A 113,802-nucleotide genomic window follows, 5' to 3' on the forward strand; every position below is an offset into this window, starting at 1 on the left:
GTTGACTGGTGACAAGTTTTCGACTCCATCTTTCCCATGCTGATGGCCGAGTGCGTGTGTGGCGTCAACGTAATGAATATTCCGCCGATTGTTGTGTCCTGCAGGCTAACAGATGGGGTGGCGGCAGCGTGATGGTATGGGGAGCCTTCAGTTACCACCATCGGACACCTCTTCACGTCTGCCGTCAACGTGTAACAGGAGTGGTGTACATGAATGACGTTCTCAGGCCTTACGTCGTTCCCTTGTTTGCTGCACAGCCGCAATTACAGCTTCACCAGCAGGACAACGCCCGTCCCCACACTGCTAGAGTATCTATGGGTTCCCTTGCAGAGAGTAATGTGAATGTCCTCCCTTGGCCGTCTCCTTCACCGGATATGGAACCGATAAAACATGTGTGGGATGTAAATCGGGAGAGAAATCGCTGCTGATGGAGCTCAGCTAGAACAGAAACTACTCCAAGAAAGGAACAGTTTGGCAAGGCATTCTTCCAGACTCTCAGCAATTCCATGAGACGACGGTGCACAGCCTGTATCAATGCCCAAGGCGGAACATTATTGACTGATTTGTGATTTTCCTTTCATGGGGGTACATTTATTAGATAAACAATAGAAATTGTAAATTTTATGAAATGAAATCTAGCCACGTTTAGTTTAATTGCAATTTTAACACACTATTGAAATAAGTAGAAATTCAGTTCCTGTTTTGATTGTCGGACTTGCGTTTCTTATGAGACTCAGCATATAGCAATTAGCTATATTGTTTTCTGATCAAAGCACATTTGACAACTTCGAAATAAAGAATTCCATATATAAGTAAGGAAATAAATAATGAAATATAAACGATATTTCCACCTAGCGGCAAAGCTATTACCAAACATGATTCATCGTATGAGAATACCAACAATCACTCGAGTTTACTTATACGCCCAAGTTATCTATTCTGTTGTTTGTTTTCTTTTTTCCTTCATTTTTTTTTATTCATAACCTTATCACTCTATAGGCATATAAAATAGAACCATATAAAATAATAGCAGAACCATATAATATAATAACAGGACCACATTAATTATAACAGAACCATATCATACAATACCAGAACCATATAAAACAATAGCAGAACCACATCATATAATAACAGAACCACATCAGATAATAACAGGACCACATTAATTATAACAGAACCGTACCATACAATACCAGAACCATATAAAATAATAGCAGACCCACATCATATAATAACAGAACCACATCAAATAATAACAGGACCACATCATATAATAACAGAACCACATCATATAATAACAGGATCACAGCATATAATAACAGAACCATAGCATATAATAACAGGACCACAGCATATAATAACAGAACCACATCATATAATAACAGGACCACATCATATAATAACAGAACCACATCAAATTATAACAGAACCACATCAAATTATAACAGAACCACAGCATATAATAACAGGACCACATCAAATTATAACAGAACCACATCATATAATAACAGGACCACATCAAATTATAACAGAACAACAGTATATAATAACAGGACCACATCATATATCAACAGACCCACATCATATAATAACAGAACCACAGCATATAATAACAGGACCACATCAAATTATAACAGAACCACAGCATATAATAACAGAACCACATCATATAATAACAGAACCACATCATATAATAACAGGACCACATCAAATTATAACAGAACCACAGCATATAATAACAGGACCACATCATATATCAACAGACCCACATCATATAATAACAGAACCATAGCATATAATAACAGGACCACATCATATATCAACAGAACCATATCATATAATAACAGGACCACATCATATAATAACAGAACCACATCATATAATAACAGGACCACATCATATAATAACAGAACCACATCATATATCAACAGAACCAAATTATATAATAACAGAACCACAGCATATAATAACAGAACCACATCATATATCAACAGAACCAAATTATATAATAACAGAACCACAGCATATAATAACAGGACCACATCAAATTATAACAGAACCACATCATATAATAAGATAGCAATAGTTAAGTATTTCATACATACACATAAGACAGGGACGTTTTATACATTATAATACCAATATAGAGTGTATGTGTGGTTTAAAGTCCTGGTATTTCACAATGTTTATTAGAAAGGTCCTTTAGACTTAATTTATTTAAATCTTCCTTATACTTTCTAAACACGGTTAGTTGTGAGCACCAATTAGAAATCAAATACAAATATTTGGTTTAGCAAAGTTAACACTACGTCAAAATATAAAGCCAAGTTATTATCCTGACAACATTGGGAAAAAATTAAAATCATGTATCTTTGTCAGAATTAAGTCAGAAATGATAAACATTGTCAATCTGAACTGAATCAACATAGGAATTCAGTAATTTATTTCTAAATTACTTATATTGGCTGATAAGACATGTATATGTATGCCCATTCTATGGTTCATACCACGTTACTTAGCTATCATCCGCCCATTTCATCATCTTAAATACAGGCCGTCTTAAACTAATATTGATCTCCCGCTGTTCCCATAACAAATTATCCCCTGGACATATTTATCAAGATACGCTTTTGTTTACTCGTGATAAAATCTAATTGATATTTTAGTACATATTAGTTATTCTAAAACACGGTCAATTTTGATAGTTTAAACTGTTGACACGGTATAAACGGGACATCAGTTCAATATATTTACAGCTCATTCTCCCCCATCCAACCCCTCTCCCTATCAAGCTTATTGCTCTCGGACAGAGTGAAACGAAGGCAATAACTCCGAGAGATTTAGACAATCACAACTGAGCAAAATGATTATAAAGAAAAAATCAAATTAGAAAATTTGAGAGGCAACAGTGCTAAACCTGATCCGACGTTCCACTTAAACCCTGCAGACGATTCGCCAATGTATGTTATATTATGTGGAGGGATTCCGTTGTTCCTACATGTAACGAGTTTAGATACATCAGTTGACAATGGTTAAATACTGACTCTGTCGACGTCTTTGTATTAGTTACAATGGTGATTGAGATAAAGTTGAAGAAACCTAGTAGTATGGTCATGATTTACCTGGTGTAAACGTTTCAACACAACAATATAAATGTTATAAACTTGAAGAGTGAAACACTACATTTGTATGACGTTAAATCGATCAGGCATTGAACGTCAGAGCTATGGCCCTGTAAAAAACTGAGATAAAATAATAATAAATAAAAAGCCATTCATTAGGCCATGAAAAACCTTCATTTACCTAGAAAACATGCGATGACAACATTATGGTAACACACGTTAGTTACAAAAACCCAGTCGTACATGTATTATCCTGTCCTTTGCCACAGTAACACACCATATGGTCTAGTATAACAGCTTAAGCAGGACAATTTCTTTGACTGCACACTAAAGATAATCAATAGTGCTGTAGTGACAACGGAGCAGTTGATCAGAAGGTTTACATATTTAACAATATATTTGTCCGAGGTAACTGGTGAGGTATTTGTTCGAGGTAATAACTGTATGATAACATCACTATCAGATGTATTTATTTGTGGTTATAACTGTATGATTACATCATTATCAGAGATATATGTTTGTGGTTATAACTGTATGAATACATCATTATCAGAGATATATGTTCGTGGTTATAACTGTATGATAACATCACTATCAGATGTATTTATTCGTGGTTATAACTGTATGAATACATCATTATCAGAGGTATTTATTGGTGGTAATAACTGTATGAATACATCACTATCAGAGGTATTTATTTGTGGTAATAACTGTATGAATACATCACTATCAGAGGTATTTATTCGAGGTAATAACTGTATGAATACATCATTATCAGAGGTATTTATTGGTGGTAATAACTGTATGAATACATCACTATCAGAGGTATTTATTGGTGGTAATAACTGTATGATAACATCACTATCAGATGTATTTATTCGAGGTAATAACTGTATGAATACATCACTATCAGAGGTATTTATTCGAGGTAATAACTGTATGATAACATCACTATCAGATGTATTTATTCGAGGTAATAACCGTATGATAACATCACTATCAGATGTATTTATTCGTGGTTATAACTGTATGATAACATCACTATCAGATGTATTTATTTGTGGTAATAACAGTATGATTACATCACAATCTGAGGTATCTGTTCGTGGTTATAACTGTATGAATACATCATTATCAGCGGTATTTATTGGTGGTAATAACTGTATGAATACATCACTATCAGAGGTATTTATTCGAGGTAATAACTGTATGATAACATCACTATCAGATGTATTTATTTGTGGTTATAACTATATGATTACATCATTATCAGAGATATATGTTTGTGGTTATAACTGTATGATAACATCACTATTAGATGTATTTATTCGTGGTTATAACTGTATGAATACATCATTATCAGAGGTATCTGTTCGTGGTGATAACAGTATGATAACATCACTATTAGATGTATTTATTCGTGGTTATAACTGTATGAATACATCATTATCAGAGGTATCTGTTCGTGGTAATAACAGTATGATTACATCACAATCTGAGGTATCTGTTCGTGGTAATAACTTTATGATAACATCACTATCAGAGGTATTTGGTCTTGGCGTATAAACCATTAGAAATACTATATAATTTATAAGTTACAGTCGTGTGACTTTACTGAGGAACTGTATAAGTTACAGTCGTGTGACTACTGGGGAACTATATAAATTTCAGTCGTGTGACTTTACTGGGGAACTGTATAAGTTACAGTCGTGTGGCTTTAATGGGGAACTGTATAAGTTACAGTCGTGTGACTTTACTGGGGAACTGTATAAGTTTACTGGGGGTCACGTCAATTTTGTTTATGAATCAACCAAGAAAATGGAATTAAAATTGATATTGAAAAGAGATGTATTACTTATATAAAACTTTTGCCTATTTTGGACAATGCATTTGAATTTTGGGACAATTGCTCGAAAAAGCAAATCTTTGAAATTGGAAAATTACCAGTCGACCGTTGTATGTAAGTGATTCGTTTGTATATTGAGAGACGGGCCTTGACAGGAGAAATAAAGAAAATTGAGCCTCGTCAAGTTATCTATAAAATGGATAATGTATAAACACCAAATTATCTTCACATCTACCTCCTTAAGTCGGTGGTAATGACAACTATGTTCTTAGAACTAACAGCAATTATAGAATCCCACATTACAGACTTTCTCTTACTAACTCTTCCTTGATACCTCTCTTCAAATGTGAATGACCTGGATGAACCGACTAGAAACTTGACACGCGAATTACAGAGAAATACCTAGCATAATATCACTTTGGAGAAAGACTAATATTTTACACACTAAATTGAGACATCGATATAGCCAATTAAATTATAACTTGTGTCGAGTTCATCTCCACAGTCGTTAAACATAAGAGTTGTGGAAATCGTCATGAGACTACTTATCATTCTTTCTTTGAATGAGAAGGCTATGTTATCTGTAGAATAATCTGATTTGATCAGTTACGAAACTTAAATGTTGCAAATTTGTATTTAATTTAAATGTATTATTACTCGGTTATGAGCTGTATACCTATGATATTAAAATTTATATACCTTAAACATGTGCAGCATTATATCAAACACAGTATAAGATTTAGAGATTTTAAACACGTGCATCAGTACAGTACAGTGAGAGATTTAGTTACCTTAAACACGTGAATCATTACATCAAGTACAGTGAAATATTAAGATATATTAAATATGTTTAATTGATTGTTACTGTCTAGGTTTATTGGATATTGTAATTATCTGATCGGATGTCTGGAGAGGAAGTTTCTGAAGCGGTATTAAGTTTGGCCCGATCCTCGTGTCTTATTTTATGAAATGATTTTAAACGAACTAAATAAAATCTCATTGGTCAAATGGCTATGGTTTGTCTTTGTGATTACATATATTCTGTTATAATGATGATTTTATATACTACTAGGATAGTTTCATTATAGAAATGTTCACCAGGAGGAAACAATATCAAAGAATTAAGTAAATATAAATGTATTTGGAGAAATTTTACAGACATCATTCTTTTTAAGTTAACTAAATCTGACGGTTGTATCTGTACATAGTCTTCCCACAAAGGAACTTGACGTTAATTTCCCTCCTGTATTTTTAAATGTATAAACATATATGTTAACGAGAAGTCTGTTAAATCACTTTACTTCTGCCCCTATCCTTTTTATAGTTAGACATAGCGCTCAGTAATCAAGAGGTCGAGAACGAACGAAAAAGCGGAAATTTGAGAAACTTGAACCACAATGGCGGTTTATAAATAAATGTATAAGGGACTATTTACAACAAGGACAGTGACAATAGGTCCCAGATAGAATTACATGTTTGATACACGATTTTGTGTTAAAAGTTCCGCATCTGTGTTTTGCTGTTTTGAAAAAGAGATCGCAATTACAAAAGATATCTCCGACGTCGGTATTTCTCCATTGCTTTGCTGGTGTGGTGATATTATACTGGTGTGGTGGTATTATACTGGTGTGGTGGTGTGGTGGTATTATGCTGGTGTGGTTATATTATACTGGTGTGGTGGTATACTGGTGTGGTGGTATTATACTGGTGTGGTGGTATTATACTGGTGTGGTGGTGTGGTGGTATTATACTGGTGTGGTGATATTATACTGGTGGTGGTATTATACTAGTGTAGTGGTGTAGTGGTATTATACTGGTGTGGTGGTATTATACTGGTGTAGTGGTATTATACTGGTGTGGTGGTATTATACTGGTGTGGTGGTATTATACTGGTGTGGTGGTATTATACTGGTGTAGTGGTATTATAATGGTGTAGTGGTATTATACTGGTGTGGTGGTGTGGTGGTATTATACTGGTGTGGTTATATTATACTGGTGTGGTATTATACTGGTGTGGTGATATTATAATGGTGGTGGTATTATACTAGTGTAGTGGTGTAGTGGTATTATACTGGTGTGGTGGTATTATACTGGTGTAGTGGTATTATACTGGTGTGGTGGTATTATACTGGTGTGGTGGTATTATACTGGTGTGGTGGTATTATACTGGTGTAGTGGTATTATAATGGTGTAGTGGTATTATACTGGTGTGGTGGTATTATACTGGTGTGGTGGTATTATACTGCTGTGGTGGTATTATACTGGTGTAGTTGTATTATAATGGTGTAGTGGTATTATACTGGTGTGGTGGTATTATACTGGTGTGGTGGTATTATACTGGTGTGGTGGTATTATACTGCTGTGGTGGTATTATACTGGTGTAGTGGTATTATACTGGTGTGGTGGTATTATAATGGTGTGGTGGTATTATAATGGTATTTTGGTTTTGTATTTGTATGAAGGTGTGGAACAGATATGGTAGTAATTTGTAATCAGTCTGATATTATTTTGCTGATCCGCCGTGTATATATATTTTTGGAGATTAGCTATATGTTGATGTGTTTCGTTTGTCCATCCTTCCTCCCGTCCGTCCATCTTTTCGCGTTTTTTTCTCGACCGGGCTTTTAACTCAACACAACATGTCACTGGTATTCCATACCCGGGACACCTATATGAGGCGAGGTGAAATGTACCAGACGTACAAGTAGGTCACTTTGACCTCAGGAAGGAGTGATGATGATATTGCCTCTTCAAATCGGTAATATCACCATATATATTTGGATTTCTGATATCACCTGCTTAAATAAGTGATATAACTGATTAAAATGTATCTAATAGTGCACAGTAAATGTGTTTACCCCAGAGAAAGGACAACCCAGGGCTGTAATAAAGCGCATCCCGAAACGCGAGTCAATGGCCTCAGAAATTCTTCCTCTTTAATACACACCTGTGTACACATCCACACGGTATTGATGTTCTCTGCTACGTCACTAAAACATATATGTACCTCAGGTAAAAATGATACTCCAGTGGCCATCCTCACATTTGTGGGCAGATCGATGACCTCAAATGACCACGCAATCGTAGTCCTGTTAAGGCGTGTACACTTGTGTTGAATATCGCGTTCATGTTCCTCGTCTGAACATATAACACCGACAACGGTCTATTGTGATATCGGATTATTCATTTCAATAAGTCCTCGCAGGGAGAGTACTCCATTCACTATAACGACACATGTGCCGGTTGTGTCATACCCGTATAAACAGGTATGTCATTTTAGCTTCGTGGGATTTTTCAGAATGAAGATAGCAATATGTTGTGTTTAGTACGATTCTGTATCTTAACATCAATTCTATAATGGAAGGAATTTTAGTACAGTGAGTTTACGGTTGCCTGGTATCCTTTTATTGTTGTCAGCGCTGGTGTGGACACTTCGCCTGTGTTCCAGATTTCACTCTAGCGAGGTAAGTTTAATATTTCATATTATCAACCAATCGGAATTAATCGGAACATGCCATGATGGAACGATGGATTTTAAATGTTATACATTATTAAATAGTCAAATCTGAATACGTATTGCTTCCGTGAAGCAGTGTTGTTAAGATAACCTCCACATGTGACAGGTATACACACATACGTGTTACGTTTGTCGTCGGAGGTATCCTTAAAATGCGTGCAAACAATTAATCACCCATTTAATATGGTTATATCTAGTCCTTTTTGTATCTTTTTTTTTTAAATATTTTCTAAGTAAGGAACATATCAAGAGGAATATAGTTAGTAAAACATTGCCAAAGTACGAAATATTGTTTTCATTATAAAAAATAGGAGCTCAGTTTCAGGATTACGAGAAATGTCCATTCGTTTGACATCAATTAATAACCATCACTTTGAATAGCCCTGAATTATACATACATGTTTATTAATACGCTAAGCTTTCACACAATGTTTGGAGTGTTGCTATAAATATGTAAAATGGAACAGAGGATAGATGAAACCTCAAAATAATGATTATTTTAAACTATTATTTAGGGGACATTACATAGACTTATAGGGGGCTGTGTGTAGGTAACCAGGTCATTGTTTAGGGGACATTACATAGACTTATAGAGGGTTGTATGTAGGTAACCGGATCATTGTATAGGGGACATGACATAGGGCTATAGAGGGCTGTATGTAACCGGATCATTGTTTAGGGGACATGACATAGAGTTACGAGTGTGCTTTATGTAACTGACATTGTTTAGGGAGTTTTGTAGGTATACCCAAACTCTGTAGCGTGTGAGTACTCGCACGTGTGTACACATCTTGAGGCCGTGTGTCAACATCTTAGGTACACACGCCAACTGGCCTTTTAAAGAAATGTCACACACTCGATCTCGTGTCCAGTTGGACCTTAATCACCCTCCATAGTTGAAGCGATATTAAACCGCATTGGCCTAAACTGGCACTTCTAGTTTATATGGACAGAAGCTCGGTGTAAATTCTAGAGTGAAGATCGTCTTGGATGACAAAAATAAACACTTGGCCAATATTGAAAAAATGCAATCATTACATTTATGTTAACCCGAAATATTATTAGCGAATAATTCAATACCTTTTCACACAATTATTCTCTATATTTTGAAAACATTATCGGCGTTATGATTCGGTATGATATTCTCGTCAACGTTTGAGCTTATGTCTTACATATAGCTTATACAAGAGAAGCCTCTGGCTCCGCGTAAGACACCTACTACATAATTTAACTTTATAGCGTTCTTTTTCCAGGAGTTTGATACCCACCAGAAAATAGGTAGATCAGAAATATTTCGTGCAGCACGAAGTGATTTCTATTTTTGGCTGACACGGACTCTCCCTTAATCTAGTTTTATTGTAATATATATTATACTTCCTTTTTATAGTGTTAAAAGTGAAACCAAACGCCCCAATCATCATGTTTCTGCTTGTTATTAATTGACCTTGATATAGCTATCTATTATTATATATTGAGTTTGAAAGTGTCGGAACTCCGCAGCAGACATGGTCACGTTGAAAGAAATGCATTTCATGTATGTGTTGGTCTCTTAAGTCTCCCATTTAACTTCAGAATCAGTCAGAAATAGAATGTGGTGGGTTTATTGCTAATAGTCACACCGTTCCCTAACTCTTCTACATATCTCTATACTGTTATCGTCAAGAAATGCTTCAGTTTTTACACATTTCTACGGGGGTTATACTATGATATATGTGTCTCAGTGATCAGAATAATGTTGATATTTCCCTATACACCCTTTTGACGTCAACTTTGTCAGATGTGGTACTGACCTCATCTGTTTAATGACCTGGCCCCACTTGTATAAAACATCTCAACTTGAGATTTCCTCAAGTCGAGATTTTCCTCAGGTAATATCTCCTTGAAAATATCTTGTATGAAAATTCCTCAAGGAATTTCAGGAAATCCTAGCCGATGACTTCCTCCTGTTCCTTGAGAAAATTTTATACAAGCCGTTTTTGAGGAGATATCAGCAGAGGAAAATCGCAAGTTGAGATGTTTTATACAAGTGGGGCCTGGCTATGTTTGTGTAAGGCTTGCAATCAGTGCATGTAAGCCTACCCTTGTTAGGAAATTAGCGTGTTATTGAAGGTCTGAGGCAGTAAATTTGGCTTTATTGAATACATTTAACTCTTCAACAGATTTTACACTTGCTTGAACTTGTAAAACAAACTGACCTTTCTAGATCACCGGATACAAAGGAAGGTGGCATGGTTGAGTAAACATGCCTAGATAAGGTTTTAATAATGACTGTACAGAGGTAAGTGTATCAAATATTAATTGGTGATTATAAGTGTCGTTTTTAATGAGACATTTGTGGAAATGCAAGTGGACCATGTGTTAATTAGTCTCACTAGTGTAGATCCGTACAAAAAATATTCCGCATTTGAGTATCTACTAAATTAATATACAATAAAATGTTTGTGACAGGTCCGTACGGGCTAGGTCTGCGGTAAAACACACAACACTTCAACTTTAGCCTGGTATACATTGTTTTCTTTACAAAGTGACAGAAAAATAGCCGTAATACCGAGTAATGTAGATAGAAATATAGGTCCATTTAATATATACGTATTTATTCAACATTGATATATAATGAGTGTCCGTACACAAGGACTAGTCATGTGTAGTACTTTGTGGACAAAACACTCTTAATAAAGAGTGTATATGACAATTTAATATGACCAGTAAAGACATGTCTAAATTAGGGAATATGCTTAGCTGTACTCCGATATATTAGGGAACCCATGATTAATCATATCTTACGCGTATAACCACGGAAGAACCGCATATCGTGTCCACAGTTGTTCGATAATGAATTTGTCAAGGTTTCTTATCGAACACACATGTATAGCACACATCGTACGCACATCACATACATCGTGCGCGCATCACACATCGTACGCACATCACACATCGTGTAGTATACATCGTACGCACATCACACAATTTGTGCGATCCCACAACTGTAGCTAGAACTCAATGACTTCTGTCTTGACCTCTTGTCTTTGTTATTTTTTGTTAAATGTCAAGATATTTATTGCATTCAAAATTGTTATTTGATATGATGTGTGGTAAGCAGAGGACATGGATGGCAGACAGTCGTTTTCTATCTAGGTGTTATCTCTTACGTGTGCACACACGTCATTATGTACTTGTAGTTGATACCGTTAAATCCATTTCACACCAATGCATTGGCAATATTGATTGTAAACATGGGCGAAACATGGACGAATATTGATGAAAAAATCAGAAAATTCATACCTGTGTCGCACTATCGATTTTGTTTTCTCCTATGTGTGTACATAGCTGTTCCATTCAGAGCTCATTGTATAAATGTACTTAAATCACATCAGTGCAGGTAGTGACTTGAAGGCCAATTCACTTGTTAATACCCTGGCATTGAGCTCCCTTTGTATACATTCTGACCCAGAGTTACTTATGTTATTTATAAGGATTAGATATCTCTTTCCTCAAAGTATAATCACAAAAATTAAGTTATCTGATACGCTCAAAATGCGTTAACCTTGATACGATTAGGATATTTCACGATACAACAGGATGATAAGCCATTTACGCTATAGAAAACCAAAGTCTGCTAAGTTACTGATCTTTTCATTAACTAAGTTACACGTGAAAATGACATGAAGGGGAAACCTTTTTGTATACAGTTCAATTAATTTCCAAGTTCAAATGGAAGTGATTTTATAGTGATTGCGGGCGTCAGGCAAAACTGATATAATGGCAATAAAACTTATTTAAAGTATTTTTATTTCAAACAGGTGAATTAAGCTCAATAGAGTATCTCATGTGACGATAAACAGGACAGATATGCGTTTCTACACAAGCGAATAGTTGAGTGCAATATAAGTTGAAATGGTGGGAGGTATGCTTTGCTATTTATCAATATTAATCATTCGTTGGTATGCATATTCTATAATGTTTCACCGATTGATGGTACATGGTCTTATAATAAATTATTTGTTTATCGTTACAATATATCCCCGAGGTTAAATGTCCTCGCAACAACTAGGGTTATATGAGGACGGATTATTACGATGAAGATTGAAAACAAGGTATAATATATCATATATATATGCGATAAAGTAACGTATCTGGGATGTGATAGTGATATGATAGGTATTTTGCACTGGACGGATGGCAATGTCAAACGATTCGCAGTCACAGGGATATACAGATGCTAGATAGGTTTAGATATAAGATGATGCAAATATCCTACCGACGTCCGGTTGTTTGAATATATTCCGCGTCTGATTGTCAACTGATAGGGTTTTTTTTATTACAAATCATATGAATTCTGACAGCATAGGAGTGTGTTAAAACAGATATCTGTGATACATCTGAATTTCTAGATTGTGTTGTAATCTTGCTCAAAAAATAAAGTCATGATTTTGTACTCTGTAATCATTATCAACTTTTTGTAATTAAACATTTTTCTAATGATTGGCATCTTCTATAGAATACATGCACGATGGCATTTGCCCCTTTCTCTACTGCCATAAATCTTCGCCCTAATTACACAACTGAATAAAGTCTGTAGTCATGAAAAAATAAAAATAAAAAACAAACAGAAAGTGCCGACATGGTGTCGATAATAGAAGGGCAAAATATGATCAAACACAATTTACATGGACACCATTGTAAGACTTCTAGGAGAATTTGACTAGGTATTCCAGAAGAGAAGGCCTCTTCATTGACATCTGCCATGTAAATCTTCATCGATTTAAGTAAGTGAAACAGTGGTAACGCACCTGCCTTCCACCTAGATGCTCGGGGTTCGATTCCTGAAATAGACGTGAATAGGTAAGGAGTCATTCACGTCGTTTCCCCTTGGACCTCTCGGGCGCTTCCATCCGGGCCAACAAGAGTGATTACTGCAAAAACTTGTTTCACAATTGTTGTAAAAAGACTAACTGCTTATTTACTTATTTATTAACGAGGCATATTTTTCCTTTCTAAGATATCAGATTTTTTTATTACGTTGTAGATGCTTTCCTAATTATTGAGGAAATAACATTTCTAAAGCAACATACTAAGTACGCTGTCACTACAGTGTGTTCTAATGTCATTCTAATAGTGTATACGCAATCACTGGTACGGTCAATGTTACTACGAGACTGCAATATATATTATCGGTAAATTGGATCCTCTGAGTGACAAATACTGATAAGTTCTCGTATGATTCTACAAGATGTCAGTCAATCGATATTAAATCGACAAACGGATCAGTCTAGTAGAAGTCCAACATGTATACGGTGAAATCATCGAAGGAAGTGATTATGTAGAACGACAATGGAGGGCTATGGTCTATTTTACATTTGGGATTGGGAAATAAGCTTTGAATTATTCTACATGTTATTTCTTTCTCGAAAACTAAAAGTTATTGCAAATCTGGATTTTATTTTGGCTGATATTTAGTGAAAAACAATCAAATATTCACAATTTCAAACGGTTTCCTTGTCCGATATGTCTGATGATTCCGTTGTGTAATGTGGAGTTAGATGTGTGTGATGTTCGTTAGTATGTCTGGTGGTTCCGTTGTGTGATATGAAGTTAGATGTGTTTGGTGTTCGTTAGTATGTCTGGTGGTTCTGTTGTGTGATATGAAGTTAGATGTGTGTGATGTTCGTTAGTATGTCTGGTGGTTCTGTTGTGTGATAGGAAGTGAAATGTGACAGTTCGTTAGTATGTCTGGTGGTTCCGTTGTGTGATATGAAGTTAGATATATATGATGCTCGTTAGTATGTCTGGTGGTTCCGTTGTGTGATATGAGGTTAGATGTGTGATGCTCGTTAGTATGTCTGGTGGTTCCGTTGTGTGATATGAAGTTAGATGTGTTTGGTGTTCATTAGTATGCCTGGTGGTTCTGTTGTGTGATATGAAGTTAGATGTGTGAGATGTTCGTTAGTATGTCTGGTGGTTCTGTTGTGTGATAGGAAGGGGAATGTGACAGTTCGTTAGTATGTCTGGTGGTTCCGTTGTGTGATATGAAGTCAGATGTGTTTGGTGTTCATTAGTATGCCTGGTGGTTCTGTTGTGTGATATGAAGTTAGATGTGTGAGATGTTCGTTAGTATGTCTGGTGGTTCCGTTGTGTGATATGAAGGGAATGTGTTTGGTGTTCGTTAGTATGTCTGGTGGTTCTGTTGTGTGATATGAAGTTAGATGTGTGTGATGTTCATTAGTATGCCTGGTGGTTCTGTTGTGTGATATGAAGTTAGATGTGTGAGATGTTCGTTAGTATGTCTGGTGGTTCCGTTGTGTGATATGAAGTTAGATGTGTTTGGTGTTCGTTAGTATGTCTGGTGGTTCTGTTGTGTGATATGAAGTTAGATGTGTGTGATGTTCGTTAGTATGTCTGGTGGTTCTGTTGTGTGATATGAAGTTAGATGTGTTTGGTGTTCGTTAGTATGTCTGGTGGTTCTGTTGTGTGATATGAAGTTAGACGTGTGTGATGTTCGTTAGTATGTCTGGTGGTTCCGTTGTGTGATATGAAGTTAGATGTGTTTGGTGTTCGTTAGTATGTCTGGTGGTTTCGTTGTGTGATATGAAGTTAGATGTGTGATGTTCGTTAGTATGTCTGGTGGTTCCGTTGTGTGATATGAAGTTAGATGTGACAGATCGTTATTATGTCTGGTATTCTATTGTGTGGTATGAAGTTAGATATGTGTGATGTTCGTTAGTATGTCTGGTGGTTCTGTTGTGTGATATGAAGTTAGATGTGTGTGATATTCGTTAGTATGTCTGGTGGTTCCGTTGTGTGATATGAAGTTAGATATGTGTGATGATCGTTAGTATGTCTGGTGGTTCCGTTGTGTGATATGAAGTTAGATATGTGTGATGCTCATTAGTATGTCTGGTGGTTACGTTGTGTGATATGAAGTTAGATGTGACAGTTCGTTAGTATGTCTGATGGTTCTGTTGTGTCATATGAAGTTGGTCTTCATTGGGAAACGTGATATTTCTTGTGACATAGAAATAACTTCTTTGATACTTTAGCTAAAAATGCTTGCTGTAGTCAGTTAAGTTATGCTTGCTGTAGTCAGTTAAGTTATGTGGTACTTAGTTACACGTTCTAATGCTTGCTGTAGTCAGTTAAGTTATGCAGTACTTAGTCAGAAGTTCTAATGCTTGTTGTAGTCAGTTAAGTTATGTGGTATTTAGTTACACGTTCTAATGCTTGTTGTTGTCAGTTATTATCAATAGGTATATGATATAAGCGATTGATTTATGTACATAAAATTACTTTCGTTCTAACGTCATGGTTTTTTTATCTGCCGCCCAGATACGTTTATTATTCATATTGACTTTGCATGCAACCTGACGACTGTTTTAATAGTTTTATTGACATTTCAAGGTATTTAAATGTCAGATTGTTCAAATCATACAGTTTTCCCCCCGTTTATTCACCGGAAGAGCTCACTGAAAATCATAAACATATGAAGTTATAACGTGTGTTATTAGAGGCTACATGTGAAGTTTACGCAAATTCTGATAACATAGCGCCAACAAGATATCGTTTGATTGTTTTGTGATCCAAAATGTATCTACACTCCCGTGAATACAATAGATAAGAGACCATAACAAAAATGTAAGTATATTTTCATTATTCAGCTTCAAGACCTGTTTAACGATTGCCCGCACGATTCAATGTCATCAATGTTTTATGGTACATGCTTCTAATGATCAGTGGAAAAAGTAACGCCATCCGCCTCAATGTGCGAAAGTAACGCCATCCGTCTTAATGTGCGAAAGTAACGCCATCCGTCTTAATGTGCGAAAGTAACGCCATCCGTCTTAATGTAGTAAAAGTAACGCCATCCGTCTTAATGTGCAAAAGTAACGCCATCCGTCTTAATGTAGTAAAAGTAACGCCATCCGTCTTAATGTGCGAAAGTAACGCCATCCGTCTTAATGTAGTAAAAGCAACGCCATCCGTCTTAATGTGCGAAAGTAACGCCATCCGTCTAGATGTGTAAAAGTAACGCCATCCGTCTAGATGTGTAAAAGTAACGCCATCCGTCTTAATGTAGTAAAAGTAACGCCAACCGTCTTAATGTGCGAAAGTAACGCCATCCGTCTAGTTGTGTAAAAGTAACGCCATCCGTCTAGATGTGTAAAAGTAACGTCATCCGTCTTAATGTAATAAAAGCAACGCCATCCGTCTTAATGTGCGAAAGTAACGCCATCCGTCTAGATGTGTAAAAGTAACGCCATCCGTCTAGATGTGTAAAAGTAACGCCATCCGTCTTAATGTAGTAAAAGTAACGCCAACCGTCTTAATGTGCGAAAGTAACGCCATCCGTCTAGTTGTGTAAAAGTAACGCCATCCGTCTAGATGTGTAAAAGTAACGCCATCCGTCTAGATGTGTAAAAGTAACGCCATCCGTCTAGATGTGTAAAAGTAACGCCATCCGTCTAGATGTTAGATGTGTAAAAGTAACGCCATCCGTCTAGATGTGTAAAAGTAACGCCATCCGTCTAGACGTGTAAAAGTAACGCCATCCGTCTAGATGTGTAAAAGTAACAATTCCTAAACAATAACACGATGCCTGATAGTAACACTAGCACGATATAAAAATAGATTAGTTGAAACATTCCTTGTATTAATCAAGATAGTTTGTATGTATTTCAATATTTAAAGACCTTCTCTAAAATTGATCACTTTTAAATACTTGTTTTTTTCTACTTAGTGTAGACCAAATATTTGTAGCTGTGTTTCATTTGCACATGAGTAGAGTGGCGTTCCTTTTGCACATTTGAGATATGGTGTTACTTTTGCAAGTGTGAGGGTTGGGGCTACTTTTGCATGTCTTAGGAAATGCATTACTTTTGCACATCTGAGGGATGGTGTTACCTTTTCCCGTATGAGGGTTAACTCTCTGTATTGTGGTAGACTGGTTCGCCTGATATCAGTGTCACGTGAACAGCTTTTGTGTCCTGCTTGCTGCCATCGCCAGTAAACTCAGCACGGTAGTACTATAGAATATATTTAGTTCCACGCTCTCAGAATGAGGTATTCGCTCCATATCATATCAAAAGTGCGTTCCTGTGTCCTAATCAAATACTCAAAATTACGGCTCAACCAGTAACGTCCATTTATTGGCCATCACATCTTGGAATGTTTACCGTACATCATTTTCGAAACGTCATTTCTCCATCCAACATCTAGGTAGATTGCTTCGGATCGAATTTTCGTCATTAAATCACTTCCCCCATCGGACGAGCACGGCGGTTTCCGGTAACTGAAATCATTTCTGAAAGGTACGGATATTCCTGAAGTAAAACGGTCAATCAATGACAATGCTGGGATTCTGAAGCACGATCCGTTACGTAATCAACTCATACTTTTATTTACTGTCGAAGGAAGTGGACGTGTGTAAACATGAAGAAAGGCTGTCCACAGTGTGAGAAGGGTATTTTGAATTAACCAGAAATACAAGATTTGCACCAGGAAGTAGGTTTGGAAGAGAAATCAAAACAAAAGAAAAAAAAGACGTGAAAACGACCGACGACGAAGAGAAAGGACCTGATTTGAGAGAAATTTAGGAAATGGCTCCGAAGAAGCAGACACATTCTAACAGAAGTATGAAAGCAGACGATGATGAAAAACCGACACGGAAGAAAATGTAGGGAAATAAAGTGTATATGCATTTGGAAACTGAAATAATAGGTGATAGGTGTTCGATACATCATGTGTCAAGTTATTTGAACGATTAAATAAGAAATACAATGGAAACAACACAATTTTGTATTCAGCGATTTGAAAACATTTACCGTAAATATACGAAACTCAATGAATACATGTATATGTGTCAGATGTAAATACTATGATGCATTGTAGAATATTTGTATACAAAGCTTAATTGTTGTTTGAAGTTACTTTGATATATGTATCTATAAAACCACGACACCAACAATTAACGGTTTTGATAAGCAATGTCGTATCTCCCTTATCTTTATTTAAACAACTATTATGAATCATGTAACTCGGGGTCTGATTCATCAGTTTGTGTAATACAAAATGATCCAGCCTTTTATATGCGAGTCAAATCTATAAATACTTCAGTGATGTGACTGTGAAATAAATGTTGGCGACACTGACTGTGTCTGTAAGCGATTACATCTTGTGCAATCTACGTAAGACAGGTACCCATAGATAGCAATTTTCAGAATTATAAACATGATATGAAACACGAAACCTGTCCCGGCGTCAGACCCTGAAATACAACATCAATATACAACATATACCCTTAATCAGATACGTCCAAAAGTAGATTTTCTTATGTATACTAGAATATACACGATGGCAGCCGACCGTGTCCGACACGCATTAGTTACCTTGTGATATGTGATTTGGTACGATCCCAGTTACTATGGAATGTACACGACAGAGACCCGAGTATCCTAACTTAGGGGCTATCTGAAGGTATCGAGGATAAAAAGAGAAGACGGAGGATGGTAGGCGAGAAGGGCGGTGGACGGGAGAACTGATACGAGGAGGAGTGCGGAAGACGGGGGAGAACTGATACGAGGAGGAGGCGGAAGACGGGGGAGAACTGATACGAGGAGGAGGGCGGAAGACGGGGGAGAACTGATACGAGGAGGAGAGCGGAAGACGGGGGAGAACTGATACGAGGAGGAGAGCGGAAGACGGGGGAGAACTGATACGAGGAGGAGGCGGAAGACGGGGGAGAACTGATACGAGGAGGAGGGCTGAAGACGGGGGAGAACTGATACGAGGAGGAGGGCTGAAGACGGGGGAGAACTGATAAGAGAATGAGAATTGATACAAGGAGAAAGAGGAGGTGTAAGGGTAGAATATATACGTCACCAGCATCCTTGACGTGAAAAAGGCAACAACATTCATCATCTAAATTTACCAGACATATCAGTTTGAAAAAAAGCATGTCGAATGCATTCATTCCGGAACTGGGGAAGCATGAGTGGAAGGTGAGGGAGAGTGTTTCAACTTAAGCATCCATTTAAAAAGACTGTATCAAGAACAGTATCGCATGGAAAAAACGTTTGTGAAGACGTTAATGCAAGATAATGAAAGCGCAATTAAGCTTCTTCCACTGAAAATAAAGTGGCTGTATAATCGGTAGCAACCTTTGTCTGATTTTATCCTTACAATGGTAATTTATATGAGAATCTGATGATATTGGACGGTCTAATGTCAACAGCCGGTTTTCATTCAGACCATAATAATCTGTGCTTATAGAAAAAATCGAGGCGAGTTGGTTTCACACCAGAATAAACACTCGGCATTGATAACTGAGACCACCGAAGGTCGATTCGTCTTTGCTTTTTATGAAGCCTTGTCAAATATTTTTTGTCAATCGTCCAGTTTTTCCGATATCAAAGACTATGTTCTAAACAAAAGGCATTGTGATAAGCGTGGAAGGTTAAGTCTTACTTGTAACTGAGAGTCTTTGTTCCTCCCTGTGACACTACTTAAACGCTCTCAGCGTACATATATACATCATTCCTCAGCATACTGCCGTTACAAAATTCTGAGAAGTGTTCGTTATATCAGAAATTCCAAAAAATAATATGGTTATGGAAAAAGGTGATTAAAGAACTTTTTAAATAATCAATCGATATCGATTTTATGATACTATAGATGTGGAAAGAAATGAATTATTGGCTAAGGTGTAATGGCGTCAGTACGAATGATTAACGACATAGATAGATTAATAACCAGTAAAGAAATTGCTCATTTTCGGACCGACTATGCAATTTCCATTTTACTGTCGGAAAAATTATTGTAATCTTGAAAATCAAACTGCTCAATACAACAACAACACCGGAAATACGTATCTCTTACCACGATGGTACACTTAGGACATGAACAATATTACTTCCTGTATTAGTTATCGCTAGAGCTTAATATATCATCTGGAGTGATGAGCATAACTATTTCAGCTCTAGACTTATTCTCTAGCGCTCAATATATTATCTGGAGTTATGAACATAACTTCTCTGGCTCTAGACTTATTCTTTAGGGCTCAATATATTATCTGTGGTGATGAACATAACTTCTCTGGCTCTAGACTTATTCTCTAGCGCTCAATATATTATCTGGAGTGATGAACATAACTACTCCAGCTCTAGACTTATTCTCTAGCGCTCAATATATTATCTGGAGTTATGAACATAACTACTCCAGCTCTAGACTTATTCTCTAGCGCTCGATATATTATTTGGAGTTATGAACATATCTATTCCAGCTCTAGACTTATTCTCTAGCGCGCAATATTTTGTCTAGAGCGCTCGACATATTATCTAAAAAGTCCGAAGTAATTTCTCTAGGGCACGTTTGTCATTTGCAGCGCTAGACTTTTTATCTTGTGCGCACGTTTTGTACATATGCCGCATGTCGAAACATGTTATACTTTAAAATAGGTTGTTTCAGAATAAAAAAGAGAAAATTGGTGTAATGAATGTCGTAATAAATATATGTAATATCAATCTCAAAAATAACTTTATCACCAAGAATCCCTGTTCAAACAGTGCAGTGTCAACATATCACGGGAGGGGATTGCCATTTTTGAACCTGCTTGTATGATGTGCTGATATCAGTACATTAGAGAAAATCCGTCTTTGTTGAAACATGACTGTAAACATTCTGTGAACGCGTGTGATGAACATTAAAGATAAGGTAGATAAAGGAACGCTCTAAAGACACACGTACAACGGTGATCCCGTGCCTTATGGTATAAATAAATCTTTATTCCCGTACTATTACCTTCGTTTACCCTTGGCGACATATTGATCAAGAAAATTGTTACAAAAGTACCCTTGTCATCTTTTGTTAAATCTCATTTGCTTTTGGTAAAGCTCAAACTAATCTAATATACTGTGGGCACATTTTTTGTAGGGCAAAAACCAACCTGGAATTCTATTAAACAAGAGCAAAAATATGAACAGAAAAAAATTGAACACGGACACTCCTGTAAAAGCAGAATAAGATCAGGTGTTTCGTAATATTAAGCGTCTTCTGCTTCATCGGCGACACACGCCATGTAAATCTTGATCTATCCAAGTAAGTACTGTCACATTTTAAAATGAGAACAAGGTATATAACAACGGAACAAATAAGTAAACTAACGAGCATTAAACACTAATCCAGTTTCATATCACACAAAAAATAAGATATTTCTCAATGAGATCACTATGACGACCGTAAAACTTCCCTATAATTTTCATCAACCTTCATCTTTCTCTGTGTTACGAGTTTGTCTGTCAGTTGACGACGTCTTGCACGAAAATTGTGACATACACTTTCACTGTTTAAACAAGTCTTTGTGTATGTACGAATGCTACACAAGATGACCTGTAAACGAAATCTGAACATACATTTACATTGTAGCTTCAACGAAATAATTCCTGAATAAGGCCAACGCTCTATATGGCATGCGACGATCCTCCAGCATGTTGTTCTTTAAGAAATCTACCATCTACTACAAGGAGACTCAAAATGATAGCTATTGTTTTCGAGCAATAACGTTTTGAAATATTGGGACAGACTACATTTTAGATACAAAATCAGCAGCGAAGCTTTTTTCTACTCTTAAATTGTAAAGCAAAGGTTAAGATGAAACATTGTTTTCTTTCGAAAAATAGGATCGATAAAACATCTCGATAGTATTTGTAAATACCCTTAAAACATTGATATACTTTTTTCAATCTGTTCTTTTTTCACAGTTTTTGATTTTTTTTTTTTTTTATAATTTTTGAACCGATTATATATGCTGATCACAAAACCGGTCTCGATTGTTAAAAACAATGGATGACAATTTAATACACCCAGACAATCGATTGTGTACTTAACGTTTGACAAGTTCACTCAAGTCATCAATTTCATCATCTGTTTATATTTCATAATGGCACAAGAATAGTTATTACATATAATGTTTACCTCAAGAGACGAGTATGCTATAACAAATAATGGTACACACAAAATCTTGATTACTAGAACAGGTATTGTTAACAGAATCATTATCGTACAATCAACGTGTTAAATTGTCAGATCTATTTCCAGAGTAAATAAAACTCGCTGGTATCCGTTCGTTAATGAGTATACGTGTATGGATATGTCGATAAATGGAAGCGGTTGAGATTGTTTGCATATATAGGCTAAATGCGTTAATTTTCCAACATGCGTCAACACACAGTTGAATCATGACTTTGAAATCTCGACTGACTCCTATTTTCCATTAAAAGTCACATATGCCTTTGGTTGAAATGTCTATTAAAATGCTTTATTACCTTCATTCATGTCTTAAAGACCATTTCTAAAGAGAATGCCCAGCGACCAAGTTTTCCATATGTCATAAAATTGGAACTATTACTTCTAGTTTTTATATATTTTTCTATCTTTATTTCAAAATTGCATAAGAATCTTTTCAAAAATAGAAATGTTTTTGCCCAAATTACATCGAATTCGAGTAACTTAATTAAGATTGTTAACATGTCGTTATTTCTTCTTTGCTGTCCTTTTATAAAGTTGGTTCAGCGTTTTAAAGATACATGTACAGGCATATCTAGTATGCCTAACGCCAGTTGATAAAACACATTTTTGTGGTGTTTAATGCTCAGATGATAATGGCTTCAACAAAAACATTAGAAATTAAATGGAATAATCTCGTTCATTTTTTAGTAATATTAAATACTATTGTCTTCGATACATTATATATACAAATTGTATATAGTTAATGATATGATAATGGTATTACCTGTTTCCAGTGTTACAGCCGGTAAAAACACACCATTGTTATGATATTTTATCCGTATGGACATTGGCTATGTAAAATTGTGACATTTGAAATAACTGATGTATGTTTAAATTTGAGAATATCGTTCGGTACAACGACTTAAAAAGACTAAGTTCCACCAATCCGATCAACCTACATTTTCAGCCTGTATACAATCATCGAACGGTGGATATGTAGTTTCAATTTGTTGATTTTGGTGTTGATGTTAATGTCCTTACAATGCTTGTCTCTTGTTTATTTATCTTTAAGCAACAAAATATTTAAGTGAAAAGTGTTCGTTCTGGGTGTTTCACAATTTTGACGAAGATAGAGTAACGGCAAACATTAGATATAAAACCTTTGATTAACAACAGAAATGCATCTGCATGTCAGGAATCAGTACATGAATACCCAACATATGATAAAACCCAATCTTTGAACATCAACCGAACCACGTATTTTGATGATACGACTCTTTATTTCTGTTCCCACCACTTTGAGTAGATTCAAACATTGAGTTGTCTTTCGATGGTATTCATATGCCTATATGCTTTCGATCTAAACATATGAATACCATCAAAAGACAACTTGAACAATGTTTGAATCGACTCCAAATTTGGGGAGATGAAAATGGATACAAATTTTCACAAGAAAAAAACAGTTTGTATGGATTTTTGTCAAATGCAGGAACAACACGACGATCCAAATCTATCTCTTTTTGATTTACCCATTCCGGCTGTTTAGCAAACCAAATTCTTAGGTGTTATTTTCGACAGAAAATTGTCATTCCTTCCAAATATAAAATATCTGAAAGCCAAATGCTGTATGGCACTGAATATTCTAAAGGTGGTGTCCCACACTTGTTGGGAAGCTGAAAGAAAAGTTTAGCTAAGGCTTTTTAGAGCTCTTATTAGATCAAAATTAGACTACAGTTCCATTGTGTATGGATCTGCTAGACCTTCATATCTCAAATTATTAGACACTGTTCACCACCAGGGTCTGAGGCTCGCTCTTGGAGCTTTTAAGACCACACCTATAGCAAGCCTCTATGCAGAGGCTAACTAATTATCACTATTTAGCCGTCAAAGTAAATCGGCTTTGCAATACGCCATTCAGCTAAAGTCAAATCCTTCTAATCCTGCTCTTTCACTTGTATTTGACCCAAAATATGAAACCTTGTTTCAAAACAAAACCGAAGACCATTCCACCATCCGGTATTTGGATTTCCGCTCTTTTACAAACCTCAAATATTGATATTGACCAAATTCAGTCATTTGGAACGATAGAAATTCTACTTTGGCTCCTGAATTCATCTGAAGTTGACTTTTCACTACCTGAAATGGTTAAATAAGACATAGACAGCTGGACATTTCCTTCCTCTTTCTCAAAATTGCAGTTAGAATACAAAAAAATTTCGGCGGAAGCGGGAGCTATCTACATCGCCCTTGAACATATTCCATGTTATCTATTCAGACTCTTTTTCTGTACTACAAAGTTTTAACAATAGATATATGGCAAATATTTTCATTCGTAGTACATTAATACTACATCATGGAATTGCCTTAAGCTTTCGTATTGTTTTGTTCGGTTCCTGTGCACATGGAAATACCAGGCAACGATAAAGCAGATCGTGCCGCAACGCCAGTTTTATCGCGAGCACCTGCTGTTGTTTTAACTTCATTTTATTGATTTTAAACCATTATCAAACATGTTTTAACAGCTCAGTGGCAGGAGGAATGGAATCAATATACTGATACTAAACTTTATTCCGTAAAAACCAATTGTCCTTTGAAATGTCCACGCATACCTGACACATTCAAATATGTTGAAAGGCGAAGATAAACCTCGGTGTATAGGATGTATTGAGTCATTCACAGCTAGACATTTTTTATCAAACTGCATTGACCTTCTTTCTACGCGGGATTTTTTTTTATCGTAGAGTTACAAGACCAAAGACCGTTTTTGAAACTGTTGAGATTGATAAAATTCTGTTATCTGAAATACGTTGGTCTATATCATACGCTATGACCTACCATTTTAATTTTTTGTGAAAATTATAACCATTTAAGATTTTTTAAAATTTGTCTTTTAACTTTTAGTTTTAGTTTTCCTTTTTGGTTCGCCATTAAGATTTTAATAAAAATAATAACAATAATGGTTTCATTGTCGATAGTGTTTCCTTTGTCCGTCATTCCGTCATAGCAATGTACCTTCATACAGTTTTTAAGAATATATTACCGTAGATTTTGCAGCTAGGTCTTCAATTATTTCGAATGTTTTTCCGCAGATTCTTTGGGAAAGAAATTTGCTTTTTTCAACGAGTCATGAATACACCTAGTTTGTTGATAAGTTGATAACACGATGAAATAGAACGTGTGCCTTTAATGTCATCAATTGTTAAATGGTGGGTTCTATTTTACAAAGGAAGCATCTAAATATAAGTCTATTGTAATTGTAAATAGCACTCCTAACTAAATTTCTATCTTGGAAAATTTGTGAGATTCCCTTTGTCCACCTTGGACAGGTGTACCAACACTTTAATTTGTGTGAGATTTCATTTCTCACCATGGATAGGTGTTCTGCAACTTCGACACAACATTAGATCTCCATCACTGATGCAATCACGACAATGACTGCTGATTTTGATACAATTTTCTCGTTATAATTGCACTAATTGTTAGTGTTGAAGTTAGTAAGATCCGCGAACTTATTGGACATGTCCGTGCACGTGTATGTATATGTATATATATTTTTTGTTAGAACGAGTAGTATCAGTTACTGATATCCATTTATCTAGATAGCAAAAGGATAAACAATAAGGTAAGCTTATAACCTCCGTATCTATTTACATTCATGTTATTGTGTGTACCATTCTGACAGATGTATTGGACAAACGCACGAAATACGTGTACAGAGAAACATCCGTATTATGAATACACTGATTGATGAAGACTTTCAGGTTTAATACAAGTTTTACATATTTCTTTAGAATTAAGCAAAAATCTGTACTTACAAATTAAGATTAACGTTGAAAAAGAAATCGAGGCCATGCGGGACTGCAATGTTTATAAATACAGCTGTTCACAAGATCTGAAAAAATAATCTACATTGTTGAGAACTGCATCTACAAAAATATATTTTTAAAACAAGTTTGGCCGTAACTATTTTTTTCAGTTTAGTGAAAATTTCGGAAAGGAGGGAGCAATCGATTTGTGGGGATGAGATAGTCTTTGTTTCTATATAGATAACAATTTTATTTCATCAATAAACGAATTATAATTTAATGATAAAAATGACAGGATAGAAATAAATATTTTTCAGTACTTAATTTTGCCATGTAAAAAAATTCCTGTAGATAAAACTAAGGTATCCCAGCGCAGTGCTTGTACCAGGTATGAACTAATTCACATATACATTCATTGTATATAATTCATTGATTTGTAGCACACCATCTCCTATTGAACACCTGTGTATACCTACATTCATTCTGTGAAGGAACATAGGCATAACCTGCCCATTTTAGTAACCAAGTCCCTCTTGGTGCGTGTCATTCGTATCGTTTATTACAGAAGAGTCCAAAATCTCTTGAATGTCAATTATATTTTATAGAAAGTGTATAGGAATAATGAATTCTTTATTCGATTTTTTACATAGAGTCTAAATATATGTATTTACTTCAACTTATCTATCTATATCACATATCTATTGATACAAAGTTTTCTTTATTTAATTCTTTCAGACATGCCGATAAGTGGATATTGCATACAAGTTTACTAAACCAAGACTTGCCAAGACATACCAGGTAGGGCCGGGGGTTCATTTTGGTATTAAACGTTCCAAAGTGAAGCGATGGTTACCGTGCTGGCCTTGAACAGCGGTGGGAATAAAGGACTGTCAGATAATCGTAACGACACGAGGAAGTCGTTTATCATCCGAGTCTGTCTGAAGCTTAGATACAAATATAAACATAGTCGTTGAGACGCCGCACCAACACGTATTACCGAACTGGAGATATCTTTTTAACGTCTGGACATAGAAATCCGCCATAATGGTGCGTTGCCGAATATCCAAGATGAAACATAGTGTCTTAGCCTGCTGTGTGATGTGCTTATTGCTAATTTCCATACATGATTTTTATGAGCTGAATGTAAGACCTGTGCGATATGATGATATTTCTTCTTTTCCAAAATATGATTATGGATTTTTCTTTCCGTTAGAAATCGATATCCGAAAAATGGTAGAAGAGAAAATTCGAAACAACACGGAACCGGACTTTGCTCCGATAAACAGACATCCATTCAGATACATTCATCGGCCAGCAAGTTGCTCCTTCAATTCCACGTCCCATACACGTTTAAAATCTGAGGACTCTCCAAACTTATTAGTTCTAGTCAAGTCTGCTGTCAAGAATGATCGCCTTCGAATGACCATACGAATGACTTGGGGCAAAATTAAAAGACCAAATGTTAAAGTTGTGTTTTTGCTTGCACACTCAGCTGCTTCGTCGCAGTTCATTTCAATGGAGTCGTACACTTACCGTGATATCGTACAGGAGGATTTTATCGATAGTTATAACAACAACACATACAAAACTATTATGGGATATAACTGGGCTGTGAAATACTGCGCCGAAGCGGACTTCTTTTTGTTTGTAGATGATGATCATTTTGTAAATATACCAAAAGTACTTCTCTACGCCAAGTCAATTCCAGTAAACGAACGTAAAATGTTGCTTCGCGGAAGAAAAGTTATCAGCGCAAAACCAAGTAGAGAAGATTCAAAATGGGTTATATCTAAATCGGATTTTCCATTCCATTTGTTTCCGCCGTACCCAGCAGGCGGAGCCTACCTGACGTCCTATAATTGTGCTCTTCGTTTCGTGCATGCGTTTCCGTATGTTGAGTTCTTTTGGATAGATGACGTGTATTTAGGTATAGTTGCATACAAACTCAACGTCACAATACATAACGTGAAACAGTTTTTCACACACGAAGAAAATCCATCTTTAGATGAAAAAGGCTTCTTCGCCCATTTTAATAATCACGATGTTGAGGACATGGTCAAGGCGTGGCAACGTGCGAAAGTCAAGTATGTGTGACGTCAATGACATAGACCGGTAATAATTATTACACGACAAATATACTAATAACGTCATTTAATAGCAATGTTCCAGTTGTGTACACAATATCATGCATACTATTAACAGTATTATAAACATCATAGAAACGTGATTGACTACACAGGAACACACAAAACGATGACGTCATTTAAAGACTTGTAATTGTGTACACAATGACACATGCCTACATCAATGACGTCATTAAGTCTGACACGCATGTCTTTCCGTCATTCAAGTCATGAAATGATAACGTGCTAGCTTTTAAATTTGTTTCGTTTTCTTCATGGACATCATAATGTTTTATTATTATTGTCATACTTGAAATATCTTGAATTATTTTTATACGCATATTTAAGTCTGTCATGACTGATTGACGGGTCGTTTCAAGAGTTGCCACTTTGTGAGGAATATCTCATTTTTATAATATTCCCCTAATGTATTTAAATTCTGGTAAATTACAGCTACTGACTGACCAATATAATTATATGACGACAGGTGCTTTTGACTGCCATGACAGGAAGCATTCACTTACCACTATAATTAAATGACAGGAAACACTGACTGACCACTATAATTACATGACAGGAAACACTGACTGACCACTATAATTACATGACAGGAAACACTGACTGACCACTATAATTACATGACAGGAAACAAAGACTGACCACTATAATTACATGACAGGAAACACTGACTGACCACTATTATTACATGACAGGAAACACTGACTGAACACTATAATTAAATGACAGGAAACACTGACTGACCACTATAATTACATGAAAGGAAACACTGACTGACCACTATAATTACATGACAGGATACACTGACTGACCACTATAATTACATGACAGGATACACTGACTGACCACTATAATTACATGACAGGAAACACAGACTGACCACTATAATTACATGACAGGAAACACTGACTGACCACTATTATTACATGACAGGAAACACTGACTGACCACTATAATTACATGACAGGATACACTGACTGACCACTATAAATGACGACTATAATATTGGTATAACTTGTATACATATCTTATGTTATCAATGATATATCGCTGAATGTCCAAAATTTTGATCTTTAGCTTAAAAACAATAAAGACTGGCCTATCTTGACTGTAGATTCTCCTACATTTGTGACGATTCATTTTCATAGCGTCATATGGATAATGACATCACATTTACATTTTTTATTGCGATGGACTCTAGATAATTTTACAAAATTATGACACAACGAAATGAAGAACTTAATGATATATATTTTTAGAACTCATCCAATTTCCGTTTACGGTTTTTCATTGGGATCGAATTAAATGGTATTTCTGTATAAGGAATTATATATTTAATGACATTTCATGTATTTTACTGACAAATGCCATGATACAACCGTACTTCCGAATCTGAATGTGTAATAAATCAATGGTAGAAAAATAGGTATTGGAAACAAAATTGCACAGGTATATAGTGTTGCATTTGGATATAACGATAGATGATAGTTGTGAGAATAATAATGCATACTTAATGTGAGGAATTAGCAAAGTACGCATCCTACATTGTAGATATAACCTTTTATATACATACACAAATACACAATAACATACACTTGAATAATTTTATTAAAAGATTTTTTCTTATCTGTGCTTTTACTTAACTTCGCCCCCCCCCCCCTCTCTCTCTCTCTCTCTCTCTCTCTCTCTCTCTCTCTCTCTCTCTCTCTCTCTCTCTCTCCTGTGATACAAAAACCTACCTTAATAGTTGTGGTGTATGTTTTACCTGTAGTTTTTTTTTTATTATTTATTGGTAAAAGTGATATAATTTTACATTTACTAGGTCGTCGTTTTGGACATTTTTCATAATAATATTTTAATTTTTGTTAGTTTAGATATGTATAGTCATTTTAACAAAGGAAAGAGACATCTTTACCTTATACTAAAGTTTTTTAGATTGTATTATCTGTCAACATTTAATTAAGCAGATTCTAAATGAGCTAATGTCATTTCTCTGTTCCTTACAAATTATTTTTAAACATTTTAAGAACACTTTGTTGTCATATCGATTTATATACCATTTGCAGTGTACTTACAATGTGTGCGTTGTTTTTTTCAAGCGTGAGAGAAAAATGATGTATTGACTGTGATTAAGTATTAAAGTAAACGGTGTTCTTGTTTTCAAGATTTTTATCTGTAATTTTGATCTTTTTTATCTGAAGCTAGTAAAGTATTGTATATAAAAGTCATTGTTCCATTCAATGGTCGTGTGGTATCGATGTACAAGTATTGTTTGGGAAATGTGATTAAAAGTTGTATGGAATAGCGTGACTGTTAAACTGTATGACTTTATTTTCGCTCTTGTACCGCTGATTGCAGTCAGTTTAAAGTTATGTGCAATGACCATAATGGGCATGGTATTGGCGTCTAACAAAACCTTCTTATTTTTTAAGCTCGTTATTTCACACTTTCACCCAAGATCATGACCTATTTTCTGAAGAGGAGTATTAAAATAACGTCACATATTGAGCGATCACACAAGAATAAATCAGCGTTGGTATATTTGTGACATTTGCAGGACACTTAGTTTTACACGTACATTTGGTTCTCTTCTGAACCATTATAGTATCATTACATGTTTAAACGATGTAAACAGCAGCACCGTCGTTAGGGAATACCAAACAGATTGTTGGTTCAGAACAAACACGATTATAAACCTCCATATAAGTGTAAAGAGATCAATTAAATGCCAATTAAGAACAGGCAGGACTATACACTGTTAATTAAGAACAGGCAGGACTACACACTGTTGATTAAGAACAGACAGGACTACACAATGTTTATTAAGAACAGACAGGACTACACATTGTTAATTAAGAACAGACAGGATTACACACTGTTAAATAAGAACAGTCAGGGATATTTACTAGCAGTTAAAAGACACTATGAGCATAAGTATCAACGACAAAAAAAACTGTGTAAACTGCCTCGACAGGAAACACCCGGTATAAACCCTTCGTACACAAATTGCCATAGGCTTATCTAAACCATTACGTATGACGCCAACCATCTGAAAAAAGCCTTTAAATATCTTTTAAACCACAGTACATGACTAGAAAGCCTGCACATACTACTGACTGATTGCAAAGCCTTCATACATCATCCACATATGGCAGCAATGTGCACATATTTTATAGAACATCTTACCACATTATCGCTTCTTTTATCAGATAATACTTACGATTCTCAGGGCAGGGCATGTGACTCTTTTAGAAATATATAATAAATGTATCCAAATGTGTTTATGTGAACTTATTACAGTAAGAAATATGGAGTGTTTTAGTATCGATTGTATGTTAATGTGATACAAATGACATGATTACTACACCTCATTGATTTAAGTGTCAGTCATATGTATGTAACTGGTGTATGTGTTTTAAAATAATTATAAAATATATTCTATAATGTCTGCCTTATTGGCATGATAAAAAGCTGAGCATTTTTAGAATTATCAGAAGCCTAATTCGTCTTTTGTTTGAGAATTCAACTTTATCTTTATTTCTTTCAAATATTTGTATATTACAAGTAAATTAAATCACTATACCATTTGTGATATGACTATGTGTCTGTGCTGCATTTTTTGGAATTGCCAATAAGGATTTTCCGAGTAGTTCCAAACCCTATGACCATATCATGTTTGAGTCAGTAGGATTTCTGGAATTACTATGACGATTATCAGTGTAGTTCCAAACTCAGTGTTGATGATATCCATGTCGGATAGAAAGCCCCAATTATGGACATTTCTAATAAAACATTATTTGTATTGAACAAATCTCCTTTAAATCTACTTAAATTTCTACTTTGATTAATATTCGACAAATTATCTGTTATAACTGAAAGTTTCAAGGAAATCCTATTATTTAGCCTTGTTTAATTGATAACATTTGGAAACACATATGATGACAGATATAAAGTATAGCAGACCACAGAGTGTAATTCGGGCTCGATTTATCAAACCAAGCCAAAAAAAAGAAGAAAAAAAAAGATTGTTGGAGGCAGCGATAAATGTGTACAAACTTAATCTACTTCTTTTATACTCAGTCTAGTTTCCTCTGCCTGATACTTTACCCGGTTTTTCAGCAGTTATCCCTCAGACACTAAAACAACCATTTAGATAAGACATTATCACGAAAAGGGTTGCAGTGATTTCGAATTTCTTTTCCTATAGTGTTATCTTAAGGTTATTTTAACAATTAGATAGAATTATCAGTGTGCAATATTGTATCATTGTCTTGATTTAGATACTTGTGTGTATATATATATATATATAATTTATATATGCGTTCGGGCACGTTGATTTGCTACAGTCGTGTTACTTATAAATTGTGTTTTGCTTTTACTTTACGCTTATAATGGCTTTTCGTTATGAACATTAAATACCTTGCCTTTCAAGGATGATACGACTGTGGTTAATTCTTTTTTTCTGCAATATTTCAGTAAAGAATGTAAAGGTATTCGTCGACAATTACTGAAATACAAAAGTTTGATGCAACAGCAAGAAACACGACGCCGCTTAGATCAGCGGATCACAATAACCTAACTTAAGAGAAAGTTTCAATTAAATAAAAGAGTTTCAGCAATATCTCCATGCAGGCGATTCCTACCTGATAACACGGAAATAATGACACGGACCCACTCAAAGAAGAAAAAACAAGTCCTATTGGCTCATAAATTAGATTTTAATAGCTAATTTTGAATTTCATTAAATGCAATCATTATAATGAGTTTGAAAATATCTTTATTTTCTTAATCAGTGTAGAAATACGCAATAGATAGACAGTGTGGAATTATGAATATACAAATTTTAAGCATAACAAACATATAAAATGAGTGACTTTGTCGTGAATCATAGAACTTCCAGAATTTGACCCAAAGAAGTTTACAAAAGTGTCTGAACATTTCTAATAATTAAATAGTAATCCCAAGAGGTAGTTATGTTGCATAACATTATATTTTTACTGGTATCACATCATAGTACGCCTGCACAACAAGACTTTACGAGTTATCTCCCTTCATCGTCACGTATCTTATTGACCTTCTAATCTTTCAATGGCGATCTCCTTCAACCGTTGAATATGAACCTGAATATATAACAAAAAACTCATAACTTACATTATACAAATTATATCAGAAAATTAAGTTGACATTAAAACAAACTACTATATTTCCATAAAAGAAACTTCGACATGTGTACGTCCTTTCCGCACATATAGCTCCTCATTGAACAGTAGAAGGTTTTATGTAAGTGCATGAAAAGACTGGCATTGTATGCAAATAATACAGATCGGAATAAATACCACTTTCATTACTTTATTCTTTCGCTTTATCGAATTTCAAAAGGAAAATACGCAACAACAATATAATGCATTTGTACGTAAATGGCAACAAAATTTGATTCACCTTTCCTCTAGCACCAGCACGAGGCATGGCGTCAAGGATGAAATATTTCGTTGGACATTCGAGGAAAAGAAGCTGTCGTAAAAAAATATTGCGCAATTAATGAATAAATTTCTCCGAGGCAAAATAATATTCAACGGTTTGTAATTATTATATATTTACAATCATACATATTCTCACACAATACTGTATATATAGAGAAATATTACAGAATTGAAAATATGTCTGATTAGTTAAGTATAAGCGCTTACAAATCAAACCATCAGACACTTTACAATTATATGTACTGGATAATGCAAATACCTTATCGGAGTCATCATATATTAATTTCATAAGAGAATAATGAAGCATTACCTCATTCCGATTCATATAGATCTAACGATGTTGAAATTTTTTTTTATTAAATCTACTAATGAGACACGAGCACCATCATTGGTAGTCAATGGGATTCAATGATAATTTTTCAGTGCCTTTTAAAACTTTGTAACAAGTGTATCAAAGTGCGTCCATAAATGACCCGCTGCAACCAATATCGAATTGCAGTTCAACGTTTTCATCGTTTTCATCCTCATAACACAATAATTTCTGACTCCATAACTGTAGCAAAAAGTTGATAGGAACCAACTTACATAAAATGACAGAAGAATCTTAGAGCCGACCGTCGTTTTATTTGTACTTGTATATTTGAAATAAGAAGTAAGACTGCCTTACTTTCCTCCGAACATGCATTTGGTCTTAATTATTTGCAATTTTTAAAAATGTCAAATAGAAAATAAACCCCCGATAGCCTTTTTCATTTTTTTTATTCAGCTCCAAAATAAAAAGGAATACAACTTAGGGGGAAGAGGAATCCATATATGGAAATTGAATAAGATTCATCCATTAGCTCGCAAACATTCATTGTCAAAATATATGATGGCCGTTTGTTCATAAAAGAATAAAAAGAATAGCGACGGACGGCGTACGACTGACCACGAATCATGCACATAGGGCGATCGGAATAGCCGACCATACATTGTGGTGGAATATAAACTTGTACCTTTACGTTACACAACAACACACTAATTCTGTTCATTATCTTCACCAAAAACAAGGGGAATTAGCGGATACGAAATAATAATGAAACCACCGGAGCATTATTATATAAGTCCTTGCCAGTCTAAGATATACAGAACAAACTAATACATAAGGAATCGAAAGCAGTAATTACAGTGTATACAAAGATAATAAACTGGTGTGTTCAGTAAGGGTTAGCGTTTGTTGCTTCTCCAGCGCTAACATTGTAGATATCATTAGGTGGCCGATTTTTAAAATGAGAACCTAGGCAAATAGTAAGAGAATGGTACAGTATAGCAAAAGTCTTTGAATATCAGCTGAACATTATCATTCTGATACAGACAATGGTGGAAGTAAGTAGGTCACTTCGTAGACATGAAACGCCCAAACAGATGTCGTTTTATCACGAACCTAACCAGAAAACTGATACTTTTTTTACTCACCTTTAGGTTTCTTTTCAGAAATATTTACTAGTCACTTACTGCTTAATACCCAGTTGTGCCCATTCGAAAAAGGATGATATTTCTTTACGATACACATGTATACAAGAAATTAACCGACTGACAATAACTAGCTACGTACCTCTTTATTGAAGTATTCCTCCAGCTGTTTTTCTGTTAGATCGGCCTCAGGATGCAGCCTAAATATGGATTATCATTAGCAAGTTAAAATCTTAAACGTCTTTATAGGATAATATTCTACGTTGTAGTGGTATTTATTCAGGAGTTGCGAAGGTTTCCAAAGTATCAACTGCCTGCTAAATGACATGAGACACATAAGAAATGTACCAGAGTCGTTGCGGCTATACCCGATATTGGAAGATTTGGAAGGAAATAGTATGAGGAGAGGGTAAGCATGTTATTGACCAAAACAATACACCAGATGGTAACAATGTACTGTAGTCAATTCGGCAACGCTTTGTTTAAAACTTGAAGGGGTTCTTTACCAACCGTCTAAAATTGTTGACTCTCAGACCTTACTTATTGTAGTTATCAAACATGACATTATTTAAAATATTACTTTACTAATTTATTATATACATTTACCTACCAAAACAACATTAAGAAATCACTTACTGAACAAAGAGACAAATTTCGTGGCCAATATGGTTGTCTTGTATCCCGACCACCTACAACAGAGGAAAAACAAACTCTTCTTATCAACGGTTTTCTCTTTCAAATAGAGTAAACCATTTATTGAAGACAGGTATACAGCAATATTTCTGTTTCTCATTAAACTTATGAAAAAAAATGTTAAAGTCACCAACACATCGAGCATATGAAAGTTTGGGCCGTTGCACTCAGTTACTGTCATACCTTACACGTGTAAAAAAAATTGTCATTTTTCTTATTTTGTAAATCGTACACCATTCCTGATCGAGATGTCATATTAATAGAATTAGAAAGGTAAATAAAATCATAATTTATAACCAAAATCGATAAAATGAGCGCTAAATATGAACAAAAGAAAGATTAACATAACATGGCATACTAATTAAAAACATTACATGTAACTTAAAACACAAAAGGAAAAACTTAAAACACAAAAGGAAAAAATGAGTTTTCCCTTATAAGATATTAAGTTTAATCAACCTGCATCTCTATAAACCCTAATACATTGTAATATGATCATGAAAGAGTTTGAAACTCAAGTATTATATTCGGTATTCCTGCGGGCCTCTAACTATGATAAATACTTAAGGATTAAGATTTTACATTGTTTAATTTACAAGATAAAAAACAAAATGGAGGACAAAGTAAATTTGCGATTACGAACAATTAAAAGATTGCTCCTATGGATTTATGATCACATGAAACTAAACGAAATAGACGGTAAAATTAATACATACAATAGTAATCATAATAATTAATACAATAATTAATACAATAACACAACACAGAGTGTCAAATACAAGCAATTTTCGATCTACATTCTGAATTATTTTGACGTCATGTTCATCGATACGGGACAACACTCACTAAAGCCATCGACTGATTATTAAACCTCACTAATTTTCTCCGTGACAACAAAATGATACAGTTATTTAATTTGGTTCCCATAAAAGACATACATTATTAATTACAATATCTTCGTAATTTTATTATTAGAAGGTAATGGAATAAATAAGTCTAAATTGATTTGATATTTTGATATTTAGGTAAAATACTATTACTTAGGTAAAAAAACAAGACATTATTGAAGTGATGAGCGCAAGGGCTGGATATAGAGAGCTAAACATACATGTATTTATATAGGATGAAATGAGTCCTTTAAGTTATTGAAAAAAGAATAAAAAAAATAATGCCAGACTTTAGTTATCGGTTCAAAACACTGAAAGTTGTAAATCTTTTCGTATCACAGGACCAGGAAATTGTCGGGACATTGCAATGAATATGTGTATGGGGTCATCATTTTAATTTCATATTTGAAGTGTATACCGTTATGTTGAAGTTGGTAACGGTTTTTTCCCTGTCAGAATTTGACATAATAAGAAATCAATCTTAAAAATTATTTCAAAAGACCAATAGAATAATTAGTACTTTTGCGTATACATTATACTTCTCCGTGAGATAAACACATTAGATTGTCTCACCTTGGCCTCTTTAACCGCTTCATGTTTATTGGCCGTATCCAGTATGAGGGAGGGATACACCTTGTCTCCCGTATGTTTAAACACCACGCATTCCTCTTTCCTACCTAGCAGCTGTATGTGACCTGTGACATCCATAATGCCGACGTCTCTAAAAAAATGACACAACATATAGCGCCATGAAACGTCAATTGGCAAAATCCGTTTTTTGTTTAACATGGGAGGCAGTTCCGCGTTTATCATCGCCTTTGTAAAATCATCTGAGGTTTAAGCAATGTAAATACTTTATTAACTGGATATCAAGAAAAGTTAAACGCTTCAAATTCGTTCTAAACTGTCCCTCATTTACCCATAGCTGAATAATCATATAATTCCATGAAAACATCGATGACGTGGAAGTCCTGTCAACTGCTTAGTGCCAATGTTGATAAATTTAGGTGAGTGTGTTAGACTTAAAGGACTATCTAGCAGTATTATTTTTGTTGGTGGATTTCGTTTATTTTACCTTTATTCATCAAGACAGTCTGTGAAAGCCAAAACTTATCTGTAACTACGCTTGATCAATCGATAAATATATTTTGTGAAGAGGTTTGGTAATTTCTTATTTGGCAACGTCCTGTTAACCAATTTGGTGGCTAGATGTGCTCTTATTTTGACATTATTTCGTTTGGAAGCAGAATGAATTACTATCATTGAATTTACGTGGCGATGTGTATATGGATGATCCTAATGAATATCCTGATCAAAAACCAATATTTACCCTAAATGCAGCCATCCAGTCTCCCCTTTTGCTTTTGATGTTGTTTCTGGGTCATTTAAGTACTTGGTGAAACAGAACCAGCCTCGAGTACATATTTCTCCAGCTTTACCTATCGGTAATACCTCGTTGTTGTCACCTACGATCTTCACCTAATTATACGAGAAGAATGTTAAAAGAAACCTATGATATAATTTCAATGTTTCTGTTATCATAACACACATTAAGTTTGAATGCATTAGAACAAAATAGCAATAATCACTTTTTTAATTTGTGTCTCAAATATGCAAATAATTGTAAATATGTACATTAACCTCATTCTACTCTTATTCTTATTATACTTCTATATTGCTATTACCTGTTTTGATTTTTTGGTTCCTTTTTTCGTAGTTAGACTACCAAATCAAAAGGATGCATCGTTCATAGAAGCCTTAAATATGATTTTAGTTTTATTTTTAAGGCATTGGTTTGTCGCGGATTAAATTGTTATTTTGTATTATTGATCAGTAAAATCAATGATTGTATTGATTTATTGATCATTTGGAAAATTGGCATAAGAAACGTAATAATATCCTCAGATCAATATGATAAAATAATTCTATTTCTTTTATAAAATATCTAATATAATGTTTCTCACCTCTGTGTGAGGAAATGGATAGCCAACGCTTTCTGACTTCTGAGTTTCTGACGATAGTGTCGCTGATATCATGGAAACCATGCCTTCAGAGGACCCATACACATTCTGTAATATGGTTGATGATCACAGATATATGTTAAAGTTACCTTTGAAATCTGTAACGTCTTAGTTATTTTGCTACATTTTGATATATCTAAAGCCATATATCATATCGTAACTGTGAAGTCTCATAACATAAGAATCAAGGACGTCATTGGGTACAGAAACAAGTTCGGACATCTAATTATTGGCTAAGAGGCAATAGGAACTGGAACTGATTTCATGTAGAAACTTGAGGCTACACGTAAGAGTGCGCTTCCTACGCTGAAAATGCTTAGCAAATCCGCATTGCAATATCAAAAGAATTATTATTCTTTGGGCGTATCGTCTATTGAAGTACTGCTGTATCCTGAACGCGCAGGAGTTTTTGAAAAATAAATTTGAAGACGTTTGATAATACACTCACACTTGTGTCCGGAAAATGTTGTTTCAGTCGTTGTTTTAATTCTGATGTTATCATCTGAGCAGTGACGACGACTACAACAGCGAAAACATAGCTATATAAACATATCGTCATATTTCAAAAGCGAAATGTACACGAAGAAAATAAGTGATATATCCCTTGATAACAAATAAAGATGCAGACGTTTTAAAAATCTCACAAACTGTGTAAATAATATTCTGTGTTTATGCAAAACCATCAATGACATGGTCGCACTTTCCATGCCTTTTTAAAAAATCTTCCTTACAATGTGCCAACATTGTTGGAATATGTAACCGATATATCAAGGGGTTACTGATGCCAGGAAGAACCCTGTATTATCTACTTAATGTTAAACTGCTATAACAAACTGATCAGGAGAGAATGATGTAATTACAAACAATCTGTGGTGGACACATTTGATCAAACAAAATGAAAGGGGTTATAACCACAGCACGATCCACTATTAGTCTGTAACGTCAACGAAATAATTGGTTGTTACATTAATGTTTATTAAATGCCATACCTCCTCGTAATGATGATATATCATAGTTCTGTAAACTCGGGCTATCCAACATCTTCAAAAGTTCAAACGGATATCCAGTATACCATGTCATCCTATGATAAACAGAATCTTTGATTAGACCAATATATTGTGTTTTGCTATTTATTACGGAGAGCTCTTTATCTTGATAATATATATACATGATTGAATATTTCACTCACCTATAGGTTTGAATACATTCCAGCAGACATGTAATATCGTCCTGATAGAATTCTACTTTAGAAGACAAGATGATCATAATAATCTCCCGCCAGTTATATACCGCTTGTGTCACGCCCATGAAAAACTGGATATCATCTGTTGTTGGATTTCGTCCTCCTACTACGTCTTTCTGTAAATTTTCGTTTCAAATATTTGAAATTGGCAAACCGCACTTGTATGTATGAAAAGTACACTCTGTTTTTCTTCTTGTGTGTATATGTGTGTAGGTTGCGAATCAATCACATAAAATGATTAAACTTTAACCCATAGTTTAATAAGTCTTTGAACTCTTTTCTTTGATGATGCTCTACTAATCTGACGTGACGTTGAAAGATGGCGTCAATCTTTTTGTGTTATGGGGTAATATTATAAAACTAGTGTTCAACGCAAAGGTTTTTACCCAGAGGAATAAAGAATTTTGGTCTAATCTAATTTCAATTTTCAATCAGCGCACGCTTGTTACAATTTTAGTATATAGGGTTTAAGTAACATCTGATCACACTGGATTAGGTTCAGTAGCCTAAAAATTGCTACATGTGTTAGCTGTGTGTCAACATTGTATTTGAAGCTTAGGAAATTCCCATGTTTTAGTGCATTTTACTTCAGGTAGCAACTTTGACGACCTGTTGAAAACAACACATGCCATACAAAGAGGTATATCTAAGATGCTTTTTTCTGATAGTTGGTATTTTGATATAACTCATTGGATTACCCATCTAAATTCATCGAAAGGAAAATTCTTTTTTTTTTTTTTCATTTTAAAGTTGGGCACATTTTGTTCGAATCAGGCAGTAATAGGACATACCTCAAACATATATGTGTGTGTAAAGTGTCAATTATTCACTTCTATGCTTCCACTAGGATTCTAACTCGGGACCTTTGTCATACTAGTCTGACTTTCTAATGATCGAGTTAAAGAGAGAATCTCTGCAAATGGTCTATATTGTGCGGTCAGTATTAACCTGAGGTACGTGCTAATCTTCGGGATATGTAACCCTCACATGTAAAGACTTCAGGTGTATATGAATAAACATCGGACATCATATAAGAACGGACTACTTCATCATGATAAAACAACTACTTACCTTTTGGTAAGGATTTCTTCTGGTGTTCGCAAACTTCGCACAGTTGACAGCATAACAGTGAGACTGGCAAACCAGTTTAGCTTCGCCACTTGATCCCTGTAACAGAAATGCAGCAGACAATACTGTTTGTGTTATATACATGGAGACATTATCCTTTTAAGAATGTGAATACTGTCCAGATAAATCTTACTATAATATTTGTGGGTTTTTGTATGCTGATATACATATCACAACATCATGTATTAGTTATTACACAGTAATGACACTTAATTCATTGTTGTGTCTATCTGAGTATGGAACGCCTTCGTTTATTCTGCATTATTATTTTCCTTTCAAGGAATGATGAACGGCGGTATGAACGTATGGTTGAGAACTATACGGAAGTGTACTTTGTGTAAAAATCAAGGGAATAATATGAGTGGGAAAATTAATAAACTGGTCGAATTTTCGGTTGATATCATCATCGTTGTTGGAAAAACTCATGGGACCAATTGTACTCTTCTTGTTGATTTGTTTTGTTTTATCAAAGTGCTTATCAAGACTTCAAAGTCCTTTAGTGTCGCTTTCAGATACATTGATGATATCTTGTCTGTACAGGACAAGAAAAGTTATGACAATATCCATCCTATACACATAAATTGGAAATCAAGGACACGACAAACTCTTCCTTATCAGCCTCTTACCTCGATCTTACAACTAAATTCTCAGGAAAACTTTTACCAAGCTGTATAATAAGCCTGATGATTTCCTGCTGTTAATGTTTCTTATCAAAATAACACGACCCTACATTCTCAGCCTATGGTGTTTACGTGTCACAATCGATTCGATATCTAAGTGTTTCTACTCTGAATCTTATAATTCTCGCACAAATTTCACTGGGAAGTATCCCTTTTCTTATTTGATATGAAGTTGTTTGGTGTTCTTTAGTTTACTTATTGTTGTTGCTGTTGACATTGCTTACTTGGATCGTACATTCCAGGCGTCGTTATTGAAGCAGGAAACACTTACTCTTCAAGAGCACCTGATCATATTTACATTGAATCGTTCTTATATTCATGTTTTTCATATGTTTGAATTGTAATTTAGTTGATATTTTCATGTTGTTTTATCAGACGTTTCTGCTTGCGAACAAGTATTTGATTATGTCACTATATACCAGTAATTATTACTGATTTTGCAGTTATTCATACGTTGACAGTCGAACATTTATTCCTCTATATTGTGAAATACCAATTGATGAAGTCGCTTGCAATACCATGCAATACATACGTCATGTGGTACTATTAACGTCACCACATGAATGTGCAGCGATGTTTAATACTCACTGATGTCGCCACTATGTAGGCAATATCATCCGTACTAACTCGGGAGGATATGTCGTTTAATGTGACATCCGACACGGTTTCACCCTGCTTCAGGAATTCTGAATATTGACTGAAACTAGATGCATGTCAGTGACTGAGATGACACCATTACATTAGATCCTTTACATTCTAGGATAAATGGTAAACTGAAAAAAAACCCACGTGAATGGGCCAGGCTGCTTCAAAATCAACCACTGTATAGATATTACGATGAAAAGAATTACATTATAATTTTCAACACACTGTTTACTCTTTCTATAGCGCGCATTCATTGATATCTCCATCATATCTATTAAGAGATTATTATCATTGCTTAAATCCGTATGGTATCACCTTGCCTCCATAATTATATGAATAGAGACATTGGAGAGGTAAAGGTAATCATTTACCTGTGTTTGCTTGTCCCAGTGTAGATGATATCTTTAAGTGTCTGAGGCCTTAAGATAAAAAGGAAACCACACAAGCAGATATTACATCATTATTATATGATAATATACCGTATTTAACACACGAAACACTATATACTGACTTTCGTGTGCATTTTAAATGTTCGCAAATATTTCATATAACAAGAAAAATAAATGACGAGCCGCGATGATTTGTAGTAAATTTTCGAATCTTGGTATTAATTTACATCAGTATGATTTAAGTATAGATAGCTTGTATATGGTTATAGTCAATTTAAATGCTGTATTTGTATGTATGTAGTATTTATCGAACATTTTGTATACAGGTTGATCACAGGATTGTCTTATTTAGTCAATATGAGAAGAATGCCATATTATTGGTTACTGCACATGTAATATTACTTATTTTGACGTCACTTCAGATAACTAAATTGTGTCATAACTGATACGTTACAATAGGACTATTGATATCGAGCTATCATAACTTTTTTGTACCATATTTGCTTGAAAAGTCGATCATGGGATAAAAAGAGTCTTAAGCTTGTTACCATATATATGCGATTTAATCATTCTAACCTTTTTAAATCTTAGCTCTTTTTTAATGAAGAATGCTTGGACAAGTTCCATCGTTTGATATTTTCAATGAAAGCTTATATAGGATTCAACATGGTGTTGTGTATATGCTTGATATACACGTGGGGAGTTATACATATGGTTGTAGACATGTAGGGCGTGTAGAGTGTTATGTAAATGACTGTAAACACGTAGGGAGTTTTGTAAATGGCTGTAGACAAGTAGGGAGTTATATAAATGGTTGTAGACATATAGGGCGTGCAGGGCGTTACGTAAATGGCTGTAGACACCTAGGGAGTTTTGTAAATGGTTGTAGACTAGTAGGACGCGTAGAGCGTTATGTTTAGGATTGCAGACAACTAGGGACGTATGTTATTGTTGTGGACAAGTAGGTATTTATGTTATTGTTGTAGAGAAGTAGGTATTTATGTTATTGTCGTAGAGAAGTAGGTAGTTATGTATATTGTTGTTGATATAAGGGGAGTTATGTACATGGTTGTGATATATGTTGGGCGTTATGTATATGGTTGTAGAGAAGTTAGTAGTCATGCATATGGTTTAAATGTAGGGCAGTATATATGTATGTAGTTTACTATTGAAACCTTCACCTATTTGTTTCGGAAGATTTCCATATCTTCTCGAGCTCTTCATTGATGACAGGCATTACTTCTGGACCAACAAACAGCACTGACGGATTGACCTAAGGTCATGAAAAAGATGTATCACACGTACATATCTTCATATCACGATTACCTTGCTAATTATTGAGAATGGCAGGTCAGATTGTATTACAATGACGTCAATAGACTAAACGATTAAAATAGCAATACTGTAAGAAAGGCGTTTTAATATTTCCATTACATCTTGCATGTACATGCGTTGATGGTAGTTATATTACATTAATATTATATTATATTTGCAGGTAATAACATCGGTAGATCATTTGGCAAATACGTATACACACTGGTTTGGACTGAATTTGTTGATAAATCAAATATAATCAGTCTAACCTGCATTGCCTTTGGTAGGTATCTATCCAGTGGGTATCTCACGCATGGCTGAAATGTTCGAAACGAGGCATTAGATCAAAAAGCATGTTAAATCACCCAGTCTGAGTGAATGTTGAATCATGGGAAGAACACTGTTAAATGTTGCTAATCAAGCAATTGAAATTCGAAATTTTACAGCTGATTTCTACAATTAGGTAATGCTATAATTTGCCATATGATAAACTGATACGGAGGCAGTGATATTAAACTTATTGATAGAATGTAACAAAAGATCAAATATTTCGATTCATTTAACCTCTGCTAATCCACCCGTCCCGCCCTTCTCATCCTCCTCCTCTTCATCATCATCATCATCATCATTATCACAAATTATCTCACCTGGAAAGGCACCAGTCCAATGTACACCGCTGCATAGTACAACACTATACTTTCCATATCTGCCATTCCAGTAAGCATGACGACATCGCCCTTCTGTAAACCCATCGCGATCAAGCCTTTCGCTGCAGCCCGACTCTATAAAAGTAAAGTATAGGATTAAATTTACGTATGTAGTTATATGGTGATATCTATATCTGTGACGAAACCAGTAAAATAAAGATTCAACAATTCAAGTCACATTCGAAATTTTACATCCGGAAGTGAGAAAAAAGGGCGGAAAAAGAAGGAGGGGGGACATGCTAACGGAATCATACGAAACATATGAGCAACGGAAAGATTTACTCGCAGACCAATAAAAACAGTACGGGAAGATCCGAAAGGCTAACTAGGACTGACTGTTCTTTTGTATTTATGTTTAATGTTTCGTCTGTAGGCAAGCACTAGAATGATTGTAAACGTTGATCACATTTTCATTTTACTACTATCAATTTGATATCGGACTACAATAGATGCTTGATAATAAAACCGCCAGTCATATTATCATCATTAAAGAACATCAAAAGCGTAAAAGCTATAAGACATCAAAATGAGATGTTGTTGGGACATCTGATAAAATTCAGTGAAAAAGACCAAGAATTATTGGATATCATGGATTTCAGGTTGTGGCCGAATGATCTTATACATAAGGTCTGGTTTTAAAATCAAACACGTCATTGACATATCTTCAAATGAAATAAAAGATATGGTTTTGTCTCCCACTAAATTTAGTATTCCATATTAATATTGACTGTTATATTGTATGACAGGATGTAACCGATATACCGAAATCTTACCCTACGAAGGAGATTCCGAAGTGTTATTTCCTGGCTGTAATCCGGAACTTTGAAGATCACATGATCGGCTCCCTGATCCGCAGCTCGGTCTAACATCTGGCCTATTGTTTTGCCACTGAGAGGAGTGGGACATACACCCTGGTAGTAGCTGTTCTGTAACGGAGATACAGCGGGGCGGCATTCTCTGCAACATCGGGTACTGAGTGTAAACTACGAATTACATGCTGTTTGGTATAATGTTGATATCATAACTAATGTAACTGGTGTAGAATAAGAAAAACACTCCCTTGCGTTTGAATTACGAACAAAATGCCATTATCAAAATATGAACAAAAGGAAAATTTATGCGAAAACTCCTGACAGCCGCCATCTAAATATTTTGTCCATCCAAGAAAATAATATGATGTTCTCAAATGAGAACAAGGTATACAACAATGAAACTGGCAAACAAAAGAGCATCAAAGCTGTCCATCGTTACATCGCTTATTGAAATAGAAAAATTAAATAAAAAAGATTACTATGACGACCGTAAAACTTCCCAATTATTTTTATCAACCACCATCTTTTGAAATCAGTGTTACGAATTTGTTCGTCTGTTGACGACTTCTTGCAAGAAAATCGTCATAATGGGAACAGGTACTTGGATATCGAATCGACAACGACATTTTAATACCATAGGTTGGGTTGCGGATGCAAGGCTTTTCGTATCCAATAAAAACTCACAATAGAGGAATAGAAATAAGGCTGTCACATAGTTTACAACGTGTTTTACCGTGATTCGTTGTTTTCATAGGGCTGTGTACAGTGCATAACGCAGTTATCGTTCTTTGCGACGGGGCTTTGATGTAGAACTAGAGCAGTATTAACACCACTCAGAAATATTAACCGGCACACCTTTTTCCAGTATATCTCATAACCTGATTATCATATGCTTTGGTATATTATTTAAAATGGTGCACAGCGATATGTAGGCGCAGGGGTAACTTGCTATAAATATGTTATTATTCATAGCATAATCAGTTTGCAGTAAGGGCACATTTTGATAGTTAATAATCTGTAGGAAAACAGCATACTTCAAGGGTAAGTCTCTCAAACCATGACAAGCAATGCTATTTGTGATGTTAAAGCACCAAGAGTACTGCAAGCTGAAGTTTAGTGGGGTGATCCTAAGACGTATCATTATACGGTAGCGCTAAAATTATCACAAATGACACCGTATCAAATAATTAAATAATAGATAGAACGCAAATATACTAACATGTCACATTACATGTGTCCGTTATAAACAACAAGATGTCCTCATAATACTGTTAATGCAACATTTTTATGAATACACTGATGCACCATGGACTTGGAATCAGCATAACCCCTATGCATACTCTTTATGTATCACAATCGCCATTGACTAACCGGCGCATTTATAAACAATGCTGTTACATATATGAAACGTGATGCCACAGGTTGTAAGCTGCCTGCATAGGTTTCTACATCATTTGTTCATGTATCGATTCAGAGCAGACTCTGACGGATTGTAGCGTTGATACACACTGGTATATAACTACACCTAATGATGAAGTGCTTCTACATGTGCCGTTTAAAAATATAGAGATGGCGGAGACGTTTACATGTAATGATAGTACATACCTGGACAAGTCCTTCAGTATCGCCTGTTTACCATCTTTTTTATCCATTTTAGATATAAAGATGCCCGTGATTCCCTCAGATTTCCTATAAACAATCGCTAGCAATCTGGTAGGTGACCTTCGGTTTGTTAATCTTATCTGATATTTTATTGCAGTGTCAAACGATAACGGTTGGACACAGATAACGTGTTAACGTGCATCACGGTGTCTATAACATTTTAAGATATACTTTTCCCTTTTCCGTTTAATATAATATGTACTTAACGAATATAACAATAGATATTTTCCATGGATGCTGATATATTAAATCAAATCTAATTTATTTTTCTATTTATAACGTTTTCAAAGGCAAAAGAAGCAAATAGTCAACCCAATGTAAAAAAAATTGAAACTTTACGAGAATGATGACACTTTGCTTGTGATTTGAGCGACATTTCAATGATGAGTGGAAAGCACAGCTCTTTCATTACAAAAGCTCAGTATAAATTTGTATAAATTTCTATCAATCATGTTCATGATTTTTGTTTTATCAGAATAATTTTCATTTATATTTCATTGACAAAAGTCATGAAATTTTTCTATGAAGATTCTTTCATGGGTGATAGAAATTTCGAAATGACTCTTGAATAAGAGCGGAATAGGGTTATTTTTAAATATACTATATATGAGTAAAGTATATTTCCTAATTAATCCGCTAAAATGATAGGTCAGACACACATACAATTAATAGTCCACCAGGTCAGATTAAGATTGTTATATATACTCTTGAGAGTATGTTGTGTACAATGAGCCACACGTGATCAGTCTTTGTGTTCATAAACGCATTATATAAGCATTATCTATGTAAACATCAAATATATAAGATATCTTGTCAGGTACATATTAAGAGTTGAGTTTGGTTTGTTACACTGGAGACCTAGCCAGTACAGACCTGTCATTTATATATAGGTATAAAGATAACTTTTAATGCCCTGAACACATTACTCGCCACTCTCTTAGATGTGAAATAGATAACCTAAAAAGTAAGGCCCCCTTTGTATTTCGATTCCTGTCAAATAAAAATGAATCTACGATCAGTGCTATTGACTACACACGTGTTTTTTTTATTGTTATTATTATTATTATCATTAATTTTCAAACAGTAATATTAATTGATAATTTTTACCAAATCGCATATGATGTGCGATCTTATCGCACACTTGTTTATTAGATACAGCATTATACGTGTGTATGCACGATGGGAGAACGATGAATGCAAGAGTTGGGTACAACGTACTTGCTGCGTTGTGTGATTCCACATTTTTCATTATTTCAATGAATTTCATAAATAAAAACACGCCATATTATATTGCTTTTCTTACACCGTGGTCTGTATGAAATGCAAAAATATCAAAAGAGTGACACCAAAACTGATATTTTCATTTGTTTGGTATAAGATTCTTCAATACAATACACGATCTGACTAGGTGATTCAGAAGATGAACTTAAGTTCTGCATTTGGTATTAATATTATACAAGTGTTTCCATTGTATAAGTTCTACACTTGGTATTAACATTATTTTTAGTGTTTCCATTGTGAAAGTTTAGGAAGTTTTATGAATAAAGGCGAATGTTACAAAAAATCATTTGTATTTACTCATTGCAAAATATCATAGGCGAGAAAGCATTTATTTTGAAAGAAGTGTTTAGATTACAAACGGCAATTATTACAATGATTTTTCATCAGCTTATCAGTTGTATGTCTTGAAAGTGTCTTGGAAATGATTTCTTCTTTTTAGATTATCATTATAAAGAAATTATTAAGTTCTGTAGATATTTATACCATTGTCAAAGTACGTATTCATTTTAAAGATTAATGAAGATTGAAATTTTATATTCTTTAACAAGAACATACTGTTTAAAAAAAACATGTATTTTTAAAACGTAGGAAAACTGGACAAAAACAGTGTTAATGATTTGATGGTAAGATGAAACGCTGTTTTTACAAGATTTTCATTTATAATAATATACCAATATCAAATTTCTTTTCCTTGAGCACTATGTTAATTTCACTAAGAGTTTGAATATCTGTGTCCAATATTCTGTCATGGTTTTGTGTTAACATTTGATTCGTTACCATTGTAGTTTTCAAAGATTTTTTTATTTTTTTATTTATTTTATTTTTTTTTTTTGTCAGTAAAGCAAAGTAAATAAGAAATTGTTCAGTAAAAATGAACTCCAAAAGTGAAAGAAAAGTGCACAATATATGGAATGAGATGGTATCAGCAATAGCATCATTGCTGCCTGATAATATGGAAATAATAACATTGATCCCCTGAAAGAAATATAACAAGTCCTATAAATTTATGTCTTAAATCTTAAAATGCAATGTTTAATTTCATTAAATACAAAGATTCTAATGAGCTTTCTACAAATTATAAATGATGAGGACTATATCATCCATGTTAAAGGACCAGCTCCTTTGTGGTTGAAATGTGATTAGTTAGACGATGGAAGTCGTTGTCCGTTTACTCATTCATTACATTGTAATTCTAATCTATTGATTCACCGTATCACTCCAAAGCAAGGTTACATAACAAGACGTCAAACTCACATCGCGGTCGACGCAATGTAATTTATCGACCTTCCAATCTTTCAATGGCGATCTCCTTCAACCGTTGAATATGAACCTATATGAATAACAAAATACTTTTATACTTACATTTACATGTATGATATAATCCTGAAACTTAAGATAATATGAAACAAAATGAAGCCAAAGAACCGTAACTTTTTCATCAGAATTAAACATAAATTGAATAGTATACACTTTATACTGATATAAATCTATACCACAATTGTCTATCTATTAGCGTTAATACAACATTCCACGTGCTTCATAAACTCTATAATCACCTACTTATTATTTCATGATACTGAGAATGATTCTTCACCGTCAGAAAACAACGAAGCGAACTTATTCATGACAGATTGTGCCCACAAGATTTAATTCACCTTTCCTCTAGAACCAACACGAGGCATGGCGTCGAGGATAAAATATTCCGTTGGACACTCGAGAAACAGGAGCTGTCAAAAGAGGAATGATATTGCACAATTAATGAATGAATGTCTCCAAGGCCAAAATGATATTCGTCGGTTGATACTAACACACACAGCCTCTGATTGATTAAATAGCAAATATATATATTCCTGGTGTAGCAAATAAAACAGTCCATGTCTTATTTCACTACAAAGGACGGGAAAACCAAGACAAGGAAATAAAATGCCTATAAAATTTCCTACTGATATACAAAATGTAGTAAATTGATACCAATTCTCGTATCTTTACCATGCACTTTCTGTTTAAGACTGGATTTGTACACAACCGTTCGGAAAAAGAATAACCTTCTTTATGATTCTCATGTTTGAATGGTGACTTAAAATATTTTGACAATAACTATCCATATACCTCTTTGATGAAATACTCCTCCAGCTCTTTTTCTGTTAGTACGGCCTCAGGATGCAGTCTAGAAATGGGATATAATTATCCATTTATAATTCAAAATTGTATCTTCATAAAATATTTTTCTGACTTTTATCGGTTTGTATCGCTTGATTACACTTGAGTTTTAACACTATACATAGTGTGCTGACCTCTTGCAGCGTTTACTGAAATGCGACTTGTGTTATAATACTTTATATTATTTACCGATACTTCACATGTGTGCAGGTGCTTTAATTCCGAACTGGCAGACATGTTAAGTTGGCGATTGAAATTCGTGTTAATGCCTTTTAAATGAACAAAAATATTTCGTATATTTTAACATAGGCGACCCTGATTGTCTTCCTTGGAGACAAAATATAACATTATCCGAACCTGATTTATCATGAACGACTGGCGAAACAATGATATCAACTCTCGTGTCTTACGTATTGATACAGATAAAACAGATAAATCTATATAACATAACTTTTTAAATCATTGTATATACCACACGATAAAATATCTTCTAAAATAGCATGAAAGAAATGCTTACTGAACAAAGAGACATATTTCGTGGCCAATATGGTTGTCTTGTATCCCCACCACCTAAAACAGTGGACAAACAATGTTGTTTTTTTTTCTTTTATATTAAATATAGTCCACTATGGTATCAGAGTTTAAGTCCTGAACAATATTTTGCAATTTTAAACATATAAAACACATTATTATATATCAAAATCATTATTACTTAGACAAGCGCAGTGTTAGTGTCACCATCACCGTACAAATGTTGAGGCTATGTCATAAAGTTATTGCCATACCCTACACAAGTAAGAAATTGGAAATTTGTAAATCATATTCCTGATTGAGATATCTAAACAATTACTAAAAAAAACTTCTCACATGTAAACAGAATCATATTTCAAAATCATGATCTATTATGAACAACAGAATGATATATCATACATACTGGTCAATCACAACAAACAGTGATTTTATTCATTATTTGGCTGAACTGGATCTATCTCTTTGTGTTTAAATATGCTATTTTCTATTGTACATCCTTCAAATCGTACAATGAAATATAGTTTTTTTTCCCAAATAAGATCAAAGTGACAACCTTAATACTTCCTTGTAGACTTAATCAACTTTTAGCTCTGGAATCACTGATATATACGTAATATTATCATGCAAAAAAGGCATAACGTTTCATACTTGACTTCAGTATTCCTACGAAATTCTGACCAACAAATCTTTATACCACGATACTGACATATGTGTATCGGGTCATTTGTGAACACCATTTTGATTTCATGTGTGTAGTGTATAATGATATGATGATGGTAAATTTGCTTTCTTGTTAGGGTATGACATTATAAGGCATCGATCTTAAAGATGACTTGAGAATTTTCATGGAAAAGCTCGTACTAATTTGAACATAGTTTATACTCATTGAGATAAACACGTTATGTTGTCATACCTTGGCCTCCTTTACTGCTTCATGTTTATTGGCCGTATCCAGTATGAGGGAGGGGTACACCTTGTCTCCTGAATGTTTAAACACGACGCATTCCTCTTTCCTACCTAGCAGCCGTATGTGACCTGTGGCATCCATAATACCAATGTCTCTAAAACAGGACACAACATCTGACGCTATTTAACATCACTTACCAAAATCCGTTTTCGTTTACCATGATACGAGACTGAAAGCTTCATAGAGCCATTGTAAAATAATCTGAGCTTTAAGCAACATAATACTTGGTATTGAGCAAGTGATGTCAAATTAAACACATGCAATATCAGTGTGTCGAGACCTTTACTAATGAAATAATCTTTTGGGTTTGGTTTTGGTTTTTCTTTTTAATTTGTACTTTTACTTTTTCCGACCGACCAAGGACTGATATGGCATTTTGTTTTTATTTCTTCACGGTGTCCAGGGACGTAAAGAGTTTCGTTTCTCTGTGGTGACAAAGATGACAAGTCGTCGATTGTAAAGTTATAAGACGTTTGGATATTATATAATGATTTTTTTTATCACGAGAAGCAGTTTATCTCACCCCAAGTAGATGTATAAAACATTCATCTTATCGCCATCGTCAAATTATATGACCTTCAAGCAATACTACTAGAAATTCTACGAAAACAAACACCTGAAATTGTTCCCTTATTTGTTCATCTCATATCTTTCCTTACGGGGAAAATACACCTCTCTATCTAGATTTTAACATTTCTTTAGATCACTTTGGAGATTTTTGTTTTTTTGCATGTATTTTTTTTTTTTTTTTTTTTACATATTGCTATTGTCACATTGTCTGTTCTTTCACTTTGACATTATTTAATTCATTAGTGAAATAATTTATTGCTGTTGAATTTAGATTGCGATGTCATTTATACAGAAGATTGAAATAAAAAAAGTAACTTAACCAATATTTACCCTAAATGCAGCCATCCAGTCTCCCTTTTTGCTTTTGTGTTTTTCACTTGAAACAGAACCAGTGTCTTCTCTGTTAACAATCTCGTTATTGTTACATTTCACTGATAACACATTAAAATGACAAGAAAATATAAGTCATTATAATTCAAACTCAAAATATGATAACAAATGAAAGATTTACACAGATACTGCTAAAAATATAAAAATAATAATAAGTTCTAAAAGGGCCTCATGCCAGCCTCAAACTAGGTTTTTGCATGATCACCATTTTTTTTTTTTTTTTTCCCAGAATTTTCATATTGCTATTGAAAAAATTGTCTGTTCTTTCACTTTGACATTATTTAATTCAACTAGTGAAATAAAAGTTATTGCTGCAGGGGTGTTCATACCCGGAAATGGAAAATTTAGTATTGCGAAATCATTTATCACACAGATTGAAATAAAAAAAGTCAAAAACTTAACCATATATTTATCCCGAATGTAATCATATGCAGCCATCCAGTACAAAATCACCTGTTTTTGCTTTTGATGTCATTTCTTGTCTTTGACAATACTACGGTGAAATGCATTTCAAACATGTATATGAAGGTTTTTTCAAATAAATTGTATTGCTGTAAATAAATACTTATTTTTTAGTAATAAATATGCCCTTTTCAAGGAAATCATGATTTTCTCAATCATTGGTATTTTAGGGTATCTATTTTCTTCACCTGATAACACAGGGATGATGTTAAAAGACAAGAAAATATCAACATAATTATATTTCAAACTCAAAATCTTTAAAACTTATAACAAAAGAAAGATTTACACAGAAACTCCTGAGAACTAAAAATATAATAGAGAATAAGACATTTGGTATGGAGCCCTATCGTATAAAACTTTCATTTACCGAGGATCCCTCCTCCAGTTTCCAATCACCTGAAGTTTTAAAAGGACCTTTCAAACCTAATAATCATGACATGACATGCCAGTGTTTTTTTTTTTTTTTTTTTTTTTTTTTTGTTTTTTTTTTTTTTTTTGTTTTTGTTTTTTATTTGAACTTCCTGTTAATTTAGTTAGATTTGCTTAACGGCACTAATTTTTGTCAGTGATACAACGATACTTTTCACTTGTGTGTCTATTGCAAAATCATATCACACAGTTATTCTGGGATAACAATTGACCATATATACAACAATTGGCCATATATTAAACAATTGGCCATATATTCAACAATTGGGCATATATTCAGCACTATCATCTATATTTGACAATTATGTCTATATTTAACAATGGGTTATACATCTACCAATATGGTCAATATTTAGTGAGTTGTAACAATGGAGCTTATATTTATCAATGGGACCTATATTTAACGATGGGGGTCAATATGTAACAATGGGGTTTATATCTAACAATCGGGGCAATATCTAGTGAGGTGTAACAATGGGACCAACAGTTAACAATGATGACAATAATTAGCTATGATATCTATACTTTATAATGGAAGCCTGTATTAGCAATGGTGTCTACATTTCGCTGGTATCAAGAATGAAATAAAATCGCGAAGAATTCCATTAGAAAAAAAGAACGTTAAAATTGACGGTCATCTTAATGATTACAGTGAACAATTTAGATTTCATATCTTTAGCCAGAACAACAGTCTTTGATATATAACTGTTCATTAATTGAATTTGAGATAATAACATATCAAGTTAATGACGTAATTATTTAGTGTTATATTTTTGAAGGCACATCACTCTAAGTATATACTACATTGGCGTTTCTCACCTCCGCATGAGGAAAAGGATATCCAACGCTCTCCATCTGCTGCGTTTGTGACGAAAGCGTAGCTGACGTCATGGAAACGATCGCTTCAGAGGATCCGTACGCATCCTGAATAGATGATAAAAAATCAAATTAGTCCGTTGGTGTTAATTAGTAAATCTCTGTGACAGTATTTCTATTAGTGAATTAAACACTCACTAAATAACTTATAGAATTCGGAAAATCAGGATAAAACAGCAGGAATTTTGGTCATATCGAAAACAAAATGACATTAGAGAAAACAAAGATAAGAATATAGAAATAATGGTTATTCGAGTATTTACTGAGCAAAGACGGCAAAATATATTGTTATTTATTTTTATGAAAAATATAAGACTTGGACCAAACTCATTGGAAACAAAAAGGAAAAAGTTTAATCCTATTACTTATGAAAAAATGAAACAGTGCTTGGGAAGTTGTTCATTTCAAAAAATGTAATTAAATCAAATATCATGTTCTCCTCAATGCAATTCGAATAGATAACGATTTGATAAAAACAATAGGGAAATATGCAGATTTATATCGGGTGTAATGGCTGCCCGGGTAATTTGTGTTTTTAAAAAACGACGAATTGGAAATTAGAATATTGAATACCATGCTAATGTTCTACGCATTTCAACAAATGTGAAAATGAAACGACAAGAGGTTACGAATGCATAACACTTGATTGTTCAACGATTGGATCGATCCTGGTATAATATATACAAATGAATGTAAATTAAGTTTTGTGAGGAGTAGTGAAGAATAATGAAAATATAATCTAAGAAACGTAATTAGTATCTTAAGTGAGTTGGGTTCTTTTTACGATAGAAAAATGCTGTTCGCTGCACATGGGAAGAGATATTTGGTTCTGATTGCTATAAAAAAAACTGATGTGATTTCTCTGAAGGCTTATTTTCTGTAACACAGAAAACTTTCGTCAAGAGGTATTTGGAAATGAAACTGACCCTTATCCAGCAGAATCTCATAAAAATGATTCCATACAACTACTTTGATGCAATTAAGGATATTCATATGTTTTTCTTCATCAAAACAGAAGTATTGTAAGAATATCTTGTATTAAATTGAAATAAGTTGAAAGGCAGTGATTCTATACTGACACTCGTGTCGGGGAAATACTGTTTTAGTCGTTGTTTGAAGTCTGGTGATATCATGTAAGCTGTTATGATGACTACAACAGAGAACAGTTACATAACAATATGTATATTCATCGTCATTTTACATAAACGAAGAGCATACGAAGAAAATCATATAAACGTTGATAAGAAAGAAAAACACACTTTAAGATATGTTGTACAAAAGAACATATAGATTTAGAGCAAATCTAAATGCAAAAAATGAGATGAGATGCGAAAGAGGAAATTAAGAATGAACCGTTCCATTTTTCGAATTAATTTACACGGAATGCAGATAACGGCAATCGCGGGAATAAAATTTCCACCAGCAGTATCTGCCACTTGCAATCTGTGATGTCACTAAAATGTAAATTTGCTCTGGATACCATTGCGTAAACAAAGGGAAAGTGATTGTATCTTCAACCAGGCTGTTACATTATCATTTATCAAATGTCATATACCTCCTCGTAATGATGATATATCGTAGTTCTGTAAACTCGGGCTATCAAACATCTTCACAAGTTCAAACGGATATCCGCTGTACCATGTCATCCTGTTATAAACAGAAGCTTTGATTAGACCAATATATTGTTTTGCAATTTCTTATGGAGTGCACTTTATCTTAATAAATTAGATATAGGATTGGATATTTCACTCACCTATAGGTTTGAATACATTCCAGCAGACATGTAATATCGTCCTGATAGAATTCTACCTTAGAAGACATGATGATCATAGTAATCTCCCGCCAGTTATATACCGCCTGTGTCACGCTCAGGAAAAACTGAATATCATCTGTTGTTGGGTTTCTTGTTCCTATTACATCACACTGTTAATTTCCGTTTAAATATTTTAAATATCGAATTCAAAACGCAGTTTCACAATGTTAATTGAAATACATTTAACTTATACTTATCTTTATTTAATCTTTATTTGATATTTGTTAATATGCTATTTAACTTTCCCAATGTTTGTTTGGATATCATTATCCATTACATTGCCACTCAAACAATTAGCAGATTATCTTATGAACGTAATGGTCACAAAAACACACAGACCGCCAACCACATATGTCTACGCACAGCCTGACATCCACACACTCACATATATAAATCATTGGACAAAGGTGTAGACGTTTTGCATGAAACAATCCTATATGAATTACAACCTACCTTTTGGTAAGGATTTCGTCTTGTGTTCGCAAACTTCGCAAAGTTGACAGCATAAAAATGAGACTGGCACACATGCTTAGCTTCACCACTTGATCCCTTAAACAGAAATTCAGCATTTGCGAACATATAATCACAATATATTTAAAGATTGCACAATAGACATAAAAGTTGGTAGTACCTTTTAAAACAAATCTAGATACAGTCGGACAATGAATTAAACTGCGCTATCCAGCAGTTTGATCCTGGTCATTGCTAATTGCTAATGCCCTGAGTTTTATAGGAAAATTCAATGTAATCGAGAGAAAAGTCAAAATCTAGAGGGAGAGGTGCTGTAACCCGATAAGGCAATAAACGTCGTAAATGTATATCAAAATTGAGAAAATTAGGACACCGTCAGGTATTTGGGTATATTCTGTAACGTTTCATCACCTGACATGCAGTTGTTGTTAATGCTTCGCAGTTGTTTCGATATTCAAGGACTTGATCTCATTTACACAATCTTCCTACAAGATGTCGGCAACAGATAAACTCACAACAAAAGGTTTCGGAACATGCAGATCATCAAGATAATGGGGAAGAGTTTGACTGTCTTCATAATGATCTAATTGGGAAATATTTACTTGAATTGAAATCTAGTGAGTGCCGTCTATGAGGAAGCAGACACTTACTTTTCCGGAACACACGGTCTTATTATCATTGTACTTTTTTCGTGTAAATCTTTCTTTTGATCATATTCTACCCCAGTTTTATTGGATTATGATTCTGTTGACATGTTGGTATATTCATGTTGCTTTAGTAGACATTCTATCTTATGTATACAAGAAATTTATGGCCTATTTACATATTAAGTGGTTAAGGCATTTTGCGCCTTGTATTAATGCGTGACATGACACCAGTAAAGTTATCTGTTTACTCAGTGGTCACATCACATGATGACATCAGTATCACAGTAGATATTTATATTATACTGATGCCGTCATCACAGGAATGTGTTGTACTGTTTAATACTCACTGATGTCGCCACTATGTAGGCGATATCCTCCGTACTAACTCGGGAGGTTATGTCGTTTAATGCGACATCCGACACGGTTTCACCCTGCTTTAGGAATTCTGAATATTGACTGAAACTAGATATACTTTGTATATATAAATCAATAGATGAGATAACATCAGTACATCAGATCAACTAAATCAGAGAAAAATTGAATTATCTGCTTTAGAAACACATATAAATTTTGACGAATCCTACCATAAGTTTATAATCTGAATTGTTTTGTTATAATGTGTTTCTATTTTTATATTACAATATTTTCATTTACATCTCTTTCACTTCATATCACTCTCCCTGGTTCAAATCCGTATTGTATTATCACGATCTCATAATGATATGAATGTTTTGTAAATACTTCAGAGGGCAAAGGTAGCTACTTACTTGTGTTTGTTTGTCCCAGTGCAGATGATATCTTTAAGTGTCTTCGACCTACAGATAGATAAAGGAAATCGTGCAATTAGACAAACCATAGTTAATGTTTTCAGATACTTTATTCTACACGAGCAAGTCTTTAAAATAAATTTCCAATGCTTTCATTTTAAATGTTTGTGGATATTTTATTTGACAAGTATAACAATACCTTGGTAATTGTTAACTTACTTTCCGATACTCGGTATTAATTAATGTCCTTACATTTCAAGTAGAGACAGATGCATGTAGTGTTTGTCGAGTGTTTTCTATATGGTTTGATCACATAATCTCTTTGTTATTCAATTAATGTACCAATGTCATATTTTTGGTATTACACACGTGTGGTATAGCTTATTTTGACGTCACTGAAGCTATTGAAATGACGTTATGCATTCACAGATGACAAGATACCGTAATAATGGAGATAATATATACATATATCTACATATGTATACAGCGATCGAGACTCCGATAAGACGTAGAAATGTCCGCTTTCTACAATTTTTGCTTGTTAAATTTACCATGTGATAATACCAACGGTTCAACAAAAGTTCTAGGACTGACTCCATAAATTAACATATCCAATGGAAACGTATGTATGATCCATATGCAGGACATGTATGGCATTATGTTAATGATTGTGGTGCACGTAGAATACTAGATTTATGTTTGTAGTCAATGTAGTTTGGTATCAATACATATGTGTGTATGTAAGCAGTACATGGTCGAGGCCATTTTGGTGCAGTAAAGGTATGTAAATGGTTGTAGTATGATATGGTCCGTTATACTGATGATTTAGTACGGTATATGTATGTATGTAGTACCATGTAGATGGTTATGATTATGGTTCTACTCAATGAAGTTTTATATATTTTCGTATACAATATATATAAATCTTTATGTTAAGGTTGTAGTACATAAACAACGTTATCTAAATGATTGCAGTATATATCTATATATTTTGCTACTGAAAGATTTACCTATTTGTTGGTGAAGATTCCCATATCTTCTCGACCTCTTCTTTGAGGACAGGTAATACTTCCGGACCAAGAAACACCACTGATGGATCGGTCTGGGGTCGAGAACGGAGGGATTAAGATTACTTTACCTTATATCACTACCTTGATAATCGTTGACATAATAAATGTCATGCGTGTATTTGCGTAAAAATCGGCATTTCAACTGAATTTTATTTCAGAATTAAAATCGATGATACAACACCAAAAAATGAACAAAGTAGAGATTTACACAGACACTAGTGAAAAACTAAATATTCTGGAAGTTTAAGTGATCTCTGCTCCCATATTTAACTTAAGTGAATACAAGTATTAAGAATAAGGCTATAATTACGTCTAACGAAATTCGAACACGTGATATGGAGTATAAGGAAATGCAATGTAATGCTTCCAAACAAGATCTTATATCGTACGTTATGTGATCAGCTGGCGCCATTTATATCGTGTATTCCTGTATTGGGAACAAACTATTGAATCTATTCCAACATGTAAACTTCATAGCTTTGGGAATTTCTATCAGTATGCATAAATGGAGAAATTACAATCATCATGCTTTTCATACAGCTTTTTAAAAAGCTGTCACTGTTTGATGCCATGTTTATCAAATTCTAATGACATATCCTATGTTTAAACCCAGAACACCAGGTTTCGAAGATGTTTCGAATGTTCTATGGTTGTTGATATCGTTAAATACATTATTTCCTTGCGTGATATTAAGTTGAGTTTGTTGACGATAATTAGTATGTCTGGTTGTTGTTGTTTACGTTGCTTTGTTAGTCTTGATAACCAATTACTATTGGATAAGTTATGATACGCTGATATTTTGTAGATTCATTGATAGTAACATCTGTATGTCCTTTTAATAGATACTTATACACAGCGTTTCTTATATTTTACTCATATTACTGAAAAAATAAAGATGTCCAGTGTCACCTGCATTGCCTTGGGTAGGTATTTTTCCAGTGGGGACCGCATGCAAGGCTGAAATGTTTGTAACGTTGAATTAGAAAACGCATATCTAATAACAAAGTCATCAAACAACACAACCTGAATGCCGTATCATTGAATCTATTAATAATTAAAATATGGGAAATCATAATCACACAATGAGGTAATGCGATCTTTTAAGAGTCCTTTTCATATGTCAAACAGAAACAGGAAAACAATATATTTGATTATTGATAAATCATCAACATCATCATCATCATCACCATCATCATCATCACAAATTATCTCACCTGGAAAAGCACCAGTCCAATGTACACCGCTGCATAGTACAACACTATACTTTCCATATCTGCCATTCCAGAAAGCATGACGACATCGCCCTTCTGTAGACCCATCGCTATAAAGCCTTTCGCTGCAGCCCGAGTCTAAAACAAAGTACTATACTCGCAGCCTGTACTAATACAAAGCAATAAAGTGTCTGTATCGCAGATATGCATGCCATCTTACTGACCAATTTGATTAACACACATTCCGTTTATAAATTCATATATATATTAATTTCGTCATTGCGATTGCGCTTGCCACTATTGTTTTGTTTTTGTTTTTTTTTTTTTTTTCTGTTGTGCGAACTTTGAACTTTGAACAGATGTCCTATATATGACAACGGGATAAATGTAAGTTTAGAATCGAATTATGATACTAGATAGGACTTCTCCAAATCAGAGTTCATTAGTATAGCCTTTAGAAGCTATTTGAAATTCTCTTAACATATTTTTTGCATTTTGACCCTCGTTTTCTGCTGTATCTTCAACATACCTTCCGGATTATTTTCTATTGGTATCTTTCCTGCACTATTTATAGCTTTCGATATTTCAATTCATTGGGAAACCCTATAATCTTTACAACTGTATAGTTATAAATAGTGCATTTTAATACAAACACATATAGAAAACATATAGCAGCATTTAGAAACGTACTGTATTTGTACCGGGGTGGGATCCACATTCCACAATCAAATACCTTTGTACACTAATCAAGGCAACATGAATTTCAGGTAAAAGTTATGTCACCTATGCAGGAGAACTCTGACAATTGCTTGGTCACTCACGACCGGTTAATCTAATAATGTGTAATATACAACACAATGCCATGTAATAAAATACAACAATATTCATCTGAGTATCATTCATCTTAGTTTATTTAAATGAAATATTACGTTTGTAGGTAAGGCAGGAGTGTAACACTTCATACCGGATATTATAATGCGAATAGACGAATCACATGAAATCGGGGTTAAACGATGCAAATGAACTGTACGCGTTGGCGTCATTTTAATCTCGATTCCACGTCTTTTTGTTATTTCGTTCGGGTAGATTTTCTTCCTTTCGTTTCTTCGCCTAGCGTCGTTTTCTTATGAAAGAACCAAAACGACGAAATGTCATGTATAAGCCCCCATAATTATACGATATAACGGAATGCATTGCATACACCGAAAGCTTACCCTACAGAGGAGATCCCCAAGCGTTATTTCCTGGTTGTAATCTGGAACTTTGAAGATCACATGGCTGACACCCTGATCCGCAGCTCGGTCTAACATCTGGCCTATTGTTTTGCCACTGAGAGGAGTGGGACATACACCATGATAGTAGCTGTTCTTTAGCGGGGATACGGCGGGACGGCATTCTCTGCAACATCGGATAGTGATAGAGTTGGGATAACGATTATTCAAAAGACACACAAGTAAATAGCACCTTTTAATCATTTAGAGTTAGATACAGTAGAAACATTGAATACCACGAATTACATGCTATTTTATTAAATGTTTATATCTTAACTGATATTATTTGTAGGGAAGCTGCTTTTTAGTGTTTCGAATACGAAGAGTTGTAATAAGGCGTAACAACAGGAAGGAAAATTTTCTCTCTACAATCAATTTGAACGTTTATCCTCTTTATTAAATTTATTTAGGAAATAATCAGCATGTCCGAGAGTTCTAGGGAGGTTCCATGGTTATTAAATGCGTTCAACATATTTCAAATCAGCACTAAATGAGCTCTCAAATTGGCACATGATACATACTTATGTATCACAAGCATCACTTACAAACTTGTTTATTATTGAACAAGCGCTTTTAAGCTAAGGATATGAGATGGCACAGTTGATGGTTTTGCTTACATAGGGTTATAAGTAGTGGTCACATATTAACGGTACATACCTTGAGAAGTCCTTCAGTAACACTTGTTTACCATCGTGTTGATTTACTTTAAACATCGTGTAGTCCGCTGCCCTCAGATTTCATCTGATTGGGTGACCTCTAGTTAGATTAAATATTTCTCATTGCAGGGTCAGCTATGTACAAAGGCCGGTAGCTATAGGTCATATTTGACTTCGTATACAGTTTTATCAGGCTGCATTCAACACGTATCTGAGGTCCTCTCCATCCTTCCTTTACCCCGGTTTCTCGTTTAATATGTTAGATATTTCAAAAATAGTACCAAATCTATATTATGTTTATCGCAAATCTCCTAAATAGATTTTTTTTTATTTTAAATGTAAAAAGTAACAGAAAATCACCCCATATGTACACAAAACCTTCTGACAATAGAGCGACATCTTGTAATGATCACTGGTATCATTTGTATTGTTTGAATTAAGACAGATCTAGCAATTTGCTTTTGCTGAAAATGTGATCTCTGAGAAATATTTTTTTTCTTTGTACGCTAGTTAGTTTGCCTGTTGGTTCTGTTGTTGTATACCTTGTTCTCAACTGCAAACGCGACATTACTTACTTGGATTATCAAAGAGTATGTGGCAGGTGTCGTCGATGAAGCAGAAGACGCTTACTTTTTAACAACACCTGGTCTTATTATCCTTTCAGGAGTCTGCATGCAATTCTTTCTTTTCTTTTTGTTCATATGTTGCTCTGGTTTCTTGGAATTTGAGTTTAGATTATGATTATTTTGACCTGTATTTTCTTTTTTATTAGTTGTTTTTGTTATGCTTTTTGTCAGAAATATAATTTTGAACATTTGTAAGATAGTTTGGTCATGTTGCAATAATGAATATTATTGTCATTTATAATTCATAGGCATAGTAACAAAATCATATTCATATTAATCAAATTATATAGAGGGCATAGAGTGTCATATAAACACTACACACGATAATTCTCTACAATTACCAAAGAATCGTTGATGTCATCATGTATAGCTTGATGGATAACCACTGGCAATTCTGGTGGAAATTGCTTAGGTGCAATAAGCATAGATCATCATATAATATTCAAATACCTGACCTTGCCAGAACAGTTCAAGCTCTTTCAAATGGCAATGGTGAGTGTGGACACATGTCAACACAGATTCTCAACTCATTATTTCTACGTTGTATCCTCGACCGGAAGTTATATTTCATTTAAACACATATAATATAATGCACCGCTCTTTTAAGGCAAGCCAAAAATATGTATATATATATTTAATTTGAAAACTGATGATGATATAAGATCTGTTATACAGTTTTTGTCAGATTGACTAAAAATGTAAACATTTCATATGATGAAATCAGCAAATATATCATTGGTATACATTTCGTAAATTCAAAACACACCATAAAAACATGCTTACCTTACACCTTAGTTTTGTACGAAATACTACCCTACCCTAACCATCCATCAATACCATACACCCTTCACTAAATCATTTGAAAAGTTTCACACAGTTCAATGAGTAATATTCTAATATTCTGTAGACTTTTTGAATTCTTCAGATTACATTGTGACAAGGTGGTTCAGGAAATGTATGTTATTCATTTTCTTTGTAAAATTGTTATTTAACGTTTTCATCGTCAAAGCGTTAAATCACGTTTTATGAATGAAACGTTATTAAAAGTTTTTTGCCAGTTTTTCATGTATTGTCATTTTAATTTTTCCAGTTGCCAACCTCTGGAAAGCAATGAATGCGCCCGAATGAAATAAAACGTTTGCTTGAAACACTTATTTAACTGGCACGTTCATCTTATTTATTTTTTAGCATCACTTTAGTAGGTAGACAGCGATATATGTATGTAAAAGACGATAATAGCATAGGCCCAGTAAAAGAAACAAGACAAGTTCTTATGATCTTAAATTTTATCATTCATACTTGAACATTGTGAAATATATTTATTGAAATGAACTTACAGTAATTAAAAAAGAAAGGGAAACTCATTTTTATGAATATAAAATATATTTAATCATTGAAAAATAATATGTAGATACATTCATAATCTAAAAAGTGCACACATATAATGTATGAACTTAATATAAGTATATAAAATATATTTAATAATATAATAGTATGGAAATGTTGCGTAAACATGTTACTTGGAATTGCACTTTAGTCCAAAGCATATCACGTTAACTTTCCTATGGAAGTCACATATTGCTGTTTATACTGTATATTGCTAACTGATATTTACTAGACTAAATTCATCAAGGACATAAGTACATATCAGATAAAATAGAATAGTACAACCTTGATAGATCAAAAGACACACGTTAGTACCATTATACAATACGAATTTAGAATTTGATACATTGTAATGATGGATAAGACAGCAACCTATAATTGTTTTGTCATTCTAGGACTCGTTAATGATGAATTCTAGTAGGATACAAATCGAAATTACAAATTGGTCGAAATAAATTTCAACACCAATAAGGAGCTAGATGACGTGGTCTTGCCTAAAATATACTTACTTTCAAAACATAATTATTTCTAACGAACGACAACTATTCTACATGTTATCACTATTCGACTGCGTTAAAGGGGCTATTTAGTCAAGTTTTTTTTTCTAGTAACAAATTCATCAGTAAAAATTTGGTTCTATAATACTTACAAGCGCGTGTTTTCCATCTTTTTTTTAAAATAAATTATACGGGAAATCCTAATCGTCTGTACATACACGATAAATGCTAATGAACAAGCCGCCTATGCACACTTTGACCTGTGAGCGTGCGAAAACGCGTCTGAAAAAAAGCGTGTTCGTGGCAAACGGGCCATGTTATTGCACACCAAATGTAGAAAAGGCCAGTGGCAGAAAGTTCACTCTCGAATAACAATAGGAGAGCAGTACGAGAGGTGGAACAAGTTCAAGAAAGAAAACTTTTTCCAAAGTAATGATGTAGTTGTGAATACTCTCCTTGACTATTGGTAAGTATTAAGTCATCATCGCTGGTGATATTTTTGTATGTCAGACCGTGTTTGGCAGATTTAAACCATCAAATAACAATCCATCGTGAATTCTAGTAACTTTTATATGTTTTCACTTAATGCCTCCATATCGCTTGCATTTGTTTACAAACAGTATTCTTCCCGCCAAAGGGTGCAGCGTTTCGCGTTATATTTGGATTATTGCTAATTTTGGCGGGGGCTTCCCCAGAATTTTAACTGACCGCACTGGACATTGGCTACGTAGGAGAAAACTATTACGTACAGATTTGTTTGTCTGTAACATACTGGTTTCATCACAAGTATCTATCACTTGCAAACAGATAAAAAATTCACATAAGTTAATAGGAATGTTCAATTTGATACTGGAAAATCCCAAATGCTAGATTAATAGTTTATTGTTCGTTTTGAAGGCAAAAAAGCTAAAATGTTACTTTTTAAATAGTCATGTCCAGTTTTATACTATTACAGAAAGTTAAGTTGTGGAGTACGTGGGAGCGGAAACTAAAACTTTGATACTTGTTAGGATGAAAGTGAATACTTAAATACTACCACTAGCAGATGAAAATTCTGAAAATGACAATTAAAAAGTGGAAATTGAACGCCTTTTCTTCCAAGGGAGGTTTAGAACTTTCCAAACCGTAGGATTGGTAATAGTGGAGGTGGTGGGAGGAATATATTGACCTGAAAAAAATCATTAAAAGACACAAAGAATACACTCTTTTAAAATTGTTACATATTTTGATAATTTGTCAGTGATAAGACATAATGATGAAGACCATATCGTCCCTATACAAAGACATTTTCCCTACGGATATGTGTGATCATATCATCCCATTTCAAAGACAAGGTTCCTAGGGATGGATGTCATCATCTCATCCCTGTTCAAAGACAAGGTTCCTAGGGATGGAAGTCACATATCATCCCTGTTCAAAGACAAGGTTCCTAGGGATGGAAGTCACATATCATCCCTGTTCAAAGGCAAGGTTCCTAGAGATGGATGTCATCATCTCATCCCTGTTCAAAGACAAGGTTCCTAGGGATGGATGTCATCATCTCATCCCTGTTCAAAGACAAGGTTCCTAGGGATGGAAGTCACATATCATCCCTTTTCAAAGACAATGTCCCTACGGATGGATGTCATTATATCATCCCTCTTCAAAGACAAGGAACCTACGGATTGATGTGATCATATCATCCCTGTTCAGAGACAAGGACCCTACGGATGGGTATGGTCATATCCCTGTTCAGGGACAAGGTCCCTACGGATGGATGTGATTATATTTGTATCATCCCTGTTCAAAGACAAGGTCCCTACTGTGTTTAGTTAGATGATAGGGTCCGTCCTGTTTATTCACTTATCACAAAGTAATGTTTCATCTAAGTGTTCTATTAGAAAAATGATATTTCAATACATGTATATATATATATTCATTCACCGGTTTCACAACAATATAAACTGTATTACAAATCGTTGGGAGTTTTCTCCCTTTCTTCCAACTAACTTCACAGTCGTTGTATTTTATCGCCGTTCCAATCTATCGATGGCAATTTCCTTCAACCGTTGAATATGAACCTGCATAAGTAACAAAAAACCTTCATAACTTGTATTTACATATGTAATACATATAAAATTTCAGAAAATATTAGAATTTTGATAAAAATTTGAAAAATTCTTAAACATCTATCATTGTGTTGACCTTTATACTGATATCAATCTAAATCACTTTAATTCAGCTACTTACGTTCATACAACATTCCTTATGCCTCATAAAGTCTCAAAATTGCTACTTATTATTTCATGAGACTGAAAATGTGTTATCATAACTTAATCATGATAGATATGCTATCAAAATTTAATTCACCTTTCCTCTAGAACCAACACGAGGCATGACGTCAAGGATGAAATATTTCGTTGGACATTCGAGGAAAAGAAGCTGTTGAAAAAGGAGAAATATTGTATAATTAACGAATAATTGTTTCCAAGGCCAAAACAATACTTGCCTTTTGATAATTATCATGTCAGTATTTACAGCACATCCTCATACTTACGAGCATATACATGCATACATAAATTTTGTGTCCACTTGCAGAGACCTGGTGTATTAAAACAAATAGAACACAATGAGGTGTAAACATTTGTGTGATTCTGGTTGAAACGTATCCAACGATGGCAATACATCACAGAAGACATTCATACCATCAACTTAAATTTCACCTTTATAGGTGACTACTTTTAACTCCGAAATCACAATAGTTCGATGGCCTTACAGTCCGAAGACTCGATAGTCCGAATGCCCGATAGTCCGTAAATTTAACCATAGAGAGGCGATAATTAGTATCGACAAGGGCCGGAGGCCGAGTTCATTATCGATATTTGAGCTCCTTAAATGTCATACCTGTTTTATTATATTTCAGTACCAAAGTCAGATAACAAAATTCTCTAGGTATGATCCCATGACATTTAGAATATATATGACATGTGTCCAACAGATTTGATTGGTCGCAATTAAGGGACGCAATATGATGTTTTATCAAAGTCGTAAAGTGCAATTAGATGTTAAGTGGACGATCACGTGCTCAGATGTAGACTAAACATCATCTGATACAAAACTGAAAATTTGATAAACATATATTTTGCAAGTGAAATATAAGTATTTATCAAAATGATCAACCATCTCGTAGAGTGACAAATTCGAAACGCTATCTTGGTGTCAAACGTCAAATATTCTACTTAAATTTCCTGACCTTTTATTTACGTCGGCATTTGTTATATTTGGATAGAAGTTTTCTATTTTTTTTCCCTTAAGAGAATGAGATATATAGAAATTTTTTTATACTTCCCAATTAAATAACATACATGCTTTAATTATCCTCGTTCAAATATTGATACCATGTAATATGCATGAATTATAAATGATTGTATATATCGTTTATACACTTAGATACAAGATATGATTGTTATGGTGTAAGTGTTTTATCAGAAAAGAATCACGTTGATATATATGTCAATGTGATAGTTGATACATACATCATATATGACAATGGATTTTTCCAACCGATAGAGAAAGAAACAAAGTAGTAAACAATCGATATCAATTTTTGTGCTTATATTATCTTTGAGCATGGTCGTTTAGACGTTTTCCGATGACTCTTTCAAATGCACAGTTGATTATTATGGCAATTGATGAAAACAGATAGCTTGAATTGGACTCAAAATATGATGTATTTCGGTAAGTAAACTATGTACGATGTGCCAGTGTGGTCAGATAATCTAATCTAGCAAGAGCTGCTCAGATCAGTTGTTGGTTAGTCATTAAAGTCATTAACATAAATAATAGAATTATTACATTAAAACTTATCAAATTATATTTGTGTGTATCTGAACCCTTTCTCCCGTTTACGTACATGATTTTTAATTAATCTATTTAATTCTTTAAGCTTCCCAGGACGTATCTTTGTACCGAAACATTTAACAAATTTTCAGTAAATCTTCAAAAAATTTATTTATAGATTATCGGCCCCTTCAGAATATACGGGGTGTCAACTTATTAACTGCCTTGTAATAAACATTATCATTGCTTCACCAGTCCGCTAACCCTGTTACTCTATATCAAATTTAATATGATGACAGGTTCTCTGAGTGGAAACCACATCAAATAGAAAGAGAAGAATGAACGTTCAGCCCTGGATTTCGAATAAACTTTAACATATTACAGTTTTAAACCAACAACAGCGGAAGTAGATCACTACAAGGAAAAGGAAATCCCCAAAGAAATGAAATCATTATTTAAAAAAAATGTTTTTTATTGAAATTGTCTCCAGTTGTGACCATACAGGAAAGGAATATCTTTCTTTATGATAAACCACCTGACAATACCTATCTACGTACCTCTTTATTGAAGTATTCCTCCAGCTGTTTTTCTGTTAGTTCGGCATCAGGATTCAGTCTACATATAGGTTATCATTATCAAGTTAAAAATCTAAAAAATACATGTTTATAGTATATTATTCTACATTGTATCCCTTTGTATCATTTGTTCTATTTTGACATATATGCTAACGCCTTGCATTATCTATTGACATTTGACATGTATTATAATTTTGTTTCGCATTATTCACTCACGTGTGACAATTGTAAAGTTAACAGACACATTGTATCATGTTGGCGAGTGAGAAAAGTGGTCGACATCTTCTGAATAAATAAAAACAGTTCGAGTATTCTGACATTGGCGATACTCATTATATTTCATGAAGACAATATATAGCATTATCCGATCCTGATTTACCATGAACGACTGGCGAAACAACTCTCGTGCCTTACTTATTGATACTGATAAACAAGTATTGTACATCTATAGAACATTGATTTTTAATATAATTGTAAATACCACATGGTAAGGTATCTACTTAAACAGCATGAAGGAATCACTTACTGAACAAAGAGACATACTTTGTGGCCAATATGGTTGTCTTGTATCCCGACCACCTACAACAAAAGAAAACATTTTTATCAACAGTATTCACTTTGGAATAAAATACAGTCAACTTCTTAGATGCATCGAGAATTTAAATTATGAAATCTAAAAACAAATCTTTTAACAACCTCACTTAACAGAATCATTCTTATTATGTACAGTCGTAATTTTGAATAATCTGTAATATATTTATTTTGAAACTCGTACACAATCTCCGATTGAGGTATGTATATAAATATATATATAAACATACAAAAAACCTTTGGGCTTGTAGATATAACTATAATTCTATAGCATGATCCTGCAAGAACTCATTTGATATAATAATAAGATCTATCATTTATGAAAGATGATTGCAGAATACCAATAGAATAACTCTAACTGATGTGTATACATTATACTTCTCCGTGAGATAAACACATTAGATTGTGTTACCTTGGCCTCTTTAACCGCTTCATGTTTATTGGCCGTATCCAGTATGAGGGAGGGGTACACCTTATCTCCAATATGTTTAAACACCACGCACTCCTCTTTCCTACCTATCAGCTCTATGTGACCTGTGGCATCCATAATGCCGATGTCTCTAAAACAGGACACAACATCTGACTTAATATCGCCATTGTAAAGTCATCTGAGGTTTGAGCAATGTCAATACTTCATTTTACTCATAGCTGAATAATCATATAATTCCATGAAAACATCGATGAAGTAGAAGTCCTGTCAAGTGCCTAGTGCCAATGTTGATAAATTTAGGTGAGTGTGTTAGACTATGACAGACTAAAGGACTATCTAGCAGTATCATTTGTATTGGTGAATTCCGTGTATTTTACCTAAATTCATCACGAAAGTCTGTGAGAGGCAAAACTTATCTGTAACTTCACTTGATTAATCGATAAATACGTTTTGTGAAGAGGTCTGGTAATTTCGTGGAATTTGGCGAAATTAAATTTACCAATGTGATATCGTAATTTGCGATACGGATGATTCTAAAAAAAGTTTGCAACTGAAACCAATATTTACCCTAAATGCAGCCATCCAGTCTCCCCTTTTGCTTTTGATGTCATTTCTGGGTCATTTAAGTACTTGGTGAAACAGAACCAGCCTCGAGTACATATCTCTCCAGCTTTACCTATTGGTAATATCTCGTTATTGTCACCTACGATCTTCACCTAATTATACATGAAGAATATAAAAAGAATTTCATCACCTGAGATGTAATTCCAATGTTTATATTTACAGCAAGTAAGGATTCTGAATACATTAAAAAGAAATAGAAATAATAATTCGTATTATCATATCATATCTATATGTAAAATGTTTCTCAAATATGAAAGTAATTATTATTTTAAATATTTACATTCCAGCTGATTTGAAGGACTTACCTCTCTGTTATCTATTTTTATTGGTTCCTATTGTCATGGTTGAAATCAAAAGGATGCATCTTTCATAGAAGCCATTAGCATTATTTTCCGTTTTAAGTTTTATTATCAATGCATTTGTTTGTCGCGGATTAATATGATCTTCAAAAATAGCAAATCTTCCCAAAAGTTTTAGACGTATATATTTGTATCATAGATACGAGGACTTTCAAAACAAAGCTGAAGGAGAACTGATAGCCTCTTCCATGATTTCCATAAAATTATAATTTTGTTATTTATTAAACACATTAGTTTCTGTATTGATTTTTCTATCATTCTGAGAATCGCATGTGATAAAAAAGGTTATTAGATCAAATGAAATATTTTTTATTTGACATATCAAATATCTAATATAATGTTTTTCACCTGTGTGTGAGGAAATGGATAGCCAACGCTCTCTGACTTCTGAGTTTCTGATGACAGTGCCGCTGATATCATGGAAACCATGCCTTCAGAGGACCCATACGCATTCTGTAATATGGTTGATGATCAAATTTGTATGTTACAGTTTTCTTTCAAGGCTTCTTGTCTGAAACGTCTTATTTATTTGTTATACATCTTGGTATATCTAAAGCCATATATCATATCGCAACTGTGAAATCTCATATCATACGAATCAAGGACGCCATTGGGTAAAGGGCAATAGGAATTAAAAGTAAACCACATCGAAAGGATATAACAATTTTCATACAAAACTGAAGGCTACATGTAAGGGTCAGTTTCCTACACTGAAAGTTATCATCATTAATGAAATCCATATTGTAATATTGAAATATTTATTTTCTTGGAGTATCATCAAATACTTCTGGGTCGTGTACTGCACGTGCAGGATGTTTTCAAAACTAAATCTGAAGACGATTGATAATACACTCACACTTGTGTCCGGAAAATGTTGTTTCAGTCGTTGTTTTAAATCTGATGTTATCATCTGAGCAGTGACGACGACTACAACAGCGAAAACATAGCGATATAAACATATCGTCATATATTTTAAACGAAATGTACACGAAGAACTTAAGTGATGTACCCCTTGATAAAAATAAACATGTAGACGTTTTAAAATTCTCACTCATTATGTTTAAAATGTTTATTCTGTATTCATGTAAAATCACCAATATCGTGATAACCGAATCCATGCCTATCTCTCGTCTTTAATCCTCTTTTAAAAATGTGCAACTGCCAACATCATTGAAATGTATAACCGAGATATCCAGAGGTTACTGATGTCAGGAAGAACCCTGTATTATCTACTTAATGTTAAACAACTATAACAAACTGATCAGGAGAGAGTTATGTAATTACATTACTATCTGTGGTGGACACATTTGATTAAACAAAAAGAAAGTGATTATAACCACAGCACAATCCACTATTAGTCTGTAACGTCAAAGAAATAATTGGTTGTTACATTAATGTTTATTAAATGTTTTACCTCCTCGTAATGATGATATATCATAGTTCTGTAAACTCGGGTTATCCAACATCTTCACAAGTTCAAACGGATATCCACTGTACCACGTCATCCTGTCATAAACAGACGCTTTAATTAGATTGATTTATTGTGTTTTCCTATATGTTATATTGTACTTTATTTTGATAAATTTAGTTAAGAGTAATTATACATTTCACTCACCTGTAGGTTTGAATACACTGCAGCAGACATGTGATATCGTCCTGATAAAAATCTACCTTAGAAGACATGATGATCATACTAATCTCCTGCCAGTTATATACCGCCTGTGTCACGCTCAGGAAAAACTGGATATCATCTGTTGTTGGGTTTCGTATTCCTATTATATCGCTCTGAAAATTTAAATATTTGAAATTTAACACAAGGGAAATATCTAATTTCAGACGAAATTTGACATTGTTAATTAATATGCATTACACTGTTACTTGTCATTATTTAATGGTTTTTATATGCTATTAATCTTTTTCAAACATGCGTGTATTAAATGTTTGTGTGGGACATATCCATTCATTATTTTGTTAAATTAATGTTATATATCGCATATGTCATACTGTTGAAAAAACTGCATATCATCTGTTGTTGGATTTCTTGCTCCATGTTACTTTATAATTTCTATTTTCGTTTCAAATAAAGTGAAAGTGGCAAAATATACATCTTGATTTTTTATGTGAATAAACATTGTACAGCATACTTTATCCTGAAAAATATACATCATAATATACATCTACTACTTACTTTCTGATAAGGGTTTCTTCTGGCATTAGTAAACTTCGCACAGTTGACAGCATAACAATGAGACTGGCAAACCAGTTTAGCTTCGCCACTTGATCCCTGTAACCGATATTCAACAGAAGATACTGTTTGTGTTGTATACATGGTGACAATTTTCATTCTAAACATTGCGAAAACTCTCTTCATATATCTTAATATATTTAAGATTTCTTCATGTATGAAAGATATTGTCTTCCTGTACCTCAACACACACGAGTACGGCATCTTGACATTAAGTCGACATCCAGTCGATAATTTCTTTAGAATTGCATTAGTTTTGTAAACGAATTACACGGAACCATCAAACTTACGGCTGACATCTCCAGTGCGAAAAAAACACTTTCCTGGACACTCACACTCATCAAGTGAAAAATAAGCTAGGATTTCTACAGTAAACCAATAGACATCTGCCATTACCTTTGTCCATCTAGTTGTCACCAACCCCATCCTACAAGGGACATTCCATTTTCCTAAGAGATTCAGGAGCATTATATCGGACTACATCGCCTTTGCTTAGAATTGAAGTCCCATCTACTCAACATGGGACATAAAACAGGTCGGATCGACCGAAAACTCGATAGAGTTAACGAACTAGACAAGGCTAGTACACTTACACCCCGGCAATCCGCCCATGTCAACTGTCTTTAAGAAACAAATCCTACTGTCGTCCAGTAAACTTCAGAACATTTTCCTGGAACTACCAATGCTAGCTTATCGAAGACCGAAAAATATCACAGACCTGGCGGGGAGTGGTAAAAGTAAGAGGTGCTAGCTTTTTCCGTATACTCACAGCACCAATTCATTCAAATGTGACGTCAACGGCCAGAACTACCACATCCTCCAATCGGCATTCTGCACTTCAGCCAACGTAATATACTTGATTACATGTACAAAGTGTCATTTGCAGCAAGTGCGGGGTACCAAAACACTATTTGAAAGCAGGGACCTGCAAGTAGCAAGATAATTCAACATGTCAAGCCATATGTGTCATGGCATGACAATGGTACCCATGAACTACTGCTGGAGTTGCGGTGACCTGCAACGTCTCAGTAAGGAACGACACTGAAGTAACCAGAGTCTAACCTGCAACTCACTCAGCATGGTAGGGAGATGATATTTACAATGTCGACCGTCTGCCCGGAACAGGGTGAACCTGGACTCATCAGTAAACAAGACCCGCCTTCGCTGCCTCAGTGGGAATATTCTTGGGGCATGTGCCGCAACCCAAGCAATACGACACTGGCGACGAGGAGCGACAAGGGGCAGAACTACAAACGAGTGACGTGTTCGCAGACCAACTTCCTGCGATCGTTTCCTTACAGTTTTTGCATGGATAGGACGGTTATGAGTACCTATGGTACGAAGGGAAGATTCAGTGGTAGTACGGTGCCGACCATGCAAATGCGCTAGATGACTAAACCTATCCTGAAGTTGTCACATCACGCTAGACTAGACCTAGATCTGTCAACAACCCGCCTAGTTTCCCTTACAAGACGTTCTTAAGTGCTAGTATTGACATCGAAATGTCAAGCAACCTGTATTTGCATTTAACCTTGCATAATCATCACAATGGCTTGACCCCTCTGAACTTCCGTCAGCCATGCTCTTGTTTAATGTTATCAGAAAAATTGTGTGTCTCCATGACTTCCTAATATTATGAGGAGCAGTGTAACTCAATGTCACAACACTGCTGTGCACGAGATTTTCCCGTTTCGTGCTTTCCCGGAAGACATCGTCATACAATACAATATTGCAACATTCTATACAGAATCACGTGCACTGTAACCTAGCGAGTTGCTTGATCGATTTTCATTGTTTTTGAACAACGCGTTCGCAAAATATTGTAAAGAATGTCATTCTGCGTTTCTTTATCTCTCAAGTATATATATTACATTTTAATTAGTTCGTTGTCAATACACTGATTAAATTTTACTTGATCGGTGGTTGTATTTTCTTTAGTAGACATTATAGCTTATATCAACGAATGTTTAAACAATTTGACTATACACACATGATGTGGAATACGAGAGATTCTACATCTTTTACAGTCCAAGTCGTCGTAGCAATATCTCCGAACACTAACTTGTGTTGTAAATACACATATATAGTGTCACTGGTAATGGTTTACATTTTTTTTTATTCAGTGGTTAAATCACATGACAGATGACGTCACTTTAAAATATGTATTGTAAAACTGATGATGTCATCACAAGAATGTGTTGTGCCGTTAGGTACTCACTGATGTCGTCAAAATGAATGCGATGTCGTCCATGCCAACTCGGGAGGATATGTCGTTTAGTGTGCCATCCGACACGGTTTCACCCTGCTTCAGGAATTCTGAATATTGACTGAAACTAGACATGTTTAGTAATAAATGAGATAATATCATTACTTCAGATCGATTGCATCAAAGGACAATTGAAATACCACGTGAACGTCCCATGCTGATGCAACAAACAACAAATCATATATGATATCGAAGACATTCTATTATAACTTCCTCCTTATTCCTATTTTCTATAACGTATACTGTTCATGAGACCTACTCGATCATGACCGTAATTCGATCTCTGTCCCTGTTTTTAATACATATTGTGTCATAAATATAGAAGAAATTAAAGGTCAACATATACCTGTGTTGGTTGTTCTTAGTGCAGATGATATCTTTAAGTGGTTTTGGCCTAAAGATAGAAAGTAAACAACACAAGTAGACATCACATTTTCACAAGATTTCTTCCTGGTATATATTGAGAAACATTTAACGATGATGAATGCAATCAATTACAGAAATGACCAACTTTACTTCCTGCTATATTGCACCAATCTCATTCAAACAACAACAAAATATATGCATGGTTTATCAATATGTGTGTTTATTTTTTTGTAAGTTTTCTTATGAAATGGATTATTTCTATTGATACTATATTCAAGTTTGTAAAATATTGTAGAGTTTAAACTTACAAGATAATTATATCAAACACAGGATAGGCGAAACCTGTGCGATAGTTTGTAGGCAGGACCTTTACCTTGAAATTTGTATAGTATATACATACAGTTTTCTATTGAAAACTTTACCTATCTGTTTCTGAAGACTTCCATATCTTCTCGAGCTCTTCATTGATGACAGGTAATACTTCCGGACCAACAAACAACACTGACGGTTTGACCTAGGGTTGTGGAAAAGAGGTTTTAAGCCAACATATTTTGGTATCACGACTACTTTTCTATTTGTTGGCTCTATATATATGTACTATGGCTCTGTCCGTATTAACCGACATGTCAAGTAAACTATATTTCCAACTCAAAATCGATAAAACTAGGACAGAAAAAAAACTCGGGATGGATATGCACGAATACCCTAAAAACTAGGCATATTCTGGTATAATGTAAGGGTAAATACATATTTCTTGATTAATGACAACCGCAAAGTGAATCATTATGTTCTCAAGTGCAAATTAGGTATATAAACAGAGCATTCAAAATCTCTGACATCATTTGAATTTGTGATGAGTAGAAAAGGAAAATGAATGATAAATTTCCGAGCTAGATCATAATATCAAAATCTATTTGATCATTAGACGTACGGAGGATAAAGATTTGAAAATTATTGCCATAGTCTATCAAACAGAAACTACGTAATACTGTAAATATACACAGATTCCGTTGTTGTTGATTGTAGTGTTATTTCAATAAAAATGATATCATCCTTTGGTAAATGAGCATTTTCATTTGTTAATTATTATGTTATCAACTCATAAAATGTCACGGTTGATTGGCCAAAGTACAGGTTAAGACAAGGGTCACTATAATTGTCAAAATTAAAAACTATTGTTATCTGTGATTAAAACATAGGGGAAAAATTTTTATGATCATTATTTTATAGTATTGATTAAAATTACAAAACAAGTGAAGCGAATTATTCGCATAAACCTCTAAACTCCGTATATTAGTGGCAAAAAACATAAAAATTAATTAAACTTGATCTTAAGTTAAATAAGGTAAGTTAGAAAAAAAATTCTAATTAATGTTGATTAAGTCATAATGAACCGATTTGTGTAGATTCATTGATGACAACATCTATACAACATTTATCAAATACTATATCACAAGGTTTATGATGTTTTACTTAAATTTGTTGATAAATCAAATATAATCAGTCTCACCTGCATTGCCTTTGGTAGGTATCTATCCAGTGGGTATCGCATGCAAGGCTGAAATTTTTAAAATGTTCAATCAGAGTTTAATCTGAAAGTCATCACACATCACGAACGCTGTATCATGGAACAGAAAAAAAACTGAATATATTACTGATCAAAATATGGGAAGTCGAAATCATACAGCTGATTGCTTCAATTAGGTAATGATATCATTTCAAGTATGTCTTGCCATGTGGTAATTTGATACATAGAGATATTGAAATTGTCTATCATCAATACTACCATTGTTTCCAACACCACTACCAACATTTGACATCCCACCTGGAAGAGCACCAGTCCAATGTACACCGCTGCATAGTACAACACTATACTTTCCATATCTGCCATTCCAGTAAGCATGACGACATCGCCCTTCTGTAAACCCATCGCGATCAAACCTTTCGCTGCAGCCCGAGTCTAAAACAGCAAATAGAGTATTTGTTCATATATATATATAAATTTAGAGTTTATGTTGAAAGTCTTTGAAGGAACCATGAGAAGATGGATTTAATATTTTAAATAGTATTAGGCATTTTACACTAAGACGAAAGTAAACTAAGCTGGAAATATTTGGTTTTTGTTACGACACGTCTCAAATTAGGGACGTATCAAGCCTGACATGTTGATGAAAGTGTCATTAGATACGTGATAATGAAACAATATTGTTGGAGAACATCGAATATGTTGAACTCTATACCACACAAGCATTAACCCAAATGAGGTGTTGATGGGATATATTCAACGTCTTATTCATGTTGAAGAACAGCACATCATACCGATATCAAATGAAACTTAATATGTGGTTTTGTCTCTCTCTCTCTCTCTCTCTCTCTCTCTCTCTCTCTCTCTCTCTCTCTCTCTCTCTCTCTCTCTCTCTCTCTCTCTCTCTCTCTCTCTCTCTCTCTCTCTCTAGTATTTCATATTTTATTTGACGTTTTACTGTAATTTATACAATATATATCTGATATACTTAAATCTTACCCTACGGAGGAGATCTCCAAGCGTTATTTCCTGGTTGTAATCTGGAACTTTGAAGATCACATGATTGGCTCCCTGATCCGCAGCTCTGTTTAACATCTGGCCTATTGTTTTGCCACTGAGAGGAGTGGGACATACACCATGGTAGTAGCTGTACTGTAAAGGAGATACAGCGGGGCGGCATTCTCTGCAACATCAGATACTGATAGAGTTAATAATATAAAGCAGGATCATATGATGTTTAATATAATGTTGATATCTAAACACCCAGACCTTAGATTAGGCTTAATTTTGTTCGATGGTGTTTAGAAAAATATACAATGACAACAACTCTAGAGGATAAATAGGAATGTCTTAGTCATCTAACGCACTTATACATAGTCTGATAAAAGACATTTTCAGAACTACGTGTGTTGTATCATTGTATAAAACCATGCTCAAAAAGGCATTCCAAAGGTCTTAAAAAGTTCGACTTTGACTATTTAAATGCCTCCTATTGATTTATGCCAAAGTATTTCATTAGATCATAAAGATTAAGTAATCAACAAATTGTTTTGGGCATGAAAATGTTTTATCTTATCTAACCATTGCACGTGTCACACCATCGACCAAACGCAGAAGCTTGCCACTCCTGAATGTTTCAAATTTCGGGCCTCGTGCGTCGACTTCATGAGGTTTGGCATTGTCATCCATGGATGGATTGGCATCAAATGGAGGACAAAAGGTCGAAAGATGTCATAGCACCTTGAACCTTTTCATAAAAAGCTAACTTGAGCATTGATTCAATTTCGACTTGTCATTTTGAATATAGTGATACTGCAAATGTTGGAGAAAAAAAGTAATAATTAAGTTGAACTTTTGTGTTGTTTTCAAAACGAGTGGCACCAAACAAGGCTAGGCGTATGACAATAATTACTTTCGAAGTGATAAGTTTCGAACCATTGTAGACCTTTTTCAATACGTTCACATGTGCATGGGGTCTATAATATCAATTATTTATGTATGGCGCTTATAAAACAATGATAGACGTAGCACAAAATTGCCAATATATGTTGAACACATCACCGACAATCATTACACATCTACCTAGGGTCGAAAAACAGCGAGAAAAAATCTATCAACATAATTATAATTCATAATACAATTCCATAAAACTAGAGTAAACTATAACCAGAAGAAGGAGATGAAAAAGGACAATGAGAATAAGACCGGGTGTTCCCGAAGAGTAAACGTCTTTTGCTTTATCGAAAACAGCCGCCGCCTACACCTTGATAAATCCAAATAATTTCATATTCTCAATTGATAATATGGTATACAATAACGGAACTAACTGGCAAAATAACGAGCATCAAACACGTCCAGGTTCACATCACTATGAAGTCACCATGGCGAACATAAAACTTCCTCAAAATTTTCATCAATCTGCATCTTTCGGAAACCTGTATTAGGAATTTGTCAGTTGACGACTTCATGGAAGAAAATTGTGATAATGGGAACAGGCCCTTGAATAACGAGTCAACTGTGATATAAATACCATAGGCTGGGGATGCAGAAATTTGCTATTCAGAAATGGAAAATTAACAATAAGGAAATTGAACTCATCACATTTATCTGGCACACTTGGTCTTCCTCTCTTTGTAATTGTAACATATGTGTGTGAATAAAGATTTGTTTTGTAGTTGTACTATAACAATGTTTTTAGGTATACACTCCTAGTAAATTTAATTTCTCAAATATTCGACATATCTAATTCCAAAATACATGTATTAAAGATTTTTGTTTAGTCCGGTAAGTAAAGTTATTTTCACTACACACATTTTGATATGATTTACTTTGGCGATTTTTGTTCTGACAAAAGTGCAAGTGTGTAGTCATCTATAAATGACTCGTATACACTAATCGAATCTTAAGAGTTTGTTTTATATTTGAAAACATCTTACAGATGGAATATATGGTATCTGCTATAGATACCACTTAGTTGCATTATTCTAATATGAATATTTTATCCTCATTAATGTACTATTTCCTACTAAAATTCTGAGCTGGTCATTCTAGAAAATAGATGATGAACATCATCTATGTACCTCTGATCCATATGTGTAATTGTACAGAGCTCGAATGAACCGGATGGCTGGTAGAAAATCTGTCCATATTGTTACGTTTTCGAGTATAGGATGTTGACAGTACACTATAGATTGTTGACAAAACACTCATTTCACTAAGATAAAAAAATTTGCCCTCATTCTTTTATCGCCATCATCACCACATCGAAACAATCTAAGCGATTGTCAATAGATTTAGACTATCTATTGTCTATAATTTAATTAATATTTGCTGAATATTCCAAATATTAAACTTACAAAATATTAAGTAACGCAAATTTATCCACTCTCTATTTCATTGGAAATTCTTCAGTTGTCTTTCATCCTTGACTCAAAATACAACTGTAGCGTGTACATTTCTTCTTAGTTTAACTGACGTTTCCATATTTTTTCTGTTTTTTTTTTTAAATTTACCTTTCGAAATAAATCTATGACATATATCCGATGTGTCAATCCAATATTGCCACAGCCATCTCAATTGTTTTTTTCTGCTGTTTGTGTACTCGGTGTATACCGTACATTATCTGTGTTCTCATTTACATATTCATTCGTGTATCCCCCATAGCATGATAAAAATAGCATTTAGCTACACTTAGTGCTGTTAAAATCGTATACTTTGTTTTCAATACAATTGAGTAGTGGACACATATTAACCGTACATACCTTGAGAAGTCCTTCAGTTTCACCTGTTGACCATCGTGTTGATTAACCTTATTAGACATAATGGTGTCCGTAATCCCCTCTGATTTCGTATGAGTGACTCGTAACCGTCTGCTGTGGTGATCTGTCTGCTGCAGTGTCAGTGTACGAAGGCCGATAACGGCATGACACATTTTACTTCGTGTATATCCGTATCTAAACGTATCTTACATATATTGTACAACATATATAATTATCTTTCCCAAGTTGTCGATTTCATTTTATTTCCTAATTGATGTGCGAATACAAGTGCATGAGTCGACCACTGAAATAAAGGCGATCACACCTAGATTTCCTCATGTATGTATGTGTGTGGGTTTGTGTTACAGTGAAGATACGCCACAAATATACGTGTGTTGGATTAGTTTGCCGGCCCCGATTATTCAATGACTGGTTAAAGTTTAGAGAAGAAATGAGACGGGTTAGATTGGCATCTTTTTAGTGTTGATTTGGCGTTTAATTGTCTTGGTTGGTAAGATAGAGCAATTTGATTTTTTCATTCCCCATTGATTAACTTTCGAGCAATCGGAGCCAGGACATTTTCGACTTATGTAAACTTGTAATGTGTGTATTTTGATAGACTGATTAATTTTCACGGTGTCATTGAGATTAAGCATGCTTTTAATGTGTGTATTTTGATAGACTGATTAATTTTCACAGTCTCATTGAGATTAAGCATGCTTTTAATGTGTGTATTTTGATAGACTGATTAATTTTCATAGTGTCATTGAGATTAAGCATGCTTTTAATGTGTGTATTTTGATAGACTGATTAATTTTCACAGTGTCATTGAGATTAAGCATGCTTTTAATGTGTGTATTTTGATAGACTGATTAATTTTCATAGTGTCATTGAGATTAAGCATGCTTTTAATGTGTGTATTTTGATAGACTGATTAATTTTCAGTGTCATTGAGATTAAGAATGCTTGTAATGTGTGTATTTTGATAGACTGATTAATTTTCACAGTGTCATTGAAATTAAACATGCTTGTAATGTGTGTATTAAGATAGACTGACTAATTTTCAAATCGTTATTGTGATTAAGCATGCTTGTGAGATATGTACTTTGATAGAGTGGTTAAAAGTATCATAAAAAAACGATTCAAACATGGAACAACTATTGGTGCGAAAGATGGCGGGAAATTAAGATAGTCTTATCGTTACGCTTCACAATAAAATTTAATATTATATCAGCCACCATTCTCATTATACTTTGTTCTCTGCTAGGAATCGTTGCCAAACTGTAATAAGCTAAGAATGTATTTAGTTGGACAAACCTCGAAAAGCTATACCACGAAAGGAATAGTCATATCAATACTAATGCTGATTAAAGATTTCTTTTGTAGTTTTTATCAAAATGACATTTACTATATTTTAATATGTACAACGAACACTGATTACAAACAAACAAAGATGTGCAGTATGGTTTTGCTTACCTTAATTGTGCGAGATGCATATCATCACATGTAAGAGTTTTTCTGAATGGTATTAAACTCTGGAACCCGTAAATTAAACGAAATATTCCAAATCCCGACCTGAATCCAACACCAACGCATTCTCGACTAAATATCACAACCATTTAAAAAGCAAAGATCCTTTTTCATGGAATCAAATTTTTTATTAATTCGTCGAGACACACCGTGACTAGTTGGTTCGGGTACGTTATTCTCATTCTTGATATTAGGTTTGTAAAGTTTCCATGGCCCATGTTTTATAATAAGGTGTTATAAATGAAACAAAGTCATGTTTTACCTTTAATGAATGGACGTTAAGTTACAAAAAGGGATTACGTTAATTTTCTATTCTATAGTTGTAAGGATATATATCCGTTGTATATGACAGCCTATTGACGAGACGTCTAATGAAAATGCTCTCGTGAATATGACACTTTATGATGGAAATGAACGGAATTCCTGGTATAATTGCATTCCCATTAACATAACAGTAGGAAGTGTCAAATAATATTGCTTGTCAATCGTAACTTGATGTTTTTGCAGAAGTTTCTCTTATATTACTCAACCATATCAAAAATGTTAATCATTTCAATACGATGTGTTTGGTTGAAACCAACGGTATGTAAATTTAATGAAATACTGGCATGATCCCCTATATGCAGACAGTCAAACAATGATTTTATATAGATATTAAGATAAGTAAAAACTTACTGTTTCTAAAATATTGGTAAATGTTCCGTCGGTTATTAGATTGGAAAAATACTGACAAGTGTTTTGTCTCTAACGTTTGTGTGAAATTTATCACATATGAGCAATTAGTTGATGTCAAATATAATTGTTCCAACAGTTTATAATATCGGTCAGTAATTTCTACCAGCCGCCATATGTTGTGTTTTCCCTGGGGTATCACCAGAACGGAACGCGCGCAATGTTAATTTTCACAGCTGGATGTCTACATTTGCTTAATGTATTTTCTCTAGTTTTTCTACTTTCTTCAAACCATGTACGAGAAATCTGTGCCGCTATACTAAGGAAGCTTCTATTTTTCAATAAACAAATTGTTTTATTATTTTTACAACAATATTTTCCAACATGCTTGCCAAAGGTAGGAAGAACAGTCTGTGTTTACTCAGAACTGGTTTGTACTGCCTGGTTTATGTCGAGAGATGGTCGACTTCATCAGGCCCGATTGATAAAAATCTGTGAGCTTTAAAATTGAAATGCTTATAACTTAGATAAATAAGATTTATCATAAAGATATATTTACAATGTATCAGGTAATTACATTATGTATGAAAAACTTAGAAGATTTCGATTATATAAACACCTAAGCCAAGAATTAATATTTTCTGTTATGACAAGGCAAGTAAACAATACTTTCGACAGCGAGACATTTGTTTGTATTATCTTGATGAAACCTAAACAAGCACTCTGTATATTTACAGGTCCTATTCGTCCTCGGCCTAGTAAGATAATGACTATCATGTTACCAATTATATTTACATGTCATTACACTTATCCCATACAAACAAAAATCACATAAGTTTGATGTGAAGATATCGTTAACTGCAGGTATATTTTCATAAATTATTAAGTTGATAAGGATCTGCTAACGGTATACTGGCCGCCAGATCAGCGATGGAACAGTCTGGATAAAACTAAGTCACATGATCACATCTCGATACCTGATGCTTTTTTGGTCTAGCAGTACATTCACTTGGTATCTCAAATTAATGTAATTTGGATTGCTCATTGATGACCAAATTATATTATGCTTGTTTTCACACCATTATAAGATTCGATGACATGGATTTATAGGTAATTATACATGCCGTGAGGAAACATTGGTGGACGACCTGCTCGATACTCTATGTTGCTAGCTCATTTGAGTTCATGTTTAATAATATTTACACCATGTGTCCCATTGAGGTCCACGTACAAACGTTGACATGGAGATTTTGGTTGGATTAATTGTTGTGTTATCCTTTCATGCTGGGATTTGTGGAGAAAAGAACGGTAAGTGAACAGCACTGTTTATGTTCGGTCCACTCTCATATTGATTTGTAGCTAATCACCGTCCTCCTTAAACGAAAATCAAAGTACCTGCAATGGAATATCTATTTGGAGTACAAACAAAGCGACTGTTCATTAAGATCATATATGGCCAACCATTTTGTATGCCTCTAGCCTCTAATTTTAATTGTTTTCCGACACTGTATCATTTGTCTCTGTGTTGATAGTCATTGATATTGAAGTAAAAATATCCCAAGGCAATTATAATTAATAATAAAAATTATCTAAAGTAAACGGGATGTCCGCAGGAAGGCCTCATTACCTACTATGAATTTAGTGAGTACTTCTTTTTCACACAAAGATAATAACCAACCAAAATACCATTTTTATACGTACAATGTTGGTAAAACAATCACGTAATTAATCTTACCATTTGGACTGATTCTTGAACAATGACTTTTCTTTCATTAAAAAGTATTTATCAAAATGGACAATTTTCTACCAAGCTATATGATAAGCATAATTATCTCAATTCCTCTATTGTGAGTTTTCCAGCAGCATCCCAAAACTATGGTGTTTACATGACACAGTTCATTCCATATTCAAGAGCCTGCTCCCAAAATCACGATTTTCTTCCAAGAGGTCGTCATCTTACGGAGAAGCTCGTAATACATGGTCAATGGGGACGTTTTGCGGTCGTCAAAGAGATCTCATTTTAAAATTTTTCTTTGTCCGATATGAAGCTGGACGTGTTTGATGCCTGTTGGGTCCTTTGTTGTAGACATTGTTTTCATTTGAGAACGTTTCATTACTAACTTGAATTGACCAAGATTTACATGGCGAGAGTCGTCGATGAAGCATGAGATGCTAACTCCTCTGAAACATCTGGTCGCAGTATCCTTGTACTTTTTCATGAGTATAAGTGTAAATCTTTCATTTGTTCATATCTTGTTTTAGGTAAATTAAATTCGAGTTTCGATTATGATGATGTTGCCATATTGGCATTTTCTTGTTGTATTTGTTGAAGAATTAAGACTTCATTTGCGAAATTGCAACATTATTATCATAAACTGCCCTCAAGATGCAGTATTTCAATGAATGCAGTTACCCGATACATTCGTAATTACCAAAGAAGTATTGTATACTGAAATATTTTCGCCCGCGACCATTTACTCCCATTGTACCATTTCATACGAATGTTTTCAACTTTCTTCCAATCTGAAATTCACCCTCCTTATTCATGGACGAAAAAGGGCGAAGAGTTTCCGGTTAACAGTATATATGACATTTTATCACAATTCAAAATAAATACAACCTTCATATAAGAAAAATGAAAACTCTAATCTATGAATCGATGGCCCTTTGATTCCATTCCGGTTTCATTATCTGAACGGCATGATATTTGAAATCCAGTTTTAACGAATAGTTTGCTTTGTCGGTCATGTCATACCTCTGCAGAAAAACAACAGTTCGTTAACATCATGGCAGTAAAAATCAGACTTAGAGTGGAATGAAGACAATTCACCTTAAAAAGTAGCTCATTGAATAATGTCCTGAAGAATGGAAAGTGTCTTCGGCTTCATGACACCCAAAATGTAAAAAGTAGGTCGATCTATGGATCTATGTGATTCTCAGATGAAGTCTGTCAAATATGTACTGTCGAGGAGCAGACAGCTGCTTTGTATCCAGTGATGTTTAACAAAGTAGAATCAAAGCAGTTTTGGATATCATATGTTGAAGAGCCTTAGTGCAGCTTTAAATGTTTCATTAATCTTTTGTTTGAAAGTTACATTTGTAGTATCTATGACTTTGTTTTTAATAGACTAGATCTGAAGCCATTTTCCAACATTGTAATGTCCATTGTGGGAAACGTAATAGCATTATTTTCGTGTAGATTTTTAAATAGTTTTACAGATATTGCCGTTAATTTATTCAATCCGTGTGGAAGCTTTTAACTGTTCACGACTGAATACATCGGATAATTGAATCCATGTTCGCTTTTATTTATTACCCACGTATGATTTCACCATGGATAAAAGGCGTTTCTGACCAAGTCAGATGAATAGAAAAATATTCTGACTTGGATGGGTTTTGGCACTCCTTCAAATATCATTTTAACGATACACGATATTGCAGTTTATTTCTTCAATTAGCTTTTTCATTTTTCTCGCGATATATTTAGTCTAAAATTTATATCCATAATATTGCAGTTCCATTGCCGGTCAAAAAGTTTGAATTGGTTCATGTGACATTGAAAAAGAGATTTTTCCCACTGCATGGATGGCTTTTTGATAGAATGGGAATGTTTAGGATTGTAGCTTAAGCGAATCGATGAAATATTTAGTTCACCTTTAAAAAGACCATACATGTAATGTTGTCGACAATTATAGGGTGATGAGTTGGCAAAAGATATATGTTTCATAATTAGTGTACTTGTTGGCATTTCATATCTATTTATATCTGTAGTTCTAATTTTAAAAATGGCTCGAAGTCCCGATTACTTCAGCAGCAAAATGAACAGAAGCCACGATACAGTGTCACAGAGAAAATTGTACAACGTATTTTGTGATAAATGCAGCGTAGATGGTACAGTGTGAAAAATGATTTTTAAAAATCCAAAGCGTTACATTAAAATAATTGTTTCTAACATGTTATCAATAACGTTTATCAACCCTACAGTTTGCTGTTCTTTCATCAAAATGCTCATGCTGCTATGACAAAAAATAATTTGAAATCAGACAGCAGTGGCCCTAAACAAGCAGCCAATGATAGATTAAATATAAAAAGATTATTCTACTGTTGGTTTACAGTGAGGATGACTGAGGACGAGAAACTAGAAGTAATAGAAGAGCGATTATTCAAACATGTGTTACAAGAATACCCAGAATTCGCTACAGTGACCGGATGTGGCCTATATGATCACAATCTGACAGCTTACACACTGGAGGCATTCACGAGGAGGAAGGTTAAACTTTCGCTTTTTATTAAGTTGCTTGAACTGATACACTTTTCCTTAAGTTACCGCTATATAATAATATCGTTCAGTTTGCACTTTCTTTCATTTTCGGAAAACTATACAAAGGAAGTACTGTTGTCAATATGTAAGCTGAAACTGTCGTAAAATTTGAATAAAAATACTAAATGTCATTAATTGAAAAAAAAATCGTCAATTAATCAAGTGGTAAAACTAATACGTTTCCAGGCAACGAATTTAAACTAAAAAAGTAAATCCATGTAATGATTTCAGAATTTTGATTACTGTAAACTAGGATATTCTCGCCCAGACTATTTTCTATATATCATTACAAACGAATTTACTTCATGTTCATTTCGCCCTCTGAAGATTATATAAAATGGTGATATAATTCTAACAAATTTTCGCTCCCATCTTAAATTCGTCTTCCCTGTTCATACAGATATAACAACCTTGATTTACTTGATGCTCTGAATAGGTTGCTAATGAAGACATGGTGTCTGACCTCCATTCCCTCACTCTACACAAGCTTTCCAGACCTCATAGGATGAGATACAAGATCCTTTTGGACCACTTACAAACTTTCTTGGCGGGTTACAGGTGGCGAGAGTATGTTGGCTCTTAACATATAATTAGTGTACACATTTACAATTAAGATTTCTACTGGATTTGAATGTTTTTAAAAATGCAATAAATGAACTACAATGTCAATTAGAATGGCATTCAGAGTGACAGAATGACAAAAGAATTATTAACGAATAATGTTTTACACCAGATTGAAACATTGTATTTCTTAATTTCAATCACAAAACGCTATTCACATGACTTTTGTGACAATTCGCTGAAGTGCGTAAGTGCTTTTTGGTTAGTTTTCTTCAACGTCCAGATCAACCCTAGTCGGCCCTGTAAGTGTACCAATACATTCTTAAACTATCAATGTATGTTGCAGATTGACACATCGACATGACCATATACAAGTATATTGTAATGACCAATTTCTTTTTATACCTTTGTAACGTAATTATTCCTAAATTTGACTAGTGAAAACTATATTTTAACAAATGAAAAGAGGAGCATAACTGAATTTAGCAATGGATAAATTTTTAACACAAAGTATTTTTAAATGGAAACATCTGGTTGTTTAAACAATATCCATCAGACAAACAATGTATATTTTCCGGCTACTTAGGAGGTAATTCACGAAATTTTTCCTGGTCTGAAAATTGTACATGGTGTACCGTGAACCCTGCAACATTCATATTTAGACGGCCAACTTTGATCTGTGGTAATGTAACGTTTTGAGGAACACCAGACACACTGATGTTAAAACTTAACTAGGATGTACGTGCCAAGCACCTGCTGGTGTCTCGGCGAGATCGGAATAACGAACTTATGAAGTATAGGTAAACAAACAAGACAAAACGGCAGAATATTTGCCATTATTTTACAATAGAGAAAAAACAACATATAATTAACCAGTGCAAATTAGTATATGTTCATGTTAATTTCCTTTCCAAGCACATAATATTTTCTTGTTATATGCGTTACAATTACCACTTTCCTTTTCTGTGGATTGACACGCTCTCATTTCAGATTTGGAAGTCTCAACCCAATAAATGTTATGGAATCTTTATATTCGAAAAGTAGCAGTTGGTTTTTGCCGAAGGAAGACTTGCAGAAACATTTCAAACGATATAGAGGACGATTCATGAGTTATCCAAAACAGGTAATGTGTAACGAAATAGTATGTTTTATAGTAAGGGTTGCATGGTAAAATGCATTCGGAAATATTATGAAACACACTTTGATTTTGATAGAAAGGAAATTTAATATTGAATATTCTATCACAAACAAGAATGATATCTGATATATATGCAACCATAAGGTGAATATTTTGCTTAACGATTTTATTATCATATATATGTATTCATATATGCTAGTATATTATGTTATAATTTACGGTTCATATTCGTATGCAGACCAAAGTTCTACAAGATGAAGGAACGGTTAACAAATCAAAATTTATCTGTTGCAAAGTAATCTTATTTTTTTAAGTGGAAATATTATTTTAATGAATATGTTTAATCCTCCGAGTGTTATTACGATCAGTTTTTGCTTACTAAAGATGAATAGTGGAGTACTTTTGGTTTTCTATAGAAATATAAAGATCAATTATATGGCAATTTGTAGTTGCAGAATAATGCTTGCAATCTTATTGCAATATAAAGAACATGCAATATATTGTTGTATACGTCATTCATTTCCAACACAACAAATATTAACTATGTAAAATGATAACATAAATGGCTGGCCAGTATAGTTTTCCATGATAATCTATAATTAAGTGACTACGTGTGTAACCTTTCATATTTCTACTCACTAATGTGGTTATTCGTATTGTTATTTATGGAGGTCTACTGAAAATTCAAGATAATGTATGTGTTTCTGATGTTGTATCAGTAAAGATAACACTACATTACTAATGTCTGATTTCAACAGAATGGTACACGTGAATTAATAAAAACATAGATCTTTCTATCTCTAGGGGCTTTTCCTTGCCACCATTTTCGCTGATCGCAAAATATATATCAGTTAGTAATTGTAATTGAAAGCCATCGTCCGCTTCACGACCTATATGGCATATGATAACAGCATCCTTTTCAGTATCATAGGCCATGTATATGATCTACAGGTTTTAAAACATTTACGGTACTTAAGCTATTATCTTAACTCTAATAAACACTGCAGGAGCTACATAGTGTTAACCGCTTACAACTGAGTCTATACAGGCATATTTTCATTTTAAGTCCCATGTAGGGGTTCATGACGTTATTCACATTTTCACTCTCTACTACCTTTATCTTACCTTAAACCAATTTTCGTCCAGAAACATTCAGTGCAACGATAACATAACATACATGTAACAACAGCTCTTAACTGCAGCAAGGTTATTTTCTACTTATAACCAGAGATAATGTATATCTGAATCATTTAAAATCATAATGATTTGTATCAAAAAGATTCACTTTTTTTCCTTTGTACAATCTTTGATATTGTAGGTGGTGGACACAGCTTTTGGATTTTCAGTACTCGAGATTTGCCAGAAACTTCAACACTCATGCCACGTTTTAATTTATTCGAATATTGGTAGAATAAACAGATATCCTTAACGTTGTTATAAATTATTTGGTATATGAAAATAACGAAATATATTGGATATTGGGCTAATGCATCTCCCCATTTGATTTTTTTTTTTTTTTTTCGATTACTTTTGATTTACTCAGTCGCCTGTACGCTTCAAGATTTAGGTCCATTGCATCGCTGAAGAGTTCAATAAGGACGAACTGCTGTACAGTCAATTTCTTTGATTCTACTGCATCTAATCTAAATTTATTTGTGTTAGAAAGGTCTATTCATTTGTCTCTTTTCTATCTTTTCTACATGCTTAGACTTTTGAATAATTTTTTTAAATCTTAAGATTAAATTACGCTTTTACTTTTTTAATTATGACGTCACAGAATGATAATCAATATCCATTTCATCATTTAGTGACTTCGTCAATATACATACATGTGTTTGTATATGTTCACCTCGACAATGTTACAAATATTTACGCGAAAAAGCCACGCTTCTTTAATATTTTGAAGCTTCTGTATAGAAAAAGGAAGTAAGGAAAAGTGCCCAAAAACGCCCACTAAACACTACAACCATGGAACTGTTGGCTACATCAGTTGATTAATATCTAATATATCAGTAGTTACTCATGTTAAAACTTCTAAAATGTCTAGCTACAAAACAAAAAGCTTCATCAATTTAAAAAGATTTTAAAAGATTTTCCCACATAAAAACCAGTTATGAAATAGATACTCATTTTAACTATTTCAATCAAACCGTTTACATGTGTACTATCGTATTATCACAATCTTACAATTGTTTTCAATCTATTGTTGTAAAGGCGAGAGAGCTAATCAATCTGATGAAGAGAGCCATACACTTGAATCGAACCAACCATATATACGCCATGGTAAGCGTGATAGTTTCTTAATTGATTATCTTTGATATCATCGACGTGACCTACTGTTGTTTAAATGTTGAAATATACAGATATATATAACCTGCTTCTTATACCTCTATCGAGCGCCATTCAGAAGCAACATTCTAGCTATTGATCAAACTATACATATGTGTAAAGTTCGTTTGCAAGAATACCTCATAATCGTTCTTATTAATAAATACTCATTTTTCAATCCAGAAACGTCACCTTAGCAACATTATTTCTATGGTATTTTGAAATAAGAATACTGCAAATGTCAGGTATGAGATATTTTGAATGAGGTTGTGTTTGTATATACTGTACTTTCTTATATATCGTTGTACTATCAGTTGTAAAAATGATGCTTTATATAGCCTTTTATAGACATTTGGGGACTAAATGATTAATGACTTGGTTTGGTTGATAACATCAACGTTTTCTGTCAGCAATGTCCGTAATTATAACTCCGGAAGTCTTGGGAAGATTTTATTTTTAGAACGTTTGCATAAACCATTATCACAAAGCACTGGTTATCAATTCTTACCTGATTGCTAAATTTCTTGAACATAGAACAAAAATGCATTTCGGTAAAAATTAATTTTCTTAAAGAAATATATGTAAACAGTAAAAGTATTCGGAACCTGTATCGGAAAAATAAAGTTCATTAACATACAGGTTTTTGCTTTTGAATTATCTGTCTATATCTTAATACTAAAATTAAAGAACAAAAACAAAACAAATAGATATTGTTTTCTTTTTAATGTAAACAAAAGAAAAGAAACGAGATATATTCCAATTTTGCGATATATTGACGTTGCAATCTTACAAACCCCCGAGCAAGTGCTGTACATTTTACTCAAAAATATTAACTAGCCTAAGTTGGGTGCCACGAAACATCACTTAGAGCAGAAAAGTAAATATTATCAATGAATGGTAATTCTAGTGAGAAATATCGACAGTATGGTTCTATGTTGGTACTGAATCAGGAAAAGATATATTATCAATGAAGTAATAACGACAGTACGGACAAGGGAATTGTCACATTGACGAGGCAACGTGCAGGTTTATCATGTAAATGAAGTATTTGTTTTATGTTCTGTGTATGTTATGTAATTTAGTAATATTTGTATCTTGATAAAGGGGTAGGTTGCCCCGAAAATTTAACAATTCACTTGCCCGTACTGTCGTTATTACTTTATTGATCCTATATCTATTCCAGTAATACGCATCCAACAAACATTTGATTGTTAGGATTCAGTACCAATATTAAACCATATAAATAGTTCAATTAGAAGAGAACATTGTGTATCGTTTAAATATGTAAACATAAACATATAATATATATATATATAATAAGAGTGATACGCGGGCTTATGAACGAAATAATATATGGCTAGGTGGAAAAAGAAATGGACGTGGTCACTAACTTTAACTGACCAATCAGTGACCAGCACCCGCCACGGGAACACATCTGAACTTCCCTTCGCAATGTCTTCTACATTTAAGTTAATTTCATCTCCTACATGTTTAACGTACGAAATTTGGCACCATTCTTACCAAAGTAAGAATAACGACACATTTGATGAAATAGACCTAAATTCATATAGCGGGATTCGTTGTTGAAGCAGGTCATGTGTGCAAGTCCGGAGCACCCTATTTTATAATCAAATCCTCATTTCTCGGTGCTTGAAGCTCCGTAATCATTATGTAACTATATATAGCTTTATCGATCTCTAGTTCAAAAAACGCATTTGAAATAAATTGTAATTGTGTTTTTTTCATTCCCACATCTAGGGACGTACGCAAGAAATGAAGGAGTGGTTCGAAAGCATGATGGTGTTATTCAGGAATCATGAAAGATTCTTTGTTATGTGAGATATATCATGCAACATCTAATATTGTATTACGATAATCAATTATATTTACTGATCATTGATATACGATCCTATTTAGCAGTTTGACAAAGGTTGAAAGTAAGCATCGTTACATAGCGAAATAAATCAATATTTAAAAACAACTATTAATGCATTTTATGTGTTTAACTTAAGTCCTAGATACAGATATGTTGGCGAAATAGCGTAAATGTTGTATTCATATGTTTGTATTACTTATATGGCAATAGCTTTGATGTTTTATATTGTAGACCGCCTGTGGAACTAAATGAAATTTTTCAACTGTTAAAACAGCTTCAGGACACTATAGACGGAGTTCAAATTTTCCTACTGAATGTAAGAAATGACTAATTGTGTCAGCATTTCTGGAAACCAATATTTTATGAAGTAGTTATTGGACTTCTCTTTCCATCCAATGTACATACATTTAAAAGGATGCTTACTAAAACGAAGTGAAAACTGTTTAAAATGTTTAAACCTCTTTGAGAATTTAAGTGATTATCAACAATATGTGCTAAACCTTTCTGTTCATTGTATAACCAAATAGGAAACTATTCAATAATACTTTCAATTATGACATCCATAACGTTAGCAGTACTGGATTGTCTACACCGTTATAATACTTTGTATTCCTCGCACAGATGAATGTCGCCAATATGTTTTCTTACTGTCAGTATTTTCGTAAGGGAATGAGATGAATCAGTTAAATTGTGGTTATAGCTCCATGAATGCTGTATATCGGTTATTTAATGAGTATGCCCTTTAAAATGACTGATAGTCATTTCGTTAATTGATGATCATAGTATTACAAAAAACAGAAATGAAGGGTTTGCGATAAAGAGGAATGTATGACCAAAATTTGAATATTACACCGTGAATTTGTGTTTGCATTTTGTGGCCGAAATGTTTCAAATCAAATTAGCAATAGAATGAAAGAATTTAACATTAAAAACCAAAAACTTGCATTTCCCATGTGTATTATAAAAAAATGGCAGAAGTCAATCCAAGAAGTTTTGTATATGCAGTTAACTAAACAGTAACAGATTTGTCATTGCAACGTTTTCCTCGTCATGGTGCATTTAGGAATACCTTCCAAACACGCGTGCTGAACCAGGTGTGTCGTCATTACCGGAAGGGCAGGATTACTACGAGGCCTGCATCAAATATCATACAGGATTGTCATTAACAGCTGCTCAAGTGCATTCAATTGGACGGAAAGAAATGAATCGGATTCGTCTTGCGATGCAAGAGGTAATAACAAATTTCTTTAATTATGGGACTGCTGCACCTTCTCGTCTAGATATTGACATTTCTTTTGATCAGTTAGAATTTTTCTAAGTCTAGGCTTCAAAATGTAGGCCATTAGCATCACTAACGAGTCCAAGAAGGACGAAATAGCTGTATTGATGCAGTTTAACTCATTGATTGGCTCTACTGTATCGTACTGTAAATTATGAAAAGTTGCTATTCACTTGCCTGTCTTTCGTACAATCTCATCTACAACATATTGTAACTGCAAAATATTCTATTACCCATACTGCGGTAACAGCTGATATTCTCATGTTCTCCGAATCAATCAGTTGCCCTCTCGCTTACAGTACTTAGTTTAACTTTTATAAAAGAAGTGGAACGAGGTGTTCTCAAATATAAGGTTGATAAGGTCTATGATTTAATGAGAAGGGACAAATGGAGTAAAAGTTTCCAGAAGGCCATTGTGAGAAAAAACATGAAAAAACGGAACCTGTTGTTTTTGCTGGTATACGGCTGTGGGAACATACTCTGGTCCAAATGCTGCATGTCTATGATTAGTCTGTTATACTTTAACGTAATGTTTTCATTTCAAATGACAACTTTCATAGACCAAAGGGTGCTTTTCCGACTCCTTTTTTTTTTTTTTTAGTTGGGAACGTGTGTGGGGGGTCGTGTGTACAGTGGGAATTTGAACTGTTGAATTATATTCTACTTTCTGTCAAACATCAGAGTAGTTTATCCTAAGTCAGGACATGTACCTATTGCTCAGCAGTTTTGTTGAGAAGAGAATATCCAGGATTTTGTAGAAACGATATATTTAGATATTAGAGACATACCTTTTACGTCTTTCTTTCGTTTCACAGGTGATGGATAGAGTGGAGTTCAATGGAACGTTAACGGAATTCTTTAATCATTTGAAAACTGTTCCAGGGCTCTACAATCTCACCAAGGTAGAGATATTTCATTATTTACTATTGATTGTATATATTCCTTTGTCTATTTTACAACGATACCGACTTATTGTTCTATCAAATCTTTAGAATTACATGTATTTCGATTTACCAACTTTGAAATGGTTACATCTGAAACCGTTTTCTTTATGTAGAGAGATTACGTGTTTCTATTTTTCTTTTTAAATTATCAGTATATAATGTATAACATTACCATTATGATAAAAAGCTGTTGTTCTCTATGCGAAATCTGTTAATCTGCAAACGTCCACTTAATATTATCTTGCGTAATTACACTTGTAAATCATTCAGTTGTATAACATCGTGTTAGTCTCTAAGTATCGCGTGAAGAAAACAAGTTCTTCAATGTTAACACCAGGTAATGTTATGTAGATCAGTATTATTTATATATATGTCTCCGTTTGATACCATGTGAGAATATCATGTACTTTTTTTTTTTTTTTTTTTTCTTATTCAGGAACTGGTACTTGTAAAATGCATACAGACATCATCAATGTCGTAAAGTCATAAACTGCTTTAGTGGGATTTAAATTTACTGTAATTTCCCGTGTAGTGTTAATCTGCGAGTTCGAACGTCTGAAATATTGCCATAAATAGGATCTTGAAAGAACTATCCATCTATCACATTAAGTGAAAACAATAGTTTTTTAATCATAGATTTAGTCTTTTCAGAATAAGTTATTTCAGAGTACACAGTTGGTCTCTTACGAATTTTTGCCATGATATCTATAACTATATTTTTGCTGATATTTATAACTATGAGATATTCATGAATACAAATCCGGTGAAAAATGAATAAAGAACAAACTGTTAAAAGGTGTTTTACACAACGACACTTACAATTAGTAGGTGTCGTAGACGACAAAGACATTTTCTTATTCTGTTACATTTTCTGAGGTCTCTTGTTCACAATATGCCCTGGTTTCATCGATGTCGGAAATATAGTTTAAAATCTACATTCTACAGCATTTGGTAGAGTCATTTTTGTAGCATAAAATTGATTCTCATGAAAGTAGCTTTGTCTTTAGCATTGTTGCAATAACCAACTAATGAGTTTCCACTTCGACGCTAGTGACACCAAGCCTTTTATAAACAATGACTATTGTATTTCCCATTTTGCATATCTTCCAGGCGATTTCACAAATTTCTTTAAAACTCTTGATGCTTGTTTCACGAGTTAAATTCAAAATAAGTGTTTGGGTCAAGCTTGCAACTGATTTTAATCATATTTTGATTTTTTACAGGAGGAACTAATCTCAGAAAGTGAGCATAACATCCACGAGCTGATTGAACCCCGACTATGGTCCATATTCAAAAATATAGAGCATGTTCCTGTCAGGTAGGTAAAGAAAACACATTGATTATGGTGTCGAAACGTTTAGTCTTTTTCCATGGCAAATATAATGGTGATTTTATATTTTAGTTGTAATTACAAAGAATAGGGACAAGCTGGCACTATATTTATATTTTTTTTCTAGAGTTGAAGGAACACGATTAGCGAGATTTCCATGGGGAGGATACAATAATGGTACTTTTGGAGTGAATATTTGGATGGCAGAAAAAAAGTGAGTGACTTTTACTTTTCATTATTTTGGTTCGTAATGTAGCTACTAATCATAAAAACCCAAATGTACTGTGTCACGTACGGGTAAAAATATCAGTCCCGACAACATATATTCTGTATCGCTGTTGCATTAATCAGTGAACATTCCTCATAGGCATTGGGACTAGGCTAGAGTAAAGTGTGGATAATGATTGCCTACGTACACAAACGGTATCCGTAGTCAGCAGATTTTATTAAATACGTTCCAGTTTGTATCGTACAAAGTCTTCTTTACTTTTTCTAGGCCAGCATTTATCATGATGCCACTTTCCCTTCATGAAGCTGATCCAGGTCACCATTTCCAGGTAAATATGTTGAAAACACTACATAGAAAAAAGAACAAAAACAAGAAACAAGAACACATAAATTACTGAAAAGCTATAACGCCAATTTAGTATGTTATTTGATGTCAGTAAACCCATAACTGAGAGAAAAGTTAATTTGAAATATGCAGGTTACAGACTTGATAAAATTTCCATTCAATGTATCTGTACAATAATTATTTCAATTTCAACAATTTTTTTTTATGTCAATAGGATTGAACAACAGGTTATGCCTATGTAAGTCCTTTCCAAACTTAGTACATGAATACCATACGTAAGCTTCATAACAATAAATAGGTTAAAGTAGGTAAAGGCAGGTAACTCAATTTGTTATAAATATAAAGTAGTTATCAAATGAATATAGTTGAAGTATGCTATGAGCACTTTATCATTATTATGTAAATAATACAGATTTGTTGATAATTTATCATACACATAAAGCCTGGCGTACAGGTCTATAATATCCTTGTGTATACACAGCTTGACGAACGATCTACCTTATGGATATGCATAATGATTTATCAACAACTTTGTAAATAATTGTATGGTTAATCAAAATTTAGTTTTTGAAGATGTAAATTATATCGTTTTTCCTATATTGGGTTTGGTCCTCTTAACACAAAATATATAATAAGTTAATTACACACATATCATAACTGTTAAATATTCCACAATATCCATCCAGTTCAGTTTATATAAAATGTAGAAATGTACTCTTCATACTGATTGTTAACATCAGCTTAAATTTTGTTTTACCACTGAATTTAAACTAAAGTATTTGAGGAAAGTGACACATTAAATATCTTGGTTTTATGTATGTACTCAGTTATGCTAAGGAGGATAGCTTTATTGGTACACGTGTTAAATATTACAAACCCATCCAGAAGAGTTTTAAGTTTAAATGGTCGTGATCTACTGTTATACCTATCTGTGGTTTGCTATGATTTAATTGTTTTCTAGAGTCATCATATAGTGGACATTCAAAATATAGTAATGCACATTTTAAGTTTCTGTTATATCAATAACACTTGGTTTACTTTTTTTAAAAGTGTTTTAAGGAGTTGATATTTAATATATCGGCACTGAGTAAATTAAATTCCCTTAGAGTTTAATGCGAAAAATGATTATTCAAACAACTTAAAACTTAAGGTAAGGAAACGGGTTAATATAATTGTAAATAGTAAGTTAACATGCCTTACATGTTATATATAAAGATGTATAGATAAATAAGATAATTAACAAACTATAGTTATATATTAGGATTATGGAAATATTATTACGAATAAATTCAAAAGGCGAATTACAAGAGAGGTATAGTATGTCAACATCTTTCTTATCTTAACATAGCGATGACTTTGAATGCCGGCACTGTTTTGAACTACATATTTTAATATAATGATATTTGTTGTCTTTTCGTTTGAGCAACCGAATGCATATTGTTGTGAGAATTATATATTCAACTTATTGATATATATGATTCAGTTTAAAGCATTATTTGGGTCAAATATTTCTAAAACTGTGTATCAGTTTGTTATTTTTCTTTGTGTATGTTCCTTACGTGTAGGATATTTACCCGAATGTTCCTGACCTACCGATGTATCGACGCTGGATTAAATTCGGAGAATGGCACGCAGTTCCGTTTATGTATCCTTCTTATACAGCATACATAGAGGTAAATTGACTTGAGTTGGGTTGAGTAACATCTTGCAGAAAAAAACAAATAAATGACATTCTATAACAGACACAGTGATATGACATTCTAAAATAGAAACATGATATTCTACAACAGAAACAAAGACAAGACATTCTTAAACAGAAAACAAAGACATGATATTCTAAAACAGAAACAAAGACAAAACATTTTAAAACAGAAACAAAGACAAGACATTCTACAACAGAAACAAAGACATGACATTCTACAATATAAACAAACACCATACGACGTTCTAAAACAGGAACAAAGACATGACATTCTACAACAGGAACAAAGACATGACATTCTTAAACAGAAACAAAGACAAGACATTCTACAACATAAACAAAGGCATGACAGTTTTAAGAATATACACATGCGCAGAAAGTGACGGTACGTCTTGTATTACCAAATGACCAAATGTGTCTGTGGACGCAATCGGAATTCAAAAAGAAGTAAAAAAAATATTGAACAAATTTGATGTAATTCATGGAGTATAATTCTTTTGTTTGGTCTGGTTGTAGGGCTGGGCTCTATACAGTGAATACTTGGGAGAGGAGATGGGACTTTACAACGATACATATGATCTGTAAGTATTACCTAGATGTCCGTGGAAATGTGCCAATAGGGGATCACTCAATATACAGTATATATATATATAGACATGTTCATTATATGAATAATATTCTCTTGATGATTTTAAAATCATTATTACATTGTTTTACTTAATATTTAACACAAATATGCCCTTTTGTTTCAGAATAGGTACACTTGTACGTTTAAATAAAACAAATCATAGTGGAAATCAGCTGTAACATGTTTGCCTATCGCAAATTTGATCTGCTCTGCTGTAAATACGTACATGTCAAGTTGGTCATGTCATATTTAAAACTTAACCATGTGTTTACTATGTCTAAACCCTGCAGTGATATCAGATTAATATCAATATCATATGATCAGGCACTCTAGTATATTACAGCCTTACCTATTGAAGCTATGTTGTCCTTACAGGTTCGGACGGTATGTGTTCGAGATGTTTCGAGCCAGTCGGATGGTTGTGGATACCGGTATACATGCGTATGGGTAATATTGTTTGTTACTATCAACAGATCAGTCTTAACTGCTTTCACTTTCTCTTTATCCTGCCATTCAATAACCACCATTATTATAATAATACATAATTATGTATTAGTTTCATCGCATTTGAAGGTTGAATTAAGATTCATTCACATTTCCGTCACTTTTACACAAATGACATTTTGTTTCGGATTACAGATCAGTGATAAAGAAATGGATGTTTAGCGTTTATATTGGATCCTTGATATAAAAACGATACAGACAATGCAATTTGATGCGTCTTTTCCGAATTATTCCGTTACATAAGCTTTCTGATAACATTTGTATTGTGTTAGTTCAGAAGTGGTATATGTAAAATCTAAATATTTGAAAATTATTGATGTTGTTGAACTCCGCCCCTAATAAAGAATTACAATGGTTGTGAACTATATCGGAGCAGATTTTGTACTAAGTCTATAGCAAGATGAGATATGCCTAAGATGACATCAATGCATTTCTACTTCACAACACCTTAGTTGAGATTGATAGTTTGGTGACTTTCTTACAAACCACTGGTACACCATTGGGAACTGAAAATCAACCCCTCTCTTGTATGACTTTCGTTTAGAGGTTTGATTGACCTTGTCCATCGGTTAATTTATGCATAGAAGGTTGTGGTCAAGTATTCCGTCTTGTTCTTTTGTACATTTTCAATCTTAAATTGATCCCATATTTATAAATTGCCATCTGAGCGTTAATTACTCTTTTGACATATCGATAGCCTCGGTAGAAGGTTTAACCCTGGTCATGTTTATATCATTCAGGTGTCGATTTTCTTATCTAGAATACCATCTGTAGCTCACATACACGTTGCTATTTCTTACAGAAACAGGCAGAGCAATTTATAGTCCGGTAAAACACTATTTATAACATTCAGATATTCATTTTCTTGCCTAGAATACCATCTATAGCTCACATACACGTTGCTATTTAGTACAGAATAAAGCAAAACAATTTATGGTCCGGTAAAACTATGTTTTAGGTGGACACGGGATGACGCTGTGGAGTACATGATGAATTTTACTGGTCTTCCCAGTGAAACAATCCAACGTGACGTCAGCCGATTTATCGCGTGGCCAGGTCACGCATGCGCTTATAAAATTGGCGAACTGAAAATCAAAGAGCTCCGCATTATGTCCGAAAGGAGATTGGGTGAGAACATTTTGCATTGTTTATGTTTTAATTCTTATTTCGAATTTCTAAAGTACGTTTAGATATATCCTACTTTGTCTTATTCGTAATATCCTCCAGTATTGGCGATCATTCCACTAAAAATTCCACTTACTTTGCCATTCAAACCTGGATTCATTTGGCAATATGAGGTACAATTACCATTTAAAATGAATATGTCTTGGATTGTTTTTTCGATTTTCTGGTTACACGTCCGAAGCAACCCGTCAAAATATTCTATTGAAAAAAACAACAATTACACAATTTGTTTTTGTAGGAAAGCTGTTTGACGTGAAAGAATTCCATGACGTCGTACTGAGAATTGGCCCGGTGTCGCTGCGAGTCTTGGAGGATGTAGTGGACGAGTGGATCTCTGAGACTCTGTTGTTAGCTTCTAGTGTTCCTGCTATCATCTCATCTGTATCAAATCCTGTAGCTCTGAGCTTTCTTGTCATTTCACTCAACAAGATCATAGTTCGCTAGGCAAATCGTGTTCCTATCACTTCGTTTAGTCAAACTGTCAGTACTGATAGATGGTGATCATGGCCTCTTGTCAACTCCCTCCAATGGACCATAGTGAAATAATTGCATAATGGACTTGGCAAGGAACCTCAACAAAACAAGAAAAGTCAAAATCTCAGTTCTGAGATACACTAACCCCTCATTTCAATGAATATTGTAATCTTCGTATATCTGAACCATGTCGCTATGTAAATGAGCAGAAAAACGTGGCATACATGTTACGGCATATATTTCCCCTCTATATAGCTATAATTGATAGCTTGATTTTATATAAATGATAAATAATATATTTGATTTATGTGATGTAGTATTTTACAGAACGGCAACCTAGCATCGCAAATGACATGTTCCATAATGAAAGTACATACACACACGTTTTTTTAAGGATTACGGGAAATTGCATCTGTCGTAAAGATATTTTGCATATGTCTCTTCTATTTAGACTGCAATGCTCTCGTGATCCACACCTTCTAAAATGTATAGTATTATTAATTTGAAGGGATCTCGGATTTTTGTACTGGTGGAAAAATTACATCAATTTGGAATTATACAAGATTCAAATCTTAATGACGCGGAATGCAGTTACCTTTATATTCAGCAATTGATGACGACTGTGGTGACTATTGGGGGTATCGTCTTCCGACGATGCTTCATCCATGATAGCTGTCCATAAACAAGATGGTTGTCCAGCCAATTTGGAAGTAGCACCCTGGGTAGATTCTAGATGGTTACCTGATTTGAGATGTTGTCTTGAAATGGCGGTCCTTCTCATGATTCTGAGATGATGATCTGGACCAGTCTCTACTAGAGTTGTCGTTCTTATACACTAGCAATGCACGAAAACAGCTCACGGACTACCTATAGTTGACCGTGAGTCGTATCACCTCTGTACACAGCAGATGCTTTATAGAAAATATCACATTTATCAAACAAATCTATAACTAAAATATGATGTTCTGTGACAATGAAGACTTTTTAATCGATTTCACAAAAGTCTAAATTTCAGTGCATTTTACAACCACAATAGCAGAGCTATTATCACTGGCTTTAGAGGGTCAATTCCAACATCGCGTTCCCAGTGATTTTGAAGTCATGAAAAACAGCATCTACCATGTAGTTTATTGCGTCTGAACTGCAGTAAGACTTGAGTTAATCCATTAACCGAATTCTGAGAGACAGATACACGTTGTCATCACTCATGGTAACCAGGTGTGTCCTCGGGGTCAGTAAGTGTATCCTCTTGATCGTCATATATGCCTAAAGAACGATAAGGGATCGATTGTACCCAGACAATGATAACGGCAAATATCAATTTGTTTTGGTCTGATATGTTATATACCGTACTATTACGGAGGCTACAACATATATCTACATATAACCATGAGTGTATGGGTCATATGAAATAGTCACTGCCTAAATGCGCGCAATGTGATAAAAATGCACATTCTAAACGACGAATTGATGAATTCACAGAAGCGTATTTTTTGTTGTGTTTTTTCATGCTTGATGTCATCAATTTTATCCTTCTGGACACTATAGCATCATCCTCATTATCATCACAAGGTTGGTCCAGTGGCGCACTGGTTACACACTATGTTCCATTTTGATTGTCTGAATGGATATGTATATCAAGTGTGAGTAGTATTACTTAAATTGCTATTAAGATATGACCCCGTGCACTGTCCAACCTTTTATCACTCGTATGATAAGGTTCCTTGTCGATTGCATGCGAGAATGTACTAATATCGACAAAGTGCCATTTGAACAGGCTAATTCCATTCTGAGCAAGGACACAACCCACCATCCGCCCTTTGGTGTGTTACTTATGTTTGCTTCTTGAAGTCGCCTGGCAGGGTATAGACTTATTTGCATACAAGGTGCTTGTAGTGAAAACTGTGGGAGTTATCGCCCTTAGTTTTAACTGGCGTGACAAGGCAGCGCACTCTTGACTTTTAAAGTAGACGGACTTAACACCAAAACTGCTGCTCGTGCACGTGGTCGCCATTTTGGCAGCTCGTGGGAACACGTGTACATCACAACGTGGTATTTTAGGGTTTTATTATTTATTTGTATTTAGATTTTTTTTCAGTAAACAAAAGTTATGCGTGGCTTTACTACCAGAAAGTCTAGGTACAGTGCTGAGATTAGTATTGGTGTTTTGTTTCGTCTTGGAGAAAGATTCGATAGTACTGAAATGGTATTTTGACAAAACATTTAAGCTCATCATATCAATGAATGAATCAAATTAATCCCGTCAAGTGTATGTCTCGTCGTTTCGACAAGGCTATTTTTAGGTTTTTATTTGTCAATCTGTTATACCATTAGAAGGTCGGCAACTCGCGTTTGTTACATTTATCCTGGTACGGTTTGTTAATCTTATAAATGGTGGGAGATAAATGAATCCCAAATATAAAGTATGTAAGATGTAAAATCATAATAAAATGTATTTCTTCATGATGTTGTTTTATCTTAATACACATTCTCCAAAAGATATCTACATTTTTTATCTACCTTCTTTAGATCACATGTATTCGCCGATATTGTTTTATATAAAACGACTCGTAAGTGACCCCATATCTTTGTTAAAGTTTCATAATTCCATATGCTGATTCTATGTTGTCACAGTTTTGTTATTAACTGGCAGGTAATTAAAACTGTAATATAATATGAAAGGCAATAACATATTATTGCGAGACATGCGTTCGGTCTACCTTTTTCAGTGATATTTTCTTCTATATTCCTATACTTTAATGTCTAGTATTCTGTGCTCCGTGTTTGTGTTCAGTATAATTAATTTCATGGTCTGAAGAGATTAGGGTATCATAGTAGACGTCTTCGCGTTTAAGAACAAAAGTATTTATCAAATCAAATCCAATTGCAGATATGGTACATTTAGTGTCCTCGGCGTTTGATGATGTTAGGATGGTACTAAGAGCTTTCCTTGATATCTAGCTGTCTTATCAGCCTTTCGTTATTTAAAAGTTAGTAGGCGCTCCTAAAAACTGCAACTTTTTCCTGAAGAGAGTTCCTGCTAAAAAGTATAATTAATTTGGGTAGCCCAGTCCAACATTACACATATACCTCAATATTGTGTCCCTTTAGGTCTAAACGACATGGCCTCGGACTAAAACCCTTTATATTGATCACTACTCCGTTCGACATCAGTATCAGCTCTGTACACTGCAGACATTTTTTACAGACAATATCACATTTATCAAACAAAACTCAGAATCTGTAACTAAAAGATGATCAGCCATGATGTTCTGTGACGATGAAGACTTTTCACCGATTTCACAAAAACCTGAATTTCAAATAAACACGCGCTCAGTGCATTTGACAACCACAATAGCAGAGCTAATATCACTGGTCTTAGAGGGTCAATTCCAACATCGCATCCCCAGCGATTTTCAGGTCATGAGAAAACAGCATCTACCATGTAGTTTATTGTGTCTTAACTGCAGTAAGACTTAAGTTAATCCATTAAAACCGATTTCTGAGAGACAGATACACGTTGTCCTCACTCATGGTCATCAGGTGTGTCCACGTGATCGTCAGATATTCCTAAAAAACGATAAGGGATCAATTGTACCCAGACAATGCTAACGGCAAATATCAATTTGTTTTGTTCCGATATGATATGTACCGTACTATTACGGAGGCTACAACATATATCCAAATATAACCATGAGTGTACGGGTCATATGAAATAGTCACTGCCTAAATGCGACCAATGTGATAAAAAAATGCACATTTTAAACGACGAATTGATGAATTCACTGAAGCGTGTTTTGTTTTTTATTATTTTGTTTGTTTTTTTGTTGATTTTGGTTTTGGTTTTTTTTTCAATCTTATTTAAAATTGTGCAAGATTTGAACAAGACACACGGCGACATATCCACATATAGCAATGTTTGACGTCATCAACTTCTTTTCCTTCTGGACACCGTTGCATCATCCTCATTATCATCACAAGGTTGGTCTAGTGGCGCACTGGTTGCACACTATCTTCCACTTCGATTGTCTGAATGAATACGTATATCAAGTGTGAGTAGTATTAATTAAATTGCTTATTAAGGTATGATTCCGCAAACTATCCAACCTTTCATCACTTGTATTGTGATAAGTTTCCTTGCCAATTGGAAGCGAGACTGTACCAATTTCGACAAAGTGCAATTTGAAGCAGGTAAAGGCAATGCGAAGCATGGAAATGCCCACCATCCACCCTTTGGCGTATTAGCTATATTTGCTTCTTGAAGTCGCGTAGCAGGTTGTAGACTGATTTGCATACAAGGTGCTTGTAGTGAAAATTGTGAGAGTTATCACCCTTGGTTTAAATTGACATGACACGACAGCGCTCTCTTGACGTTTGACTTTTAAAGTAAACGGACTTGTCTCCAAAAGCACGGTATCACTTATAAGTTAGGAGCTGGGAGCAACCCTAGAGGGTCCAGTATGTAAACCGAACACCACCATTCTCTACGTTTGGTGTATTTTTATATTTCCTTTCTTTTTTTCCGGTCATCAGTGTGTTGTGCTCGTGCACGTGGTCGCTATTTTGGCAGCTCGTGGGAACACGTGTACAACATGAGGTGCTAGTTTAGGGTTTTATTATTTATTTTTGTTACATTTTTTTACAATAAACAAAAGCTATACATGTCTGAACTACCCAAACGTTTAGGTAGAGTGCTGGGTTTAGTATTGATTTTTTGTGTAGTCTTGGAGAAAGATTCGATAGTATTGAAATGGTATTTTGACAAAATGTTTAAGTTCATCTTACCAATGAATGAATCAAATCGATCCCGTCAAGTGTATGTCTCGTCGTTTCGAAAAGTTTTTTTTAGGTGTTGTTTCCTAAGATTTGTCGATCTATTTTACCATTTGAAGGTAGGTAACTCGTGTTTGTTAATTTATCCTGGTACGGTTTGTTAATCTAATAAATGGTGGGAGATAAATGTATCCCAAATATAAAGATTGTACGATGTGAAAGTACCTAATCATTATCAAATTTACGTCTACATTATGTCGAAGTTTAAAGTCGGCCAAAAACTTTGGCGGCATCCCTAACAACACTAACAAAAGAAACATTTGTAGACTGTTTTGTATTCCATCCATCAGTGTTAACAACAAAATTCGCGTAAACGTGCTGACAGGAAAATTGTCAATATTGTTGAAAGATCACCATCAGTTATCACTGATGTGACAGTATATGCACATGCACCTTGAGAACATGTCGTTAGCAAAATCACAAAATATAAATACGACGGTTGGTGAAGGTTACACACCATTATTCGTTCATGATATCATCCTTAACGTTTACTAGTCATTTTAAGGATGTAATCATTTTCAAAATGAACAAGTGTTTATTTTTTAATACTGATTCAAATTAAAAAACAGAAGTGAAATAATTCCCTGACACAATGTACTGTGGGAGAGATTGGGTCTGGAGAGGATGGTCATTAGGTAGGATTGTGTTCTTGGGATGGTCTCCTCTTACCGTTTCTTTTATTTTTTCATTTCCAAAAAAACATACACATGAGAATGATTTACTAGATGAACGATCTCCTAAATAATAAACTACATCGATAATGTAACTCGAGTATGGGGAAGGAACAAATATGAGTAGCCAAAACCAAAGTCTGTTACATAATGACTTCGATAACAACAATGGAAAAAGTTCCATGACTTTGTTTTTACGATACACAGACGTCATTTAATTGTAGAAATGCCTCGATCGTTCCAAACCCGTCACGAGATTACCTACTTAAGACTGCGGATCGGAATTGTTTTGAGCCGGAAGGGTCTTCAAAATGTACATTTAGCGACACTTAGACGCCATCCAACTGTCAAACAGGAATGAGTCGATCAGATCGATTGTTTTGAAATGGAAATAAAAGAAGTTCAGAATACCGATTGCCGAACGGAGAGTGTTTGAATCCGCACCAGTAACAAAGATCGCCACGGACATCTCATAAGTGATGTCATAATGGTGAAAGGGTGATAACAGTTCATTCGTCAAACAATCTCTTTTGTTTGTCTTTTCGCAAATTTCATAGTTTACTTACCGTGCACAATAAGCAGTTGACTTTGGTCAAGGTCACTGATGTATGTATCTATACAGTATAATTTTTTGTTTATTACCAGCAAATGTTCCTCAAAAGTCAGGCTCATACACTATTAGTAGTAATTGATGAAAGGTCATAAACACTTGTAACAGAAAATACAAATGGGTTGTTAAAATATTGCTTTAACTGAAGCCATCAGCATAATAGCACAGGATCAAGGTCACGTGGAGAAAGGTCAAGGTAAAGATGATCAAATTTATTATAAGTCAACTTTACCGTTAGATTTTCATACTAACAACTAGTGAACGACGATGTTTCGGTTTAAGTAATAATGTAATTAAGTTATATAGTGTATCAAGTTAAAGGTCAAGGTCATCGTAATCATACATGTACACCGGTATCTGTAACAAAACCGGTATGATATTATCATTTAACAATATTTATATGAATTTACCCAGGTACATGCATGTTTATTTGAGTAAAAAAAACAATCGAAGCTAAAATTCTTCAATATATTCATAGTAAATATATATATATATATATCTTTGAGTTTTCCTTATCATTTACACTTCGTAATGAATCCATACACTATCTGTACATTGCTTGCATATTTTCTGAACAGGATTATTGTACATCAAATACAGTATAAAAAGGTACATGCAGGTATGTCATAGTCAAGTTCATACAAATAACAGCTGATTACGTTCTACATTACCAATGGTATAGTATGGTTGTATAGATATGTGTTTCAGCTGATATATCTCAACATACATGCATCCTGTGATCAATACATCACCTATAAAAAGCTTGTGCATTAAGTCTAAGTTTATATTGATGATCAGTACTTAATAGTGTTTGGAACCGGTTGAAATTTCCTGATCGATCATCAACTTTGTGTAATCGATCGATGATCGATTAAAATCGATTAATTCTTAATTGTATGATTTGGATGTTATTCAAGTCTCAATACGTATTTTGTGTTATGTTTTAACAGCAATTCAAGTAATTACTAAAACTGTTGTACCTATACCATCTTCCTATCTGTTTATTGCATAGAATACTTTTTAATGAAAACAAATTTCGTTTTTTTATAATAATTTTATTAATGTTGAAAATAATTTCAATGTTGAAATGATTTATTTTCATACATCACGATGTCAAGTACTTGGGATGAAAATCGATTACAGATTCCTTACTCGATTAATTGATCAAACATCTCAAACAAGAGGTACTCGGATGAACTCTATTAATCGGAACACTAGTTAAAAGTACTCTTTATATTGTTCCTGTTGTTGATATGTAGACTTGTTTAATAGTTAATATACATACTCTATACAAAGTATACTGTCCTAGTTAGCAAGCGGTCTTTATATACAGGTAGTCAAAGTAAACACGTGATCTTTATATTCAGGAAATCCTTGTAAACAGATTGTGTCCCTCCTGCATTATTTTTCTTCGGTAAAAAAAATGCTTCAAATTTACCAAAGTTTCTGAGGATACTACATACGGCTGTACTTGAGGAATTCTTGTATCTTTAGATAACTTATACACAATACTGGTAGATTATAAAAGCAATATGGTAACATATATCATATGATAATATTTAGCTGTGAAATAAAATTTCTGGAATTTTATATTTTCTATAATAACGTGTAGTCTCGCCTTGCCTCATTCAGTACTGACATTCAGTTTAGCAGAGATCTAATGAAAACGAATTTAATATTCTTTTTATTACATTGTCGATTTTTTAAGCAGATATAAAACATATATTTCTATTTCATATACTAAATCATGTTCACTCTATATCTACGGTCTTCATTGTTACGCCACAATGTCTGTTAATATGCGACCTGATTTTATTTCATAAATTGCTCAATACGCAACAACATGACATGGGTATATTTATTAGATAGCAAGTCAATTATGTGATAAAAGGATATCATTAAGTGTAACATTCTACAATCTGCTTTAAAGATCGCAAGGTAGCCATCTTGGTTTTTTAAGGTAGCCATCTTGGTTTTTTAATGGAGCCATCTTGGAATTTTGCGTACAAAAGTGTAATCCTCAAGTCGCATCTCATCTCTCGATAATTAGTGCACGGCTTAATCAGTGTCCCATCAGGAGCAGCAGTGTAACAGATTCCGTGTTTCACATCAAGACATTTAAAACCAACAAAGTAGCAGAAGACATTAATCCTTCCAAACAGCTTGTCTTATTCTCCTTGCACATTTTCAAAAGTCTGCACTTCTTATTGTGACCTCGTTTCATCAATTATAAGTTTTGTTAACAAGTTGTTTCAAAATGTTTCGTCAGCATAGAATTAAGTTTGTTTTCTATAGAGCTGTAGCGTAGCTTATTAAATTTTCAGGTTAAAAAGTTGGGGTTTTTTTTGTGTTTTACAGAATGAGGTAGTCACCATAATTGTACTCCATCCTGTGACTTTGTTCGGGTCTACAAGCTTCCAGCGCTGGAAATTAGGAGTGTTTCTTTCAATTGCCGCCATGTAGATATGCGGCCTTTGTAACAGTCACATCCTAAATGCAAGAATCACTGCAAACAGGGCAGATCTGTTGGCCCTCCTCACACGACCTAGCAAAGTGTGTCATTTTTAAACACAAATGGCTAGATGCAACTAAGTGAAAGCTGATTTTCAATGTTAAAATGATCAAAACAGATATGATAAAGAATTGCATCAGGTCAAAACATGGTCCAATGATGGCATCATCCTGTGTTGAACGTTTACAAATTGAATACTCAGAAGAGCTCTAACTCATTTAAGTTAATCAGTTAGAACTAAAACACTTCCATTTTCTAAACCTTATGCTGTCTTATACAGTCACTTTCAAGCTATTGTTTATAGCCATACTAGAAAAAATCTAAATTAATCACCAGACTCGCTGGAGCTGATTCAAACATTGAAAAAGTAATGGTATAACTCCCTAGTCTAAGTTGATAAATTGTAGAGAAACAGCTCTATTCAACAAAACTAACAGAAAGGACCGAATCAATTTTAACCAAAAAATCAACAACAACAGATTTTCTGCCTTATTGCCTTTTAATCATTTAAACAATATGTATATTTGGATATATACTTTACAAATTACCAAGTCAATATAGTAACCATCCGAAAACACTGGCTTAACAAAGCCCTGTACCGACTAGGTATAGGGAAAGTTGGCTAGCTGAACACGTACATGTACAGCACTGCTACAGTAACATGCATACTTTGTCTGGAAGTATCATGTATTAGATGGAAATCTCGCTTTCTTCCATAAGGAAGCATAGAAAAACCTTTTTTTTCTACTGACGTATGATAACGCCACGGTCAAGAGAAATTAAGGAAGGTTTATTTAATTACAAGGTCCTTTGTTCAGTGTAGCAGTATGCAAGTTGCATCAGTTCATCACACTCTTATTACATAAATATGTCTATAGTTCTCAAAGAGTTAACACAGTATGTAAATACAACGGGTTAAATTGTGACACGGTTTACTCAATTTTAAGAGATATTCTGGGCAAACAAACGTCGTGAATTCTACATTTAAACATGAACAAAGTCCATCTTGTACAAAATATACATGTATAATGATTAGAAGCATATCAATGAAATATGGTGACATTTTTTTCTTATTTAATAATAGATTGATGACTCTGGGACAAGTTTCAAGAATCTCATCAAATGAAACAAAAAAATTACTCAATCAAAAGATATCTTAAGGAAATAATACTTTCTCCAATTATATTGTTCATTCGTTAATGTAGCTCCTTTTCTATGAGACATTCTACAATCCTGTGTCTTCATTAAGACACAATGTTCAATGAGTTTTAAAACACAAGGTCATACAGAAAAAAGCATGACAGCCATACATGGAAATGAAACCATCAATTTGTCAACAAAGACAGCCATTCTTTATTGTAAAATTAAAATGCATGATTTGTTCAGTGTTCATTTTATTACTCCAGCTTCATGTTATAAGGTTATGTTTTTGTTACCATCTATCTAATTAAATACTAGCAGTTTTATGTATGTGGTTAGTGGTGAATAGTGAATTTTAAATGAAATATAGAAATATAATATGATGATGCAATGGTTATCTGTTGTATACAGCTAGGATGTATTACATGATTACAATCTCGGATCTCAGTCACACAATGGATGATATCTCGAAATGACTCTATTCGGCATTGATATTAAGCATGGTGTTTAGCACTGGGTTACAAAGTTGTAAGTCTACAAACAAACATTAATTTCTTCAAATGACACGTAATATAAAGGAAAATGGATCATTTTATTTTGACCATGGTTTAAAGGCTATTAGATATGTTAAGTAAAGCTATAAACATATTAAAGTTATTCATACAATTTTTGGTATAACTGTATAAATTAAATGTTCAAACACCTTCAGCAATGGTTATTTTACAGTTGGCAAGTGACAATCTTTTTTAGATTTCTTGCATTTTTCTTCAACACAGAAAAAGTACCCCGTGTGACATGTCTTACCTGA

General features: G+C 34.1%; 5 protein-coding genes across 6 annotated transcripts; 2 read left to right on the top strand and 3 right to left on the bottom strand.

Annotated features, from left to right (window-relative positions):
• Nucleotides 1-27,333: 27,333 nt before the first annotated feature.
• Nucleotides 27,334-28,383, top strand: LOC132558733 (beta-1,3-galactosyltransferase brn-like). The gene has a single exon (XM_060223329.1). It carries the CDS (start codon nt 27,334-27,336, stop codon nt 28,381-28,383), a length of 1,050 nt encoding a protein of 349 aa, XP_060079312.1.
• A 5,113-nt stretch (nt 28,384-33,496) lies between these two features.
• On the bottom strand, nt 33,497-47,533 carry LOC132558734 (putative acyl-CoA synthetase YngI). Its single transcript, XM_060223330.1, has 18 exons — nt 47,487-47,533; nt 45,843-46,026; nt 45,010-45,144; nt 44,632-44,679; nt 44,230-44,321; nt 43,031-43,078; nt 42,603-42,717; nt 41,278-41,373; nt 40,153-40,322; nt 39,953-40,044; nt 39,412-39,482; nt 38,907-39,011; nt 38,273-38,421; nt 37,516-37,663; nt 35,999-36,051; nt 35,505-35,562; nt 33,870-33,941; nt 33,497-33,550 (listed from the first exon to the last, which is right to left on the bottom strand). Exons 1-18 carry the CDS (start codon nt 47,531-47,533, stop codon nt 33,497-33,499), a joined length of 1,737 nt encoding a protein of 578 aa, XP_060079313.1.
• Nucleotides 47,534-50,100: 2,567 nt separating this feature from the next.
• Nucleotides 50,101-63,172, bottom strand: LOC132558735 (uncharacterized). Its single transcript, XM_060223331.1, has 18 exons — nt 63,117-63,172; nt 62,403-62,586; nt 61,192-61,326; nt 60,887-60,934; nt 59,918-60,009; nt 58,908-58,955; nt 58,488-58,602; nt 57,476-57,571; nt 56,963-57,132; nt 56,765-56,856; nt 56,289-56,359; nt 55,153-55,257; nt 54,272-54,300; nt 52,429-52,576; nt 51,502-51,554; nt 50,934-50,991; nt 50,480-50,551; nt 50,101-50,154 (listed from the first exon to the last, which is right to left on the bottom strand). The coding sequence occupies exons 1-18, from the start codon at nt 63,170-63,172 to the stop codon at nt 50,101-50,103; spliced, it is 1,626 nt and encodes a 541-aa protein (XP_060079314.1).
• Nucleotides 63,173-65,152: 1,980 nt separating this feature from the next.
• On the bottom strand, nt 65,153-82,316 carry LOC132558729 (uncharacterized). Of its 2 annotated transcripts, XM_060223324.1 has the most exons (18): nt 82,186-82,316; nt 79,424-79,607; nt 78,725-78,859; nt 78,410-78,457; nt 77,322-77,413; nt 76,880-76,927; nt 76,486-76,600; nt 74,211-74,306; nt 73,638-73,807; nt 73,437-73,528; nt 72,879-72,949; nt 72,371-72,475; nt 71,607-71,755; nt 71,022-71,169; nt 70,545-70,597; nt 70,001-70,058; nt 67,974-68,045; nt 65,153-67,684 (listed from the first exon to the last, which is right to left on the bottom strand). In XM_060223324.1, the coding sequence occupies exons 1-18, from the start codon at nt 82,242-82,244 to the stop codon at nt 67,631-67,633; spliced, it is 1,749 nt and encodes a 582-aa protein (XP_060079307.1). In that variant the 5' UTR covers nt 82,245-82,316; the 3' UTR covers nt 65,153-67,630. The 2 variants fall into 2 exon arrangements, with proteins under 2 accessions (XP_060079307.1, XP_060079308.1); XM_060223325.1 differs by lacking the exons at nt 65,153-67,684; nt 67,974-68,045; nt 70,001-70,058; nt 70,545-70,597 and having other exon boundaries at nt 71,040-71,167.
• A 3,309-nt stretch (nt 82,317-85,625) lies between these two features.
• On the top strand, nt 85,626-103,198 carry LOC132558736 (uncharacterized). The gene is made up of 17 exons (XM_060223332.1): nt 85,626-85,692; nt 88,500-88,654; nt 89,142-89,272; nt 90,257-90,389; nt 92,619-92,687; nt 94,491-94,567; nt 94,840-94,924; nt 95,672-95,839; nt 96,703-96,789; nt 98,055-98,149; nt 98,289-98,375; nt 98,658-98,718; nt 100,301-100,408; nt 100,954-101,018; nt 101,441-101,512; nt 102,528-102,697; nt 102,993-103,198. Exons 1-17 carry the CDS (start codon nt 85,626-85,628, stop codon nt 103,196-103,198), a joined length of 1,836 nt encoding a protein of 611 aa, XP_060079315.1.
• The last annotated feature ends 10,604 nt before the right edge of the window (nt 103,199-113,802 follow it).

The sequence above is a fragment of the Ylistrum balloti genome, unplaced genomic scaffold (assembly GCF_031769215.1).
Source record: "Ylistrum balloti isolate Yb309-2 unplaced genomic scaffold, AGI_CSIRO_Ybal_v1 Utg370818, whole genome shotgun sequence".
In the NCBI taxonomy this organism is placed as follows: domain Eukaryota; kingdom Metazoa; phylum Mollusca; class Bivalvia; order Pectinida; family Pectinidae; genus Ylistrum; species Ylistrum balloti.

Coding starts and splice junctions, on each gene's coding strand:
- LOC132558734 (XM_060223330.1), bottom strand. CDS start 47,533: ATGGATAAAAAAGATGGTAAACAGGCGATACTGAAGGACTTGTCCAG. Junction 39,483..39,952: donor TATATCATCATTACGAGGAG/GTATGGCATTTA, acceptor TCGCTGTTGTAG/TCGTCGTCACTGCTCAGATG. Junction 33,942..35,504: donor AGGAATACTTCAATAAAGAG/GTACGTAGCTAG, acceptor TTTTTACGACAG/CTTCTTTTCCTCGAATGTCC.
- LOC132558729 (XM_060223324.1), bottom strand. CDS start 82,244: ATGTCTAATAAGGTTAATCAACACGATGGTCAACAGGTGAAACTGAAG. Junction 73,808..74,210: donor GAAGAAACCCTTATCAGAAA/GTAAGTAGTAGA, acceptor TTAAATTTTCAG/AGCGATATAATAGGAATACG. Junction 72,950..73,436: donor TATATCATCATTACGAGGAG/GTAAAACATTTA, acceptor TCGCTGTTGTAG/TCGTCGTCACTGCTCAGATG.
- LOC132558736 (XM_060223332.1), top strand. CDS start 85,626: ATGGAGATTTTGGTTGGATTAATTGTTGTGTTATCCTTTCATGCTGGG. Junction 95,840..96,702: donor TTCGTCTTGCGATGCAAGAG/GTAATAACAAAT, acceptor TTCGTTTCACAG/GTGATGGATAGAGTGGAGTT. Junction 101,019..101,440: donor TACAACGATACATATGATCT/GTAAGTATTACC, acceptor TTGTCCTTACAG/GTTCGGACGGTATGTGTTCG.
- LOC132558733 (XM_060223329.1), top strand. CDS start 27,334: ATGGTGCGTTGCCGAATATCCAAGATGAAACATAGTGTCTTAGCCTGC.
- LOC132558735 (XM_060223331.1), bottom strand. CDS start 63,172: ATGTTTAAAGTAAATCAACACGATGGTAAACAAGTGTTACTGAAGGAC. Junction 58,603..58,907: donor ACTGGGACAAACAAACACAA/GTAAGTAGCTAC, acceptor AAGTATATCTAG/TTTCAGTCAATATTCAGAAT. Junction 56,360..56,764: donor TATATCATCATTACGAGGAG/GTATATGACATT, acceptor TCTCTGTTGTAG/TCATCATAACAGCTTACATG.